Source organism: Tripterygium wilfordii, chromosome 20 (assembly GCF_013401445.1).
Source record: "Tripterygium wilfordii isolate XIE 37 chromosome 20, ASM1340144v1, whole genome shotgun sequence".
Lineage (NCBI taxonomy): Eukaryota > Viridiplantae > Streptophyta > Magnoliopsida > Celastrales > Celastraceae > Tripterygium > Tripterygium wilfordii.
The window spans coordinates 9,340,332-9,464,839 of NC_052251.1; the positions used below are offsets into that span (position 1 = coordinate 9,340,332).

At 36.7% G+C, this 124,508-nt stretch overlaps 14 protein-coding genes across 32 annotated transcripts; 7 read left to right on the plus strand and 7 right to left on the minus strand.

The window, feature by feature from the left end:
• The first annotated feature begins 7,369 nt into the window (after positions 1-7,369).
• Positions 7,370-8,964, plus strand: LOC119986522 (zinc finger protein 346-like). Its single transcript, XM_038831109.1, has 3 exons — positions 7,370-7,428; positions 7,560-7,706; positions 8,414-8,964. The coding sequence occupies exons 1-3, from the start codon at positions 7,405-7,407 to the stop codon at positions 8,828-8,830; spliced, it is 588 nt and encodes a 195-aa protein (XP_038687037.1). The 5' UTR covers positions 7,370-7,404; the 3' UTR covers positions 8,831-8,964.
• A 386-nt stretch (positions 8,965-9,350) lies between these two features.
• LOC119987546 (dCTP pyrophosphatase 1-like) lies at positions 9,351-9,981 on the minus strand. Its single transcript, XM_038832481.1, has 2 exons — positions 9,828-9,981; positions 9,351-9,732 (listed from the first exon to the last, which is right to left on the minus strand). Exons 1-2 carry the CDS (start codon positions 9,960-9,962, stop codon positions 9,514-9,516), a joined length of 354 nt encoding a protein of 117 aa, XP_038688409.1. The 5' UTR covers positions 9,963-9,981; the 3' UTR covers positions 9,351-9,513.
• Positions 9,982-19,353: 9,372 nt separating this feature from the next.
• On the minus strand, positions 19,354-22,854 carry LOC119986759 (flavin-containing monooxygenase FMO GS-OX-like 9). The gene is made up of 7 exons (XM_038831437.1): positions 22,215-22,854; positions 21,896-21,966; positions 21,653-21,811; positions 21,438-21,520; positions 20,893-21,028; positions 20,594-20,767; positions 19,354-19,774 (listed from the first exon to the last, which is right to left on the minus strand). Exons 1-7 carry the CDS (start codon positions 22,768-22,770, stop codon positions 19,592-19,594), a joined length of 1,362 nt encoding a protein of 453 aa, XP_038687365.1. The 5' UTR covers positions 22,771-22,854; the 3' UTR covers positions 19,354-19,591.
• A 4,740-nt stretch (positions 22,855-27,594) lies between these two features.
• Positions 27,595-30,029, plus strand: LOC119986701. The gene is made up of 2 exons (XM_038831363.1): positions 27,595-27,780; positions 28,680-30,029. The coding sequence occupies exon 2, from the start codon at positions 28,758-28,760 to the stop codon at positions 29,574-29,576; it is 819 nt and encodes a 272-aa protein (XP_038687291.1). The 5' UTR covers positions 27,595-27,780; positions 28,680-28,757; the 3' UTR covers positions 29,577-30,029.
• A 7-nt stretch (positions 30,030-30,036) lies between these two features.
• LOC119986700 (probable LRR receptor-like serine/threonine-protein kinase At1g74360) lies at positions 30,037-33,768 on the minus strand. The gene is made up of 2 exons (XM_038831362.1): positions 33,493-33,768; positions 30,037-33,371 (listed from the first exon to the last, which is right to left on the minus strand). Exons 1-2 carry the CDS (start codon positions 33,560-33,562, stop codon positions 30,145-30,147), a joined length of 3,297 nt encoding a protein of 1,098 aa, XP_038687290.1. The 5' UTR covers positions 33,563-33,768; the 3' UTR covers positions 30,037-30,144.
• Positions 33,769-44,422: 10,654 nt separating this feature from the next.
• Positions 44,423-46,865, plus strand: LOC119986498 (eukaryotic translation initiation factor 5A-2-like). The gene is made up of 5 exons (XM_038831070.1): positions 44,423-44,682; positions 45,478-45,600; positions 45,722-45,778; positions 45,859-45,933; positions 46,443-46,865. Exons 1-5 carry the CDS (start codon positions 44,560-44,562, stop codon positions 46,542-46,544), a joined length of 480 nt encoding a protein of 159 aa, XP_038686998.1. The 5' UTR covers positions 44,423-44,559; the 3' UTR covers positions 46,545-46,865.
• Positions 46,866-51,913: 5,048 nt separating this feature from the next.
• On the plus strand, positions 51,914-59,181 carry LOC119987257 (protein IMPAIRED IN BABA-INDUCED STERILITY 1-like). 2 transcript variants are annotated; one of them, XM_038832120.1, is made up of 9 exons: positions 51,914-52,362; positions 53,384-53,668; positions 53,981-54,298; positions 55,332-55,559; positions 55,936-56,033; positions 56,482-56,569; positions 56,667-57,200; positions 57,910-58,042; positions 58,495-59,181. In XM_038832120.1, the coding sequence occupies exons 1-9, from the start codon at positions 52,024-52,026 to the stop codon at positions 58,512-58,514; spliced, it is 2,043 nt and encodes a 680-aa protein (XP_038688048.1). In that variant the 5' UTR covers positions 51,914-52,023; the 3' UTR covers positions 58,515-59,181. The 2 variants fall into 2 exon arrangements, with proteins under 2 accessions (XP_038688048.1, XP_038688049.1); XM_038832121.1 differs by having other exon boundaries at positions 53,384-53,458.
• A 5,957-nt stretch (positions 59,182-65,138) lies between these two features.
• LOC119987461 (formin-like protein 20) lies at positions 65,139-83,263 on the plus strand. 2 transcript variants are annotated; one of them, XM_038832384.1, is made up of 17 exons: positions 65,139-65,777; positions 67,237-67,940; positions 68,054-68,275; positions 68,353-70,796; positions 70,980-71,109; positions 72,568-72,639; positions 74,875-74,973; positions 75,100-75,141; positions 76,611-76,691; positions 76,793-76,843; positions 76,926-77,007; positions 77,545-77,639; positions 78,526-78,597; positions 78,665-78,781; positions 81,262-81,330; positions 81,428-81,494; positions 82,172-83,263. In XM_038832384.1, the coding sequence occupies exons 1-17, from the start codon at positions 65,705-65,707 to the stop codon at positions 82,315-82,317; spliced, it is 4,566 nt and encodes a 1,521-aa protein (XP_038688312.1). In that variant the 5' UTR covers positions 65,139-65,704; the 3' UTR covers positions 82,318-83,263. The 2 variants fall into 2 exon arrangements, with proteins under 2 accessions (XP_038688312.1, XP_038688313.1); XM_038832385.1 differs by lacking the exons at positions 65,139-65,777; positions 67,237-67,940 and having other exon boundaries at positions 68,139-68,275; positions 68,399-70,796.
• A 332-nt stretch (positions 83,264-83,595) lies between these two features.
• On the minus strand, positions 83,596-84,970 carry LOC119987364. Its single transcript, XM_038832251.1, has one exon. It carries the CDS (start codon positions 84,863-84,865, stop codon positions 83,912-83,914), a length of 954 nt encoding a protein of 317 aa, XP_038688179.1. The 5' UTR covers positions 84,866-84,970; the 3' UTR covers positions 83,596-83,911.
• A 4,223-nt stretch (positions 84,971-89,193) lies between these two features.
• LOC119987398 lies at positions 89,194-93,140 on the minus strand. The gene is made up of 2 exons (XM_038832298.1): positions 92,720-93,140; positions 89,194-89,481 (listed from the first exon to the last, which is right to left on the minus strand). The coding sequence occupies exon 1, from the start codon at positions 93,116-93,118 to the stop codon at positions 92,726-92,728; it is 393 nt and encodes a 130-aa protein (XP_038688226.1). The 5' UTR covers positions 93,119-93,140; the 3' UTR covers positions 89,194-89,481; positions 92,720-92,725.
• A 208-nt stretch (positions 93,141-93,348) lies between these two features.
• On the plus strand, positions 93,349-95,811 carry LOC119987397. Its single transcript, XM_038832296.1, has 3 exons — positions 93,349-93,500; positions 94,322-95,242; positions 95,358-95,811. The coding sequence occupies exons 2-3, from the start codon at positions 94,389-94,391 to the stop codon at positions 95,590-95,592; spliced, it is 1,089 nt and encodes a 362-aa protein (XP_038688224.1). The 5' UTR covers positions 93,349-93,500; positions 94,322-94,388; the 3' UTR covers positions 95,593-95,811.
• An 899-nt stretch (positions 95,812-96,710) lies between these two features.
• LOC119987396 (replication protein A 70 kDa DNA-binding subunit B) lies at positions 96,711-100,296 on the plus strand. The gene is made up of 12 exons (XM_038832295.1): positions 96,711-96,902; positions 97,283-97,429; positions 97,581-97,799; positions 97,923-98,100; positions 98,199-98,469; positions 98,563-98,665; positions 98,746-98,870; positions 98,986-99,064; positions 99,139-99,283; positions 99,425-99,585; positions 99,685-99,805; positions 99,913-100,296. The coding sequence occupies exons 1-12, from the start codon at positions 96,784-96,786 to the stop codon at positions 100,111-100,113; spliced, it is 1,869 nt and encodes a 622-aa protein (XP_038688223.1). The 5' UTR covers positions 96,711-96,783; the 3' UTR covers positions 100,114-100,296.
• Positions 100,297-100,821: 525 nt separating this feature from the next.
• LOC119987570 lies at positions 100,822-104,822 on the minus strand. 6 transcript variants are annotated; one of them, XM_038832509.1, is made up of 5 exons: positions 104,608-104,822; positions 103,966-104,406; positions 102,481-103,035; positions 101,453-102,074; positions 100,822-101,288 (listed from the first exon to the last, which is right to left on the minus strand). In XM_038832509.1, the coding sequence occupies exons 2-4, from the start codon at positions 104,384-104,386 to the stop codon at positions 102,040-102,042; spliced, it is 1,011 nt and encodes a 336-aa protein (XP_038688437.1). In that variant the 5' UTR covers positions 104,387-104,406; positions 104,608-104,822; the 3' UTR covers positions 100,822-101,288; positions 101,453-102,039. The 6 variants fall into 6 exon arrangements, with proteins under 6 accessions (XP_038688437.1, XP_038688441.1, XP_038688440.1 ...); XM_038832513.1 differs by having other exon boundaries at positions 103,966-104,181; positions 104,608-104,821; XM_038832512.1 differs by having other exon boundaries at positions 103,966-104,325; positions 104,608-104,821.
• Positions 104,823-109,341: 4,519 nt separating this feature from the next.
• On the minus strand, positions 109,342-117,355 carry LOC119986542. Of its 12 annotated transcripts, none has more exons than XM_038831140.1 (8): positions 116,904-117,322; positions 116,240-116,780; positions 115,130-115,699; positions 114,516-114,816; positions 112,679-112,802; positions 111,305-111,798; positions 110,030-110,261; positions 109,342-109,826 (listed from the first exon to the last, which is right to left on the minus strand). In XM_038831140.1, the coding sequence occupies exons 2-4, from the start codon at positions 116,718-116,720 to the stop codon at positions 114,794-114,796; spliced, it is 1,074 nt and encodes a 357-aa protein (XP_038687068.1). In that variant the 5' UTR covers positions 116,721-116,780; positions 116,904-117,322; the 3' UTR covers positions 109,342-109,826; positions 110,030-110,261; positions 111,305-111,798; positions 112,679-112,802; positions 114,516-114,793. The 12 variants fall into 12 exon arrangements, with proteins under 12 accessions (XP_038687068.1, XP_038687066.1, XP_038687064.1 ...); XM_038831138.1 differs by having other exon boundaries at positions 111,305-111,879; XM_038831136.1 differs by adding an exon at positions 110,419-110,706 and having other exon boundaries at positions 111,305-112,802.
• Positions 117,356-124,508: the final 7,153 nt, after the last annotated feature.

The window sequence follows — 124,508 nt, forward strand, 5'->3', positions numbered from 1 at the left end:
ATTTGTTAATTTGAGATTGAGTTTGGTAATAATGTGTTTAATTTGAGATTGAGAAGGTTATTATTATGTTTATTACTTTTTATTTGAATGGATTTTAATTTATAGTATATTTCTAATTTTTCTTGTATTTTTCTGATAATTTACAGATTTTTTATAAATTATTATGAATTTTCACAATCTTAAATTAATTAAATTAAACCGGTCAATCAGTCAAACCCGTTGGGTTTGTTGCCATTGACCTAATCAACATGATTCCAAATCCGATTTTTAAAACATTAGTTCTAGTCAGTCCACTTCCGAAGAGCACCAAAAGTTACATGGAATAACTTTGTGTCGGGCCATATACCAATATACCATTGGAAAGATAGGAAATCTAGTTAAAAGAAATGAACTTCATAATTTGAGCAAATGCTTCGACATGTGGTGGAGGACCAGATGTGTGAAGAAAATAAAAGACATAAGAAATTTTTTTAAAAAAAATATTCAAAACCTAATGGAGACGAGAGAGGAGCCATACAAAAGGCTTGTAGTCGTAAGTGAGATTCAAGGGAAATAGAAGGGTCAGAATTGATAAAGTCCCTCTACTTTTTAAAATGGGTCAACTGAGCCCTTTAATTTTTTTCGTGTCAAAGAAGCCCCTCTACTTTAAACAGTGGACCACGTTAGGCCTTCCGTCCCAATTTCCAGCAAACAACATTCTTAGCCCTGGTTCTATTTGTCTGATTTGGTGCTAGAAGACAACATTCTTAGCTCCGCTTTATTGGATATGACTATATATGGGTCCAATATAAACAAAACAAATACAAAAACTACAAATTCTCGCGACACAAATGGAAGAAACATGGAATATGGTTGGCAAACATGGAATATGGTTGCCAACCACGCATGTCAGCTAAACAAATCAAAAATTCTATGCATAAGATTACATAGGAATCTAAATCCTCATTTGCAACCACAAACTAGAGTATAGGATTCGACCTATATGCTAAACTCTTATAATAAACGATAAACCTTGTTTAGGATCCACCCTTATATAAATATTATAAGAAACGACAAACCTACTTTAGGATCTACAAACGCTAGCCTCACATTATTAATCGCCAGGCTAGCATTCTCTTATATTTTAATACGTAATCCTTTGCTCCAGTTTTATCGGATATGATAATATAACGGTTGAATGTTTTTAAAAAAAACTACTAATCCTCGCAAGCATGTTAGTTAAACAAAAGAGAACATTCTTAGCTCCAGCTTTATCAGATATGACAATTTATTGGTCCAATAAAAAAAAAACTAGAAATTCTTGTGACACAAATGGAAGAAACATGAAATATGTTTGCCAACCACGCATGTCAGCTAAACAAATCAAAAGTTCTATGCATAAGATGACATAGGAATCTAACTACATATCTGCAACAACAAACTAGGGTATAGGAATCCACCTATATGCTAAACTTTTATAATAAACGATAAATCTAGTTAGGATCCACCCTTATATGGAAAAATCTTATAAGAAACGACAAACCTACTTTAGGATCCGCAGACATCGGCCTCACATTACCAACCGCCAGGCTAGCGTTCTCTTAAATTTTAATACCTAATCCTTTGCTCCAATTTTATAGGATATGACAATATAAAGGTCGAATATAAAAAAATAAAAAAAAAACTACAAATTCTCGCAAGCATGTCAGCTAAACAAAAGACTCTATCCTAACTGATATGTTAGGACCTCAATAGGAACATGTGTTTTTTTTTTTTGAAATGGTGGAAGGAGATTTGAACCCTAATCTCCAAGGTGATACATATCATCTTTATCATTCTAACTAGTGGCTCGGGTGTAATATGAACATGTTGTTTATATATATATTATTAAGTGGGGCCTCTGAACATATATCAAATATAAAAAAATATATGTATAAAATATTAAAATGTTAACTTATCTTCAAAGACAAACTAGGCTTTAGGAATCCACCCTTGTATGCTAAATTCTTATAATAAACCATAAACCTACTTTGGGATCCGCAGGCGCCGTCCTCACATTACCAACCGCGAGGTTAGCATTCTCTTATATTTTAATACCTATTGACATATTATTGTTTGTTGTCCCTGTGATGAATCTCCATTAATGGACAGACATGTCGATGACTACAAAGTTCTTGATGATTTAATCAAAAAGTGTTTACAGTTGAGGAGTTTTTATAAGAACCCACAATCAATACAATACACTGGCTAGCATTTGTGTGAGCTTCAAGCTTTTTAATGGGGAGGCAATGTTCAGCTAGAAACATAAAAATCATCTTCATTCTTGTGATTGTGAAAAGCGTTATTGCGTCTAACACGAGTGCCAAAACACCAGGTCAAGGTCGATTTGATTTCTACAAGATTTCCCTTCAATGGCCAGAATCATACTGCAATCATATCGGTGTCGTTTGTCAAATGCCAATCTTAACGTATTTTACGATTCATGGTGTTTGGCCACAGTACAATCCTGATACTCCGGTGCCTGCTTTTAATAAAAGTGGATGCAACACCATCCAACCCCCACCGTCAGATGCCATCACAGTGAGTATATATATATATATATATAATGTGTTTGTGTGTGTATAATACATAATATATACTTATATATACTTTATGGTGAATTTTATATATATATATGTGAGTTTTGTTCTTGTTCTTGTTCTTCCTAATGTATGTAATCAACTTCTTTTGTTTGTCTGATCAATTTGGTGCGAGCAGACAACATTATTAGCTTCAGCTTCAATTCTATCAGATATGACAACATATTGGCCAAATATCATAAAGTACACTAAAGCACTCCAAAACCTCAAATTCTGGCGAAACGAATGGCAGAAACATGGAATGTGCTTTGCATACCCTGATCGACCAATATTATTCTTCAAGACCGCATTAAACTACGTAAAGCTTCATAATTTCCTAGAAATCCTTCGCAACAGTGGTAAAAACATGCTTTAGAACTGTGTTCTTTGTGAAGAATCTGATATATATATGTATAAATTAACTGATATCTCAATGATAGTTTCCCCTTCTGAAACAGTGCCTTCCATTGTTGCACAGAATGATACAATTTATGACCGAAATGACATAGCAAATGCGATAAGAAATTCGATAGGGGTATCTCCACAAATTCTCTGCAACAAAGACGCTCTAAGAAGAGAACAATTACTGGAGATTCGTATATGTTTTTATCGAGACAATACGCATATGGATTGTCCACAGCCGTTTCTCGGGTGCTTAGCAACTGATCACCAAATACGTTTTCCTGCTCCTACACCAATATTCACACAAGTCTAGAAGGAGTATGCATCAGCACTCTCTCTAACAAAGGAAGTGAAAGAAAAAATAATAATAAAGTTCAAGAGGCTGAAAATTACATTGTAACTAATATATGTGGAAACTACTTTCTTTCTACAGGGAACTCGCAGTCATAACCTTCCCGGAATGCATTAGGTAAACTCATGAAGCTGTGTAAATAGCCTACCCTACAAATCACTTGTGCCAGACTAACACATGGAAAATTCCATGTACGATGCCTTCAATAGTTCCGGATGATGATCAAACTTATGACCAAGCGAAATGACATAGCAGCTGCCATAACAAGTTTCATAGGAGTGGCCCCTGAAATACCTTGCAACAGAGACGATCTGAGAAGAGAACAATTACTCCTATCAACGTCATTTCCTATCAACGTCATTTACAGGGTGCTTAACATCTCAACACGTACGTTTTCCAGCACCATCATCCACACGAAGGCCAAAAGGAGTATACCTCCAATAACCCTTAACTATGTTTACTAGGAACAGCTTCCGCATTTTTTTCAGGAGAACTTCCAATAAACCTTAACTGTGGCCGTACGCCTGTACCTTCAGAGAAAATACTATTGCTCCTCTGATCCATCAAGTGTAAATTCTCCTGATATCACCAGCTAAAGTTTTTAATACAACCCAAGTTCCATGAGATGAGTATCTACATGGATCTGAACTTGTTATCAAAAAGTCCTTGAAAATCCTCTTTGAAGTTGCTTACAATGAGTCTGGCATTCCCCAACAGTTGTGGCATATTTAACTGATGCATCGCCATTGACTAGTTCGCTATGGTTGATATCGGTCTTCCATCCACCAGGCAAGTTAACGTTTTCAATTTCGGATGAGGAACATCTCTTTTGAAGCAGACTAAGCAGTAACGTACTAAATCTAACTCTGTGGACATTGTTTTGAACAGTTCGTCTTTGAAAAATTGACAGAAGATTCTCTTCTGCTGCTAGCCTCAGCAATCCCTCTGATGCTCAAATCATATCTCATCCCAGCACAAGCACAAGCACAGTTCCCTAAACAATTTGAAGAGGAGCAGTTTTTGAACTCTTTTAAACAATTATTGAAGCAGGAAAGCGCTGGATTGAAATCACAATCTGAATTTTGTAAACTAAAAGCTTACATCTTTATGCCATTTTCTGGCAAACTTCTGAGCTGCCGTTGCCCCCAAATCCTTAGCAAACTGCATTATCCACTAAACAAAAAGAAACAAGAACAAACCCAGATGCAAAAACAAAGCTTAAAGCTGCCCAAAAAAAAAAAATCGAGGCGTCGATTAATCAGCCACCATAAATGTCCCTAAAATTCACCAAAAGAGCTCTTCTAGATGACTTTTGCCTCCCCATGGAAATCCCACATCCTCACAAGATCAAACAATTAATCAGCTCCAATGCACCAACTCATGATCAGACTCCATCATTACCTCTCCACCAATAATACCAATAATCAAGAACAGCAATATACAACACCATTTAGCTTCCAACTAATTACGACCCAGAAGCTGCATATGCATTTTCCATGCAGCCATGCACTCACCCTTACTCTGTGCCATATATGCTCACTTCTCTGCCCACTCTCATAATATTATCCAAACCCTGATGCTTATCCAAACAAATATTGATACAATGTGTTTCGCATACAGATACGATTGAGGAAGAACCGTAATTACAAGAAAAACGCAGAAGTTGTTTAAACCAAACCATAGTCGAAGGAGCGAGCTTGCCAGCCACCGACTGCTGGTCCACTGTTTACAGACGCTCTCTACTCCCCTGAAAAACTGGAATGGAACGACGTCGACTCGTTTAGGGATTTGCATCCCAAAGTTTTGAGGCAAGCTTGCTAGCTAGTTGCTACTTCGAGGCCAAACTTTAGGCCCATGTGATAATCTTGCTACTTCTCTTCAGGCCCAGCCCAATTTTCTGTACTAGGCTTTTAGCCATATATTTGAGGCCCAACTTTGAGCCCATTCAACACATACCTTCCCGCTTGATAACCTGCTGTAGTAGTAGTAGTAGCACCCATTGTACGGTTGTACCGTCATGCAACCAATTTACGAAAACACCCCTTATGTCCTTCATTAGTTCATTGTCGTCTATTTTTAACCCTGAAAACTGCAAACCCCAAACCAAAAAAACCACACACAAACGGGTTTGTCCGGAGTCTGAAGCGTTCGTTCTTCCTATTCTTCTCCGCCAAAATGGTTCACTAGGGAATCCATATACACTGAAAACCAGACCTCCTCCTTTTTCACTCTCTGGGTAAGGGAATACTTGTTTGGCAGTTACAAATTTTCTACATTTTGTTTGTTGATTTTTCTGTTTTCACTCTGGCTAGATTTCAGATTTTACGCCCTTCTGTTTTGCTTGATCATTCTAAAACTCTGTCAGGATGTTTTGAGGAATTAAATTTGGGTTCTTTTGACAGAGGGTATGCCACAAAAAAGAAAGATCTTGTTATGTGAAGCACGGACACGACACTGCACATATACGTCGACATGGAAATTCTCAAGATTATAAGGATACAACACGTTGAGGACACGGCAAATAAATATTTAATAAATATATTTTTAAATTTAATTCATATAAATATCCAATTATAAATCATTAAATCAAAATACTATAACATCATAATAATCATAAGATCCAAAAATAATTATTAATTTCATGCATCTAAATCTTCAATTGAATTTTCTTCGATATTCTCCATCCTTCGATCATCAAAAATTGACCATTTAAAAGGGTTAGGAGTGGTCATTATCTATTTTTATTAAGGTTTAAAATTGATCATTTAAAGTTGAATATTTTTGTTTTGAAGTGTCGGACACGCCTGCACTGCGTGTCCGATAATAATTTTTAACTATTAAATAAAAAAGAAATTGCAAGACACGGTGACACGTGGCCGACACTTGCATTGGCTATCAATGCAAGTGTCCGTGCTTCCCAGATCTTGTTTTTATAAACCTAAAAGTAAATTTCACTTATATATGTTATCTATTTTCTTTTGGTGGTTAGTTAGTCTCGACAAAATGCTTTTGGATGGTCAGTTTTAATGGTTGTGGATCAAAGCCTGTGAGAGCTTTTGGAAGAAACAAAGACTACTTTCTTTTTTGATTCTCTTCATTTTAACAATTTGATTTATTATATTAGGGTTTTTTGTCAATGGACACGACACTGTACAGATACGCCGACACGGCAATTCTCAAAATTGTAAGGATACAACACGTTAAGGACACAGCAAATAAATATTTAATAAATATATTTTTAAATTTAATTCATATAAATATCCAATTATAAATCATTAAATCAAAATACTATAACATCATAATAATCATAAGATCCAAAAATAATGATTAATTTCATACATCTAAATTTTCAATTGGATTTTCTTCGATATTCTCCATCCTTCAATCATAAAAAATTGACGATTTAAAAGGATTAGGAGTGGTCATTGTTTATTTTTAATAGGGTTTAAAATTGATCATTTAAAGTTGAATATTTTTGTTTTGAAGTGTCGGACACACCTGCATTGCGTGTCCCACAATAATTTTTAAATATTAAATAAAAAAGGAATTGCAAGACACGGTGACACGTGTCCGGCAAGTGTCGGACACTTGCATTGGCTATCAATGCAAGTGTCCGTGCTTCCCAGATCTTGTTTTTATAAACCTAAAAGTAAATTTCACTTATATATGTTATCTATTTTCTTTTGGTGGTTAGTTAGTCTTGACAAAATGCTTTTGGATGGTCAGTTTTAATGGTTGTGGATCAAAGCCTGTGAGAGCTTTTGGAAGAAACAAAGACTACTTTCTTTTTTGATTCTCTTCATTTTAACAATTTGATTTATTATATTAGGGTTTTTTGTCAATTCAAACCAAATTAGAGCTATAGTGGTAGCCCCTGACATGTTAAACAGAGGGTATGTTTCATATTTGAAATAAACAACTAATACAACAGTCTGAAGTGGCTATTGTTTGATTATGATTGAATGGATATTTTGATGAACCTGGTTATGAGAATCAATGTGAATATGTCATTCTTTGTTGTATGAGTGGATCCATGTTTTGGTGGATCCAGTAATGAGTAATCAGTGCGCATACCCAGTATAATCTTTCATCTTTATTTTGTTTACTCTGATCATTATCATTTCTAATAGCAACGTTTCATGTTAAACAAGGATCTGTTTTTCGGTCTGGGTATCTTAGAAATGCAACTAATAAGTGGAGTTGTGTAGGAATTTATTACCAAGGGAATGGCTGATGAAAGTAGAAAGTATATAATGTCCCCAGAGCTTGCTATTCAAAGAGAGCTGGCATATCGGAGAAAGGTTGCTGAGTTGCTACAAGATGCCAACTTTGGGAAAAACCTCATGCCGTTGCAGGTGAGCCTCTCAACTCTCTGATAAAGAGCTTCTACTAAGATTTTGAGAATGTGAAGATTTCCACTGAGTTTGATTAACTAGAATATGCAGTGAAAACCTCCCTGTAGCACAGAAAAATTGCAACATTTGTGATGACTAGTGGTTACTTATTGTCAATTAAACATGTCTATCTTTTGTGAAGAGGCTTGCTGATTCCATGCTAACTATGACTTGGCTCAAGAAAAAGAAGATTAGGAAAGTAGTTGACCTTGTGATGATCAATGCTTTAATTAATTGTCACCATAAGTTGTTTCTTCATTACTTTGTGGTACAGGCTAGTTGTTGGGGTTTGAATCCCTTCCCTATGGAGATACTTTTTACTTGAATTATTGGTGCCTCGGCCAGATGTGATGTAACAATCCATTCATGTGGAAAGGGTTAGGCCAGCTTTTGATTGACGTCCTGCAAGCTAATGATATTTGTTTTTGTTATTTCTTACATCTTCTATTGGATCAAAACTTCAAATGACTACATTAAATGCAATTAATCAATGACATGGAGTCCGACTGATGAAATGTTATGAAACTACTCATATAATTTATAAAACATTTTCTCCTAATTCCTGTTTCTTTGTTTTTGATTGTTTGTTGAAGTGAGAAGCTTATGCCACTCATGAAGTATATATTTAATCTTAAAAATATATGTGGGTTATATTATCTGTTTTATAGGAAGCATCATCAAGTTCACGACCATGTCCAACTCCAAGCACAAGTACAATGCGAAATTTAAGTGCAGGTCCTAGGTTTTCAGAACTGAAGCAACAAACTCAAAGAATTGGCATTGAGCAGGGGCAGCAATTCCGTGCCGAACAGGTGCTTCAAAACAAAGCAGGTAATTTATTTTGCAAGATTTGCCAGGTCTACTGCATGGATTCATATAACTATGAGCAGCATGTCAATGGTAAGAAACATGAAGCCAAACTTGGAGAGTTATTACTCAATAGTAAAGATGATGGTGAGGTTAACCCAGCAAACCAGCAACTATGGTGCGATGTCTGTCGAGTGCCCTGCATGAATTCCTACTCTTATGAGCAGCATGTGAATGGTAAGAAACATCAGAACAATCTACAAGCTTCAAGAATTTGATCGTAAAGCGAATGCTTATAACTGCCAGGTAGTAGTAGGCCAGTAGTTAGTACCATGAATTAGGTTGAATACATTGCACAAAAACTTATTGAGGCAGAGCTGGAAACTTACAATTCAGTATATGTTATTGTATTCTCTAATATGTGTCTTGAATTTGGCTTGTAGATAGTTTTGGTCACTAATTATAGTAAATGAAGACAACTATCTTTCTGTGAACAAAACTGACTACAATTTCTGAAGGTTCAATCATTTAGCTAGAGAGTATGCTTAAGCTCTCAAGGTTATGCAGCAAGATGAACTAGAAATTTTTTACCTCAGTCAATATGCTTAATTTTAGAGGGAACTCTAGGAGACCAACTCTACAAGACACTCAAATTAAAGAAGCTTAAAGAAACTTGTACTTTTAGTCCATTTTGCATATTAAACTGGATTATGACCAACCTAAAAGGTAATTATGTGTGAATATTAGTTATTTTGTTATTCGACCCAATAAGTAAACTTGTTGGATGGCGCGATGATGTGTATGCCGAAGTTCTCGGACGAGATTATCGCTTCATTCATAATCTGCTTGCATAAGCAATGTAGAAGAACAAGGTTGCTTACATGACCCTGAAACAGATATCTTATTTGACATATAAAGAAGGCAACAACATATTAAGGCTGCTACTCGGTTGGCTTGTAGATTAGTTAACTGGGTATTTTTTAGAGTTTTTGATTATCTTAGAGAGTGCAGCTTGTCCAAGATCCAACCCACAAACGTCCGCGAGACGAACAAGGTATAGCAGAACATCAGATAGCTCTTCCTCTAAATGCTCCTTATCTTCACAACTCCAGTTTGGTAAACCTTTTTCAACCTCTCCTTTCCACTGAAAAATCTCTGATAGCTCCCCTACCTCTCCCACCTGCATCCACAAACCCAATTCAACTTTTATGTTCTCAATTTATATAGAATTAGATTATATATACATACACAAAAACTTATATATATAGGACTTGCCAGTGCTAGAAGAAGATTCCTGGGACTGTGGTGTTGATCCCATCTTCTAACTTGAGCAAACTCAGCAAGTCGTTCCTTTAGTTCTTGAAGAGAAACATCTTTGCCTGTTCTTGAACAATTCTTAGGATTCTCCATTAATTGCACTCTCTTTTTCTTAAATTTGGTGTGAATGGTGCATATGCATCACAATGTCCTAATTTATAGACAAGCAAAAAAACACTATTCAACAACTGGTAAGTCGTTGGTTGAGATTGTGAACTTGATCGCGGTAACTCTTAGCACAAATAAGAGGTCGTGAGTTCAAGTCACATGGGTGTTTCCATAATTGCAATTTGCGAGATAAACCCTTGCTCAGTCCAATGTGTGCTAATGTCACCCTGCGTTATCTTATGTACTAGGCCTCGATCCAGGACTCAACAAGTCCATGGGGGTTGCGGGGTCGAAATTTACCAGTCAATTGTCCAGTGGACAGCTGAGTGGGTTCCATGTTTTTTAAAAAAAAAAACACTATTGGGGGGCAAGTGGAGGACATTGTTTGTTTGTTTTTTTTCTTCTGAAGAGTTGGGTTGGGTCAGGTGAAGTGTGGCCAGGGTGTCTCCACATTTACATTCATTGACTTGATATCACCTTATCACTGACTGCACCCACACCACAAGAATACAAGAAACCCCAGATGGGTGTGTAGGTTTTGAGGAGCAGCTGCTATGGATAGAAGCTAGGATTGTTGCTAATCCTAGGCCGGCAAAGCCTGGATTCTTCGAAAGTTTGTGAAAAACTAATTGGTGAATGTAGGACCATGAAAATGAAACATTTTAGTTTTCAATGTGTGAGGACAAAGAAACATCATGTATTGTCCTGTGAGTGCTTCGTGAGTCCCGGGATTGCGATCCTATTTCGACTATTGATATGTCTCCCCCAGGAAATACAAGAATATGAGTGCAAGTTTTGTATCATATATAGGGATAATGCAAGTTTTGTATTATATATAGGAATAAGTATCACAGAAACCCATAAATTTACGAAGATCAATATTATTTGCACCCCATTTTTTACTAAATACATCCCACTAATCCTTTGAAAACACGCTAGAGTGAGGTGCATTTAGTAAAAAATGGGTGCAAATAATGTTCATCTTTTACCAAAAAGGGTCAATTGATCCCTCGTGCTTTTTTCATGCCAAATCAACCCTTCGACTTCTAAAAATGATCCGTGTTTGCCCTTCCATCAATTTACTGTTAAAAATGGCTGATGTGGACTTAACTTTCTTACGTGTATGTTATTTGCTAAAAATTACAAATTACGCTTATTCTCTGATATGGAATTTTAAAAATTTAAAAAAAAAAAAAAAAATTCAAACCGTTCTTCTTCTTCAACACCCAGTCGTCGTCACCATGTCACCACCACCAACAAACCCATCCTTCTTCAATGTTTAGGGATTTGTGCAGGGATTTGTATCCAGGTCCGGTGAGTGTTACATTGGAATGGGAAAGGGAAGTCGTGGGCTCGACTGGACGCGAGCCGGCCATGTCCACATGACGCGATTTGGTATCCACGCAAGCCGGCCATGTCCACATATGGAGGGCCGAAGTTGCAGAGATCAATGGTGGAAGACCAAAAAGGTTTGTGCTTAATTGGTGCATGCTGTAGATGTCATACATCCCACATCGCCCAAGTGTGGTGAAGTGGAGTGCTTTATAAGATTGTGCAATCTTATCATGAGTAAGTCGGTTTTTTAGTGTATAATTAGGCCCATGACAATTGGTATCGAAGTCAAACCACACTTGGGCCTCGTTACGTGGGTCGGGTCGCGTAAAGGGCTAGCTGTTGACCCTGTACCCTGTTGAGGGTGCTAGCAGGGTGAAAGCCTCGGTAGAGTGCAGCCGACATGGGTGTCGGCTCGCGGAAGCATGGTGGTTTGTCATACATCCCACATCGCCCAAGTGTGGTGAAGTGGAGTGATTTATAAGATTGGGTAATCATATCACTAATAAGTCGGTTTTCTAGTGTATAGTTAGGCCCATAACAGTATATTACATTCATTATTATACAAAGTGTTCATATAAATCTATACGGATTAATTCAAGAATGAAATTGGGGATTCAAGTTAGAAAAATTGGGTCGAATCTCGTTGGGCTCTTTCCAGATGCGCTGCTTTGGGTCGTATTGGAGACTACCAACGTTGATAAATCGTTCGGTTGGATCATGACTTCCACTAGCTTGATCAATTTGATCATTGGAGTGAGGTCGTCGACGGAGTCTTTTGGATCTGATAGAAATTAGGGATTTTTGTATAAATGATTTTTGTTTTTTACACACGTGGAAATTGATTTAAAAATAAAAAATTACACCTTAACACTTAACAGTCACGTCAGCAACGTTTTAATAGAATAGTGACTCAAGAACTTGATTGACCCATCAATTAACGTTGAGGGGTTCATTTGACACGAAAAAAAAGATAGATGGCTGAATTGATCTTTTTTCATAACTTAGAGGGTTTCTGTAATACTTATCCCTTATATATACATCTGGTGCTTGGTGCACCATATATTGTAGTTGCATCATATATGGTTTTAAACAACCAAACATCTCTTTTTCGACACAAAAACCAAGACCATTTTGACACAATTTATATTGTCCAAAATGAAATTGTCCATTTTGAATCATTTTGAGACAATTTGGGGATATTTGTTTCTTATTTCCATTTATAACCCTGCTTTTTATATAGTCTGACATTAGTACCCATCTTCTTCCTCTTATTCTCTTCACTTCTCTTCTTAGTCTTCCCGATGGAATACGTAATAAGGAGAAAGCCCAGCCCAAATCTCAATCAAATTCAAGTCCATTAGTATGAGGCCCATTCAAGTCTATAATTAGTTTTATACTTTCATGTTTTCAAATGAGTTCCGTGTCTCAACGGATCTCTGTAAAAAGGCTTATGATCTGTCAGTAGTTGTCAGAGAGTAGCCGTTACTCTGTCAAAGAGTAGCCGTTACTCTCTTCTCATCCTTGTATAAATACTTGCATTTCTATCTGTGTAAATTAAGGAAAAAATAATATCAACAAAATCGTTTATGGTATCGGAGCAGTGTACACTCCAACGAGTTCACCTCCATGGCTACTTCTTCCTCTTCGTCTTCTTCTAACTCTGCTGTTATTATTTCTGTTCCAGAATACTCCACCTCTGTCACAGTACATGCCATCTCATCTATTCACTTGAAACTCACCTCCACCAATTTTCCTTCATGGAGATTACAGATCTTGTCTCTATTGCGTGCCTATAATCTGGTTGGATACATAGATGGCAAACATACCTGTCCTGCATCCCCTGTATCTACTTCCTCTCCAGAAGAAATCAAAGCTTACCATACCTGGAGCAGTCAAGATCAATTTATTTTATTGGCCCTTGTAGGTTCCATTGATGGCAGCATACTGCCTCTCATCGGCGATGTTAAGTCGAGTGCAGCTGTGTGGCAGAAAGCCCACCAACTCTATGCCAATACTTCGCGATCTCGCGTTCTTCAACTGAAATCTCAGTTGTCTCGCTGTCAAAAGGGTGAAAAATCCATCACTGACTATATGCAGGATGTGAAACGGCTAGCTGATGAACTGGCCTTGATTGATAAACCTATCTCTTCTGATGATTTAACCTTATATATTTTGGATGGACTCACCGAAGATTACTCTGGAATGGTGGGTTCTATCCGTACGCGAGAAACTCCTTTCTCCTTTGAAGAACTTCAAGATGTGCTTGTTGCACAAGAAGGCTACATGGTTCGCCTCCAACAAACTCAATCTCAGAACTTGGCTACTGCCAATTTTCATCAAAGGATCAATAATTCCAATTCAGGACGTAACAATCGTAACTGGCAGGGTAATCGTGGTAATCAGCCTTGGCGTGGTTCTCGTCCACCAACACACAGGGGTGGCCGTGGCCGTGGCCAGCACCGACTTACATGTCAACTTTGTGATATCCCAGGTCACTCTGCAAATCAGTGCAGAAAATTCAAAATTTATGCTCACCAACCATCAGCTTCCAACTATAATGCTCCTGCTGCAAATTATGCACAGTCCTCTATACCACCTCATGTTGTTCAACATCCACAATCATGGCTACTGGACTCTGGAGCCAGCCATCATATGACATCAACTTCTCAAAATCTATCCACTCACTCTGAATATGATGGAACTGATGAGGTTCAAATCGGGGATGGTACAGGTTTGCATATCTCACATATAGGCACCACAAAATTCCACACACACACACGACCTTTACATATTAAACATGTGTTATGTGTTCCTTCCATTCATAAGAATCTTATTTCTGTCCATGAATTAACTAAGCATAACAACATCTCTATTGAATTTTTTCCCTTCCATTGTTTACTTAAGGATCGCAGTACGGGACAGGTTATGGCGTCCGGTAGCTGCCGCAATGGACTCTATCATTTTAACCCTCAAGCTGGTACATGTTTTGCTGCTTCCGTTACTTCCGCGCCTCAAAGAACCTCAACTGATCACATAGGATGGCATCACCGATTAGGCCATCCCTCATCTAAAATGCTTTCTCTTGTTTTGAAAAGCAATAGTTTACCTATTATTGTGTCTCCCACTACTGCACCTACTTTATGTCGTTCTTGTTCAATAAATAAAATGCACAAGTTGCCTTTTGGAACTTCATCTATTATTAGTAATGCTCCACTACATGTGATTTATAGTGATGTATGGGGACCATCTCCCACAAAATCAATTGATGGATATTCTTACTATGTTATTTTCGTGGATCATTTCACTAGTTATACTTGGCTTTTTCCTTTGCGTGCTAAATCTGAAGTTTTCTCTGTCTTTGTTCAGTTTAAAAGTCTTGTTGAGAAGCAGTTTCAATGCTCAATTCGCTCTCTATATACAGACAATGGGGGAGAGTATGTTAAAATGAAGAGTTATCTTCTCCAAATGGGCATCAGCTGGTTCCAAACTCCTCCATATACCCCTCAACACACGGCTCTGGCTGAAAGAAAGCATAGGCACCTTGCTGAAACAGCAAGGACATTATTACATACAGCTCATCTACCTTTCAGTTTCTGGTCCTATGCATTCCAGACAGCAGCCTACTTGATAAATCGACTACCTCTAGTCAACACCTCTCCTGCCACACCTTTTCAACTTCTTTTTCACACCACTCCAAATTATCATAAACTCCGTGTATTTGGTTGTTGTTGTTTTCCATGGTTAAGACCATATACCCAACACAAGCTTGAACCTCGATCGAAACCTTGCATTCTTGTAGGTTACTCCACTTCTCAGAGTTCCTATAAATGTCTTGACCCCACTACTAACCGAGTCTATTTATCCAGACATGTATTATTTCATGAAAACGTGTTTCCTTACTCCACTATAGCCTCTCCATCATCCACCTTTTCTTGTGTCCCTACATCTAACACCCACCCTGCCCCTCAACTCATAGTCTTAGCTCCTCCACCTTCTCCTTCTTGCCAGACTCCTAGCGTCCCACTCCCTGAGCCTATCATTCTTGGTTCCGCAACTACCCCACAACCTACACCTACTACTTCCACACCAACTCCTTCAGTATCTCTCCCTAACCCTAGCATTTCCACTACTGCGAATACCACCAACTCTACATCACATCAACAACCAGCCCTACCCCCTATTGTTTCTGCCACTCCTCCCATCGCTTCTGACTCTGGCCCTCATCCCCTACGTATGACCACCAGATCCATGAACAAAATATTCAAGCCCAAAAATTTGAATCTTACCACCCTCCATCCTATGCCTGATTCCATTGAACCCAGGACTGTTCGTCAAGCGCTTAAGCAACCACATTGGTTCTCTGCCATGCAACACGAATACCAAGCTCTTCTTCAACATAATACCTGGTCATTAGTTCCTCCTCATCCCGACATCCAGCCTATTGGTTCAAAATGGATTTACAGAATCAAACAAAATCCTGATGGTACCATTGCTCGTTACAAAGCGAGATTGGTTGCTCAAGGCTTCGCTCAAAGACCGGGTTTGGACTACACAAACACCTTTAGTCCTGTCATCAAACCTGCCACAATCAGAACCGTGCTTACCATCGCTACCTCCCGTGGATGGTCCCTTCACCATCTTGACATTAATAATGCCTTTCTCAATGGGCATCTACAAGAAACTGTCTACATGAAGCAACCTCGCGGCTTTGAAGATCCCTTACATCCCAATCATGTGTGCAAGTTGCACAAGTCCATTTATGGGCTGAAACAGGCTCCTCGTGCCTGGTATTTGGCTCTGAGTTCATGTCTGACGGCAATGGGGTTTACTAACTCAAGAGCAGATCCTTCTCTATTCATAAAACATACTTCTCATCATACAATGTATATACTTGTCTATGTAGACGATCTTATACTTACTGCTTCTGATACAACTCTACTTTGCAGGGTCACTAAGGATCTCGCTGATAAATTCTCTCTTAAAGACCTTGGTGATCTTTCATACTTTCTTGGCGTGGAAGTCCTTCACACTCCAAATGGTCTTTTTCTCTCCCAACAAAAATATATCAGGGACTTGCTTGAACGTGCCGATATGACAGGAGCCAAGGCCGTCAACACTCCCTTACCTGTGCCCTTCCGGACAAAATCCACAGATGGAAAACCCTTATCTGATCCCACACTCTATCGACATCTTGTTGGCAGTCTACAATATCTAAATCTCACAAGGCCAGATATCTCATTCTCCGTCAATAGATTAGCTCAATATATGAGTCGACCCACTGATCTTCACTGGACTCTCCTCAAAAGACTTCTACGCTACATCAAAGGAACTTTCAACCTGGGCATCACCATCAAACCGTCATCCCCTCTTGCCTTACATGCCTACTCTGATTCCGATTGGGGCGGACATCCTGATGATCACTCTTCCACCACAGCCTACCTCGTTTTCCTCGGATCCTCTCTCATCTCATGGAAATCTCAAAAACAGAGAGCGATCGCGCGCTCCTCCACCGAAGCTGAGTACCGCTCCTTAGCTTCTACTGCTTGTGAAGTTATATGGCTTACACATCTTCTTAAGGAATTGCACTGTCCTATTCCAACTGTTCCCACACTTTACTGTGATAACCAAGGGGCAACCAGTCTTAGTCTGAATCCCGTTCTCCATTCCAGGATGAAGCATATCGTCGTCGATTTATCTTTTGTCCGCTCCCTCGTCAACAACGGCACCTTAAAAGTTCAGAAAATATCTACCATTGATCAACTGGCTGACCTATTGACAAAATCTCTACTTCGAACCCGGTTTACAAGTCTACGGTCCAAGATTGGTGTGTTAAGAGAACCCACCATCTTGAAGGAGGGTAATAAGGAGAAAGCCCAGCCCAAATCTCAATCAAATTCAAGTCCATTAGTATGAGGCCCATTCAAGTCTATAATTAGTTTTATACTTTCATGTTTTCAAACGAGTTCCGTGTCTCAACGGATCTCTGTAAAAAGGCTTATGATCTGTCAGTAGTTGTCAGAGAGTAGCCGTTACTCTGTCAAAGAGTAGCCGTTACTCTCTTCTCATCCTTGTATAAATACTTGCATTTCTATCTGTGTAAATTAAGGAAAAAATAATATCAACAAAATCGTTTAATACGTTGGTGCTAATCCAATTGTGAGCGACGTCCGACAACGGTAGCTTAGCATCCCCAGTTCGAACACGTTGATGCTAACCCAGTTGTGTGCGAAGTCCAACACTTAAACCAGTTGGTGCTAACCCAGTTTCGATTTGCAATTACCATTTTGATTTTTTTTGTTAATCGAATTGTTAGAATTATAAATTATTGATATTTTTATTATTATTAATTATAAAGTTAACTTTAATATTTTTATATTCACTATTGTTATAATAAATAAATTTGTCATATTCAATACACTCATTAAATAATAATACCCCTGCACATAATTTACACAACAATTTTAACACAATATATGCTACCAGTAAAAGTACAATCAAACAACTATTAACATTTCAATCACCATATTTGTTATCATTTATTATAACCATTTATTATCTATAATATATGCTACTGTTAAAATTGTCTACCAAACGCACCCATCATTGGCCCAGTTTGGTAAAGCTTTTTCAATGTAGCAGATATGCCAATAGAAATGATGGTAACAGAAATGCTCGACAATTTTAGTATCAGATATGCTGTTTGAATGATGTATAGTGTTTGGTTGAACTTTTGCTAGTAACATTTTTTCTGTGTAGCATATTGTGATAAATTAAGTACAGGGGTATTATGCATAATAGTTGTAATAGAAAAATATAGTTATATCCAAACATAAAAATTAATTTAATGAATTAAAATAAATTAAAGATACTTAATCAATTATAAATTAATTAAAGTTTTAATAACAGTTAATTTATTAACTAATTAATTTATTAAATGAGTAGTATTATAATAAAGGTGCAGTCTCGGTGATAATAGTGTAGGTGAGGGTATAATCAAAATAATGGGGACAAAATAGACTTTGTTTACTAAAATACTAGTGAAATGCTTTCATTTTGTAGCATTTTCAAAGTAGTATAAAATGCTAGAAAAATGGTCTCGAAGTATGTGTACAGAAAACCTTGTTTGGATGGTAAGTAGTAGTATAAATACTACTAGAAAACCTTTGTCAAACTGGCCCATTGTATTGCAAAAATAGTCGTACCCGCACCCGAGCCACTAGTTAGAGTGCTAAGAATGATGTATACCATCCTGATCATCAGGGTTCAAATCTCCATCACCCGTTTAAAAAAAATAGGGTTGTACCCGGTAAAACCCCCCGCTTTAGTTATATTTATATATATTCGTATTCTTCTTAAATGATTTTAATTGTATGAACATAGAACATAGATTAGTGGTTCTTAACATTAGACCTTGGTTGATCAAATGTATATGGCTTTTGAGAACGAATCAAATTAGATGGTTCTATTTCTTAATCATTCCGTAGGCTTTAATCTTTCCTCCTATGGAACCAAGATCGAAAAGATTGAGTAAAATTGGTCTTTTCACAAGTCACACAACCAACCACTTTTAAAAAATTCAGGAGTAGTAATCATTTTTTTTAAAAAAAAAATGAATGGATTTGTCGTATACATATGCGAGGATGGTAATTAAAAAAAGAAAGAAAATGAATTCTTTCTATTTTATCACTTAGGAGACGTGCAAGATGAAAGTCTCGCCCAAGGTTTAGTGTCAAAGGCACACGGTTACCTCCATAGGAAAAAGAAAACCATGGACCTTGGTTTGTTACTTCTACTCATTCACCCCACAAGTACGCATGCGGAATAATTACATTGTGACCTCGCATTAGGTTTTGACTCAACTTATCTTGTCATCAGGTGAGAAACTTTAGTATTCAGAGGCCTGACGGCTCGAGTTTAGGCCATATCAAATGTATAGAGGGTAAATTTGCATGGTATCGTTCGCGGTTACCATTACTGTGAATTTGACAATTGTGTATAAACTATAAAGCCGCTAACATGCCAAGAAAATCCAAGCCTCTTTGTCTCTAGCTTACATGTATACATATATAATTGTTTAAAATAAATTCATAATTATTTATAATAATAATAATAATAACAATAAAGGTAGCCAAATTATGAATAGGAAGCAGAGACATGCCTCTGTGTCTCTAGCTTACATATATATATATATACACGCACATGTATGGTATGGATGCATATATATATGTATGTAGTTGGAATTGATGAGAATAGGTAGGGTAGGCAGCCCTTTTAATTAATTACATGATTGGTTGAGTAAAATGTGGGCTTTGAAGAGCTTCTTGAAGCAATTGTTGATCATCATATGAATCGCGATAGCTCTCCAAGTTGGCATCTGCATTCACCAGGGCTGATATGCATAGTTCTTTCCTCCATTCCTCCAAGTGTGGGAATCCTATATGGTCTGCGTACATATCACAATACTGTATGTGTATATATATATATACCATCCACCCAAAACAAAAAAAAGAAGAAAGATCACATCAGTTTCGAATAAATTTCATGTAATACGTATGTAGCGTTAAATATAGAGGTGTCAAACGGGCCGGATGCCCGTCAACTAGAAATGATCAGGCCCGTTTGGGGCGCACCTAGCTCTTCATGGGCTGGGCTGGGCTGGGATTTCAAGCCCACAAGACCCGGCCCGTTGCGGGCTGACCTATCTGGGCCGTTCCAATTTTAAAAAATATTTTAATTGTTAAATAAGGGAATAGATATCACAAAAGATGTTGCGGTTTAATAGTTAGGTACATGTGTTTCACACACTGAGGTTTCAAACTTTCACGACAAAAATTCAATTTCTTTTAAAAAAGAAATTTGAACTGTTAGCCCGGCCCTTGGACCCTAAGCGTGCTGGGCCATGGGATTTGAGATTCGTGGGCCGATTCGCCCACGAAACCTCCGAGCCTAACTGCAAGTCGTCCCGAGAAGGGCCGATTCACTCTACACCTCTAGTTAAATACTAATTCGTGAAATTAAATAATCTCTTTGGTTATAGTTACCTCGAAATTTACGATATCATGAGTATTGTGTTTGGGAACATTGAAATCAGGTCAGACCCGTCAGCCCGGCCCTTGGACCCTAAGCATGTCGGGCCATGGGATTTGAGATTCGAGATTCACAACTTGACTCTCTCACGAAACCTCCGAATCTAACTATGGGTCGTTTGGGGCAGGTTGGTTCACTTTACACCTCTAGTTAAATACTATATTCATGAAAATAATTTCTTTGGCTATAGTTACCTCGAAATCTGCAATATCGTGAGTATTGTGCTTGGGAACATGAGAATCATCCCTAGATTGGTAAAATTGCTTGATGGATTGCATCATTTCCTCCCATGATGGCAATGTTGTCTTCCCAGACAGCAGTTGAGCAATCCATTTTGCTTGTGATTCAAAGAAAGGGAACCCTATGATCTGTAATATCACACAAGCAATCTCAAAATGTTACATTATTTCATATATATATATATATATATATATATATTGAGTATAAGTACAGTATAATTATATGTCCGATTATATTATATTGTATTATGAACCTTTTTGGGTATGCCAACAAAAGATAGAGAGGGAGCTAGTGATGGAGGGAAGGTGTGTTCATACAAAGGTCCCACTCTGTCATCATCAATAACGACTATTCCTTTGGTGTCAAGGAATGGGAAGCCATACGAATACCTACACATAATAACTAAATCAATTATTACAAAATAAAAAATAATAATAATAATAAAGTAAATGATCATTTATTAATTTGTCGGGGTCGAGTATAATTGCTCCCCTGACAACCCGAGTTTAGACCTTTATCGGATGTTTAAATGACAAATTTGTATGATGTCGTTCTCCGTTAAATTTTTTTTATAATTATTGCATTCACATTCCCTAGTGCTGCTGACTTGCACAGTTGTTTCATTTTAACCTAATGAGAAGATAAAATGCTACCAATCCATGCATTTCTCAACGAGTCTCTAGCACTCACTCTCACATGTTTAGAGAAAACTAGCATTTGATCTAATCTCCGATACAAATAAGAATGAAAAATCTTAATTAATTGTTTAAACTATTTGCTCTGATAATAGTACTTTACCCTGTGCAATACAATATTGTGTCTGCAATAACCCATGATCCATCAACGAAAACAACCCGTCCATCTTCTCGGAGAGACTCTACCTGCATATGGTAAACAAAGGTAAGCAACTCCTGTGTATAAGACGTACTCCCGCACTGAATGAGGTCAGGGTCGGGACATAATATGTGGAGAGACTGTACAAATTAAGAAGTTGATAGAGCATAAACAAGTACCTGAGGATGAAGATGCAAGTTGTCATGTTTGGAAATGACTTTAGATAAACCTTGAGAGATGCCAAGGGATTTGGCACTAAGATGTACTTCCTTTGCCACTTCCACAAGCTCCATGGATATATCTTGTCCACTTAGTGAATTCCCAATTATCACAACTACCTAGTAAACATATATACAAATCGTCAACACTTCACACATCTTTTGTTTATTTTGTATAAATCCTATATCAATTTAATTAATTACCTCTTTGCGAAATGGCTCTGGAACCCTGTAAATATGACTGTGCATTTGCTTCCTCTTCCATGAATCCATTCCTTGTAGCATCACAAGCATATTGCATCGTTAATAAAACAAATTAGTTTACAAAATGGAAAGAGAAAGAATTTGTATCATTACAGGTTCAAACCACGGAAACAATCTCTCATTGATCAATGCAGGAATAAGATCAGCGTACATCTATTTTGATCGATGTACACATATATACCAAAAAATTCGATTAATGAAAGATGTAAAGTCATTAGAAAAATCAAAAAATATGCATGTCGGATGAAAATTGCTATACCTCTAATTGTGGGCAATCTGGGTTGAGAATAATGACCAGAGGCCACAACCACAGCATCAAACACCTCTTCCACCACCTCACTATCATCCTTCAACTTACTTCTAACAACCCATTTGAAATCTCCACAAGAATCCCTAGAATCCACCATACCCACATACTCAACCCTAGTGTTAAACCTAATCAACTCCCTCAACCCAAACCAATCACAAAAATCCCTAAGGTAAAACCACAACTCCTTGTGGCCTGGAAACCTCCTCATATCCCTACCTTTCTTGACCAAAAATGGGAAATCAGTGAATCCCATTATCTCCCTTGGCGATGTTAGCCTCAAAGAGGCATAAATACTACTATGCACCTTTAGAAACTTGTTATTCCCCAATGGGTCCTCCCCTTCCACACTAGGCTCATATAACCATTGTCCACCCACATCATGGTTTTGCTCCATAACCACCACCACATGACCTTCCTTCCTCAGCTCCCTTGCCGCTACTAGTCCCGACGGTCCGGCTCCGATCACGCACACCTTCTTCTTCAATTCGCTCCGCTCTAATACCATCGTGGAGTCGATCGATCGATCAACCTAACTTGCAAGAGATTTGAACTTGCAAGCTTTTTGTGGTGAGGGATTGTTATATCAGGATGATATGTTTGTCGGTGTGTGAAATGTATGTGCACATATATATATATATATATATTTATTTATTTATTTATTGAAGGTAGCAAACGTAGAAGGTAAAAAAGAAAAGAAAAGAAATCTTACTTTAAATAACATCCTAACAGAGGAAGGAAATGATGATGATGAAGTAGAGATATGGTATGCTAGATAGGAGACAGACGTGGTAAATTCAAATTATGGGCTTTTTGTTTTTTGGAATAAAAGTGAATTTCAAAATTGTCAATTTATTTTTCTTTACGTTGAAGTTAGGAGGGGCTGAGCTGTCTCTCTGATCTCTCTGCATGTGCATGGAGATGAATCAATTGGGGGAGTCAGTGGATCTCCATTAGTCCATTTATTGAAAAAAAAAAAAAATATATATATATATATATATATGTTTTCATTAATTGTTCTTACAATTTCAGTTACTTTTGTTGGAGAATTGAATTTTCTATAACCACCCACTCTCGATTTTTGAATTTTCTGCAACAAACCGTCTACAAATATCCTGTAAAACTGCAGATTTATGTTCTTACTTCCTTTGGACTGTGTCTATTAAAAATAAAATAAAAAATTCACGGATTCGTTTCAGTAGATAGATTTCTTTATTACACTCGAACCATTAATTGAAGTGGTAAGAATAGTATTCGAACCACTAATTGAAGTGGTAAGAATGGTATGTATTACATTGTGATCAGAGTTTGAATCTCCTTCTCCCTTTTAAAAAAAAAAGATAGATTTGTCTATTAAGAAAATGCATGAGCCGTCATCATTGGTTCTTAATCTCAGAAAATGCATAACGTGTGTGTGAGATACTAGGGCTTACTTATGTACCATTCGATTGGATTATGCCAATCTGATGCGGGATATAGTCTTGACACTTTTCAGCATTTGTGGGTTGGGTTATGCAAGACCCAACAAGTCGACAGGTAGAGGTCACATCCAAATGGACCGAGACTTTACTCCAATACCATATTGAAAAAATCCAAGCCTAAATACGTGCGTCCAGGATATTGTTTGCTTTGGGTCACGACATCACGGGTCTGCACAAATTTGTTCTTCATGTGCCTTTTGTCTTTGATTCTTAGGTAAAAAAATGTGTTACATGTATGAGAGGTACTAGAACTTTACTTTTATATATATATATATATATCAGTCGGTTGGGTTATGCGAATCCAATCTGGAATATACTAGTCTTGACCCACATGGGGATGGGGCTGACCCGACAACTGAGGAGTTCGATTTTTATTGAAATTTAAAGTGGGTGGGTCAGCTGAGAATTGAATTGACCATCAAAAGACTGGACCCTTTTGTAATTGACAAGTCTTGAGACTCAAAAAAGATTTGGACCTTCAACCCCCAAATGTTCAATCCTTTTCTTTCTAGGGTTCATGAAAATAATCATGTATATTAGTTATTTGTCCAAAAGAAGAGGAAATGATGGTGTTGGGGTTTCTCAAACTTTAATTTAAGGACCCCCACAATAGAATGCTCCTTCTTCAAGCCAAGGAAACATGATCATTCCATTTTTCAGTCTTTGACCATAAGATTTGCACCCCATTTCTAGGTCTATTTAAATTACTTTTTGAAGAACAAAAATAAATTATTCTTTTGGCTTTGTGTAAGAAATGTGTTTTTGTTTTTTGTGTGTGATCTAAGAATGGAAAGTACAACCTAATTTATTTATTTATTTATTTATTTATAGTGGTAGTACAAGAATGATAAGTCTACGTGTATCTATATGTATATATATCTTATAATTATAACACATAAATAATTGTTTTCAATGGATGGAAAACGTGCACGACAAATGATATTGATTGTGGTTGTTCACAACTACCTACTATTATCTATCATAAACTTGCTATAAAAGTTGTACTACAAACAATTGCATAGGGACCAACGTAGTTTTTGTAAAGATTACTAGACAAGTAGATGTGATTTTCCTAGAAAACATCCAGAAAAACAATAGAAAATTAAAAAAAAAAAAAAAACACTTTTTCTTTTACTTTTTTTTTCCCAGTAATGCATCATGGCTGATGGCTTTTCTCGAAAAAGGAAAATCATTATTAACAACTTAATATATCAAAGATCACATTACTAAATATTCTATTAAGATAATGACTTCAAGAGATTACTCTAATCCATTATTAAATAAAGTTATGCCTTAGAAATCAACTCGTAACCTAACTAATTAACAGAGAGACTTCCATCTTTAGACGTAGTGGGTTTGATATCTACAAAATCTCGTACATGGAATTATCATGTACTTACTTAGCACGAGTGATTTATAGTTTATTGCGCATGCTTAGAGGTAGATACGCTTTGTATTTGATGGGGTTGCGCCCCAATGGAATCTTATAAAACACATTACATTTATTGAATAAAATGCATGGAAAATGTAATAGACCTCCAATAAAAAAAATGTACAAGGTTCCATAAGAAATGTACCAGGCCAACCAAAATAAAAATATACCAACCCCCATAATAAAATGTATCAGGCTCTTGCAACCTCTCTTTTTCTGTCTCTCCCTCTCCCTCTCCCTCTCCCTCTCCCTCTTAGCTCTTTGTCTTTCTCTATCTGGGGTTTTGATACCTATCAATATTTTGATCCTAATTCTCGCCTATTTAACGAGCTTTTATAAATAACAATTGTGATAATAAATATGTAATGTTTTATTGTTTGAAATAATTATTGGTGATTAGTTTCGTGTCATATAAATAATTACAGCGCTTCATTGGACCCCCGCTACTTAATTATGTCCCGATGAATTCGAATCTTGGATCAGCCACTGGTGCATTGACGAAATCCAATGGTACAATTATCGGGGTGTAACCTAGAGGTTACAGGTTCAATTTTCAAAAAATCATCTCTCCACATATTATGTGATGGTAAGGTCTGAATATATCTTGTCTCTCTTTAGCTCCGCCCATTGTAAGAACCTTGTACACGAGAATTGTTTACTTTTAATCAACCCCAAACAAGAGGCTGCATATTTGTATGTCATACAAAAGGGGTTAATTACTAATAACGACACAATTGCAAAGACATATCCAATAAGGACAACAAAAAATTATCAATAACGACTCAATTCATTAAATTACCTATATACCTCTTTTCATTTAATAAAATTGCAGACGCCCATATTTTCTCTACACACATGAAATCATCAATTTTGACTTTTTTCTTTTATTAAATGAAACTTTAAAAATGATTATCTCTCAAAATACATGACAGAATTTGGAAAAATTATATATTATAAATTTACGTGAAAAACTCTTTCAAACAAAATTCATTGTCGATATATTCTGAGATGATAAATCTCTCATATAAATTAAGTGCTGATAAATTTATCTACAATACATATCATTTATCTATAGTGCAGATACATTTCAATATATAATAACCAGAACAAAACCAGAACAAATAATACAACTAACACATATAAATTTAGTGTAGATAAAGTTCTATATATACTTACCATAACAAAACTACAATAGATAATGCAGATAAGTTTCAATATATAATAATCATAATAAAATCACAATAGATAATGCAGATAAACTAACGTAGATAAATTTCAATATATACTAATCATAACAAACCCACAACATATAATACATATAAATTTAGTGAAAAATTGTGTCTATACGATTCACAGTTTCAAAGTGCAAATTTTGAGCCGCGATTTAACCTTAAAAATGTTCGAATCTCCAAAAATATATTAAAAATAATTCTGTGAGTCTTAGAATATTCTTTCGAACGCCTCAAAAATCATCTCAATCGAAACTTAATGAGTTATGATTGTCTGAACATACTGATGTCGAACATACTAACGTCATAAATATAACTCCGGTGTGCAAACTTTGAGTCTCGATTTGACCTTTAAAATGTTCGAATCTCCAAAAATGTATCGAACACAATTCTTTGGGTTTTCAAGTCTTCTTTCGAATGCCATAAAATCATTTTATTTGAAACTCAAATGAGTGAGTTATGGTTGTTCGATCACACTAACGCCATAAAATATACTTGATTGTTGAAATTTAGAAGCAAAACAAGGGTCGATGGTACTTTGGTAAAAAAAGATACTTTAAATAATTTATTTTTAATGAAATAAATCTTATCTACTTATAGATTTTATGGGTTGGAAAAAAATTAGAGTGGATCTATTGGAATAAAATTTTGTTTTGATGAATGTATTACTAATTAACCCTACAAAAATGTAACTAACCTTTTAAAATGTTTCAAAATTACAGTTGGGAAAGACTCTCATACGTATCACCTTTATTACACAAAAAGTCAAGTCAAACACATATCTCAATACAGTCACATCAGTAAAACACAAATTTCTATAGATTATCCCTTCCCACCTAACATGGAGGCCAACAACATTCCATGTCTTTTGTCCCCAACAAAACTACACCAAAACACAAAATCTCAATACAACCACATCAGCAAAACACGTTTCCCAATACAATCACATCAACAAAACACATCTTCCAATACAGTCATATCAATAAAACACAAAATTCAATACATTTTTGTTGGCCCAATAAAATTTTACCACTGTGATTGCTCTAATACTCTGTATTGTCACTATTTCCCATCTCCATCAGTGGGCCTATTTTGTGATCCAAAATATCCTTAAGCACAAGCGAAGTAGCTGCAGGCCTAAAGTCACATCTATCGGATAAGGCCGAGGTGATTGTGGCGCGGGCCCATTGCGTGTCGGTTGTCGATGCGCACCGTTCAAGTCTTTTCTGTGGGCGAAAACCGGTTCCACAATGGATTGCTGATGCGATGACACCGATCTCTCTCTTTCAGCACCTCCATCAAACTGAACAAAGACGCTCCCTTTCGCTTCGTTCATACCACAAGCCGCGCACAGAGGGACAAAAGGTTCTCTTCCGGTGAGTCCCTTTCAATCTGGGGCGTTTTCTGTGCTGATGATTTCTGTTCCATCCTTTGTTCTTTATTCGGATCTTTCCGATTTCTTGGAATCAATTTTTCCTTTCAATATATCGACAGAAAACAAAATTGATAAATTTCACGTCTTTGGATGCTCAATTTTTCATTGATTCTTTTAAAATTTAGTTCCTTTTTGCTGTTTGTGTAGTTGGGTAGAAAACCCAGTATTTTTGTAGCCCGGGATGACCTAGAACGTCTAGTGAATTGATTTGAATCTACCTGACTTTTAGGGTTCCATAAACATATTATGTTTGTATATATTGCAGTTTATTGGGTTGGATCGCAGATGGAGACTAATTACATTAAAAGAGACCCAATTGATTAGTCTCATTGGATAGAGATAAGAATTATTATATCTAATAAGGATATGGATTAGTTTGTATTAGACTACTAAATAGAGAGTAAGAGATACAACTATAAATAACACAATAAAATAAGCAATCCCTTAGCTACACTCCGTGAGATTAGAGAGAACTGTTCTTGTTCAATCTTTGGTAAGTGTTTGATTTCATACGTGTGTTTGCTTGCCACCCTTTTCCTCACGGTATAGTCCCCTTATGAGATTATGCTGGGTAAACTGGATGATGTTGTACAGTCTCCTTGTTTCTGATGATGAAATCCATCTTTCTTGTGTGGGATGCTGCTTATACTTGAGTTCCATTTTAATTTTCTTTGTTAATCTGAAAAGTTATGTGATGACTGAAGTGTATACTGTTTGCTGCGATTGTTTTCGTCTAAATCTATGCAGCAGCTTACAACACATAATGTTAGTAGAAAATTTTATTACTGGTTCTTGATTGTTGGGTAAACCATGGCCTGAATGCACTTATTTGTTTTTTAGGTTTAACTTCCACAAATGATAGCTGTTGAGATTTACGATTAGGGAGGGTGTGAGCATTCCCATTTGGTCCACTCTTTTATGCGCATCATGTGGACTTTTGCTGCTAGAGCAACCCGTAAAACAATCGGCATCAAGAATGGCCCTGTAAGGTCAAATCAAAGTTCTTCAGACTGCTCTGATGATGACTTTTCTGTAAACAACAGCAGAGAGGAGGGATTGGAATGCCCAATATGTTGGGAATCATTCAATATTATGGAGAATGTGCCTTATGTGTTATGGTGTGGCCACACTATGTGTAAGAATTGCATCCTGGGGCTGCAGCGTGCTTTGGTCAGACTCCCAACACTGCCAATCCAGATTCCATTCTTTATTTGTTGTCCCTGGTGTAATCTATTATCTCTCAGGCTGGTTTACAAGGGGAATCTCAGGTTTCCGAGCAAAAACTTCTTTCTCCTATGGATGTTGGAGAGCATGAATGGGAATAGGTCGAAGTCATGCCACTCCTGCCACGAGGATAAGCAGTCGGTTTCTTCTCCCAGCAGAAATTTAACCAAAGAAAATAAATCTAGCCCCCGGAACAATAGGAGGGATCCATGCACTCATCAAGTACATCAGACTGAGTCCCGCCAAAATGTAGTCCTCCGCATCATTAGCTTCTTTAATATTTCAAGTCTTTGCTTATCATTCCGTAACTCCTTGATTTTCTTTGTTCACTTGACGGCCAAGTTCCCACTGATGCTCGTATTCCTTCTTATCGTCTTGTATGCAATACCTGCAAGTGCTGTCGTCTTGGCTCTATACATTATCATCACACTTATCTTCGCCATCCCATCTTTTCTGGTGCTGTACTTTGCTGTCCCCAGTTTGGACTGGTTGGTAAGAGAAATGGTCACTTGAGTGAGCTCCCAATAGTTTGCCTTCCTAATATTATAAAGCTTGTAGCATGACCCTCCTCTCCACGGTAATCCTCTGGTGGTACAATTCGACAACGTTGAGCTTATTGGTTCCTAAATCATGGGTTTGAAGTGACACTTACAAACATTCTACTGCTTGCTTAGTCTTGGAGTATAGAAAATGAGATGTTTGTGGATGCTGGAATGTCCTGGAAATGCCCTACCAGTGTTGTCTTGGTTCAGAATGTACATGACCAGAGCTTCTGCAGGAATAGCTGATGTAGCTAGGGTGAAGTATATATAATTGTGATATTTTGTATTTTGCGTAATCATTTCTTGCTAATTGTCGGATTTGAGGCTTATAAAACCCCTTGATGCGTGTAATAATTCGTTAGTTGCTAGTTGTGAGAGTTGCTTTTGTTTATTGAGAAATCGCGAGAAGAGTGTTGTTTGCGAAGTGATCGTTTTCATCCTTGTTATCGTATTTTTATTTCAATTTTGAATGTGGAGGAGTTGGTGCAAACAGATAGAATATGAACATTTTCTCTTCTTCCAGTCTGGGATACAGACTTTTACTCGTTTCTTGAGAGAGAGTTCCCTCTGGAACTAGTCGTTATCTTGATCAGCATAGCTAGAACCTCCTTCATGTTTGGTCTGGCCTGTGGTGCCTCTGCAGTGCACCTTACTCCAATCCTCAGCAGCTCACACATCTCCTCTGCACCTTCAGCCAATCCCGAACCCAAAACGACCACAGGAATCATTGTTCTTTGCCCGTGTCCGTATCCCATCACTCTTCTACCCCATTCCACCAGACACTCCTCTGCCCCATCCACTGCTCGTCTTCCCGTCGCCAGTTCCATCACCAATACTCCGTAGCTGTACACGTCACCTTTCGTCGTAGCCTTCCATGTTTGTCCATATTCTGGTGCTACATATCCAACTGTACCAGCCACCATTGTACTCACATGGCTATTTCCAGCTCCAACAACTCTGGCCAGGCCGAAATCTGTTACTCTTGCCTTTCCGTCCTCATCGAGTAACACATTGTTCGCCTTCACGTCGCGGTGCACAATTGCAGGATAGCACTCATGATGAAGAAATACAAGTGCTTTTGCAACGTCGATTACTATATCGATACGCCTTTTCCATGTTAGCCTTAATCTGTCTGGTACAAGATCCTCCAAGCTCCCACCTTCCATGTACTCATACACTAATATTTTCTCTGAACCATCAAGACACCACCCATATAGAGTTACAAGATTTGGGTGTGGCCAGCCAAAGCCTTTTCCACTAAGGACTTCCATTTCTGCTCGGAATTCCTTTTCGCCCTCTGTTCCTTCCCTCTGTAGTTTCTTCACTGCCACTTCTCTGCCATCAGGCAGTACTCCACGGTAGACTGTGCCGGATCCTCCCCTGCCTATCACTCTGCTGTGGGAGAAATTACCAGTAGCCTTCAAAATGTCTGCATGAGTGAATGCAGTTTTGTCCAGACGGATGACCTTCACCGCATCTGACAACCATGGCGACGACCCTGAAGAACTGGCTGCAAACGCTTGTGAGTACTTAGCTTCCTCTAATAGATATCCTGCTGTTTCTGCGGGGCTTTTCACATACATGAAGCCTATGATTGCCAGAACTCCAAATGTTAAGAAAATAAAAGTTAATGTCAATGACACCAAAAATGACGTCCACATCGTATGCTTTCCATCTCTTCCACCGGATTTTGTCTTTCCGGTTGTGTTGTTGGTGGAATTCCTGATAAATTCAGGGAGGACCAAGAATGGATCACCAAGGTAGGATTCCTTTTCAAAAGTAGCTAATTGACCAGTTGTTGGGATTACACCAGAAATCAATGGATTGTATGAGACGTTGAACTTGCTTAGATCAGTCAGGTTGTTCAAGCTCGCAGGGAATGCGCCGGAGAAGTTGTTGTAAGACAAATCAAGATTCAGTAAGCACTTTAGAGTTCCTAGTTCAGTCGGAATTTCGCCGGAAAACTTGTTTTGGGTTACATTAAATACCACAAGTCTCACCTGTGCAATCTCTGGAGGAATCTCCCCATACATTTCATTGAAACCCAAGTGCAGCATACTAAAGTTTTTCAGGTTACCTAGTTCTACCGGGACCTTTCCGGACAATCTATTCCCACTTAAAAGAAGATAACCAGAGATTTCAAATGTCCGGACAGATGACTCTGGAGCACACACTGGGAAAATACCAGTACCTTTGAGCAACTGATCCCAAAGGCTCCTGCACTTCTTAGTTGTGAGTATGGTGTACACAAAACTGAATGGAGGGTAGTCTGCCGGAATCCACCTTGTCATTTCTAAACAATCACTGCCACCTAAAATCATTTTGTCATCTTGTCTGTTGGACATGAATGTTGCCGTGGCGTTTCTTCCGATATTCATCAGTTCAGGAGGGATAGTTCCTGACAGCTTATTATTTGAAAGGTTTAGCCATAGCAGACTGCTGCAGTTTCCCAGTTCTCGCGGAATATTGCCTGTGAGTAAGTTGTCCGCGAGCATCAACCAGAGAAGAGAGTCCAGTTTTCCAAGTGAGGATGGAATGAATCCACTTAGTCTATTGAAGGACAGATCGAGAGCTTGGAGGTTCTGCAAGTTTCCGAATTCGGAAGGAATGGTAGCATTGAATTGATTGTAAGCAAGAATCAAGAACTTCAAACTCAACATTTGAGAGAATTCAACAGGTAATGAACCTGAGAAATTGTTATAGCTGAGGTCTAATCGAGAAACATTCGGCAGCTTAAGAATACCTGAAGAGTCTATTCCACCGGTGTATGAATTCCCATTAAGCACAAGAAACTTCACATTGGTGAATCTACCTATAATGTCCTGTATATCTCCTCCATATGTGTTGTTGCTCAAATCCAAGAATGTTAACTTGGTCAAGTTAAGAAGCGACTCGGGTAAATCTCTTGAGAAATTGTTGCTTCCCAAGAACAAAGCTTCAAGACTAGTAACAGAACCAAGCTGAGATGGAATTTGTCCGGTGAACTTGTTTCGAGACAGATTCAATATCACCAGGTTACGACAATTGGATATCGACCCTGGCACGCTACCAACGAAGCTATTCTCCGATAAGTCCAGAACTTCAAGATTGCAAGTATCAACAGAAAAAAACAAGTCTGAGATCTCTCCCCCAAGCTGATGATTTTCTGCAACTGAAAGCTCCTTCAGCCTTGCAAATCCATTCCACAAGCCCCCACTTAAGCTGTTGGAGCTAATATCAAGATACTGCAAATTCAAGCACCCATCAAATGTACCATTACTGATACTCCCATTCAGATTGTTGTTCGAAATGTTGGCGACGATCAATCTGCTGCAAATCGCTGGAAAGCTCAACCCGATATCGCCTCCAATCCTATTGACAGACAAATCAAGAACCTCCAAACTATACAACCCAGTCAAGTTGAGTTCCCCTTCAAGAATATTATGTGACAAATTGAGGTAAACAAGGTTGTGGCATGTAGTGAAGTCATCTGGTATAGAACCATAGAGAGTGTTCTTCGAGAGATCGAGGTGGGAGAGCTGTGTCAAGGCGGAGAAGTTGCTGAAAATCTTCCCGGAGATGTTATTGTCAGTAAGGTCAAGACCAGTGACTCTTGTTCCATCAAGTGAGCAAAATACTCCATCCCAGTTGCAGGGATTGGAGCCAAACTTGTTCCATTGTGAGTATCTTCCTCTGTTCACCTGGTTTCCTTGTTCAAGGAATGTTTTCAGATTCATCAGGACATCTCTGTCCGTGTCCAGAGAATCTCCTGCAACTACTGCTGTTCCTGTAAATATCAAAAAAAGATAACATTTTTTTTAACAGAATCTAACTGACACAATAATCATCCTCGAAAAAAGCTAACAATTATTACAAACAAAAATCTGGGTTGTTGTTGGAACTAGTACCTGTGATAATCAAGAGCAGGACCATGATCAAACAAACTCTCCATGAATCGGTTTCGTCCTCTGTCATCATCAACTCTGCACAATCCTCCTCTTCTTCTTGTTCTTTCTTTTGGGTGATTTAGAGTTGTGAAAGCTTCACAGAATTGAATGAATTCATTTTTTTTTTTGAGGACTCGGAGTGTCAAATGTGTCAAGATGTGATAACGATGAACGTAATTGACTGTCTTTGTTGAAGAATGAGGCCTGCAGGTAGACCAAACCAAACTTGGAAGAAACTATTGTATTATATCTATATATATATATATATATATATAGTTAATAAACTGAATTGAAAGGGTCTGTTTGTCCAGTTATAGTGTTCAAGATTAATTTGTAGTTAATGGTCTGGTGGGAAAAAAGATTGAGGCTTTGAAGCAAAGGGTGAGTGAGCCGCACATCTTGACCGGTTTGGTGTATATCGGCTCGGTTTGACTATAAAATCAAAAGAAATGATGCCATTTTGTGTGAAATGTTTGAATAAACTATAGTGTTGTAGAAAAAAAAAAGAAAAAGAGAGTAGATTTTCATTGCCTTGATTGGCACGGATAAAAGAATTTTGGTCATATGCAAATCCATGTTCAATTCAAGTGATTGAATTAGATTCGGGTGGGTGCTTTGAGTTTTGGGTTGTTTAACGATGTATTAATCTAAGTTGTCGGTGTGATCCAATGACTTAGATCTATAGCCTGTAATGCCTGTGCACACCTGAGCAACTTTGTATATATATATACATGAGAATTCACAATTACTATTTTTTTGAGTGTAATGATACCGAAATCATCCTCTACTAAGATATTGACACGTAGCATAAAAATACTGAGATAACACATCAACCAGAACGCACCTTGTTCACCGACCAAAGTAGAGCCGATGATTCTAACCCAGGAGAATGTACCCGACGAGCCTACATAAGGAGCGAGGATCAAACAACTCGAGGAAACCAAGAGTCCAAAATAAGACGAACTCCACTTAAGAAAAGAATCAAGATATGATTAATCTTCCTATAAATCCAGCTAAAATCATAAAGAAGATATCTGCTCCTACCAAAGTTATATAGAACTCTCCAACTTATATAAAACAGACCTGTCGCTCTAGGTAGATGATTCTGAACCATGTACTCTATTTACTACAAGAGAGAGAGCGCTCCGAGCACTCTCCAATTGATAGCTTACTGACTCGAGCGTCAGAGAGATCTCCAAGCACACCTCAATTGCTATTTCAATTGCTATTTTTTTTGTAATATTTTAGTCAAAAACCAGCATCGTAACGTGTAAGACTAGGAAGAGAAACAAAATATGATGAATATATATATACATACACACATATATGTATAGGTCCAAAAAGTTGAAACAAAATTTCAAAGAACCTTCATCTTCTTTGAAATCTAAGGCTCCCTCTGCCCCTCGTGTGCATTAAAGAAACTTGACTAGAACTTTCTATCAAGAGAATTAATGATATGACTAAATTGATTGAATTTTAGTGTAATTATTTTTCCCTAGATATATCATGTATGGTGTCCATTTGGCAACTTGTTTTCCTATGGAATTTTAACGTTAATGGTCGTTGTTGCAATTTATTTAATTTTATTAATTTTTTTTATATGTATAGAAGTAAATTAATGTAATCAAGTCGCCCATTGTAGTAAAAAGCCAACGAGAATGGTGAAGATGACATGAAAATTTATAATTTTGTTCTACTTTTCTTTCTAAGACTTCCTTAGATTAGTTATCTTTTCCTTTTCACCCCATTCTTTTTTCTTTTTTTTTAATATAACAAGATGCCCAATTATTAGACCCAAAAGCCCTGAAAATGACTCAATATTAAGTGGGTTGGAATGAATCAATTCTAATTAATCTCATTACGAAAGTATTTGAGACATTATTTGGTGTGCGGGCCTAGGTTAAAACTTGTATTCCATTTTTTGGGGCCGAAAGGAGGACTGCACTGCAATGTAGATTTAAAAAGACACTTAAACATAAAATAAAATAAAAATACAAGCCCATACAGATACAAGTAAAGCCCTAAGCGCAGAAGCCTTTAACTTTATGGCGTAAGTCGTAATCCGTGTAAGTTTAGGAATTACGGAGCAATGACTCAGTTAGTTATATCTCTGGACTTTAGGCGGATGATGCTAGGGCCAGGAGTTCGAACCAACTAAGAGTATTTCCCTAGAGTTTTCTTGGTTTTGTGGGTCTGTCCATTTCTGTTGAGGGGTTAGGAGCCTCATTTCACCCAAATGGGTTTCAACCCAATCTTACATGTCATCAACTTGGTAAGGGCTATTCTGATGGCCCCAAGTTTACGTCCACTCAGTTGTCCTAAAGACATATTGAGCTAGGTGGTTCCTCGATCAGCAAAAAAATTTAGGTTCTAGGATTTATAGTTTAGTATTTATGATCAGTGACAGTGTCACATTGGGCTAAGGATGGGCTCAACACCATTAAAAAGTAACCCTTATTTTACACCCTTACATTACCATTATGTGAGAAATCCCCCATATATTTATAATGTCATATAACTATATATCTTTCTAAAAATACATGTATTTTTATTAACTAGCCCTTAAATATTTGAAAATTATTCTTTTCACATTATATAATGTATATATTACCAAAACTACTTATGTTTTTCTAAGGACTATATAATATGTATGGTTAATATAGAAATTATAATTATTAATGGATACATACTTATACAAGAGAACAAATATTGATTAACACACTCATACATGATGATAGATGGTTTCTATTCAATGAAAAATCGACTAGAACAACTTAAATAACTGTTTTTTTTATTATCTTGAATGTTTTATATTTTATTTTGTGATGTTTAATTCAATGACTATATAGATATTCACTTAATTTAATGATTATATAGATATTTACTTATTTTCGATCACTTTTCAGTAAATAGCCATAAAAAAACTTCGGGATAATGCTCCTAAACCCCACTCAACTTTTGAGTCCTCAATCTATTTTTTAGATCCACCGCTACAAGTCCCCAGTGTGATTTAAAATAAAAATCAAATCCCTCTCTCACCTCATTCTTGTAGTACTTTTCACATCCTCCTTCTCATCCCTCTCAATTTCTTCAAATTATAATATGTTATCAGAGGGAAAAAATTGATCCTAAAAAGATCTCTATCAATGTTCACTTGTTGGGTCTCGCATAACCTAACCCACAAGTGCAGGGGAGTGTTAAGACTTGTATTCTACATTGATTAGGTGTAAACCATCGATGCGGTTTATAAATAAAGATTCAATCTCTCTCCATCAGGAAGACCCCTTCAAGGCTTCAATGACAAAACCGTGTTGTACTTAAACCCAAAACGGATAATACCTCTTTAAATGATTGAGTTAGATTTATGTGGTATTCTCACGAATACCCAATTTATAATAAGCTAAATTAGCCTATTTCAATAGATTTACACAGAGACAAAAGGGATACAATTATACATAAACATCTACATCTAGAGGCAGCTATAGATGCATCAATTATTAATTTTATTTTTTTAAAAAAAACCTTATGTGATGTATGAAACAAAGAGAAAGTGCCCAAAAAAATTAAGGAAAAAAAATTCCAAGAGAAAGGGACATCTATTTGGTTATAATTAGTCAAAGGAAAAATGATTTATTTTCTAACAAAGTTGTTGGGTTCTTCCTAGAACCATAGCATATAGTCAAGACACACAAAGATAGGGGATCCCAATTCCCCTCCTCCCCCCCTTTTTTTGTTCTAGAAAATGAAATCCCTAGTTAAGCGAGATCAAAATGACATGTGTGGGTCATCCATTGTGTGAACTTTGATTTTGGCTTTATATGCCACACACAAAAGGGCAAGAAAGATATTCCCATCACTCGTGCGGCAATTGTACACTGAAAATTATGGTCAAAATGGAAGCCTATCTGTTTGTCAACCACTGATTTTAATGGGTGAGTTTGGTTGTCTCCTTGTCACAATTTGACTTAAATTAATCCAGACTGAAAATTGCTTTCCATCAGCTTCATTAAAGTATAAACCCTAATAAGAACTTTTCAAACTAGGAGTCATTTGGGAAGTATGTTTTGTTCTGATCCCTTGTGGTAAGATAAGACGATTTTTGAAATTGTGGTGAGGTGCAGTGACAGAAAAATATTTGAGAGGTCACTAAAAATAAAATGGGGGAGGTGATGGTACAATTGAGTATTTTTCATTGATATCAATTCATTTTTGATAGCATTTGTTTTTCTAAAAATATAAATGAAATAATAAAATTGACTAATGGCAAACACATTGCATCGGGAGTGGAAGCAACAACTCCTTGCAGCTTCAGATTCAAATTCACCACAATACGGTGATATTCTTATAATTTGGACCCTCACTCACACACAACAGTTTGTTCGCTCTAAACCCATTGGAATTGGGCTCTCACGGATTTGTCATCCCTGAGTTAGGCGATGGAGGCCCAGCCTAATAGGCCTCCAAAGTTCACTTGGAAAACCGATTGTTATGTGTTAAGGTGATTGGCCCACCTTATATGTTGGATTATATTTCCGACAACTACCAATGTGGTAGTCTTAATAGATATCGTAATACACCGCTCAACCAAGTTTTTTTGTCCGAATGCGTGAGTTTAACCCAAAAACCAATGCGTTTGGTAGGTGCAAACACACTCTATACACCCAATATATGTAGGCAACAACAAAGATGGCAAGTCAAATGAGCTATATATATACACAGGCAGCAACTACATTTATGTAGTGTTTTGTTGACCGATGAAACATCATCTGGATCCAAAAATGACTCATGACTCTGACATTTCAACCACAGCGAGAAAAAGTTGTTTCAAAACAACTTTGTTTAAGCTATTGAAGAATCATGGGCTTTGGTTGATTTGCCATTCAGCCTTACAACATATTCAGGAACAATAAAATTAAAATTTAAAAAAAAAAAAAAAAACACCAAGATATTAAGATTTGCCATATTAATATCTTTGCTTCAGAAAGTATTACAGTTGAAAACTATAACTCCATAGGTAAAGCAAAACGGAAATTGATATAGGTATGATCTTTGTCAATACCTTGAATAACAAGTAAGCTTAAAGAAAACCCTGAAAACGGTGTGTTTATTTTATTTTCAAGATGTCTCTCCAAAGAGGTTACAATACCTTATATAATAATTCGTAAATCCTAATTGTGACATAATTAAAAGGAAAATAATATAATAAAGCAACAAAATAAGGGAAATCTTAAAAAAGCACATCGAAATTATTAAACTACATAAAAATGGACCGAAACCCATCGAAACATCCATTTTTTATGCCTAAAATGATGCCTAACAGAACCCATGCTGTCAAGCTCAAAATAAGCTTCGATTTGATAGATTATGGACTCAAAACAGATATATGAGGCCCAAGTTATGATCATTTCAGTGAGCATGGGTCAAAGACCCCTGCTTTCGATCCCAAGCCTCATAAAACACCTCTGCAACCTGTTCTACATCAATAGGGCTTATGAAAATTATGAAAAACTAGAATTTCATGTTCAGTACCTTCCCCAGTGGCTGATATGTTTCAGGTCTGTTGTCATATTTGGGAGGACTAAATGCTTGTGGAGTACATTCCTCTTTCAGTGCAGCTAAAGCAGCCTTTCTTCTCTGCTTTTGTTTGCGCCATTTCCTTACTTGATCCTCAAGCGCGGCTTTTGCTTTCTCTGCTGATTCAGCCCTGCTAGCAGCCTGTTCTGCTCGAGTCCTGAACTCCCCGAGTTTCACCATTGCAACTTCCAACTCCTTCTTTAGAGTTTCGATTTCATTGTTTGAGTCTTCTGCTGGTGTCAAAGAAACCTTATCAGCCTCCGCAGCTTTTTTCGACAACGATATGTATTCCTTGACAGAAATTGTAATCTTCGCGTCGTTTTCATGAATCTCAACTGTTTTTTGTTCAGCTCCTGCTTCTTTGACATCCATTGGAGAGTGTTGTAGATTCTGAGAGAAGTTTTTGTTTTGGGGTTTGATAAAACTAGAGTTCTCGGATTCTTCATATATCTCACCTGCTCCAACATCATAATAGAGTACTGATTCAGCACTCTCCGATTTTGCTCCAGCTGCCTCCGCCGAAGCAATCTTTGACAATTCTCTATCAAGCTCAGATTTCAGCAATGCTATCTCATATTGGGCTTCAATCTCTCTTCCTTTGATTTCTTCTATTTCATTTCTTGCCATTAGTAGCTCTCCGCTTAGCGTTTCGAGATTGGATTTCAAGTGGCAAACCTCTTCATTTGCAATATTTATATCTTCCTTGAACTGATTCAGTTCCATCTCCAATGCCTTAATGTACAATGCTTGTTCAGAATTCTCTGTTTCCTTTACTTCCATATCTGATTTTAGCTTATTTATATCGTCTATAGCATCAGCATTTGCTTTCTCGGAAGAGCTAAGAGACTCAAATGCTTGATTGAGTTCCAACTGCAGTAAATCAACGACTTCTGACTTCGCCAGCAGCTCGTTCTCCAATTCGTGCACTCCTTCCAATTGTCTCTTCAGATCTTCTAACTCCTCTTGTGCTTGAATTGCCTTTTCTGTCGCAAACTCAATCGCAGCGTTTTTTTCAGCCAAGATAGTGCATTGTTCTTTCTCCGCGTCAATAGCAGCCATTTTCGACGTATATATAGATTCATTGAGCTCTGAGATGTGTCTTACAAGCTCCTGCACTTTCTCCCTCTCCTTATCTGCTGCGATTTTCCATAATTCTGCTCGCGTTATGGCCTCGAAATTTGATTCATTTGCAGCAGCAAGCTCTGCTTCCAATCTAACCACCTCATTCTGTGTAGCCTTAAGCTCACTTAGAGTCTGTGGAAGCTGCTCTTTTGTTTTCACCGTCACTGAAAGTTGCTCAGCAACCTCTTTAACCCTCGTTTCGAGCTCTTTGATCTGATACTTAGCTGCCCTACATTCTTCCATATAGAAATCTCTCTCCACCTCGGCCTTTTTCAGCATGGTCGAGAGTTCATCAGCTGTTTTCTGGTGGTGTTCCAGCTTCAACATCGCTTGCAAATACGCGCCGTCCTTTGCTTCCAATTGTACCTTGCAGTTGGCCAAATCCTTTAACAGATCATCATAATCTTTCTCCTTATCAGACTCTCGCTGATACAAAGAAAGGAAGAACAATAAAATCTATGTCTGACACAAAGATTCACTCTAAAGTGATTTTATGGCTTGCGAATACTTACATCACTGCTACTGCTGGAAGTTCTGTATTTCTTCTGATCACCTTTCTCACCGAACAAAACCCGCGCAACTTGGACTGGTTCGATCGGTTTGGTATCGATCTCACCCATGTTTTCTGATAAGACAAGACAGCAACAGATGTAGCTGAAATTAGAAAGATAATCAAGGCTCAATATGGTTGTTCAGCAATTCAATCACTACAAAAGCTACATATTATACAACTGCAAAACTTCATATTTCTAACCATGCCAATCAGTACTTTAGATCACCAAATTAACATTACTTTAACACAAACGTTCGCGAAAATAGATTTGTCGCTCATACCTGAGAGTCGCGGACGAATTTGATGATGAATCTGGTATGAAAAGCAGAGAGATTTAAGGTTATGAGTAATGCTGCAAATGAAGCAAAGTAACATGAATATTGGTTTTCTTGGGATGATGAGTTGCTCTGGAGAACACAATGTAGAGTTTTTTGTCACAATTGAAGGATCCATGAATGGAGGCAACTATGAAATGCCACATAGACCTTGTAGAGATCGACCATTCCAATGTTCTTAACTTCTTGGTGTTTCATATTTTTACCTGCTTATAAGTAAGAAAATATGAAAGGTTTATATGCTGATGGGTGAAAAATTTATGGTTGATATTGTCTCAAAATTATTTTTCTCTCTTTTTTTTTTCAGAATTTAGAGTTGTAAATTTTGAGTTAAACATAACTATAAATGGGAAGTGATAAATTTTAAGTAAAAAAAAAAGTATATGCATGAAAAAAGTAAAAAAAAAATTAAATATTTTATTTTGTCCCTTTTAATTTTTAAAAAATATCATATATGTTATACATTTTTTTTAATCTTTCCCTTTAAAAAATATTTTTCCAAATCCGTCCCATTAAATTTCTTTTATTTCAAATATGTTAAATATACCCTTAAAACTCACTTTGACATCTATGCAAAGTCCATAAAACCCAAAGGAGAACCTACTTAATTATGTTCAATTTCTCTCTACCTCTCTCTTTCTGTCGACTCTCAAGTCTTAAATACAACAAATTGACAAAGTGAGTGAAGTGACAGTGATGGCTTGAGTCCGTGGTGGATTCAAATTCGATTCGATATGAGTATTTGAATTAGCAGAATGAGCCATTTCAACTATAAATCATGTTAAAACAACACTTAGTCTTAAAAAAAATTCTGAGGTAGTGACCTCCGCAAAATTTCTTGACCTCTTTGTCTAAAATCATGGTTCTACCCCTAATTCCTTAGGTTCTAAACTAGATATGCCTTGTTAGTTGTTACAACTTAGTCTCTTATATCTAAACATTATAAATTGATCACTCACTTTACCGAATAGTTCCACGGTCATATTTTTTATTAGTTGAGTCAGTCAAAGTGTTGATATGGCATTAAAAAATACAATTTATATTGTGAGTCATTAAATTTGTAAGACAAAAAACTTAGGTTCTGTTTAATATCACTTTTGTTTCTTATTTTTTGTTTTAGTTTTCAAAAAATAGAAAATAAAAACAAAAAATATTGTTTGTTTGTATTTTCTGTTTTGGTTTTTATGAAAACCAAAACAGGTTTTCAAAATTTTTAAAAATAAGAAAAAAAAAGGTTTTTAAAAGTTTTGGAAACAGAACTAGTTACACTTATTATAAATTGTACTTTTTTAAAGATTTTAAATTGCAAATTACATAGAGGTACGAAGACAATGATCAAATATACTTTGGGCTATTGTTTTATTTCTTATTTTTTTTTCTTTCTACTGATGTTTTCAATGGTGAAACACGACAAAGGCTGCAGTTATAAAAAATATAGTGGTGTGGATATATTCCATTATTATGAAAATAAAAGCATAAACACACTTTTTTTTTTCAGTTTTTGTTTTTAATTTTTGTTTTCAGTTTTAAGTGTTTAACCAAACAAATTTTAATTTATGTTTTATATTTTAATTTTTTATTTTTGTTTTCAAAATTTTTGAAAATGATTTCAAAGACAACCTTAACTGTTGAATTACAACCTTAACTGTTGAATTTCTCACGCATCCGCCGCCCCTTTACCTAGGGCAGTGCAAATTTCGGTTGTAATCGAATTTCCGAACCGAACCGACCGACCGTTAACCGAATTTATCGGTTAATATTAACCGATTGGGCGGTTCGGTTAGAGATTTGTGAGTATTTCGGTTTTCGGTTAATGGTTCGGTTAACATAAAAAATTAACCAAATTAACCGAACCGAACCGAAAATATATGATACTATATAAATATGTAATAATATGTGTATATATATATATGATTATTCTTATAAATATATAATTAAGTTATTAATTTTCCACATATTAATAATTTAATACTTATATTCTTCTAAAAAAAATCTACTAATACTCATATAAAAAATTCAAAATAAATATAATATACATCAATTAATAAGTATTAATTCATGTTATCAAGTACCAACTTAGTAACTTACCATGTAATGTAATACCTTCAATATATCATATATTTATATTTATCATCATTAAATATGATGATGAAATTAATAATATGACAAAGCAAATACTATAAACCATTAAACCCTAAATCCTAAGGTTAAAGGTCCCAATAATATAAAACCTTAAATCTTTTGTTTTTTTTTAAATGGGAACCCTAAACCCTATAAAACCTTATGAATGTAAACCTTAAACCCTATTAACTATATAACTATAGTCATGTTATAAACTTAAACCTAACCGATAAAACACTAAACCTATAAAATTATACTCTAATAATATAAACCCTAAACTCTAACACTATAAAACCTTAAACCTTTTGTTTTTTTAAATAGGAACCCTAAACCCTATAAAACCTTATGAATGTAAACCCTAAACCCTATTAACTATATAACTATAGTCATGTTATAAACTTAAACCCTAATCGATAAAACACTAAACCTATAAAATTATACCCTAATAATATAAACCCTAAACTCTAACACTATAAAACCTTAAACCTTTTGTTTTTTTTTAAATGGGAACCTTAAACCCTATAAAACTTTATGAATGTAAACCCTAAACCCTATTAACTATAATATAGTTATAAATTGAAACCCTAAAATTATAAATCCTAAACTCTAACATTATAAATCATATTATATGCTAAATTAGTAACACATTCCACATAATATAAATATATAATAAATATAAATATATAATAAATGATTAAAAGATCATGTTGTACGATATGCTATTATTTATTATTGATTAGGTGATAAATGATAAAATGATTAAAAGATGAGATTATTTATTAATATGTCATTATTATTTATTAAAATATATTTATGTACTATAATTCTGGGCCATTGATCTAAAAAAATCAATGACGTTTGGGCTTTGACCCAAAATATAAGGTTTTTGTGTTTTAGTTTTGGGCTTTGACTTTGACCCAAAATATTTGGAATTAACCGAACCGACCGAAATCCAAACCGAAATTTTAGGTTAACCGAACCGATGATTAACCGTCTAAAAAATGATGGTTCGGTTAAATGGATGAAATTAACCGAAAAAATTTGGTTAGGTTAAAAATATGTCCATAACCGAACCGACCGACCGATGCACACCCCTACCTTTACCCGTCAGGTCCAGGCCCAATAAAGGTTGAAACGACGTCGTTTGATGAAGTCGAACCCTAACAGAAGTTAAATCCCGAAGAAACCCTAGACAGGCAAGAAGAAGAGGAAAGCGAGAGGCTTGCTTTAAAAGGTCATACCTTTTTTCTCGTATATTCTTCCCGGCGCCTCCCTCTCTCAGTCGCAGCAGCAGAAGCAAGGTTTTGTGTAAGTGACGAAGACATGTCCGACGAGGAGCATCAGTTCGAGTCGAAGGCCGATGCCGGGGCCTCCAAGACTTACCCCCAGCAGGCAGGCGCCATCCGCAAGAATGGCTACATCGTCATCAAAGGCCGCCCTTGCAAGGTCCGCCTCTTGGCTATCTCTTCGTTCGATAGTATTATTCTGGATTTTGTCACTGGGAAATCTCAATTTAACTTTTTTGTTTTTGTGATTTTGTTGAATTTAACCGTGAACAATTAACATTTCTCCAAATTGAAGTTTCCATATACCTAGTTCCAGCCGATTAGGGTTTTATCGTTTTGAGATCTTATTGTTGTCGGGTTGGCGATAAATTTATTGATTTAGGTTTGTTTGTTTTCTGAAAGATCAGGGGGAAATTTTCACTCTATCTGAAAATATTTGATTTTTTTCTGCCGTTTGGAGTAATCTGAGGAAAGATTTTTGGCTGTTGTTTGAGGAACCTGTATTTGTGAAGGTACTGCAACACAAACGCTATCAGCATCTGACATAAATAACTTTTACAGTTGTGACTTGCATTAGTGTAGAGTTATAGAGATTAACAGTAATGGCTATTGGTTTTGTAGTCTATTTTATCCATTATAAAGTGATTGGTAATTGAGAACTAGTTGGATTATCCAAGAAATATATTTCCAGAAACACAGATTTTGTGTGTGAGTGATTGTTCTTTATCAAAATATTAGGGAGTTATATATATGTGGTATTTGTGATTTTCTACAATTCTGTGCGGAGGGTTATTGTTGAAACTCATTTCCATTCTAGCTGAGTGCATGTTTAGATGTGTGCATATGTGTATATTTATGCAGTTAGACTATGTGAAACTTGGTTTGCTAAACCGGTAACTAAATGCCCCAGTTACTTGTCTTCTCGGTTTTTAGGTTGTACTTGATTTTTTTACAGGTGGTTGAAGTTTCCACATCGAAGACTGGCAAGCATGGCCATGCCAAGTGCCACTTTGTTGCAATTGACATCTTCAATGGCAAAAAGCTTGAAGATATTGTGCCCTCTTCCCACAATTGTGATGTGCGACATTCTTTTCATTTAATTTTTTTGAGAAAATATTCTTATGACTAGTACTAAATTCACATTTTTCATTTTTGATAAGATATGAAAGCTTTATTTGTGTTCATCTGTGTTATTGTAGGTTCCCCATGTTAATCGCACTGATTACCAGCTGATTGATATTTCCGAGGATGGATTTGTGAGTTTTTGTTCAATCTTTTCATTGACTATACGTTTTACGTAAATTGATGATAATTCACTGGAATGTTGATGTTTCAGGTAAGTTTACTCACTGAAAATGGCAACACCAAGGATGATCTGAGGCTGCCAACTGATGATGCTCTTCTGACTCAGGTTAATAGCTTACCTTTTTGTCTTTGGAGTAAAAAGACCTCCTTTTCATTTGCTATTATACAATTGAGTTTTTGCATCTTTGGTAAATTTTTTTATTTAAAATTTTAATATCTACTATCTCAGATATGGTATTATGGCCCTTTGAGTTCATGTCGGGTGGTCTGTCTAACTAACTTTTGCTAAAGTCAAAGCTGTGTGATCTAGCTGTGTTGATCGTTTTTTGAATTATTTTTGACATATTTATTTTTTTTTGCCCTCCTATTTCTTTAGTGCATATCTGTTTGACGTTGCTCTGTTATATTTGGTGGGTTAAGTGCATACTTTGATAGGCTACCCCTTAACTTTTCATGCTTTATATTTACAATTTTCTGTATTTCTTTTTTATTTACTGTTGGTGGATCTGTTCCTAATTAATAGTTGTTGCTTTGTTGTGGGAAGGAAGGGTGTTAATACTATCATTTCAAATCATTCTGATTTATATTTGTCTTACCGGTATCTTGGGTTTGCAGATTAAGGATGGCTTTGGTGATGGAAAGGACCTGGTTGTGACTGTTATGTCTGCAATGGGGGAGGAGCAGATCTGTGCCCTCAAGGACATTGGTCCAAAATAGTGTTGAGTCCCTATAATATCAGTGGAAAGGAATTTGCAACGGTTTTTAATAGTTGGTCTGTCATAAGACTTTCAGATTGATTTAAGTTCATTCTGGATCCGAAGGCTATATCACAGTGGTCTTGTGTGATGGTTCTTTGCGTTGGGAACCAAATCTTTTATAGGTCTATTTATGCATCTCTTCATTTCGCTTTAGCCAAATTTGGCCTTGATATAAGTGAGAGATCCCATGTGGATTTACCTGTGGAAATATTCTCTTGTTATGTGGTGATCAAGACAAATTAAGACTGAAGCAAAAATTGTGGGGAGGGGAGGTGCTATTTTGGGTTGGGTGTTTGTTTTTTTGGTTGAATTATCCCCAATTTATAGAAATAAATCTCGTGTCCTGACACATATATCTATGAACTGTGAATATGCCTTTTGGGACCATGATGTGATATTGATGCCCTACATTTGACAGTATTGCCTGCATCATCTTTTCGATAAAAAAAAAAAAGGAAAGGGCAGTTTGAACCAAGCTGTTGAAACCTGCACAACATTTGAGCTTCTTGCAGTGTTCATTCCCTACACCCCAAAAGGTGTTTGCACCAAATATTTTAATGGAGTTAGCATTCATTTGAAATTCACCCTTCTATAATCTTGCAGACTGTTGAATGCATTGCCTCTGTGTTGTGGTTGCAGCCAAATACTTTAGTTTATGTTTATGTCCTTGTCCTGTTTAGTCTTTTAGTGCAAGGGCAGTTTGGACATAACATCTTTCTGGGCGTTGAATCTATGTTGATATCAAAGTGAAATCTTTCTTTCTCAATCTGGATGTTGGAAGAATACATGCGTCACATAAACTTGAAGAAAGTTTGTAAATTGACATACTGACAGAGAAGCTTGCCCATCAAAGCAAATGCCAATCTATGAAGATTCTTGCTGATATTGACTTTGATTGTGTGTGGGAGACTTGATGTTGTGTGTGGTAGAACATCTTCTGAAAAGTTTATGAGTCCATCTTCTTGTGTTGTTTACCCAAAACCATTATGCTTTAAAAAATCATGGTAATGATAATCAATGATGGTAAAACCAAGGTGGCAGACATGCTTAAGTGGACAGCCACTAGTGTGCGTTGAAGAATCTCTGGTCTCTATGCATGTTGAAATCAACCATACTGTCCATACTTATTTCTGCACACTTATGATTCTTTTGGGGATTGAATCTATAATTCAATGGTGCTGCAATGACTCTTTTATATATATATATATATATATATATATACATACACTTCAGTGGCCTAGTGAATGCTTTATTTGTACAAGTAAAAGCAGAATGGATGATTTTACCCTTTAATTTTGCTCGCTATCACAGTGTGAGACTTATAATAACAATGAGTCGTAAGTTTTATATATATATAAAACGAGAAACTCATGAAGACGCATCTATATTGAATTCTGTCTTATATGGTAAAGTCTGGACATTGATTCCTCCCATCCCATACGTACTAGATGATTACAGAGTCTTTGGCCCATGTGGATGCAGGGGCGGACTCATAGCTAACAAAGTGTGGTCAATTGATCCCATTGAATTATTTTTTTTCATATATAGACAAATTTTGAATTTTGACCCTACTAATACTTTATATATGTGAATATGTTATTGGACCAAAAACAAATAGATTTATTGTAAATTGTTCGAAGGCCCGTAATTTATCAATAAACAGGCGGTGTCTTATAAATTATAGCTAACGTATTTTAAATCCCATAACTAATAAGTTATCCTTCACTCCTTTGGGCTTAGATTCTTTTTGAGGTGTTTGTGAACCGTGAAGTGTGAAGACTAAATAGGCTAGTAACTTAGTAAGCTTAAGAGAGAACATTTTTTGCACCTACGAGACTACGACTACAAGAGTGAAGCAAAGAACGACGGAAGTTAGTAACTCCATCCTGTGAAGACTGGAGCGGTGCCCGCGTGTTGGTGGTGGTGGAGCGAGTTACCAATTGACCCCGCCTCTGGCCCCTGAGCCGTTTGGTTATTTCAAATTTCAATCAAATGGAACCTCGCAAAACCCTAAATTTTTACATATTTTCATATATTAGACTCTACAATTTTAAGAAATTGCGTACCCCCGAATCCCATCTCACACCCCCGTATGAGATTCGAATCCACGATAGCCTAAATTAATAACTGCAATAATTCTCTGCCAACTAAAAAGAGTTGATTGTACGCTTAGTCCAGTGGTGGATAAGTGAAGTTGGTGGACAATGATTTGGATGGTGACCCCAACTAAACCTACGTTTGACTAACCCCATCTCTTTCTCTCTCTTCTCTCTATATATATATATAGTTTAGTATTGTTGGATAGGTTATATTTTTGCTTTTTTCACAACAATGTCAACAAAAATATAAATATATATAGATTCTGTAATATCAACTTGTCCATCTCACACACCTGAACCATTAGTCGTAGTGGTAAAGAAAGTTGTCCAATATTTCAAAAAAACTTGTCCATCCCACTGTGAATACCCTAATAATTTTTAGTATTCCCACACTTAATTTGCATATACCCTAATAACTTTTTTTTATGGTTAATTTGTCTATTCTAATATAAGTGGACAAAAAAAAAAGTTCCAACTTTGTGATTTTCACAATGATCATGAACACAAAGAATGAAGTTTCCAAAAAGTAATTAAGTCTTGGCATGGTAAAACATGATTACATTGCCTAATTAATTACTGCCTAGACATGATTACCAATCCCAATACCTCAAAAAGAGTTGTAGAACATATCATCTTCCTCCTCGGATGGCTGGGTCTATTGTAAAAAAAATTACTAATGTGTTCTAATCGAGTTTATGAGTCCAACCATAATTTTTTTTTCTCAAACAAAAATCAAATTGAATATGAAAAAGACATAAAAATTTTAGACCATTGAATAGCTCAAATATAATAAACCGAAGACATTCTACACCTCTTATGCGATGAATTTAATTTTTATTTGAGACAAAACAAAATAAAGTTGGACTCGTAAACTCGATCAAAACACATTCATGATTTTTTAAGATTTTGAAAAATTATATTTATATTTTAATCGATTTTATGAACTAACGATATAATTTTGTTCAAACTAAAAATTAAATTAAACATGGAAAAACATATAATTTTTGAATTTGTATCTAACAATCCAGAATTGTTATATTTTTTTATGTTAATTTAAGTTTTGATAAAAAAAATATATAGTTGAGTTCGTAAAAGTCATCAAAATGTAAATACGATTTTCAGAATAAGAAAATAATTTGTGGCTGTAGTTTTACTATATATGGCAGCCCCTTCATCCAACTATATTTTTTATTCTATTTGAGTTTAGCCAAGACAATGTTACTCGGATAAATTTCGGTGTTGTCCGTATTTCTTTTTTGGTTTTGTAAAAAGGTAACAAAGATGTCTAGAAGAAGAGAATGTGAATAGACAGATAAAGGTCAAATAAGGAAAGACATTTTTTTTTATTTTCCTTTTTCATTCCACAGGGCACAGCAAAAATAAAGAGACTTTTTTTTCTTCTTTTCCTTTTTCATTCCACAAGGCACAAGCCTTACGTTTAAACTTTAATACACTACAGTACTATACACAGGGGTTTGAGAAAACAAAACAAAGAAACAATAAAATAGTTAAAAAAATAAAATATTAAATATTTGTGTAATCTAATGTGTTGATTTTGGGTAATAAAAGGTATTTTCTCCTTTTCATTTCAAAAGCATTACATTTTTTTTTTGAAACACCGTGAAGAATTATATTTGTGATTGGAATTGAACATTGGACATATATATGCTTAATTCAATCGATTGTCAAACCAAAGCTCTCGTTGGTTAAAAAAAGCATTACATTTACACTTCAATACATCAATGATGGCATTTTCATTTTAATCGTAAATTCATATGGCACGTGGGAAACTCAGTAGTAAGATATCTATTAGTTATGAACAAATATAAAAAATTTGTTTAATATTTTAGATGCTTATAAAAAATGTTTAGGGCACTTGCAACGGTATTATTTTATCTGAGCCAACAAATATGTATGAGGTTTTGTGTTTTACTGATATGGTTGTATTGAGTTTTATGTTTTGCTGATGTGGCTGTATTGGGAGATGTGTTTTGCTGATGTGGCTGTATTGAAAGATTGTGTTTTGGTGTAGTTTTATTATGGACAATATGGAAAGAGTAGGAATTTGTTGGCCTCCATGTTGGGTGGGAAAGAAAAATGTATAGGAATTTGTGTTTAGCTGATGTGGCTATATTGAAAGATGTGTTTGGTTGATGTGGCTGTATTGAGAGACGTGTTTGACTTGATTTTTTATGTAATAAAGGTGGGACCCAATATTGGTTTTTACTGGCCCAACAAAATGGGACCATTGCAATTATAAAATGGTGCAGTTTTGTTGGGCCAACAAAAATATTGACCGGGTCCCACCTCTATTACACAAAAAGTAAAGTCAAACACATCTCTTAATACAATCACATCAGCAAAACACATCTCCCAATACAACCACATTAGCAAAACATAAATTTCTATACATTATCTCTTTCCACCTAACATGGAGGCCAACAACATTCCATGCCTCTATGTTGTCCCCAACAAAATTACACCAAAACACAAAATCTCAATACATCCACATCAGCAAAATACATTTCCCAATACAACCACATCAATAAAACACAATTTCTAATACTGCCACATCAGTAAAAGACAACATCTTTGTTGGCCCAACAACATTTTCACTTGCAATGGTAAAGGGTTGTTTGACCAACAAAGATGTTGTCTTTTGTTGACGTGACTGTATTGGAAGACGCGTTTTGTTGATATGACTCATTGGAGAATATGTTTCGCTGATGTGGTTGCATTGAATTTTGTGTTTTGATATAGTTTTGTTGTGGACAACATGGAGGCACGAAACATTGTTGACTTCCATGTTGGGTGAGAGAGAATAATGTATAGAAATTTATGTTTTATTGATGTGACTGTATTGAAAGAAGTGTTTTATAGATTTAATTATATTGGGAAAAATATTTGACTTAACTTTTTATATAATAGAGGTGAGACCAAATCAACATTTTTGTTGGCCCAACAAAACTGTATCATTACAGTTGCCCACCATTGCAAGTGCCCTAAGTAAGAAATTGGGGACAAAACATTTTTCTTAATATAGAATTTGAGAAAAAATAAATACTTAAAAAAATAAAAAAAATGTGTAATTTTGTGCGTTATTTTCGGGTCAATTATGTTCCGCAATTGCCGCATGAAATATATATTTTTTTTAAAAAAAATCTAAGAAAATCAGTCGATATATAAATCCACAATCATTCTCCTCCATTATTCTTCAACTGTGAACTGTCACACTCCTCGGATCCTCCACTGACCCGGTCCACTCTGTAACCGGGTTCGGGTCGACTGGACTCCTCTTCTCTCTCACTTTCTAGGCTGCCTGCTTCTCTCCGGTTCTTGATGGGTTGCGTCAGCTCGAAGCAGGCCGTATCGGTGACCCCAGCAAACGATCACTCGGGTGGGTTTCCTGGGCGGGTCGGGTTGGAGTGCGAGAAGGAAAAGGGGAGCTTCGGGAAGAAGAAAGTGGGTGGCGATTTGGGGTATAATAGGGAGTTGAGTGAGTCGGGGAGGGCGAGTTCGCGGGTTGATTCGTTAAGTTTTAGGTTGGGGAACCTGAACAAATACATTGTTGGAGAGCAAGTTGCCGCTGGATGGCCGGAATGGCTTACCGCCGTCGCTGGTGAAGCGATTCAGGGTTGGGTGCCCCTGCGTCCGGAAGCCTTTGAAATATTGGAGAAGGTGTGGAATTACTGGGGTTTTTTAAAACTCAATTTGATGACAATTGGGTATTTTATTGTTTGTATTTGTGAACTTGTGACTGGTTATTGTCCTGTTTTTGTTTGTTTCTTTCTGTACTTGGATGGTATGAATCAGAGAAGAATGTGCACTAGGAAGGGAAATGAGTATTTTTTTAGAAAAATTATATTTTATTAATTTAATGATTTCTGAAATTTTCATTAGTTGCTCATTTCACAAGTCCATGTACTGCCTCTGTTATGGACCTTCCTTGTACTGATGAAGTTCCTTTTGGCCATGGCGTTCCATTACAGTACCTTTTTCTTGGATGGTGTTGTCTATTGTTGTTTTATTTTAATGGCTGGACCTTTGACAGGGGTTACTTGGAAAAAAAATTAGTTTATGACTTGGTGCATTGATATCAATCTTTTTTCCTCTGAAAAGATTGATGATGATTCTAGCGATCATTTGATAGAATATGAGTTATCTCAATTGCGCTATGCATGTGAGTTATTGATCAACAATTTAGTGATATTTTTGTGCATGGTAAGGCTTTACCAATGATGATACGTAATGGACTCTTTGATAGTTTCTCAATGAGGATGAATTATGTGTCTCTGTTCCATTCTGGTGTCTTTTTTTTCTTCCCATTTTGTTTCGTTTGGTTGTTTTCATGATAATATTGCTGTTCACTTGAACATGTATTTGTCAAGAAGAATTTTTCCAGTCTTCTAAGTTCGGTAAATAACAAGGAGCTCTTGGTGTAGTGGTAGCCACTTCTTAGGATTTCAAACATGTTGAAGGTTTGAATCCTCCCACTTGCCAAAAACAACTAATAATAAATCAATATTATTTATCAAAAAAGAAAATAAAAGAAAGTCCTGTAGATGGTAATGATAGTTAATTAGTAATTATTTTCATTATCGTTAATAATAATAAGTTTTGTGGCCCTGCTGCCTTTTATTTTATTTCTTTCTATTTCTCTGAACTGTATGGACTTATTGATTTTTGGTTGCTTTCATAGATTGGACAAGGTACGTATAGCAGTGTGTTCCGAGCACGTGAACTTGAAACTGGGAAAATTGTTGCTCTGAAAAAGGTTCGATTTGATAATTATGATCGTGAGAGTGTTCGCTTTATGGCGAGAGAGATAATGATTCTTCGTAGGCTTGATCACCCAAACATCATAAAACTGGAAGGTTTGATAACATCCCAGTTATCGGGCAGCGTATACCTTGTATTTGAGTACATGGAACATGATATTACTGGACTTTTGTCTTGCCCTGATGTGAAGTTCAGCGAGTCACAGGTTTGTTAGCTTGCCTTATTGGATTGACTTTCTAGAACTTCAGTTAGGCATTGTCTTGAGACTCCATTACCTAGAGATGATTCGGATTAATTTCCGTAGCAATGAATTCAAAATAGAATTGAAAATAGAGTTCAACTCACCTTGGGAATACCTATGAGTCTGGCATAGATTTTTCCAAAGTCGTGTCTTGGCTCTTGAGCAATAAATAACGAATTGAGAGAGTATTATCCTGTGGTGTCCTAGTACTGCCTTGGAGACTTCTTTTGTGTGTATTTGCATGTTGACAAACAGAGGATCAACTTTGTTTTGTAGATCAAATGCTACATGAAGCAGTTGTTAGCTGGAATTGAGCACTGTCATTCACGGGGTGTAATGCATCGGGATATCAAAGGATCAAATCTTTTGGTAAATAATGAAGGAATTCTGAAAGTGGCTGACTTTGGATTGGCAAACTTCTGTACTTCTGGGCAACGGCAGCCATTAACCAGTCGTGTTGTAACTTTATGGTATCGTCCTCCTGAACTTTTGCTGGGATCAACTGATTATGGAGCATCTGTGGATATTTGGAGTGTTGGTTGTGTGTTTGGGGAACTTCTTTTCGAAAAACCAATCCTTCAAGGGAGAACAGAGGTAAGCAGTTCTATTAAAATACAAGCTACTAGAGATGTTCATCTTAGTTGTTTCTGCCTTACCAATTCACGTATTATGCTAATAGAAGGTGTAAAAGATTTTTACTGCTAGTATAGTACCTTTTATTAAAGGAATTTCTATCACAAGAAAAGTCTCCAGTCTAGGTTTCAAAAAGATTACAATGGGCTGGATCATGACATCATGTTAAAATATGCCCCTAGTTCCTGAACATAATCATGTGTTTCCTTGATAAATTAACATGGGATTTATTTATTTTAACACCTTTTACCAGCCAAAGTTTCATTCATATTGGCGATTGAAATTGATAATTGACCTGGTGGTCTAGAACCTCAGGAAATCTGCTCATACTGGAGTTATCTTCATCCAGAAGTATTGTTGATTCGCACCCATTCTTTTTAATCATAACATAATGATTGACATTCCTTAATATCACTTCCGTGACAATATTCTTGAATGCTTGTTCACTCCGAATTAAAATGAACCACTCGTCATCATCAAAGTTTTCATCCAAAATATTTGGAGTCGGCTACATAAATGTGAAATTAATTTGTATTCACTGTGGATTTTCTTACACCATTTTTCTCAATCTAAGGCTACATCCTCTAGTAATTCTGTAATGTCTAATTCCTTTCTTATTCCTTCCATCCATGTCTACTTTCAAGGATGTGTTTGAAGTCTGTATGCATTGTTTTCTCTGGAAACATTTAATTTGAGGCAAGAATATTTTGATTACAACACCAAGAAGTCATGCGTCACACTTTTTCCTCCACCCTTCTTATAACTACGTAATTGTCTTTTCTAATCATTGTTAAGCGGCATTTGTTTCTGATTGGAACATTGTGAAGCAGCATAATATGCCATTGTTGGAAGACCGGTCTTAGAATGGCTATTATGTAGCATAAAATATTATTAACATGTGATCTAGACTAATTTGGGCATGATGTTATTTATAGCTTCTTTTGATTTCGTTTTCTAGTTTAATTTTCTCTATATTCTCTTTGGCTATCTTCAGGTTGAACAATTACATAAAATTTTCAAGCTTTGTGGTTCCCCACCCGAGGAATACTGGAAAAGGTCCAAACTTCCTCATGCTACCCTATTCAAACCACAGCAACCTTATAGTAGTCGTCTTCGGGAGGCCTTTAAGGATTTGCCAGCAACTGCTGTGAACTTGGTGGAAACTTTCCTTTCTGTGGAGCCATACAAGCGTGGGAGTGCCTCCTCTGCTCTTGCATCCGAGGTAGTGACCGTCTCTCAATTAATTTTGATGTTCTGGTTTAGATGGGATGGATGGAGGTGGTTTTCTCTATCAAGCTCATTTGTGCATTATCATGTATTGTTGGAGTTCGTATTAGTCATATATGCAGTTCTTATTTTCCGGCAATGAGGCGTAGTTCATCTAACTTGTACATGTGCTGATACTTATTCATGAAAAACTTTTGTCCGCCCTTTTCATGATTCCTTTTCTGTTGATCAAGTGCATTGTATCTTCTTGGTAGAAAACATGTCCTCCTCTACAATAAATAGCGCGCATGTAAAGATTTCAGAACTTTATAAACTTTTGGTTTGCAACAGTAGGATTATTCTAATATTATGATGTTTACCTTCAAATTCAGTATTTCACGACAAAGCCTTATGCATGTGATCCCTCAAGCTTGCCAAAATACCCAGCCAGCAAGGAGATTGATGCGAAAAACCGTGAGGAGGCAAATAGGTGAGAATCTTTACTTTCCATGTAGAATAAAACTGGTTAGATTAAAAAAAAGTATTGGTTCATACACTTCTGGAAACAGGACTGGTTTCAAGTAATAACAGTTTAGCTCATGAAATTAGCTAATATCCCTTAATAGGGTTTTCGGAGTCCTGTAACTCATGACAAAGAAGAAACCACTAACTACCCGATCTTTGCATGACAATTGCTTAGCAGTGAAATTCACTAGCTGGTTCTTACCCAGAGAACTCTTAAGGGAAAACAGATTAATAGGCAACATAAGGCAATAGGGAACTCATCTGTTAAAAGATGTGTTAGCATATTGGTCTGCTGATATGCAATTGTTCTTCTGAAGCATCGGTCTTCTCACTTTGTCAATGCATATGTTCTATCATCATGTGGTTTTATCTTTCCAAAGCTATACATGTAATATTTTATTCTGGATTTTTAGGAAAAGGATCAGTGGTAGAGTTCGTGGCCCTGAAACAAGAAAGCCAACAAGAAAATCTTATGGATCCATTAAATTGGCACCAGCTGAGGTCTCTCTCTCTCTCCCCCTCACCCCCTCTTTTTCTCTCTCTATATGTCGAAGGAAGCTGTTTCTTAACTGCCGGGCTGGCTCTTTCTACTTTCCAGAATGTGGCAGGTCAGGTGCTAGATACAAAACAGATTAACCGTACTAAGGTAGATATCACAAAAGGAGATGTCTTCTTACGTAGGGAGGTGCGAAAGCCATCTTGTGATAAATTGGAAGAGGTAACCCATGCTAAAAATGCGTCTCAAGGAGATGTTCCATTTTCAGGCCCATTACAAGTTTCCACATCTAGTGGCTTTGCATGGGCAAGAAGGCGAAGAGACGAAGTATCTGTGAGATCCCACAGCAGATCTATTTCTAGAGGTCACATAAGTAACACATTAGATCCTTCTGCCGCATCAAATGAAAAAAATGGTTTTGACTCAAAGAGGCGCGAGAATGCTGATGTTATATATGGGTCCCGCACCAACTCAAGAGACCGTGATTCTTACGAGGCTACCAAGCGTGCTTTGCTTAAGCAGTGGAGCGAATTTGAGCGTCCAGACTCCTTTGATGCTTCTGATGGATACCACTCTCAGGAACTATCGTTGGCGCTATATCAGAAAGAGGAAATGGCATCAAAAAGAGGTTACTCGGTATGTTTTTAAACATTGTTTCCTTGAATGGTAGTAAATTATTTTTCAACCTTGGGTTGAGTACAATGAAGACAAATGGTCATACTCTTGCAATCTTTTTGAGCTTTAAGATATTGTTCTTTAAATTGAAAATTTTCCAGCCCTAAATCTTCAAATTGGGAAACTTTTATTCTTTTTTTTTTTTTTTTCAGATTTAAGTTGCTTGGTAGGTATGTTGAATGACATCCATTAGGTGATTGATATTATTGTTGTTATCAGTAAAAAATTGTGCAAACCCCTGGCATACTTTACACAGAAACATAATTAAGAAACTAACTTAATTTAGTGTTTCTCCTTTATTTTAGTGGCAAGAATATGTAAAGAAATAAGGATTTCATGGTAGTGAATGTCGTTGAGAAAATTGCTGAAAAGAGTGTTTCGGGTTGAGGGGAGAAACAGGAGAGCAGTGTTAATGTTGTGGGGTTGGAATGGTAGCAATAGTTGGTTAAACCCACAAATAGCGTTAATATGTCGAAATTTTCTAGAGTCTTTTTCTGGTTTGAAATTTTTTTCGCAATGTCTAGCAAATGATCAATGCTTTTGGTTTTACCCCTACTTATATATTTGCAGAATCATCGAAATCGATAATCAGTATATGGCAAATTAATTTCATTTCCTATCAAAAAAATTAAGTTACACGATAGACTTACTGTTTTGAGTCTTTTGACAGAATTTTCAAGATCAAGGGGACAAGGTTGAATTTTCAGGTCCCTTGTTATCTCAATCACATAGAGTTGATGAACTCTTAGAAAGACATGAGCGTCACATTCGTCAGACAGTTAGAAAGTCATGGTTCCAAAAAGGTAAAATCATTGTGATTATGATTTTTTTTCTTTCACTTCCCCTGTGAAGTTCTATATATTGCCAGTCGCACCGTTGCCTATTTTTATTAACTTGTCTCATTAAGCACTTAACTCTACCTTCAATTCACTCTTATGGCCTTTTCGCACTGTAATGCCATCATCGCATACGTAAATTTGTAGGAAGAAAAACAAATCATTGATTTCAATGCACAAGAAAAAAAAAATCAAGAGCAATTAATCTGGGGAACAAAATGTGGCCAAGCCATCGTTTGTCATCATTCAGAGTTATAGTGGTTTGCACTTTGCAGTGATGCTCTGATTTTTTTCAATACTGTTTCTCCGACAGTCTTTAGTTAGCTTGAATATTTTTTTTCAGATTGAATCAATGAGAACATCAAGATTATTAAACTCGTTGTACAACACATGTAATACTGTTTTTCCCCGTATTGCAGGTAAGAAACAAGGAAGGTAATTGTCAGATATATCAGTCCTTTTCAGGGCAGTCGGAATACTGTCCAATGGATCGAGGAGAGACAATCTCAGACTAGTTAGGTGTAGATCAAGCTAGAAGAGCAAGAGCATCATTGGACCGACAACCGAACATTAAGAATTCTACTCGAATTCTGGAAGATAGAATCGTTATGGTCTCTCTTACAAAGCCATTTGGGCTGGAGAATGATTTGGTTAGGGTTTTCCAAAGAAAATCAGATGAACATAAGGGAGGAGATATATTTTGATGAAACAGCAATATAATCCAATCGAGAAAGCCACAAAGAAAGAAAGAGAGAAGAATAGGGCATCGAGGGCTGGCGACGGGTCTCTCCTCTGGAGCAATGGCCTTTCAGTTTAACTTTGTCGTCTTAAACTCCCCTTCAATTCTCTTTTAGTTTCTGGTGAATTGCTGCATCACTTTCAGCAATGAATGGTAGTAGATGTTCATTGTTTAAAAGGCTTGGAACATCGTTCTCCTCTCTTTTTGTGTGGCTTTTACGTTTGAGATCTCTTGCTCTCTCTTTGATTCTGTAAACTGTGTTAAAGCTCCATTCTTAAAAGCTCCATGACAGAACAGTTAGAGAGCGATAATACAAATCCCATTCTTTTGTTCCAAGTAAAAGGAAGATCGATGGACTTGAATCCAATCCTATATTCCTATGTAATATTGCATTGCAGGTTTGCAATATGGAAATGTGTGGTGCTTAAAAGGACATGCATATTATCTCTTCATCACAACCACACAGACTTAGTGCATGAGGCTGCAAACCAAAGTCCAGGTGAATAGCGGTCGTAATGCAGTGACTGTAACTATAACCGTCTCAGAGAGAGGTTCAATAAAATAGACATGTCTGTGAAACTACGGTACATTCTTTTTTATCGACAAAATCCGTACTCGCAACAAAAAGTAGAAATATATTCTGCTTTGAGCATGGATTTTCTTGGTCCAAGTCTATATTGTCTTTATCGCGAATATTGACGAGCCGCAGCAATTGCACCTACCAACGCAACTAGAAGAATTATTGAAACGGAAGCACTACATACATGATTATAATTGTCCATAATTAAGGTGGCATAAGGAGAAATGTGGGAATCATTTTGTATTAAATGGTTTGTCTAATTGTAATAGGTAACAAAATGAAAATTTTTTTTGTTTTTCTCGAAAAAAAATTTGTCTTTTTCCCTCAATAGTCCATGTCCTTAAAGCAATGGTGTAAGTTTGTATAGACCAACAAAATGTATTGGAGGATGTGTTTTGTTGATGTGACTGAGTATTTTGTTGATTTGGCTGGACCAACAAAATGTATTGGTACAATGACATAAATTTAGCTTATTTTTGGTGTAATAGAGGTGAGACACAATATTTATTTTTGGTATAATTGTGAGTGTAGTACAAGTGGGGGCCATGTGTCGGAGCCAACATGGAGGCCACCGAGGCTTCCTTACCCCATGTTGTTCCCAACAAAATTGGGACAACACAATTGCAACCCTTTTTCTTGTCATGCCCTATTAAAAATGGATTACAAATGGCATCCATGGGGCATAAAAAACCATCCATTGTGGTTGCTTTTAGTTTGTCTATTTAATGGGTTTTTAGCTATAATTGGTGAGAAGATGGTACACTGGAGAAGAAGAACTCCATTGTCAACAATAGAGGAAATTTGATTCACAATGGGTCAGAGAAATCTCATCCTCTGCCAAGAGCATTCCATGACCAAGATGAAGATGTTGATGATAGCAAAATTGTCTCCTGAAATATTTGATGAAGATGTTGATGTGTCCAAACAAGCACACATGATTCCAAGCCACTTCTTCATTTTTATCAAAGCAGTCCATCTCATTTCCTCATTTTCTCCAAAAAATTAGGATCAAGGTTTGGATGTCGGAAGTCTAAGGTTAATGACAACGAAGTGAGTTGTTGGCCAGACCATGCTTTTACTCACTTGAGAGACGCGGCTCATGAAGTGGATTGTGGTGGCGAGATGTACAGAGTGATCATTGACGGAAGATATAGCTCAACAAAAGGGGGGTATGGCCAGTTTTCGAGGTTGGGATTTAAAAAAGCAAATAATATTGAAAATTTGAAGGTTGCATTTTATATGAAACTTTGATTTCAATTGAACCTATAGAGCTTTCAACATTGGTGAATGATGACCAATGCTATAACATCAGCACTCCCGTTTCTCGTTCGAGCTTTGGCACATATTTCTATTTCGGAGGCCTGTCAGGGATCCTGTGTGCATTTTGACATTCATCTATGTTACTCCAAAAGCCTTTACCTCGTAGCTCTATTTTTGTGATTGATTTACTTTTTGAGTGTTTGACATAAATCAATTAAAAATAGTTTGGGATAATTGATGGTCTCGTCATGTGTGTGGTGTTATGAAATATGTTGGCCTTTGAGACAATTCAATTATGTCACACTACTTGTGTTACATATAAAAATACACCGATGTCACGTGGCACAACAATGCCATTTAATTCGCTGAACAAAGGCTGATAAGAACGGCCAAGTTTAGACGGTGATTGAATGAGTTGGGAACTTGAGCGAGGAAGATCGGTCAAACAAATGGCAAATGACCGAGATAAGTGGTAGCAGCAGTTGCACAAGTATCTCGACATGTAAAGGAGAGTGATCAACGTGAGAGTTATGGTTCAACAGAAGTAGATCAATACTAGGACATGGAGGACACGTGTCAGCCATGGAAAAATCAGTTATTCAACACTACCAAGCCGTTAAGATAACGTGGGACACTTGACAGCAAATCAACGGATTCAATTGTAAATATCAATGTTATTTCGTGACTTCTCTTGTTTTCTCTCTTCTTTCATGGAGTATTTTTCTTCTTTTGTCTTGTTAATTTATTATCGTGAAGATGGGATGGCAGCTGTGAAGAAAGAGGAAGCTGAGGACGAAAACAATGCTATTTCAGTGAGAGTGAAGACACAAGAGCCCCAAGAAGATAGAGATTTTGAACCACCCGTTAAGGATGCTTCTTCGAAGGCATCTAAATTGAAGAAGGAAGAGCATGACGACTACGATGATGATCACAAGCCCATCTCCAAACTCCAAAGAGGTTTTTATTCCTTATCCTTTTTTCCGGGATTTATTGGATGTGAAGAGGTCGAAACTCAAAAGAGGGTTCATTTTTATTTTTTATCTGTTTAATTTTTGGGTATTTTATTTTATACACCATTGAAAATGACGTTTCATGGGTGTGATTTCATTTTACTGGACCTTTGTATCATAAATCTACACTCTCATACATGTTAACAATATTGTTCGTTTTGAGTTATTCAGTTCTCGTGGATACATCAGGCCGCATAACTTTATTCCTCCTTATCCCAACTACTACCGACTGAAGCCTAACTCACTGGGTCAAAACCCAACTCACTTGGGTTAGGAAAATTTCCCTTAAGGAAAGGCTTTGTTATTATGTTAGAGGGTGGGTTTGGCTTATTAACCCATCTGTTGAGACTAGCCCAACCAATGTGTTATTTACGTGAGAAGAAGAAGACAAATGAGGGAGGTACTCCATGGAAGAAGAGAAAATTAGAGAAGACGTGAAACAACTTTTATTTTAGGGCAAACTAAAGGGACGGTTGGAATAGATTTTTAAAATCTAACGGTTACCAATCTGCACACAACAATAGTCAGGTACACAATGTATTGGAGGTCCCCCAATCCAATTTTGAACTTATGACCCTACTTTCTTAATAATTTGTGTAAATTAGAGGCTATCGAAGTGCCGTGAGTGATGGGTTAACGTCTAAACAACAATTAATAGACAAAGCATGATAACCAACCGAATAATCTTTTCCTAGCTAGTTGAAGAAAAATTACAAGAAGAAATAAAGGAGGAAGGCTTGGTGAAAATGCATGTGACGTTGACTGTGTGGGACATGATGTCATGATGTGAATGTGTTGCTTTTAACGATTAGTAATTAGCAAACAATCTAAGCAAGAGATGGATAACATGACCCTATCATACATGATGGGATTTGAGAGATTGGCCAACTAAACGACGTCGAAGAAGACTTATGGTTTTTTTTTTTTTTTTACTTACACTATCTTCTCTCTTGTCCTATTCGCTAAAGCAACACTTTTTCTTTTCTAGAATGAGGGAGGGGAGGGGATTTGAACGCACAATTTTTGTCACTTCAATTATTCGTTAAAGCATCAGTTACCAAAGCCATCTGACAAGGGGATTCAAACCTTGATCACTAAGGTAATACACATCATCCTCACCACTCCAACTACTTGCTAAAGCAACACTTACCAAAGCCATCTGAGATAAAGGGACCTCACAACTAGCTTGGAGGGGATCTCATAGTGATCCAACTCAAACTTGTTATTGTCTCCGGAGGAGTTTGTGAGCAATGTAGATATACAAACCAAGATCGAGAGTTGTAATTCACAACTTGTTTATTAAACCACTCAAAATATAGAATCTAGAAAAAAAATTAATACTATCAGAAGCCCACACCCCCATACGTATCAATAATATTGTCCGTTTTGAGTTATTTGATTGCCGAGGATACATGAGACCCATATGGTTTTATTCTTCATGAGCCTATCTACTAATGGGCAAGCCCAGCTACTAAGGTCAAAGTCCAATTCACTAGACTCATTTAAAAGTCTTGTTGTATGTTAAGGGTAAACTTTAGCTTTATTAACCCATCGATTGAGACTTACCCAATTGATGTAGTATTCTTTAAGTCATAACACTCCCTTTCACTTGTGGATTGAGTTATGTCAAACCCAACAAGTGGAGTAGAGGCTACGTTCAATATGATCAAATCGCTTCGATACCATATCAAAAGTCCACACCCCATACATACCAACAATATTATCTGTTTTGGGTTATCTCATTCCTGAGGGTATATCGGGTTTGCACGGTTGTCTTCTTCATGAACCTAACTATTAATAGCTGAAGCCCAATTCACTAGACTCATGAAAAGGTCTTGTTGTATATTAAAAGATGGGCTTTAGCTTTATTTGCCCCACAAAAAATTCTTATGGGGCAAATAAATAAATTTAAAAAACGCCAGCTCCTCTCAACTAAGCAAGCTGGTATATACAACCGGATCTAGTTATATCGTTGAAGGGAACAAAGGTTGAATACAACTCAGTCAGAAGGCACATATGAAAGGATAATTTCATAGCTAAGTTAATTTTAATTTTGGTTCAAGACTTTTCTTTAATTTCGTTAACTAAATGTTTTTTCATTCCACGTCAATTTTTGGATGTTTAGATTATTCCTCTTCCCAAATGTGGGAGAATTGGTTCAAGTTGAGGAAGATTGTAATGGTTGGAATTCTATCATAATTAGGATTGATAAAAATAGGAAAAAATTTATTATTTTGTAACCTGGTCTTGAGAGAGAAAAAGATGCAGTTGAGATAGACGATTAAAAGGGATAAGGGTAACCTTAGAGACTTGTAAGGGGCTCAGGGCTATCTCTTGTACTCTTGATCTTGTAAACTATAACATCTCATATTGAGTCCGAACCCGGATAAATTATGCGTTATTCTTCTCTCTTTATTATCTATTTTGTTCTTATATATACTTTGTTTTGAGTTGGTATGTTTTCTTGATCTACTTGGGTTGGTATCACTAAAAAAAATTTGGTAAGCCACCAACAATATTCAATTGAAGTGTGGGATTTGGGTTTCCTGTTAATCTATCCTCTATTAAGCAGTAAAATTCTTTTATGAGCTAACCATCCATGTAATTAATCAAGCATTTTCTCTTGTAACTTTTTCATGGATTCATGATGACAAGAACATTAGTAAGTATTAATTTCAGTCAAATCATTCCAAAAGCAGTTTGTTTTGGCCGAGACATCCAAAAGAACTTCATAATTTTTTTTAAGAGCTTATATATAACTACAACATGTGCCATTTTTAGTATCTTAATTAATTAACTATTTTTGAGTGATAGGTTAGTGATGAATTCCTTTGGGATCAAACCGTGTGAACTCGAAAGGTTATGAATTCGATTGATTTCCACTTAGCCCAACTTATCCCGTTGTAAGGTGAAAAACTTGTATACACGCTGGCCAGACGGCCTAATTTGGGCTCATATCATATGTCCAAATGATAGACTTATATGGTGTTTTTCTCGGTTAAGAAAAAAGTCTTGGTTGAGATGGTTAAATTGATTGCAGTAATTCCTTGGGAATACAAGATGTCGCAAGTTCAATAGCCACACTCAACAATTTTCTGTGTTATTTCCTTGCATGGGTCAAAGCTTCATGAGAGGCTTTGTAGAGTTAGCTCTCCTTTGTGGGCTTCGACCTCATTCTCCCCACACGGGTTTCGGTCTGTCTTACCTGTCGTCAGCGTGGAGCGGTAGCCATCTTTAGCTGAGATTGGTGACCTGAGTTTAGATTTAGCCCATCTGTTCGATGGACATGTTGGAGTGATGAATTCTCGATAAAAAAGTGATTTTCTCGGTTACTAACAAAAGTTTCTTAATTACTAATTAATTACATCACAACTTAGCCAATATTTTTGTTGTAAAAAAATTCCACACAAGGATAACATGGATTTTTTTTTTTTTTTCCCCTTAAGAAGGTTAGAAATACGGGACTAGTACAAGATAGGTTAGGGCCGTTTTCGCAAGTCTCGGTGTAGGAAAAAGCCTTGTCGGGTGTCGTCTCCTTCCGTGTGTGTCGTTTTGTGTTCATATTGGTGTCGTAAAACCCCACGTGTCGAGATCCATCGATCGATCCATAAACGCATTTTTCTTCTCTTTTGCAGGTAAAGGGAAGAAGGGGTCTTTGAGTACTCTCCGTCATAGTCCACCTCTCTACTTGCTCTTGCTTTTCAAAGAGGGGAAAAAACCCTAATTAACCCAAATTTTCATTCCTCGAAATTTACTGTTAATCCCCTCACAATCCATAAAAAGTGCAATTTGGATCTCTTAGTGTCACTTGTAATCAATTAATTCTTTCCAATTCGAGATCAATACAATTCTCTCTGATTTTCAATTTTGACGGCGAAAAGTTGTTTGCATTATTGCTGAAGCTGTTCAATTGGAGGCGTTGATTGAATTGGAGAATTGCGGGATCTATGGTGTGTTTTATGAGATCGAAATGATCCGTTTGGTAGCGTGAACAAAATTGAACGCTTTGGATCCGATCGGGGGAGAAACAGCGCCATCTAATGGCGCTGTTCCGACGCTTGTTTTACCGGAAGCCGCCGGATCGGCTTCTCGAGATCTCCGAGAGAGTCTACGGTACGGTACCCTGTCTTTGTCGCTTTATTTTTATTCCTGACCTTTCCTTGAAGATTTTAGCTTGGAAATCAAGTCTTTGTTTTTGTTTTCCAATTCTGATGGGAATATCTGGTAGGTTGAGAAATTGGAAGCTTTTTGTCATGGAATTTGCTTAAGGATTTCGTTTGGGGCAATGTATTGGATAAATTTTTTGTATAATGGGCTCTTTGGTTGCTCAAGGTCGTTTGTGCACCATCTAGCGAATGTAGGGTATTATTGTTATTATTTCAGTTAGGGTTCATGAGCAGGGGATATAGGCTCGGACTGAGCTGTATAGTTACCTGAAAGTTCAAGGAAGCTCTATTCAAAAAAGAAAAGAAAAGGAATTTCAATGAAGCTCATGTATTTTTTTCTTTTACCATTATGCTGAGTTGACATTAACTTTCATTTGCTTATTTTCTGTGGATTTTTCCAATTACAAGAACGGATAGGCAAATGTTTCTATGATGAAGGAAGTGGTTTATAGAGTGAGATTGGAACGACAGATTTCCTTTTCAAACTCTGCTGTTGAGTGAGCCAACAGAAGCAAAGCAGCCATCCCCATAAAGAGCATACTTTATATTTGGGACTACCAAGTGCTTTGCATTTTTTTTATATGGGTTCCTGAGGAGAAAAACAGAAACTCACTACCTAGAAGAAAGATTAGCAAAGGGATTAATCACAGAACCCCCATCAGGATCATCAACCCACCTCCCAACCTTATCACCAAGTGCTGCTTTGCATTTAACGAAAATTGTGACCCTTTTATATCCTCTTCCTCATTTCCTATTGCGGTTGTGATGTTGTCTAAGCTCCTCTGGCTATTGAAAAGCTGATTGGCCGAAGGCCGCCAAGAACATCCCTATGAGTTAGATTAATGTTTCATTTGCTGTTTAATACTTATGCGTTCTTTCCCCCCTATTGAAGATCATACTATTTTTTTTTTCTCTGGGGTTAGAAAGTTACTGCTCTTTAATGAAGTATTGTGTGGGAAATGGTTAGGAAATTTATTGTGAAGACAGAGAGTGAACGAAGACGCGGTGTAAGTGGAGCCCTTTGTGCTTTTCGCTTATAAAACACCTCAAGGAAAATGTAAGGTTTGTTACTCGTGGAAAATAGGAAGCTTATTAATTTCTTCATCAATTCAAACTTCAAAGTATTTGTAGCCTTTTCTATGCTTTTATTTTCATTTAATAAGGTCACTTATAGTCAGGGAAATTGTTAATGTTGGCATCGTTGTTGTGGGTGGATGATGCTGAGGTTTTTTTCATAACCTGAAATTTATGGTCCTTTTCTTAGTTGCGAAAATTTTGGTTCTTATTAGGAACTGTGCTAGACTTTGAGAGTTTAAGCTCTTATCATTATTGAGTTCAACATTTTGTTTTGACGGCTGTATCATTATTGGCCATTGTTTGCTGATATCTGTTGTCTTCTTTTGCAGTATTTGACTGCTGTTTCTCCACTGATGTCTTGGAAGATGATGAGTACAAAGGATACATGGGTGGGATTGTAGCACAGCTGCAAGACCATTTTCCAGATGCTTCCTTCATGGTCTTCAACTTTAGGGAAGGGGAGAAGCGGAGCCAAATTTCAGACATATTGTCTCAGTATGACATGACAGTTATGGATTATCCTCGGCAATATGAGGGGTGTCCTCTGCTTCCATTGGAGATGATCCATCACTTCCTTCGGTCTAGTGAAAGCTGGTTATCCTTGGAGGGGCAGCAAAATGTGCTTTTGATGCACTGTGAAAGAGGAGGTTGGCCTGTACTTACTTTCATGCTTGCAGGCCTTCTGTTATACCGCAAACAGTATAATGGGGAGCTGAAGACTCTTGAGATGGTCTACAAGCAAGCTCCTAGAGAACTTCTCCATCTCTTATCTCCTTTAAATCCTCAACCTTCCCAGTTAAGATATCTTCAGTACATCTCTAGAAGAAATTTGGGTTCTGATTGGCCTCCATCAGATACGCCTCTACTTTTAGATTGTCTGATCCTTAGAGTTCTTCCATTGTTTGATGGGGGCCGAGGTTGCAGACCAGTTGTCCGCATTTATGGTCAGGACCCCTCAAAACCTGCCAACAGAACTTCTAAGCTCCTATTTTCAACTTCAAAGACAAAAAAACATGTTCGTCACTACTTGCAGGTAATCCATATCTACAATTGAATTTGAAAAAATTTTCTTGATCAAATTGGAAGTGCTCTTGTTATTATTTATTTAAAAAAACTTGAGACATTTCTTAAGAATTTTACCTGCAGGCAGAGTGTATGTTGGTGAAAATAGATATCCATTGCCGGGTCCAAGGCGATGTTGTTCTTGAATGTATCCATTTGGATGAAGATCTAGTACGCGAGGAGATGATGTTTCGAGTTATGTTCCACACGGCATTTGTGCGGGCAAATATCTTGATACTCAGCCGTGATGAAATTGACACTCTATGGGATGCCAGGGACCAATTTCCAAAGGACTTTAGAGCAGAGGTAGGTTTTTAAGATTCTGTTGTGGATTTTTTTCCGTGAAATTGTAGGAGTTGAATCCACATTCTTATCTGTATCAGGTACTCTTTCTGGACGCTGATGCTGTTGTGCCTAATCTAACCACAGTCGTGACAAGTGAAGATGCAAATGAGACTGGAAGTGCTTCACCTGAGGAATTTTTTGAGGTGGAAGAGATATTTAGCAATGTGGTTGATGCGCAGGAAGGAAAGGGGGACTTTGAAACTCTTATGGTCCAGGGCAACGCTTCTGATGATGCTGATTATAAAGAAGTCTTGAAGGAGGATGCGGATCCTCACACATTTGTAGATTGTGCATCAGATGATGGACATCAGAAACAGTTTGGCAATATGAATTCTGATTCTGAACCAGTAAAGGATATTGCTGTGGATGATGTGAAATATAAGATGGAAGAGAAAATGGATGTGGATATGGATATGGTGAAAGACATTACCGTGGATGATGGGGACATGAAGCGAGAGCCTGTGGTGACTGCCCCCAGTTTGCTAAGAAATATAATAACCAAGGAAGTAACAGAAGATCCAAGTGGAAATCAAGACAATGTTGTGCAGAACAAGTTAGAGTCAGGGGTTACTCAGCAAAAGTTGAGGGCGGATGTTTGTAGGCCAAAACCAGAGAAAGTTGTGCTACCTTCTCCTAGGAAACAGAAAGCAGCAGCAGATTCAATTGTAGCCAAGCAAAAGATTAAACAGCTAGAACAGCAGGGAACACATGCAAAACTGGCAAAACCGAATGTAGTATCTCGGTGGATTCCCCCTAACAAAGGCTCATATACCAATTCGATGCATGTGTCGTATCCACCTGCTAGATATAATAGTGCACCGCCAGCTCTTGATGCTATTGCTTCTCCAAAAGATTCTAATACTTGTGTTCCTGTAAAGGCTTCTTCCGTCCCTGCTACTCCTGGAGAAGTGGTTTCTAGAGATGCTGCAAACAAACCGTTAGGACAAAAAGAGGAGCTTCTGGATCCATCACACTCTGTCTCAGTGATACCTGGTTCCTTTCCGGCTAAAGAATCACCGTCTCTTGGACTGCAGCTAGTAGTGCCACCTCCTCCAGCTCCAGCTCCAGCTCCAGCTCCACCACAGGCTAACAGCTCTTCATTGTATACATCTAAATCCAGGTCTTCTTTACAACTTTCCCCACCTTGGCAGACAAGTCCAGCAGCTTCTCCTCCACCTTCTCATCCACTTGGTAATGAGGTCTCCACATCTCTTTATCCTCCACCTCCACCTCCACCTCCACCTCCACCTCCACCTCCACCTCCACCACCACCACCACCACCACCCCCCCCTCCTTTTCTTCCGCTTTCCACGTCGTTGAGTAGGCAGAATATTGAAGTGGGTTCACACCAAAAACCTCCACCTCCTCCGCCTCCACCCCCTCCTCCCCCTCCCCCTCCCCCTCCCCCTCCCCCTCCCCCTCCCCCATCCAGTAGGCAACATATTGGGGCGTGGTTGCCCCCTCCACCCCCGTGGAAGCTTGTATCTTCGACTACCCTTACCCCAATGAAAGTTTCTCCTCAACCTGAACCTCCACCTCCAGCTTCCCCCTCTCCATCAATGATTTCATTAACAGTTTCAAAAGTTAGTGGAATTGGAGTTCCTCATTTACCATCACCGCCGCCTCCTCCTCCTCCTCCTCCTCCTCTTTCAAGGAGTGTGGCTACACCTCTACCACCCCCACCCCCACCTCCCCCTCCACCTCCACCTCCACCTCCACCACCCCCTCTAACCCATGGATGTTGGACCCCGCCGCCACCACCACCACCACCACCACCACCTCCACTTTTGATGCGTGGTGCTCCCCCTCAACGTCCTTCCTTACCTGTTGCGCCACCTCTTCCTCCCGGAGGTCGCAAGGCACCACCACCTCCACCGCCACCTCCTGGTGGTCGAGGGGCACCGCCTCCGCCACCTCCGCCACCTCTTCCTTCTGGAGGTCGTATGGCCCCACCACCGCCTCCACCGTTGCCTCCTGGTGGTCGAGGGGCACCACCTCCACTACCTCCTCCTCCTCCTCCTCCTCCTCCTGGAGGTAACAAGGCACCACCAGCGCCTCCACTGCCGCCTCCTAGTGGTCGAGGGCCACCACCTCCGCCACCTCCTCCTGTGGGTCGTGGGGCACCACCTCCACCTCCTCCCCCTATGGGTCGTGGGGCACCACCTCCGCCGCCGCCTCCTGGAGGTCGAGGGGGACCACCTCCACCTCCTCCTCCCATGGGTCGTGGGGCTGGTCCTCCTGCTCCACCTAGACCTCCAGGTGGTGCACCTCCGCCACCACCATTAGGTGCCAAAGGAGCTGCAACTGATACAAGAGGATTGCCTTCTGGAAGAGGGCGTGGGCTTTCACGTCCTTCAGGGATGGGGCCAACTGCTACCGCACCCCGACGATCTTCCTTGAAACCGTTGCATTGGAGCAAAGTAACAAGAGCCCTGCAAGGGAGTTTATGGGAAGAATTGCAAAGGCTTGGAGAACCTCAAATGTATTTTAACGCTTACAACTTTTTTTTCCCCATTTTTCTCATAATTTATTTGTACCATAATGTAAGAAGTGTAGTCTACAGTGATATTTTGTTGAAATTGCATGAAGCATATATTTTCCTTGCTTTTTAACGTTTCATTTGCATGTATCGTTGTAATCATTCCATTGTACCTTTGTGTCCCAGTGGGTCAGATTTTGATGTATCCGAGCTGGAGAGTCTTTTCTCTGCAACAGTCCCAAAGTCTGCTGACTCAGGAAGCAAAGCTGGTGGTCGACGAAAGTCTGTTGGATCAAAAACTGACAAAGTTCACCTGGTAATATCAATGTTCCGAGCTCTATCTTAAATTTACTTTCCTAAATTTATGTTTGTGGACTCTATTGATTCATGTAATAAATAATTTGTCGCATGTTTTAATTTATGTGTTTATTGCCATCCTCAATTGAATGATGAAAGTTATGATCTGTTGTGATAAAAGTTGTCAATAAGTTTCTTTCGTTACAATAGCTGTTCACCTGTTTCGTGATTGTATGCTTACTAGCTTAATGAACTATGTTCCTGTCATGCGTCTATATTGTTAATTTTCGTTTAAGTTTTAACTACATCTCGGAGATTTCAAACAAATTTTGTCTCTTGGGAGTTTTGCTTAACTTGGGAATGCATTGGCGGGCAATTATTGATAGTTTTTATAACTCCTGGACTTTGAAAAGGTATATCAAAGGTTGATTGCAGGCATATAGCTGTGTGTATACTATTTACCTATATGAAGGAGAATCTTTATCAAATGTGTTTTAAAATTTGTTTCTAATGGCTTCTCTGCATTTGTTCGGAGCTTAAGATAATTGGGTAGCTGAAATTATTAATGATAATAATTTTTTCCTGAAAATATGGTTTTGGAAAAGTTATAACAAAAAAGGAAATTTCTATGGTACTGTGCTGAGTGTGTAGTTGTTATAAAGGCTTTGATATTGACAATGATGATGACAGTCAGTGATAGATTATGCTAAATAATATTTTGACATTGTAGTACAATTGTACAAATCATATTCTTCATGCACATTTATGTAGCTTTGAATAGCCTTGTAAAATAATAAATATGCGTGAATGATTTATTCATGTGAATTAGAAAACAACTGGAGTAGTGGAACAAGGGATGCAAGCCCTGATCATATAGCAGGGCATGCACATTCAGAAATTTGAGTTGCTGTCTTTTTTTCCCTTGGTCAAAGACATAAGATGAAGAAATGTGGTTTTGGGCTGATCTAAATTGGAATATGTGGAACATTACTATCCCAAATGTTTAAGGCTTTAAGCTGACAGGAAAAGTGAGACTTTAGTTAGTTAATTTTTTTTTGGATGTTTTTAGTTATTTAAAATTATTAACACTCCACACATGTGGGGTGGACTCACCCTTAATTGGCGAGACCTACTCCTGAGATATTTGACTCTTAAATGGTAGGTGTCAAGTTCTGAACTCAAGGCTATTGCTTGGCAAGGGCTTTGATACTATTGAACATCATTTACCCTAAAATCTTGGGCTGATGGGAAAGATGATACTTTAAGTTTGAATTAGTTACTCCAAGAGAATGTAATGCCAGTTAATGGAAGTATTTTTTGAGATTTATTCCATGCTATGCTGTTCGTGATGCTTTTATTCATATTTAAATGCTTATAACCTTCTATTTCTCTTGCTTTTGAAGTTCCTTAGTTTTTCTAATATGAAGGTATCCATCTGTGGTTTCTTGCTGATAAATTGTCTTCTCTTACATTGTAGATTGATCTGAGGAGGGCAAATAACACCGAAATTATGCTTACGAAAGTAAAGATGCCGCTCCCTGATATGATGGTAACAGAATAATTTTTTAACTTGATGCATTTTTGTTTCGTATGACTAGTAGCAATAGAAATGATATACTCTTGTTCATGTAGATATGCGGAGAACTCTTCATGAACCAAAAGCATATGCTATGCAACCACATTTCCATGACTTTTTAAAATACTGACCACCTTTCCATGACAACATTTAAACTGTTTTCCACCTTTAAAAACTCTGATATTTCTTTCTTTCCAAATTGTTGAGTACACCGACAAAGGTATTGTGCTCACCAGCTGTCTTTCCTCCCCTAAAACCCATGAATTTTTCAGCCGTGCTAGTTTGGAAGGTTTTTAGATGTATGTCTGAAGGATATTTGAAGTTTTGTGGTGTTTGTGTGGTGTCAAGGAACAAGGGAGGCTGAAAATTGAAACTGAGGTTGCTTGAACAATTCGATCAACACAAAGTTAAGTTTTTGTATAGCTTATCTGATGGACTGAGTTATATAAGATACACACACATAGATTGGACCTCATTGGACACACCTGGCAGAGTGAACGACAGGTACTAGCAATCCGTTGCTTGCCGCTAGAATCAGTAAGATCCTAGTCGTGCGTGTTAGTGGAGACTGGAGATTTGAACTCAAGAAGTCCCCTTGTTCTGGTTTAAGGAGGGAGAATTTCAGAGCAGTGAAAGAAAACTCAAATTAAGATACCATGTAATTTTCAAAAGTGTAATCCTTGTTAGTTTCGGGTTGCACCCCCTTGGTGCTGTTAATAGATCTTTTCTATTAAAAACATGTCATTTGCAAGAGGGAACAAATAGGGATGAGAAACAGTAGGACAAAGAGAAGCACATGGAATACTCGCTTCATTTATTACACATGCAAATTCTCATTAATAAGAGCTTATAATAATCATAGAATACATGTGCATTCATTAGCATTTGGTCATTCTGCATTGTTTTCATTTTCTTATTAAAACATGTCCAGGAACATAATCTGAAAAATGCAGAATTGTGTATATTCTTTCTTCTCTTTTTGCTGGTTTGAGAAACTTTAGAAAGTTTGTGGCAAAACCCGTTACAGCATGGAACCATTAAAAAAAGAGTTACAGTATAGATGTTTAGATGCCATGACTCTTTTGTTTACAGTATAGATGTTTATACTTTTCAAGTGATTAATAAAAGGCCCCCGTTCCCTTCTAAGTGCTATTGTCAAATCTTTTTGTTATTTCTTGTGATTTCAATTAGGAGATACAACAATTGTCACTCGTTGAACAGAACCAGTTGCAATCTAAACTATCTAAATTCTGATCATGAAGGCTGGTCATCCCTCCATCACCGCTACAGTGCTACCACAACCAATATCATCATCATTATTATTATTGCTATGGCCATTATTACTGCTGCAGTCAACCCATTGGTGCTTTTACCACCATTGTGGACTCCACAATTATCTCCATCCTCAGTGTCACTATCACCTTGACCACTGTAGCGCAGTTCTGTACCATCAGCTGAGACATTGCTATCACTACTACCTTGTCACCATCACTATCGTCACTGGAAATTCTCTAAAAGTCCATCATTGCCACTATTATCACCACCACCATTATTTTCACTTGTCAATCAAAATCTTATGTAGTTAATTATATTAAATTATTAATACAGCTTTTAAATTCTCTTAATTTGTCTTGTACAGATTTTTCACTTTGTCGAAAGAGAGGTAGAGTTTTAGGAATTTGCCGCTTTATTGTCTCCACCCATTGGTATAGGTTGGAAATGGTATAATGGGAACTGTCTTTGGATAATATTTTACTTAGAGTCTTTGTCTGAAATTGTTAAGAGCCAAGCCATTTAGAGATTTTGGGAAATGTCAAAACTTTGGTGGGGATTTTTGTTTGCCGATTGCCACTTTTCAAGTTATGTAATACCCTGATGTAATTTGCTGTCATGTCATTATTATATTTCTTGTCTCCACCCATTGATATAGGTTGGAAATGGTATAATGGGAACTGTCTTTGGATAATATTTTACTTAAGAGTCTTTGTCTGAAATTGTTAAGAGCCAAGCCATTTAGAGATTTTGGGAAATGTCAAAACTCTGGAGGGATTTTTGTTTGCCAATTGCCACTTTTCAAGTTATGTAATACCCTGATGTAGTTTGCTGTCATGTCATTATTATATTTGTTATGATTATTAACATTGTTAGAATCGTATCCATTTTGCTTGTTTCTTTTGGGGCTTACCGTCCACCCCCTCTTCTTGTTAGGCTGCAGTTCTAGCAATGGATGAGTCGGTGTTAGATGTTGATCAAGTGGAAAATCTCATAAAATTCTGTCCTACTAAGGAGGAAATGGAACTTCTCAAGGTGAAGATTTACAACTAGTTATGATTCCTGTTTGCAATTTTTTATGTGATATTCCATGTTCTCTTTGAAATGATTCTTTATTTTGCATGCACATTTAATTTTCCTTCCTGTCCTACGATTTTATAGGGCTATACTGGTGACAGGGAGAACCTTGGAAAGTGTGAACAGGTGCGCCAAAGTTTATTTATCGGCAATATTTTATATTGCAACTGAATTATTTTCTATTTTTCTTGAACTTTTGTCAATTTGGTGGATTGGATATATAGAACTGGAGCTCAATTGGATAATTGGAAGATTCAGGTCAAAGTGTCAAATCTGGCCAAATTTGTCAGTTTTTGATGGGTTGAGTTGCTGTTCATTTTCAACCCAGTTTTAATGTATAACCCAATTGGATTGTTATGGTTCTATGTTTAAGGAATGGGTGGAATAGAATGCACCTGATCCCAGTTCGATCCCTTTGAATACACATGCTACCTTTTCATGCAAAATTGTGGGATTATGTTTTTATTTTTATTTTTTAAGGAAGAAATCGAACCTTGCACCAAGAGTAATTATAATTAGCAGACCATCACAAGTCAATCCTTACTACTTACTAATTGCTACCTTGCCTCATGGTATCCACCTTGAACATTGTTTCATGCTCTTATTATGTACTTATTGCTATGCTACTGTTTGGTCCCTTGTCATCGACTATTGCCTTGCCTCATTACATTCTGTTTGTCATATTGTTACTTCATGTTCCTGTCACTTCCTTATTGTGCTCCTAGTTAGATATTGTGTTGATGATACTTGGTTAGTTTGTGAAGGCTAGTGTTTGTTGTGGCAAAATTTGACATCTTGTGGAGCTTGTGATTATTTGGTGAATTGCCTCAATGCTTTTCTTGTATCCACTATTACCTTGTCTCCCCTTTTACTCTCTCTGGATTGTCTCGGCGGAAAGCATGTATGTTTGAGAGTTGAGAAGACGTTCTGTACATAGATTTAGAATTCTGAGGATGCTAAAATCTTAGTTCTGCATATCTGTTGTTTTGGTTACAATATTTAACTCATGATGGGAGGTTAGATTTCTCAGAACATATCTGGAGTTTTTATATAGTTTCTAGTTTCTCTATGATTTGTCTTCTTGATGCTTGGTAAGCACAGTGTGTTTGTTGATAGACAATATACCTTTTGAGTGCATGAAAGGTAGCAATCAAAGATTAATCATAGTCATTTTAGGTGGTTTAGAGGCAGACAACAAAGCGATGTTGTTGCTCCAGTATGAAATTCAGGAAAATCTAAGTAGGGGATGCTAGAAAGGACGAGCCATGTCAAAAAAGACAAAAGGAATCATGGGATGGAAAAGCACATGGATGTTCTGGGGTTAGTAGAGACTAGAGAGTATAGATTTTAAGCTGGAATGAATGCCATAGCAAATCGACAAAGTGGATTCCAACTATTTTTTCTTATTGATTTTTTTAGACCCCAACCATGTTTGGGAATATAGCTTTGATGATATGAAGAATCATGTTAATTTTGGGATATACTTATTCCATGCTTTACATGTTGGGTAACCCAAGTGTGCTTCTTTTCATAATTTTCCTTGATTCAAACAAAGCCTACAACTTTTCACTTGCGAAATTCTTTTCATGTTTCAGTACTTCTTGGAGCAGATGAAAGTGCCACGAGTTGAGTCTAAATTAAGGGTTTTCTCTTTCAAGATTCAGTTCAGCTCTCAGGTTTGGCAGTATCCGTGTTGCTAGTCTGACTTTGATTAACTTCAAATTCTCTTTAATACATACTGTTGCATCGTTTATCTAATTCTTGATATCTTCTGCAGATTTCAGAATTCAAGAAGAATTTAAATACTGTAAATTCTGCATGTGAAGAGGTATTTCCCTAATGATTTGAAGGCTTTCATGTACTATTTGTACATTCTGCTTGATCTTAGGAACTTTGTACTGGTTTATTAGGTACGAAATTCTGTCAAACTGAAGGAAATTATGAAGAGAATTCTTATCTTGGGGAATAAGTTGAACCAAGGAACTGCAAGGGGTACGTCCATTCGTTATTTGCTTAATTATTCATAATGGGTGCCCTTGTGTATTTGAAGCTTGGTTAAGATTTTATTTGTGGTTTGTTATGCAAGATAACATGCTTGAGTTCATGATGATGATTTAGCACATGAAAGTACAAGAGTAGTTGTTATAAACACTTGAGAAAAAGAAAGGAAGAGGTGGTTCACTGTTGTGTATGCCCTTGTAGTTCACCTGGCATCTCGATGGGCAGTATTAATTCATGTTGTTTATTTGAAGTAATAGCTTTGTGTTCTCTCAAGCACCAGGATGTTATAACTAATAATGTGCATGTATCTTTGATTATTCCACTTGTATGCTATGTTGGGTAATTAATTGTAACCATATACTAGTTCTTAATATTATGATGACTAGATACTAATCAATTTGTAGCATTTTTTCCCTTAACCATATTTCTTGATGTCTTGTCACACTAAAAGATAGATTTGGATTAGTGAGTTTCTCAGTGGCTACTATCATGCGGTTCATATAAATATATGACTTTGTATTTGTTCAGGTTCCGCCATTGGATTTAAGTTGGACAGTCTATTAAAACTCACTGATACTCGTTCTTCTACCAGCAAGATGACACTTATGCATTTTCTATGCAAGGTATAATTTTCTTGTTTAATTATTTTGCTTTCATTTCTTTCTTTGGTCATTCAATCAGAGCTATTTGGCTGAATGGAATTTTGTGCTTTTGAGCTAATATAGGTATCTCAAAAAATTTCAGATTGAATTTTACGGATTTAGCATTCATATAAAACAGAATATGTTAACTTTAGGTTCCTTTTTGATTTGGCAAGAAAGCAAATTGCTGCCATAGTGTTAGATCTATGCCAGAGAATAAGTTAGGTCAACCATGTTGTTAATAGTATGTGATTTGCAAATAGGTATGATAATCCTGTTTCAAAGCTTTTGGTGGACTTGTGGCTGTGAACAAAGTATTTGGTTTGAAAATAGCTGAATAACATGGTAATTGCTTAGGAATTAGTACGATTGTGCTGTTGTTGTAACTTTATGGGTTTCAAGTCAAGAAAATATTTCTTTGGCTACCTGCCTAAGGTTGTAGCCTGGTGGAGAGGGTAGGGTACCATAGATCCAGCAGTATACATCGAAGGTCTTGGGTTTTATATTCTCTCTGATGCCCCTAGGTTTTTAATTGATACTAATAGTTTGCGGGTGGTTGCTAGTATCTATAGTTTGCTCTGGAAGGATGGTCCAAATGTGCCTCTTCCTTGGAGAGTTTCCGTGTCATCAAATATACTTTTAGTAATATTGTCCGAATGGCCTTAACTTTGGTCCAGCTCATCTTTGAAAAGTGCTTATGCATCCTCTCCCTGCATGGTTGAAATTAGCTCTTCTGAAGTAGCATTTTGGTCATGGCCAGATTGTTGTGAGAAGGGACCATAATTTCTTATCCTGATTTCGTGTGTTACTTCTGGCTATGAGATTGAATGTTTGCTACGTTGTCTGACTTTTGGGTTTCTTATCCCAGAAACTTGCTGATCATTCACCAGAACTCCTAGATTTTCACCTGGATCTTGTTAGCCTCGAACCTGCATCAAAGGTTTTAATCTGTCCTCTAGTGATATTATGGTTAGATGAACAAAGATTTTGATTCTGCTTCATTGCAGATACAATTAAAATCTTTAGCAGAAGAAATGCAAGCAATAATTAAGGGACTGGAGAAGGTCAAGCAGGAGCTTCATGCCTCAGAAAATGATGGTCCCGTGTCCGAAGTTTTTCGAAAGGTATTGTTGTCCTTTTCATCACATTTATATAATTTATCACAAATCCTACATGGGTTTGTTGAAGCTTGATATTAATCTACGTGGTCCCCCCCCCCTCCAATTTTTTTTTTCTTCTTTTATTTACATTCCTATATATATTTTTACCCCCATAACTCTACCTTCTAAATCACTGCTGTTCCAAAATACATTCATTGGCTAGGCATTGACCAATTAAATATATTTAACATGCTTGCACGAAGTCACGCTTCCCTATTCACTTTTCTGTCCAGTCTTAAATTTCCATTCTTCAGAATCCGGAATCCAGCTTTATTTACGCAGATCATTTACTACGTTACATACCCGTATATATAAGACCATTTGTGAATTTCAATGATGAAATTCACAAATTGTTAAGTGATATGATTGCACCCTTAATAAATGGGAACGTATAGCAAACTGGCGGAGTAATATTAGTCTGCATGACTAGACCTTTGATTTTGTAGATAAATAGCGAGCTGCAAGTCTTTGGAAGCAATATAATACTTTGTTAGTAACTGATGTAAAATAAGAGGTTTCACTTACTTTTTGGGGATGTTTCGTCCTTATATCTCGACTTCACCAACTTTGTGATAAAAGTGATATCACTTGGCTATTATTTCTCGTATATGATTTCCTAACTTTTAACAATTCTCCGGTTATAACTTGATTTGCTAATGTTTAGGTTAAATATTGTCCCATTTTTTTCCCTATAATAATGCATGTATGAATATGGATGTTCCAAATAGTTGGGTCTTTCTTGGTGACAATAACAGACACTTGCACCCTGGGCCCTCTTTTCCATCTGTTTCAAGTGAGAGCTTGTGACTGATCATTGGAGTGTCAAAGGAGCATGAAGCATTCGACTTGGCTTAATATGTTAGGGTAGTGGTTAAATGACAAAAATTCACCTTTCATAACAGCTTAAGCTTTTAGGATAACCGGTGATTGGTCAAGTCTGGCCCGCACACGAAGGGAGTGTTTAGTGATTCAACTTGCTCATTGGACATCTTAACAAATTCTATGTTTTCTTTTTTCTTAGCACTAGGCTCTTGAAGCTTGTTGAAGCTCTTTCTAAAGGGACATCTCTATCTCTATCTCTATCGAGCACTTTTGTATATGCATTTGTACAGCCAATCAGAAGAGCTTTGCTGTCCCTTTATCTCTTATTAGATTTGGAGATCATATATGCATACTGTAGATGATGCAGGACGAAATATAATATAGTGACAGCGAATAGAAAAATGGAGAGTATACCTGGACTCTTTAATATACCCACCATATCCGTGTCTGCACAACATGACATGTGTATGGGTATGGGATCCGTGTCAGATCCTCCAAAATAATTTTGGACACTTCATTTTTTTGCTTTTGTTAAATCTTATGATTCTACTTTTTAAATGTGAACTCAATTAGGGAGACAATTATGTCTTTGTCCCAATTCTTCCGTATATAGCAGTTAGTATATATTTTCATTAATCATATATGTAAGGTATTTAAGTTATTAGTTGATAAGATTACTAAACTTCATTTGATAATAAAAAAAATGTATCAAAAATAAGAAAATCATTACAAAATTACATTAAACGTAACATAACATTAATATTTTAATATAATAATCCTAACACATATTTAGATGATGTACCCACTTACCCGTATCCTAGTTTTGGACGGTGTTCACGTACCCGTATCCTAGTTTTTGGACAGTGTCTACATACCCATCAATTTTCAAATTGAAGGGTCAGATACTCAGATATATACCCCATACCCGAGCTAGGTATCATAGGTCTCTAGGACACAGTCTTGACAGTACATTCATATTAGGAGACTCTTTGGTAATCTTAATCCTATCACAACTTTCTTTATAAAAAAATTACTTTGATTCCAATGGAAAGCTCAGCTACTCGTCTGTTACTTTGTTACTTTGCCATCCTATCTGACATCTTCACCATCACCATCAAAGCCTTTTGTCTTTGAGTCCTTATCGCACTTTGAGCTCATGTCCATGGTGATTTTGACGCAGCATATGTTCATATGTTGGTGTTGCTACTTCATCCCCCTTATACAGCTTCTTTTTTTTCATATTTTGTTAGGTTCAATGGTCAAACAACCTGTGTATTCCATTTACCGTAGATTGTCATCAGGCCTTTTTTTTTTTTTTTTTTCTGTTTCGTATGAATTGTACTTTCATGTGTATATATAGATAATGAGAAGTTTTGTTAAATGTATATAGCTTGCATTTTCATGCAACAGCACTTTGTTTAAATTTAATGGGGAATATATAATTATTGAAGCAGGAATCTTTTGCATAGGTATCAACTTTTTTATAGAATTTGCGGTTTTTCTTTTCTCCATGTGAGGGAATGGGTTTTTTCGTTTAATTTGTTTTGTTTTACTCCACGGATTTCTTCATGTCTATAGTTCTGCTCTAATATTTCCATTTTTTCCCTCGCTTTTCCCTCCAGACATTGAAAGAATTCATTTTTGTTGCTGAGACAGAGGTGGCATCTGTTACAAATCTGTATTCGGTGGTGGTAATTATCTAACCATTTACTATTACTAGAGACAGTTTATTCATTTAGTCAAGATTCATGAGAATGATATCTTTAATTATTATCCTACGGTGGACAGGGTAGAAATGCAGATGCACTTGCGCTGTACTTTGGGGAGGATCCTGCCCGTTGCCCATTCGAGCAGGGTAAGTTGTGGATTTCACATTTTCTTCTTATTTTGAAGTGTATATAGGCTTCCATTTGTTGTAGGAAATGGCCAACAATTTGTTTATTGTGCTTGGCCCACAAAGCAATATCTTTTAGCTGTTGCCAGAATCGTTCTCTGGAATTTAGACCAACTTGTACAGGACTTGTTAAAAGGACGAGGTAACGGAAAAAGACCTCTCAAGTAAAAAGAAAAGAATTTCATAAGATTTGATTTCATGCAGATAAAACGGAACCGAGTAGAAATGTACTCAGAGTTAAAAGTAGACTTCGAGAAGAAAGGGAAGATGGAAAGAATACAAAAAATAGTGACAACTGGTGCAAATAATGTGATACAGGGCAGAGAGATGGGTCTGAAGGGCTAAAAGGAATAAGATGATTTTTGAGCCTCTCTGTATTTCCTCTCTCTCGCATGTTTTTTGGTCGTGGGCAAGATATATTGAGTAGTTATGATGCTAGAATTTTGAGGGAGTATTAGGAAGGAAAAAGGGAAGGAATGGAAGAGCATATTACAATTGCAGCTTTAGTTGATGGCATGTCCATGTTGAATTTTTTCGTTATTTGTGTGTCAGTCCAAACTGTTACATCTGTTATCCTTGCTCCTTTTCCTTGGTAGTTTGCTTGATTTTGTTGTATTTGGAATTGGTGATCTATGCAGTTACAGCGACGCTCTTAAATTTTGTGAGGTTGTTTAGGAAAGCACATGAAGAAAATGTCAAACAGGATGAGTTGGAGAAGAAGAAAGCTGTGAAAGAGGCCGAAATGGAGAAGGCCAAGGGAATTAATCTTACGAGAAAAGGGTGAAATAGCAAAGTAGTTGATGTTTTCCTTACCCTTCAAGGGCAATTTAGCTTCTGGCAAACACGAGATCTCTGCCACAGATTTTAAACTGAATGATGGCTAAATCACTGCTTTGTGGATTATTCAGAAGCATTTGATCAGTCAGTTGGACATTCTCCACCAATAGTGCATTGACAGCCTTAAATGACACTGGATGATCTTGGGCCCCGAGGACATCAAACTATTGAGAAGGCTTAATAGCATGTGATTGACGGGCTTTTCTATTGTCCGCCTTGGGTGGTTTCAGTTGCAGATCAAGAACGAGGTTGGATACCAGATATCAAAGGCGAAGATCTGGCCCTTCAAGTGCTGTTTTCCGGAGAAATTTCATAAGTTTGGACCAGACGTTCAGTATAGTTGGCAATATGGTTTCCACTTTCCAGCTTCCGCCGTTCACTTGGCTCAACTTTTTGTTGCCAGAGCAGAAGCTTTCGGGATTGTAAAGTGCACAGAAGAGTCCTCACTGTACCATGAAAACCATGTACAAAATTCTAACCCAGTAACGTTAGCATTCAATTCTTTTTGTTCCTCCTCTGTAACATAGAAATTAGTTCAATTTTTGCCCCCTGATTTTGTCTCCCACAAAAGTTGTATAGGCTGTTAGGTTCAGATAGAGTAAAAAGTAGACAGGTTTTTGTAGTGTAAATGTATTTAAATTCCAGAATGTAGTCTACAGATCTGAAGTTACTAGTTTTCTTTCACTTGGTTCTTTAGTCGAAAATGAGTTTACGAGGCATTGTAGTCTCTCTCGTGCGTCTTTATGTTTGTTCATTGTGAAGAGAGCCACTGCTCCTTGTAAATTCAAAGAATTTTAGAGTTGAGTTCCCTCCTGATTATGTTTGGTGTAGACGTTAGTCTCGGCTTTGTAAGCAAGGCGCAAATGCTGGAACTGAACTTGTTTTTCAGTACCTTGATTTAGGGTTCCATAGTTTCTTCTGATCAATTTGGCCACATTGAAGGTTTGATGCAATTATTTGATTCCGGAGCTGTGTGTTGGTGCTTAAATTTGTCAATAGAATTGTGCCTTGTATGGTTAGCTTACTGGACAAAGGAATTTGTCCTCTGTTCTGGTTCCCATTTCATGAACCAACCTCTTTCATGGTTCAAGCAATTATGGTTGTGGCCCTAAATTTAACACCCAAAGGAGCAAAAGATGTAAACAATCTTCATGTTAACCCTTTTTGTCTCCTTTGTCTTTACTTTTCCTTCTTTGTTCTTGGCCCTTGGTGCATTGATTGAAAATAATGAAAAGCAAGAGAAGGGAACAGAGAAGCTTTTATTCTTGGTCCCAAGCCTATAAAACTCATCATTTCACACACTGCTGTAGCCTCTCTTTTTTTCCCATTTCCATCTTGATTGTATATCCCAATCCATGAAACAATCTATATACAACCCTAAATAAGAAGATGAAAATGGAGCTGTAACAGAGAAATTGTTGTATCTCTTTTGCTTCTCCTGAGGTTTTCCCTCTATTAACAAAAGCAAATCTAGAAAAAGAAGTTTACTTTGTATGCTTTGAAGTGGAAGAAAAAAGGATCACATCTATTCATTTGTTCATTCATGGAATCTCCTCCACTGATTTCAAGCTTATAAGAAAATAACTCTCCTCCTCCTCTACGACACTATTCTGGCAAGAGTTCATAGCTTCTCGTTCCACCGCCCTCATACAGCTCTTGAAGAACATACAATTGACAACAGTATCAAGAACCAGAAAAATTGAGTACAAGTAAGCAATCAACATCCCCTCCATGGCCATGGCAGGAGTGGAAGAATGTCCATAACTTCTATCACCTCCCCTCACTAATCTGTATTGAAACAATGCCTCGATCCCTGCGAGAACTATACTCACAGGAACTGCAAGAGAGAGTGCAGTTGATGTTCTCCCTCTCATCAAAACCAAAGCTTTGAGAATTGCAATCCATCCTCCACACCCTTCAATGCCTGACAAAACCAACGCCAAGTTACAAACCACCACCGCGTTCGCAAGAATCACCGAGTAGATTACAGCCCCGGTAGCAGACAATATGAGTACCCAATTGGGAGAAAAAAACAATGTTTCTTGAACAAGATTGAAACCCAAGAAGAAGATCGACAACGCGGTTGCATTCGCGGAGAGGACAATAAACAAGCTGCATAAATAAGTAACAAAGAGAGGTTTGCAGAGAAGAAATGTTGATTTATTTTGATGAAGAGTATGAATTACATATGCTTTGGAGGCAAGAAAGAAAGTGAGACTAAAAGGGAGAGTAAAGATTGAAGAAGAGATTGTTTGAGAGAGCTTGAGAGTCAGAATTTTGAAGGGTTGAGAAGATTCTGGCACCCCTGCAGCCTCAAACAGAGCTCTTAGCCTATTGTGGATTGAAGAAGAAGATGAAGGAACAAGAAAGGATTGTGAGAGCAAAACTGAGACAGAGAAAGGAAAGGCCAATAGAGCAGCAATTGTGGTGAAGTTTTGATAGTTTTGAAGGAAATTGTAGATTGATCTTCTCATGATCTTTCTTGTCCCTTCCATGGCTTCTTCAAAAGCATGAAATGGGGTTTCAAGAAATGTTTGCTTTTATGAAGATGAACAATGAAGAGAGTTTGAAAGAAAGCCAACAACTAAAGACTAACAAACTTTGCATTGTTTGATGAGCATTGTTTTTTCCAAACAATTAGTTTTTTTATGAAGTTTGGACTCTTTTTTATTTTTTTTCAAATACAATATGTTTTACATTAGAAACGAACCTTGCGCATAGATATGTTTAACCCAATCAATTACAAATCAAACCACCTCTCGTCGGTAGTTTGGACTCTTTTTAATATTTGAGTCATGTCCTTGTTATCTCCATAGAATTAGTTGGCTTAACTTAACCTTTTTGTTGCTTTCCATTTAAAATATGTTCTGTGATATTCAAGCATATGATTTCTTTTGTGGGGTTTGCTTCAATTACAAGATATTTTGTCTTTACTCATTTTTATTATTGGTTTGGTGAGCAATGCCGTAACTTCTTGTCAATCATAGGAAACAATAATGGAATGTGAGATTGTAGCCAAAACAAAAACCTCTAATAACTTGAATCTTGAAGGCCCTAATCGCTTTAGTCAGATCCAACGATCTCAGTTTCAAATCCCGCTTGAATCATTAAACTATAAACCAATAGATTTTTCGGTTTGAGGACCGAGAAGTTCCCATCGTTTAAGAACATCTTAAATAAGATGTCGATATGGTAAGTTACACTTAATTAATCCTCTAATTGGAAAGATTCATCTTCTTCTTTTTTTTGGATTTTATATTTGGCGGGAAAGTGTTTCATGACAAAAGTACAAAATAGAAGGAAAAAAAACTTATTGAAGGGAAATAATAATTTCCATGAGACATTTTTGAATCTTGTACCTGGTCGGTGGACCCTAGGTGATTTGCTTAGCAAGCAATAGTTGGCTTAATAATTAAAACTACCAAACTACACATGTTTCTCATCTACTTTCACATGGGCACCATATGAAGTCTTAGGTTTCAAGAGAATTTCAATAGTAACTTCTTCTTTTTTTTAACTAAGAATAATACCATACAAGCTTGACTTTTGGATATCCTATGAACATAAACTCGAGACGTTAGTAGATTCAAAACCCATTGCGTGGTTACAAGAGTATTGCTCTCAATGTGAATCAAAGTCAAGAGCTTCCTAGTCCATACAGTTTGGTTCAAAGAGACTCACCACCAGGCTATCACTTTTATTGTAACCGTCTACCGAAAGATTGGGCCGAAATCCATGCAGGGATAACTAGGCTATCATTTTTTATAACCAAAAGACCGGGCAGAAATTCATAGGGGGAGAACAAGGTTGAAACCTACAAATGAGAGTTAACTCTACAAAGCCTCACATGGGCTTTTGACCCATGCAAGGAAATAACGTAGAAATTGTTCGGTGTGATAATTGAACTTGCGACCTCATACATTTGCAAGGAGTAATTACCACAATCAACTTAACCAGCTAAACTAAAAATCATTTGTTCACTAGACTATCACCCAAGTAGTTGAATAATAACTACAAAAGGCCAAAAAGAAATACTTAACATACAAATAAACTAATGAAGTAAATTATAATCCAAAATATTATTATAATCAAAGGTGAAATAAATTATTAACCATAAATTGTGACCGACACTAAATCACATCCATGATAATTGAAAAGGTGGACCCATCAATCACTTTAATCCACAACCTGATTATATCATATGAAATATAGTGAAGTCACATAAAATCAAACCCCCTAATCACAATTATTATGAGCACACATAAACCCTAACCATCTACTCCAAGATATAATTACATGATCTTCCTATTAATTCTATTCGTTGAAAATTATATGTTATATTATTATTATGTGTGGTATATACACATACAAATTTTGACTTGTGGTGAGGTGTGTATATATATATATATATATACTAGTTGCATGCTCGCGCTTCGCGCGACACATAATTAATTTGGAAAGTAAAGATTTTTGATAATTTTTCAATACTTTATTATCATGATGAACAACCCAGCTTGAATTATAGAAAATGAAGATAATTGTGAGATGAACAAATAACTACAATACTTTTTTCTCAATATGCTAAGAAATAATTTTCTAAGAGGGAGCGAAAAATTTGATACATAAAGAAAAAACATGTTCAGAGTTTAGCGATTCTTGTTTGCGCTGTTTTTTTCTCCAAAGTGACAAAGGTCACCAACAACATGTATATGGACAACATTCTATGCATAGTAGTAAATGGACAAATCATGAATCTCATTCTAAACATGAGTACTTAGTAGCGTCAACAAAGCGAAAATATGTGTCCCCATTTATTCACGCGACTAAAAGGTAAAACTAAAAGGTTTTTAAAAGTGACCAAATTTGAAGTGTAATACACTTCACAAAGATTTTAATTATAATGCGAGTACATTCAGTAGCAAGATAATAGCACTGCTATACATAACATGACATTATTGAATTGTAACATATGGTTGATCACATGAGGCGGAAAAGGCGTGATGATTGAAAGCGTTTCTTAATACAACTTCAATTTAATTTTATTTTATTTTATTACATGTGGCAAGAGTTTAAGACATACAGAAGCAGATGTAGCAGCTTCTAAAGCACTTTAGTATTTTGTAATACACTTATCTTAATTATATGATAATGATTATGATTGTTCAATTATTTAGCCGTTACTTTTCATTATTTTACATCTTTTATCACTTTTTGTTGTTCCTAATAGTATTTATACACATTTAATTGGTTATCATTGAAATAACATTGATTTTTCCTTAATTAACATCTTTAATATTATGTTTATTTAATTTTTTAACATCTTTAATATTATGTTGATTTAATTTTTGGTGGATCTTTATTATTATCATTGATGATTTTTTCACAATTAAGGAGAAGCTTTTTACCTCTCTATTTGCTATTATCCACAATTCAAGGGGAATCATCCTTGAGGCCTCCATTTTATATATATAAATTGATGATTGATGATGTGGTTCGTGACAAGTATTGTGGGTTGGGGGCGTTGGCCTTCTCCAATATGATTTGGAATATACAACTTGTCTTTTAGGTTGTCAATAAAATTAAAAAAAATTAAAAAAAGAGAGAGAGACATTGCTTCCATTGGTAGAGGGTCAATCTTCTTATTTGGTGACCTTCTAACTGAAAATTATGCATATTCCTTTAAAAATATTTTAGAATACAAATATATATATATATAACATAAGCTAGCACACTTAGTGCCATTGGAGATATTTACCATAAATTATATATGACCGACACTGAAATCATATCCACAATGAGGTACGGGGATCCTCAATTAAATTAGCCCAAAATCCATTGATGTCTTTAGCAAATTTTATGATGTATGTTTGTTTTGGAAGCAGTACCCTTATGGCTACAAATTGGGTTTTGACTCAACTTAGCGACGTAGAAATTTTTTGTGTCGCGGACTTGATGACCCGAGTTTATGCGTCATATCATATGTACGAAGGACAAACTTGTATGGTGTCATTTTTTAGTTATCCAAAGAAAGTGTGCACTTGTTTTTCCATCCATTTTATATTATTACTAAAAATACAGAAAACAAGAAGGTAGTTAAAATCACTTGATAATAAAAAAACTTCTTAGTGATCCCATTCGTTAGAATCAAACTAATTGCATTACTTGTGAAGTAATATAAAAAGCCCTCCATCTTTATATTTGGTGACATTCTAACTAATAAGGTTGAAAACACTTACATGAGTAAGTAGAGTTGATTAACATTAATCACACGTTTCAAATTTCAATATAATTGGAAGGAAAACAAAATTTAATCCAAAATAGGTATTGCATTAATTGAGATATCTTTGATTGCAGAAGGAATCCATGACTACTCTCTTCCTGAGGAGTTAGAATATTTGTACAATTGGATTAGTGTAAATAAAGAAGGTGGGTCTTGTAAGAGAATGCAGTCATGTGCAAATAAAGAACCAAACTAATTCTCAAAACCATAATGGGATTAGGTTCACAGTTGTTGACCAATGCTACTGCCCAAAACTAATCAATTGAATTTATAACATGAGAATGTAGGGTTCAAGAAACCAGAGTCCTTTTAGCTTCTTTTTTGTGTCTAGTAAAAAGTAAAGCAAGTAAAAAAAAAAAGATGAGGAAAAATAAGAAACGAGACTATGATTCTATATCTTGGAAATAATCCTCTTCCTGATCATTTCTACTTTCTGATTTTCATTTCTATTTTCAACCACACAAAAAAATGCCCGACTTTGTATCGACCGGGGCCAGACGGTCGAAATCAGAGGAGGGATTTCATACGAAAAAGCTACCTAATAGAAAGGCAAGCATAAAGTCCAAACATTATGAAACAAACAGAACAGCTTACAAATAGCAATGACAACTAAAATTCAATTTGAAAATCATAGGAAAAGGAAACATATATTGTTGGGGAGATCAGTTTACATATAATGCAGATGAAGCTATCACCCTTATTGGTGTAAAACACAGAAATCCTTCAACTACAGCAGTCTGGAGACTCTGGACAAATTGCCGAATAGATGATGAGTACAGCAAAAAGATTTAACAGAGAGATGGGAATCTTTACTCGTTAATAGCCACGAACCTGACAAGCCGAAAAAATAATGAAGTCATTAGCAGGTGCAAAACCTAAAGCATTTATGCTACAATGGAAGAACAAATAAATAGAAAGACGTTCCAGGGATAGAACTACATAGTTCAGTTCCTTAAATTCTAGGGGGAAATCCATGCAAATGGAGCCACCAAATAAAATGGGGGCATCACAAGTTTTTTAAATGTAAGGGTCAAGTTTGGGCACCATAGTTGGGGCCTCGGGGCAACATATGATACACAACGTATATAAAGAAAACACAACTAACTTCACAAAAGGACTGTCATCTACAAACAATCTTGATCTCATCGCTGCCAGCAAAGCATTTAATTCAGAATGACAGTAATGCTTCAGTTTCTGAATCAAATTCTACCCTTGAACTCTCAGAGGAGAGCAAGACTTCATCTAGTTGGTTATTTAAAAAGCTCAGTGTGTTGACAATTGAGAGAAAGAATTCATCTAGTTTGGGCTACAAGGGGAAGCTGTAATCAGACAAGATGTTACAAAGAACTCATCATTGGGGGTCTTTACAGCCTGTGGGAGCTGACAATGCAGGCAAAGGAATCAGCATTAGGTATGGAAAGTGTGAGCAAAAAAAAAAAGGAAGATCGAAGCAGAGTTGCAGATTGCTTGACAATGTTTCTGCATGAGAGAGAGATTCAGGATTCAGTGACACACACTATTGATGTTTAAATCTGGTCCCATACGGACAAAGGAAAAGGAAAAAAGTGAAAAAAGCGCGGCCAAACTAATGTTTGACTTCTCTTTCTAAACCCAAGTCTAGCTCGTAAGAATCAATATTAATAGGGCCATACAACAAGAGAATTCTGGACAGGAAAAAACCACTCTTCTTTGCATCAAATGCCTACACAGCATCCACCTGAGCTGTACCTCATATCTAAAGAGGAGTGGTTTAAAGGGCGTTTCCTATATATGTGTTTTACCTAAAACAAATAGCAATGCCAATGTCGTGCATCTGCTGTAGTAAGTATGTCCTATCTGGTCTTAGTGCTGCAAGATTTCAATGGAGATTGCAGGATGATTTCTTGCAATTAACATCAAATCCGTCAACCTGTTTTATGAATGAAAATTTGAAGATAGACTGTGCATGACAGAAATGAAAAGGGTAGAAGGCTCTATCTGCTTTCGAACATGGAGGAAATGTGGAAAATGCAACGGAGGAAGCCGGGAATTCGAAATCAAAACTCCAGTGGTGAAGGAAGATTTTATCAAAAGACAAAAAGTTTACTGCAAGTGAAGTGCAATAACAAAGGCTAAATGTGGTCTGGTCCGTCTGGAAGTTAACAGTCACAGAACAAGGGGTGATTATTAAACCAAAAGGTTATGAAAAGAGTGGACATCCCAAATCAGTAAAGGCTTTGAAGAACCTAATCAGTGATGGCACAGCTGAAGAAGCAGTAAAAAAATTAAAGGAGATGTTTCAACTTGTAGTTAAAAAAGGGGTCAACAGAGGAGGGGAATTAGGTTTTCATGAGTCTGGTGAAATTGGGAGGTCCTACGCAACTCGAAAACTCGGGTTGCACATTTTCTTTTCATTGTCTCTGTAATTCTAGTTTCAATTAGTGACATTAGTTTCATTTTTGCTTTATCATCTATGGGTTCTTATCAATTGGCAATTTGGCATCGAAGCGGTGTCGATTCTGGTATGGTCCGATCTAAGATGGAAGGAAGAACATAGGTCTTGGAGAAAGAGGTAAGCGACTTGAAGACTACTCTAGGGAGTTTGAAGGAAGACATGGAGGCGACGAAGACGTACATGTGCAAGATGGGAAACTGTTGAAGATGCAGGCTCCGTCGGAGAAAGGGAAGGAGAAACTTCTCGTACTTCAGAGGACACTACTGAGTGGTGATCTTCGACGGAGTGGGAGTTTGGTCGTCGGAAGTTGGTCACCATTCTCAAGGGTTGATCCAGCCGGGTAGTTGTTTAGAGCGAAACGGTATTTCGCAGTCAATCGGATAGCCGCAGATGAGAAGATCTCGGCGGCTGTAGTGTGTTTGGAAGGTAAAGGCTTGAGTTGATATCAATGGGTGGAAGCTCGTGCACCCATTGTTACCTAGCCAGCTTTTCGATCTACCTTGCAAACGATCTCTCCAAGTCCTAATTGTCTCTGATGGGGATGAAGAAGGAAATGAATCATTTGACGGTTAGGGAGCATTGGAGGGGTGAACCTGCTACAGAAGCCAAACCTTGAGGACAAGGTTGAGGAATTTTTTTTTTTTTTTTTTGGGGCGGGAGGTGTATTGATAGTATTTTGTTATTCTAGTAGCTTCTGTAGTAGTTGTAGTTAAAAAGGGGTCGAGGGAGGAGGGGAATTAGGTTTTGGTGAGTCTGGTGAAGTTGGGAGGTCCCTATGCTCCTCGAAAGCTAGGGTTGCACATTTTCTTTTCATTGTCTTTGTAATTCCAGTTTCAATTAGTAGTATTAGTTTCATTTTTGCTCTATCATCCGTGGGTTTTTATCACAACTCTGGAGGGTGGCCAAAGCTCAACCTGGGCACAGCTTGGAACGATTAACCTCTTCTAGGAAGTTAAAAAATACTCTGAGAATATAAATTTCAGATAATGTAACCAAATATGTATAGTCTTCCTACTAGAATATTCGCCATTTTCAAAAGCCCTATTGTTTCTTGGATTTGTTCCTTCCAAATCAGCGGGCATGTAGCAAAAGGAACAAGAGTTACCCATGATGTTTTCTATTTATCAGCCTTTAATTCATATTCCACTGAACTACACATAACCTACTGAACCCCCATAATTTTGAAGGCAATCTCACAGTACTCTTAAACCAGCTCCAGTGAAGAAGAATTATACATGTCCAGCAACTGCTGTCAATTAACATCTCAATAAGGAGAGATTCTCCACATTATTTGCTGCCGAATGTCGTTGATTTTAGTTTCCTTAGTTATTTAGTCAAAATCCAGAATAATCCTTCACAAACAGCTAAATACACATCTTGAAACAGCAAAAATCCACAAACTCATCACTGCAACGCCAGAAAGTAAGTACTTTATGCCCAAGAAATCCTATAACAAAGGACAAAACCCTACACTTCAAAAACATCACAAAACTATCCGAAAAGTCAATACCTGAACAAAAAAACAAAGTATCCTACATCTCAATCGCAACCCATTAATCTAAATGTTACCCAATCCCGATTCCCAGATCAAAAAAACACCGAACCAAAACCACAAAATCAACAAAAAAGAATTACCAGATTTCACTTCTGGTAGCCGCCACCGACGGCATTGTAGTCCTCCTCGACCTTGGCCGTCAAATAAACAGGGGGAAAATCGGTGACATCGAACGACGTCTCCTTCATCATCTTCTCCACATCGGCCTTCCTCAAAACGGTGCGCTTGATTGGGGGGCGATTGCGACGCTGGTCTCGAGCAAAATACTTGATGTCGTAGACGTGCTCGGGTTCGGAAGTGGGGATAATGGCCTTGCGCTCAATCATGGCGGGACTGGGGACCCGGTAGTCGAGAGCGTCTGGTACGGCGAGCCGGTATTCCGGGTCGGCGCAGGGACCCGTGATCTCCCATGGCTTCTTGATGTATCGCCTCAGGGTTTGAAAGAGAGAGCTGGAGGCACTCGAAATCGACTTCGCCATTGCGCTGCCTATTACACACCCCACAGATGGAATTGATCGGAAACAAATAGAGACATGGAGATTGGGCTTAGTGGGCCGGGAGATCTCGATGTTGTGCCAAGATGAGCTGGGTCTGGTTTCTTGGGCCTGCCTCTTTGTCTTGGCCCAATATGGACTTAAAATCTAGCTTAAAAAATTAGTTTACAGAGCAAAAAGTGCCTAAAGCCATGCAATGCCTTATAATCCTTACCCCCCAAATCCAATGTCCATCATCAATCAACACAAACACCAATAGTCAATAGATCTCTCTGCCTTCTGGGTTTTCGATCTTCTTCTGTTTTTCCTCATCAACTTCGCCAATCAAGGCATAAATTTCCAATCTTTTAGGTTTTCTGTTTTCCAGGTAAGTTGTTGTTCTTCATTTGAATCTAATGCATTTTCTTTTGTAGTTTCTTCAAAATGCATCTAAGGCTCATGGGATTTTAGCATTCTTTTATTAAATTCTGATATATTATATCTAGAGATTAATGTTTGTGGGTGTATTAGATTTGGTTCAAATTTAAAGGGCTCGACCTAATTAATTCTCTGCTGGTGAAGATAATCCTATATGAAATAGATTCACAGATGGGTTCTGAGATAAATTGAATGCCAGGAAATTAGAACCCTAAACTGATATAGACCTCTCATTAGACTACTATAGAGTATTAGAGTCCCAAGAATGATGGAACCATGAGGTTTCTTTTTCTTTTCTTTTTTCTTCTTTTTTAATACAGGGAAGGGAAGGGAAGGGGAGACTCAAACTCGAAACTTCTATGAGATACCATACATATAAGTGTCATCTGAGCTAGCTATTTGTGGTTCTCTCTTTATCTTTGATTTAGTTACGTGATTGATATACCATTACTAGTAAAGTTGTTTCATTGCAGCAAATTTGGCGTTATAGATTGAAATGACAGAAGTAGAGTCTCTGAGTCTCTCTTGAACAAGGATAAGGCGTGCGTACATCTGTCTTTTTCGAACCTAGCTAGTCACTATTATAGGAGCCTTACTGGACTTGATCCCTTTTATTCATGTATATGGGTAAAGATTTCTTCTAGTTATAAGAGAGATTGAAATTGGTGGTGCAGCAAACTGTCGAATCATTCGGCTTATAATTGAATATAATTATACTCCTTTCATCAAATATAATTGAATTTGAATGTCTTTCAGTTTCATGTTTTGCAGTCTGAATTCCTAAATATGAGATAATTTGGAAACTTTGGGGCTTGAAGGAAACCACACATAGTCAGCTATGGACACTCGTAGTGATTTGATCACACCTCCTTCCGCGGCTCTTGGTAAAGGTGGAGATCATACTGCTCCAGGTGAAAGATTAAGCTCTTCCTCATCTGCGTCGTCTTCGTCATCTGGAGACCCTTTTGAATTGGATACTAATGAAGCCGATAATTCTGCCTCAAGAACACCAGAGAGCTCTAACCATGGAAAACATAGTCAGTTAGCTTCAGAGTTTATTCCAACCAGCTCAATGCCACCCTCAGATCATCCTGACCGTATGAGCCCAAACAATGGCTCAGCAACGCAATCCCCGCCACTGCAGGTGATGGAGCGAGTTGGTGATGATGTTGCTATGCCTTCCTCTGCATACAGGATCCCATCTTCTGTATTTGCTAGAACCAATACTAATGCTCCAATGGAGTGGAGTGTTGCTTCCAATGAATCATTGTTCAGTCTCCACATGGGAAACATGAGTTTCACTCGAGACCAATTATTCTGGATGGGTAAATCGGGAGAGCTAGGATTGGCAGGCGATCCTACCATTATGTCTGGAAAGATGATGGATTTCTCTAGCAATCAGCCTCCAATTACCAGCAAATCGACTGAGCTAATCAATTGTTCAAGTGATCAACCTCCAATAAGAAAATCAACCGAGGTCGAGAGAAGGAATGCTGATCTTGAATCACCTTTTGGCATAACTGAAACAACATCTGCTGAAACAATGATGGAGGTTATAAGAGAAAATGATGATAATGCTAGGAGTAAGGAAAACCCATCACAAGCCAAAGAACCGACAACTCGAACTTCAAGCGTTTCTCGCAACTCAGATTGCAGTGGTGGAGCTAGTGTTCACTCTTTCGCATTTCCAATGTAAGCTATCTCGTTTGCAATGCTCACATCCATTTTTCATTGCCATATGCGGATTCTGTAACTAAACCGGAAACTATGCTAGATAAACATCTGAATTGTCTTTGTTTATCTGAAGATTGACAGGTGATGCAAACAAAAGTGGTTCATTGAAAGTCGGAAATGAAAAGCCAAAGCAGCAGCCACGGCCACAGTCACAGTCTCCTAAAGTATCCTCAGAGCCAAATCAACAGTCACAACCACAAACCCCAAAGCCAGAGGACAGTAATGAATCTCCGAGACCAAAACCAACCGGGAATGCCTGTCAGCGTAAATGGTTATCTTGCTTTTCTTGTTGGCAATTCTGTTCTTGAGGGACAAAACTCCATTGCCTTCATAACATCCTCTCCATAAGAGGGACTATGTTTTCTTGAAAAACTTAGATCATCCATACATGCTAGTCTTAACTTTAGTAGTCCTTTTGCAAGTGCTTAGTCTCAGTTTTGATTAATTAGTCTCACAGCATATTGTTGCACCAGATACTGAGCAGGTAATCAGATGGATTAATCATTCCGTCCATAAACATTCATAACTTGTTTTTTGGCAACAATAGACATCGATTGATTACACATACTGTAATGATTGCCTATCAGATGGTGCGTTAAGCTGAATCTGCATGGAGCTGCTCGCCTGCTCCCACTTCGGACGTAACGCGGTTGATCGCATTTTAGGCGTTAAAAACACAAGATTATCTTTTCGGTTTTGCCCTAAATAAATTTTATTATTCCATTTATCATTTTACAAAAATTAATCGATAGTTTTACCGTCATTTCGTCACTGTATTTTTAGTAACATGTCAAACACTTTCTATCCACTCTTTCAAAACTCGAATCACCTCACAACAGGAGATCAAAACACGACACACTTCCAAAAGGACTCTATCCGAATAATTTGTTGTAATAAGCAAGATAGAGGACTAATGTACTTGACCTAGACTTGATTGGAAGATGTGTCAACTCTTGCACTATAAACTGCTTCATTTGATTATCTAACACTAATTTTATGATTTTCTTGGTTCATTGTATTATGAACCCAAAATAGGAATTTTTGGGCTGTTTTGTTTTGTATAATTGTTTTTATTTTGCAAAAAATTCAATACCAGAAAAATAATAATCAGAGAAAAATCCCTTAAAAAATTAAATGCAGAGAACAAATTCAGACATAACATACATTTGGTTGACATATTTTTTTCTCAAATTGTTTTTATTTCCAAAATTTAATAAATTATAGCTTTAAAAAGGTTAGGGGTATTATAGTAACTTCATTTACTGGTTCCCTTGCGCGCCAATGCCCAAGCCAAATAAGTTATTTGATTAAAAGGAAATTAACAAAAAAATAAAAACCTCCCGCGTCAAACTATTATTTTGAAAGCCCGCGTAAATCAATTTTCCCCCCATTTACATACACTACAAAGAAACCCTCCTCCACTCGCTAGTCGCAACTCACAAACAAACTCAGAGATTTGAGTACTGCAGAGAGAAACCTAGAGAGAGAGAGAGAGAGAAATGGAGAAATCAGTGAACCCAGATGCGATAGCAACAATACTGGCAAACCCATCTCCAGATTCGTCCACTGATATTGTTGTGCAAGTGGTGGATCTCAAGCTCGCTGGTAGTCGATACATGTATGCTCTTCTTCTTTTCTGATTTTGTTTTCTTCAATTTTATTTATAGATCTGTAAGCTCTTTCGTTTATGATTACAAATCGGGCAGCTCGATTTTATTCTCTCCGTTTCTTTTCAACCAAACACAAGCTGTGATTTTATTTTCGTCACTGTTATTGAGGAGATTTTCTAGGGCTTCTGCTGTTTCGAACGTGTTTTGGCTGAAAACCCGCATGCATATTTCATGGGTTTCGAATCTAGGGTTGTGAATTTGTCTTTTTCGTTTGCTAATTCTTAAATCGTTGTTATTTTGTATGCAATTTGTAGTGAAATTAAGGGAATGAGTTAGATCTGCTGGGTTTAAGACACTAATAGGATTATTCGTTGCATTTGCATGTCAGGTTTAATGCCAATGATGGGAAGATGAAACTCAAAGCGATTTTCCAATCAAGCATGTCCACCGAGGTCATCTCTGGAAAAATCCAAAATCTTGGTCTCATCAGGATTCTTGACTATGCTCTCAATGATATTGCTAGTAAAGGAGAGAAGTAAGCTTAGTTTCGCTTCTTTTTTTTCCATCCCCTTTATCCCCAAATATTGTTTTCTTGAGCTACGCTTTCCTGTAATATGTTGTTGGAAGATTGAAATGGTAGAATATGTCTGTTCATGAGCTAATACTGGGATTTTGGCCTGTTATAGATATCTGATTGTAACAAAATGTGAGGTGGTTTCTCCTGCACTTGATTTGGAAATCAAGACTCAGGTGAAAAGTGAGGAATCTGGCTTACTGTTGAAGCCAAAGGCCGAGGATGAAATCAAGAGTGAGGTAAACAATGAAGGAACATCCATTCTTCTGAAGCCGAAGAAAGAAATGGTTACCAAATCAGCTGCCCAAATAGTGCATGAACAGCATCAAAAGTGAGTGCTTGTTAGAGAATACTAGGTTTGATTTTCTGCAATGATTTATTTTATTTTGTTCTTTTACATTCATGGTACTTGATGTGTTATATGTATTGATGCCCTTCTTGATCTGTGTTTCAGTATGGCACCGGTGGCTCGAATGGCCATGACACGTAGAGTTCATCCTCTTATTTCCTTGAACCCCTATCAAGGCATTTGGACCATAAAAGTTAGGTTAACAAGCAAAGGAACATTGCGTACATATAAGAATGCAAGAGGGGAGGGATGTGTCTTCAACGTGGAGTTAACAGATGAAGATGTAAGTATTATTCTCTATATGACTAACAATTTTATCCTATGCAAAAAGTCACAACATCTAAATGTAGTAATTCTGGATTCATTGTTTTTTGTGTTCAGGGTACACAAATACAAGCAACAATGTTTAATGAGGCCGCTAGGAAGTTCTTTGACAAGTTCCAATTGGGAAAGGTTTATTACATATCAAAGGGAACTCTAAAACTTGCCAACAAGCAATTTAGTTCGGTGAAAAATGATTACGAGATGACCTTAAACGAGAATTCTGAGATGGAGGAAGCTAGTGATGAAGCAACTTTCATTCCTGAAACAAAATTCGATTTTGTCCAGATTGATCAGCTGGGTCCCTATGTTAATGCAAAGGAGCTTGTTGGTGAGAATCCATTTTTTGAATTGTTGCAATATTTTGTTTTGCACTATTTTTCAATTTTCTTATATGCTAACATCTATTATTGCAAAATGTCAGATGTTATTGGAATTGTCCAAAGTGTCTCTCCTACAATGAGTATCCGAAGGAAGAGCAATAATGAGAATGTTCCAAAGCGTGATATAGTTATTGCAGATGATACGTAAGCATGATTCCTCTCAATTTATTTATTGTTGTCTCTTGTTTATATGTCATTTTGATGCTAGGGAGATGTGAATGCAGGAAAAAGACTGTTGTGGTTTCTTTGTGGAATGAGCTTGCCACTGACGTGGGACAGGAATTGCTTGATAATGTCGATAAATCTCCCATAATTGCAATTAAGTCTCTTAAAGTTGGAGATTTTCAAGGTACTCTTCTTATCAGAGCTTAATAGGTTATTTTGTCAGGGGATAGAGGGGGTTCTAACTGGTCATTTTCCGAAGGTGGTAGAGGGATTTTAACTGGAACTGAATGATATTTCAGGTGTGAATCTATCAACACTGCCCAGAAGCATCATGCAGGTCAATCCGGACACTCCTGAAGCAAAGAAACTGCGATCTTGGTAAATTCTCATTGTCACACAAGTGATAGAATTCGTTAGCAATTTGCTAGTTTTTTTGACTAGTTTTGGTTTAGGTATGATTCTGAGGGTAAAGGTGCTTCATTGGCTTCTGTCGGCTCTGGCATGAGTCCTTTAATCAAGAGTGGATTACGGTCTATGTACTCTGACCGGGTTTCCCTTGCCAATATATTAAGTAACCCCTCCTTGGGAGAGGACAAGGTAACATTATTATTTCTTCATTAGTTTCTCTAGTTATTGATTTGTCTTTGCATGATTCATTCCAGTTCTGATTACTTCTACACAAAGTGGAAGCATGGTTAATTCTCATAAATTGATCTGTGTTTTTTCCGTGTTGCTCAGGCTGCATTTTTCAGTGTTAGAGGATATATAAGCTTCATCAAACCGGATCAGGCAATGTGGTATCGGGCTTGCAAAACATGCAACAAGAAAGTGACAGATGCTCTTGGTTCCGGTTATTGGTGTGAAGGGTGCCAAAAGAATGACGATGAGTGTAGCTTAAGGTAAGAGACTCAGGAAATTTGCAGTAACTAGAATCTGGAGATGTTTGAATAAGATGTTTTGGACATTTCTTTGACCTTTCCTTTAATTTTGTTTATCAGGTACATTATGATGTCAAAAATCTCGGATGCAAGTGCTGAGGCCTGGGTTTCTGCATTCAACGAAGAAGCAGAGAGAATGATTGGTTGCTCCGCAGATGAGCTTGAGAAGCTAAAGTCACAGGCAAGCTACTAGTGACATATTGACATTAATACACATGCCTGGGAAAAACTTGAGTATGAATACTTATAACAATGTCTTATTCCTTTCATTCTATTGCCATTTTTCAGGAGGGAGAAGAGAATCCATACCAACTGAAGTTAAAGGAAGCTACTTGGACTCCACTTCTTTTCAGGGTTAGTGTTGCACAGCATGAGTACAATAATGAGAAGAGGCAGAGGATAACAATCAAATCTGTTGCACCACTTGACTTAGCTGCTGAATCCAGATATTTGCTAGAGGAGATATCTAAAATGAAACTTAGCCAATAGGATCATCTGTTTGTTCTTAGTTAGTGTCTTGGTTATATACCTTCAATTCTCTACATTAGAAAATAGCAGTCTTTTGTTTATGTATGGATGGATGTGAGGTCTCGTAGGAGTTAGGATATGACTGGTTTTATGACAGCAGATGATATATATATGCTTCTTGCACTTGTGTAGTTGGTTTCTTGATTCATTTCTCCCATTAAAGTTATCTTTTCATGTGCTGCTGTGCTCAAGAAGCCCAATATGGCAATATCAGCATAACACATCCAATCATGTTAAAATCTAGCAAGACTGATACAAATTCAAACAAACAAAAAGAAGGGGATATAAAATGTTGTAAAAAAGAGCACGTGAAAGAATAGACATTAAGAGAGAGAGAGAGAGAGAGAGAGAGGGATGGCTGACAGTGAGCTTACAGAGCTTTTGTGATTGATCAAAACAGCAACAACTGCAAGAAACCCTTGAAGGAAACCAATGTGAGAGAGAGATTTGAAGAGAAATGAGAACTTTTCTGTGAATCAGAAAAGCAGTAGAGAATGGCCTGTTTATTGATGACAATACACCTCAATAAGACCACGGGGTTTGAGACAGAGGGTGAGTTTTCGTGAGTGAAAGGTTTTAATAGAAAAAAATGCATAACTTAGTATTAAAACCCTCCCAAACCCACCTGCCAAGTATAATCTGAGAGAGAAACTTTTGCTACTTTTAAGGAGAAGAAAAAGTAGCATTCCATACAAATACTATAAATCAACCGCGTTCACCAATTTGATGCTTCTTTATTAGTAATTTCATATCATCGAATCTAAAGAGAAAAATGAACAAGATCCACATTAAGCAAGGATTCCTAATTGACAGATGAACACTTGTATTTCAACACAGAATGGTAACTTTGTAATTGTTTTGCTCAGCTCAGTTCAGGCCTTCCATGTATCTCCATAACTCTTCTACATTCCCTTCTTCAGTCAGTCTGTTTCCTCCCATAGTTGTCATTCTGGGTATCATATTCGTCCAATTGTCTCGAGCTAGGCCATTACAAAGTCAAGCCTCTCGTGAGATGTTGTCGGTCGTAGATTTCCAAGATTGACTGATTTTCCATCAAAGGTGGTGGCTTTAGGTCAAGCATCATTTACGCAATGCCTTGGGTTACTAGCATCTCCGCTGGATGTGGAGCGTCTGCCCTGAATGAAGTCCAACTATTCTATCGTAAGCATTTTAAGCAAAACAATGAGAACTGATCATCGCATCATAAACATTTAAGCATTTTAAGTAAACAACTAGTAAACATCAATACCAAGTGATTTAAGTAAAAAAGGAAACAACGAAGAAAAAGAGAGGACCATACCTATGCAGTCTTTTAAGAAAGCACATCCTTATTCTGCCTTAGTTCTAGCTAAGGTGCGGCGCAATGCAGGGTTCTTCTTAGCAGAACTAACTGCCCAAGCTGCGAATTTTGTGGTGAAGGTGACCATCCTTGTGGTTGCCTCTAGAGACTTTTCTTTCCCGACACATCCGAGTCCTCAATCTGCAATTCCTTCAACTTCACTGGACACTGGTATATAGAGAATTGTAAAGGAGAGCAAAGTACCGAGTTCACGGGTATCTTCGTTTATCAATAAGGAAACTGACGAGAAGAAGTTGGTCCTTGGATTTTTCATCATATAGGCCACTGAAAGAGGGTCTTAATTGAAGTCTGAGAGTTCAACTGGTTCTTGATAGTAGGAATGGGTTTCTGATGCACTTTGCGTATGAAAGGAAGATTGAAAACAATAAGGATAAACAGAGAGCTAGGTTAAGCAGTAGTATAGCGTAGACACCCACACTCAATCCCAAGTACAAGGAACAGGAATTGGCTGCTACAGAGCAGCTATTTTTCAATCTATGAATTGCTTCTTTCTTTTGATCTGCAGCAGTTTCTCTTCTGGTTAAAATCTATGCAAAAGGTTCTCTGGTTGCCACCAATGTTCCTGGGGAGAGACAAGTTTCTTGATTTACTTCTCCCATTGAAGCACTCATCTTTCAATATGCTTCATTGTGGAAGATATAGCAAAGGAATTCCAAAATGAGTATAAAATTAAGAGACTAAAATGTTACAATCTAGCAAGAGAAAACTATGAGAACGAAATTAACTGAAAGGAGTGATATCTCAGTGCACAAACAGTATACACAGATATTTATAGATTATCTCCGCATTCGGAATTCACGTCAACCGCCAATGCTTTTTTGCAAATCTTGTATCTCATATTTTTATGAAGAAGAAAGCGTAGAAACATAAGAAAGTTGTGAGCGATATTACACTTTATAGGGACTATCTTAAGAAGCCAACCAACAAACATAGATGACATGGAAATTGAAGTAAAATTGAGGACATACCTATTCGTAGTCTTTTGCGGTACACACATCCATCTGCTTCCTTGATCCTAGATAAGGCACGACGCAATGCAGAATTGTTCTCCACAGGAGAAACCGCCCATGGAGCTATTATAGACGGTGGTGAAGGTGGCAGCCACGCACTTGCCAGAGAAACTTTTTCTTTCCCAAAATTAACTGCCCCACTTCTATGTTTCTCCAAACTATTGTGAGTCTCAATTTGGAAATGCCTTGGCTTTATTGCTCTTCTTTGGTCTTGCTCTCCCTCAGTGAGAATTGAGCAAGATCTCGCCAAGGAGAGTGTGTTACTGAGTTCATCAGAATCTTTGGTAAGATCTATCAAGTTGGAGACTGATGATGATTGGACAAGAGGTTTCTCTTTGACATTATCATCATTAATGCCAGACAAAGAGAGTGTAAGATTGAGGTCAAAGCATTCCAGTTGCTCTTGATTAGATAATTGGGTTTCTTTGGTTTTCTCAGAAGATCTAAGGAATAGAATCTCTTCGTGCTCAACACTGGATTCCCCCATTAAAGAATCTCCCTTTCTATTTGTACCTGTGTGCGTGATGGATAAGAGCAAGCCTAAAATCAGTATAAAATCAACATACTTGAGCATTACAATCTAGCAAGACCAAATTATGACCATCTGAAGCTATGACAAGAGGGAGTGATATATTAGCACAAAAATCAATATATATAGAGAAGGCGAACAATTATGTGAAAACACCATGTTGTCTACTTCAACAGAAAATAAAAGGAAGATGATGATAATGTGAGCTTAAAGAGCTTTGTGACCGGTTACGACCCCCTCTCATTCGATTTGATTAGGGACAAAAACTTATTCATATTATTATTGATTCCTTGTTTATTTTCGAAAAGTCGTTAAGAGTACTTGAAATATACTCTGCAAGTGACTGCAACTGTACTGCAACAAATATCAAACATAGATCTAAAGAATGAAAAACAAACACCATGCAATCTGTTTGTCAACTAGCACGAACGTCCAATTTTATCTATATCAAAATGAACAGCAAAAATAGGTACACCTCATGCCTCCAAACATGATCTCTGCTCATTATAAATGAATAACCGTACACAATTTTAGAAATTGATAATCCACAAACTAGTTTTCCAATTGGTATAAGAAAATTCAATATTTTGACTAGAGAGAGTCCCATTTTGTGTGCGAGTGAACAAATTTTAAAAGACGAATCAAGGAACAGGTCAAAAAATCATTAAAAGATTTAGCCAAAGGGTCTTAACATTGAATACAGATAGTCTCACAGGAAAACAATAGCCCGAAATTTCAGTTTCCTTAAAATGCCTAACGATCTCAATTCACGCACGCTGTGTACCATTCTGAATTTGATATTCCTGATTCTTTACTCAGTTCTCAACTCTCCAGCAACAAAGAATGCTTATGCCAGGAGAAGTAATAAGCAAGTTCATCAGAGAAATAATATGAAGATAGAGAGAGAACCATACGTATCCGTAATCTTTTCCGGAACTTGCATCCTTCTGCTACCTTGATTTGAGCCAAGGCACGATTAAGTGCCGGGTTCCTCTCTGCAGAAGCAACGATCCAAGATGTTACTTCAGGAGACTTTTCCTCCCCAACAATACGTCCCCTGCTCTTCCTTCCCTGTTCCTGCTCTCCTTCAATTGGGATTGACCTAGACATCTCCAAGGATAGCACGTTACCTAATCCAACAGTACCTTTGTTAAGATTGATCAATCCAGTGAATGACCTGGTAAAAGGTCTCTCTTTGAAGTTGCCATCATAAATGCTACCCAAAGAGAGTCCAAGACTGAGATCTGATAAAAGGGTTTCTTGGGTATTCTCTTCTGGTGAAAACCCACACAAAAAGTTATCAGATTGCCGGCCAGAGAAGTTGATTTCTACCATTGCAGCATCTACCTTTCCCTCTGCTATTAGTGTGTGAGAAGAGTATAGATTATATATATAGGAATAAAAAGAACCCTAAATTCACAATCAAGCATTCTGAACGTTGCAATCAATTAAGTATCTAAGAGAGAGATAGCAGGAGTTTTCGATCCATACAAAAATATGCGTAAATCACTATATGAATTGTTTGACAATGAATTGTGAAAAGTCAAAAGGCTTACTTTGCTTTGGTTTTGGAGATGACAAACAAAGCACAGCTGGCTTGGCTTCGAATTTGAAAATCTTTGATACAATCCATAAAAATGCTGCTTCATTCACATAAGATGAGATGGGTTTTGGTTGTGATTTTCAATGAAAATTTGTGAACAACTCCGTCGCAGAAGCGAATGGAGACGGCCACTTTGCTGTCCCTCCGTCTCACTTCTTGTTAACAAGAAGACTCCACGTTTTTCTTTTCTTTTTCTTTTTTCCAAAATAATGAGCTATTATCACTTTTTACTTATCTATTAAATTTCGATTATGATGAGAAACAAATTTCTCAATCATATTTCTTTTAAGAAAAAATCTTTTTTAATTTAGATATTTAATTTCGACTTGTTATATTTATATTTTTTTACCCAATTCGGTATCAACATGCTCTTCGAACTCCCGACCTTAACGCTATCCGTCTTAAAACTAGAGATATAACCAACTGAACTATACTATGTGGTTATAATCAAACATACACAAACATTTATACTATATATAATAGTGATAATGCTACTGCATTTCACTGATTTTTCTATATTGTACAATTAATTATAATTTTAGATTTTTAAGTGTTTGTATCATCGATTATTAAATTAGTATTTTTAAATTACCTTTTATTTTAATTTACATTAGTATAAGATCCAAAAAAAATCAAAATGTCACATATATATATATATATATAGAGGAATTCTCCTATAAGTACTCAAAGTAAGGACTTAAAATAAGTAAAGTTTTTTGACCATTGATTTAAAACATGTGGGATCCAAAACAGTGGGTCCCACTAGTCATGTCACTTAAATCAATGGTCAAAAAGCTGTACTTATTTTAAGTCCTTACTTTGAGTACTTATAGGAGAATTCATATATATATATATATATATATATATATATATATATATATAACTTTGATTACCTAATAATCAATGGCTGATATTTTCCTGGTATTAATATCGATATTAAATATTCTTTGTAGTGTGATATCTTGCTTGCTAACACTTCAATTTCCTTCACTTATATCTCTCCACATGTCTCTTTTTTTTTAAGTTTCAAATTAAAATCAAAATTATAATAACAAATATTTATAAAAAGATAAATAAATTTAACTATATAATATATAATATTAATACCTTTTTAAGATTATAATTTCAATTTATTTATATAAAAATATTTATACTTAAAATTAAATTTTAATTTAATAATAAATTATAATTGAACTTATGATAAATAATACTTACAAATTTATATTTATACTTATTAATATTTATACATATTAATATTTATACAAATTAAAACTAAAATATATTTTCAAGCTTGCGTCAGATATTAATAGCTTATAATTTAGCTTATTTTTGGTAACTTATAAGTTAGCTTATTTTGACAACAAATAAGTTCTACCAAACGGAGCTATGGAGATTATTGTTTTGGGGTGTTACCGCTCCGTTTTGTGGACGGTAACACCCCACTTTTTCAGGTGTTTGGTGGGCGGTTTGGGAAAGCGGGCCCGCCCTAGCAAACGCCCCACCAGACAGAGCTAATAAGGTGTCATGTGACTCGAACACCCTATTATATATACATGTATCTTATATGATGTGTGGACTAGTTGGACGATCATGGTGAATCTTTTTGGGTCAAATTGTTTGTATGGGCTCGGAGGTTTTGAGTTTGTTTTCCACTAAAAACAATACTATTGTGGCCACGTGTTAGGTTATTAACAAACTCTTCTATTTTTTTTTGAAATACCACAGAAAAATATACTTGCAACTGAAATCGAACATTGAACACACATATGTCTAACCCAACTGATTGTCAACCGAACCTCCTCTCGTTGGAACAAACTCTACTATTATTGAACATTATTATATTGTTAGAGTTGTATTGTTTTTACTATTTCAAATTTAAAAAATCTTGCTAATAACTATATTTGTTTTCACTTGGTTTATAATTATGACTGCAAGATAGCTTTTAGAAGCAATCTATTTACACTATTTTTACAATATAATTAAAATTTTAATGCCTAAGTAATTGAATTAAAACTGAACACCATTATAATATTTTAAAAATTAATATAGTATTAAACTATTATTTTTTGTTTATTTATTGATGATCGAGTATGATTATTTTCAGAAATTTAGGTCAAATTTACTTTGTCATTAGGTGAAAAATTACTATATTTATATAATGTCATTATCGATTTAAAGAAATGATGTGTGTGTGAGAACTACAAGAAACTTGTGGAAGATTCTTTTAAAATAAATATTTAAATATATCACATGTGTTAAAAAGAAACTAATTATTGAATTGCCAACTAATTGCCCCTTTGAGGTTATCGTCGCTAATTTTTTTGTTTTACTAATTGAAAAAAAAATCCTAAATAATATGACGAATGAGAGAGTGCCACATCAATATCCCAATTAAAAAATGAAGGGAAAAAGCCAGAATTTTGTCTTGACATGAGGACATGACCAAGAAAAAATATGAGAAATTAATTAATTATTAAAGGAATCAATGTAGCTAGCCGAATCAAATTGTACACATGTGTAACTTCTTTAGATTAATTGAGATGATTAAATTAATTAATTAATTATGAAGGAATCAATGAAGCATCTTATCTTTGCCGAATGAAGGAAATTGTACACATGTAACTTCTTTAGATTAATTGAGATGATTAATTAATTAATCTGAAGGAATCCATTTGGCATCTTATGTTGCCGAATTGATAGATCGAATTTTTTGGATGTTTAAACTTGTTTCGTTAACTATTATATATATTTTTGTTAGAAAAAAATTAATAATGACAACAAGGCCAGTCGGATCAAGTGAGTCAGAGGCCTAAGGCGAATCTTTGGAAAAGATCTAATTAGAATAGATATTCTTCTAATGAATTTATAAAAATTAATTCCTCTAATATATAATATATAATTACGATAAATATATATAATGTATATATATATAACAAAATAGAAGAAAAAAGGAGAGGCGAAAAATGAGGGAAAAAAAATATGTCAAAATAAACCAAAAAGGCAAATAAATAAAAACTAAAAAGAGAGATAAAATGAGAAAACCTAGTTGAGCATGTTGGATTTTTTTTTTTTTTAAAAAAAGAAAGAAAAAAACCTGCTAGCTCGGTTGGTTGAAAGGTTGTGTCCGACCAGACATGATTCCTCATAGACAATGGATTGTCCAAAAAGAGACATTTAAATGATTTTTCTAGTAAAAAAACTTTCTTCTTCGTCTTGTTATTGTCCGAACAGCATCTGGGTAAAAAATTCTGCTCGTTTTTTCATCTTCTCTGCGCATTTGAGAGAGAGTGCCGACATTGGTTTGTTTTACACTTTTACTTTCAATTGTGCTACCGACAATAAGTAATTGAGTAGACTTGAGCGATGATATCGCAATAGAATTGAGGGACATTTGGTTCATAATTGTGTAAGATGAGTGTGAGGCGAGTATGAGATGAATATAGAGAAGCATGGTTATGTTTGGTATAAAAAAAATAAAGAGTGAGTATGAGTATGAGTACGAGAATTTTAATAGCATAATTTCTATGTTGTACTTTTTTTTTTCTTTTTAGAAAATAAAATTATATTTTATAATAAGGGTAAAAGAATCTTTTATACATTAAAATTAATCAAACAAGAGAACATGTTTAATTCCACCCTCATTTCCCCCTCTAAATACCAACCAAATGAAAGTACCAGACGGTAAATAATAAAATTATTTGAAGGCCAAAGATTGATCATAATTACCTCATTCTATATCTTCTATTTCATATACTCCTTAAAAATTTGTAAATCCATTCCCATTTTACTGCTTTGTTAGATATATTAATAATATATTTGTATTGTTCATGTTTGCATGAACCAGATTATATAGTATTCTGCATGACACAATAAACTTAAAAAATTTATGATCTTTAATTATCTACAATCACCCACCCACCCAAGTACCAACTGCTCCAACTCAAAGATAATAAGGGATTTGTGCAATGAAGGTTGAATTTCGTTTCGACTGGCCCAAGTCTAAGAAATATTTGAATAGAAGAATAGAATCAGTTGAGAGAGTTGCAGAATTTTGGCTCAAAGTTGAAGTTTCGGCCATATCCAGAGAGGCCTTGCGGAACTGAAGCGACTCCCAAGAGGCCTTCCTAGCTCGAGCAGGAACTTGAGCGCAATCGCAATCGCAATCGCAATCGTACTTGTCTTATTACTGTAAGACTTGTTACTTATTCAAGCAGTATATTGTTCTGTACACGGGTTGTATGTATACGTTGTTACTTCCTTGTAGCTTGGATTGAGCTCGGCTTCTAAAGGCATGCTTCTTGGGCTTTCTAACTTGGGCCCATAACAACTCTGATTATGCATCATTCCCTCTCTCCCAATTGAATTCAATTCTATCGAATTTATATAGCCGGCTCCACCGAGATCCCATTGTAGTGTTCCTAGAATGAATATGTTTAGAGATAGAGGGTACATACCAATAATACCATCAAACTCACTATCAAGAATTGCACATATATATAAGCTTCACGCCATGATGGCCGCTAGTTTTGCTAGGCTTCCCCCCATTGACTCAGCACTGTTGGAAAAATAGCATAGGCATTGACTTTCTCATAGGCTTTAGGGAGCTTGCAACAAAGAAACGCCTCAGACTTGTATAATAAGTCCCACTAGTGAGCACTACTTATTGAAGGATCCAGAACAACGTCCATGGCAGTTTTTGTTTGGATGCTTATTCATACACAGTCTGTTTGGAGGGCAAAGAAAATTATTACATCTTATAGTATTGCTATCTACTTTAAGAGGCAAAGAACTGACACAATAACAGAAAAAAAAAAAAAAAAAAAAAAGGTCTGCTTCTCTTGTTCCTGCTAAATAATCTTCTGGAAAAACTTGTGGGTTCTAGAAGTTCTGATAATCGTAAACCCTCAGTAGACCAGTCGCTTCTTTTGTCGTTATATTGCAATAATATGCAGAGTCATTACCCTGGTGGCCCGAGAGAATGTCGTTACCATTCTCTGAACAAGCCACTGGACACATCGTGGACATGATCGTTCCTCTAGTTGTAGTCTCATAGTTGATCATTGTAAAGCATCTACCCAAGACTCCAATATTCAAACAAGGATTAATGCAGTCTGCCAGCAATGGCGCCTCACTGTATTCTTCATTGTAAAGATCAAAAGCAATAATGTATTCCTGCAGCAATTAGAAACAGATGTTGATGTGGTCATCTACATCCATATCTTGTAGACAAGGTACGATTTTGCGGACTCTAATTGCCTTCCATATGACAACAACATGGAGATGATCATATGACAAGCAAACTAATCCATTGCAAGTACCAATCAGCTAGCCGTTGTTGGATCCAAACAGTCGAGAAGCATAAAAAATTCTGGTACCTTTATGTTTGAAGTTGAGGCTGACTAAGTAGTATAAGTTGCAACGTCGAGAGGACTGTTCAATCGCTGAGTAAAAGATTAAATTATTGGATTCCACAACAGACAGTTTGAATGAAAATGAATGAAATGTGCATCTTCCACAAGACCTCGCCACAGTTTTGATACAAACTTGAAGTGGATGAGAATCTTCAAAGAAACTGAATTCTTTACACTTGTTTAGCATAAACAGATGCTGCAAAAATTTTAATGTGATCCACCAGCAAAGTTATCAGAAACCTAGGAAACTTTATCCAATATGACAAGAATTATGTTAATAAGACAACTAAAAAACATTGATATCAAGCTGTAAATGCAAAATGAAAATAATGAAGACAAAGAGAGGACAGTACCCATGCATGGTCTTGTCAGAAAGCACATCCATCTCCTGACTTGGTTCTACCTAAGGCATGATGCAATGTGAGTGCTCTTCTTTCCGAAAGCAACTTTCCAAGCTGCCATTTTTTTTATGGGAAAAGTGGCCGTTATATTATAGTTGCCACTGGAGACTTTCTTCTCCAACATTGTCTCTCATATTCTCTGCTTCGACAACCTATTCTAGGCCTCAATCTACAATTCCTTCAGCTTCTACCGCCTTCCTCTGCTCTTGTTCTCCTTCAATTGGAAATTCCCATATCTTACTGGGAGAGAAAAGTATTGAGTTCACCATTATCTTTGGAGTTATCATAAAAATGCCATCCAAAGACAGTTTAAGATAGAGGTTCGATTGTTCAGATTATTCTTGATCCTAAAATGGTTTTTCTTCCAATGAAAATCTATGCAAAAGGTTCTGTGTTCGCCCATCAATGTTTCCGGCAGAGACTTGTTCATTGTTTTGCTTCTTTTATTGAAGTGTTCATCTTTCAATAAGCTTTCATGTACATGATAAATAAAAGGAGTTCTAAAAGCAGCAAAAAAAATTAGCACACTCAAATGTTACAATCTATCAAGCCACAACGATAAGAATCTGAGAGACATTAGCAAGAAGAGTGACGTAAAAGCAAACATATTGTATACATGGAGATTCTTATATAATCTTACATTTATCTAGTGAACGTAGAGCTTGAGTGCCTATATTACCTTTTTGCAAATCTTGTATCTCATCTTTCTTTTAGAATTCATGAAAAAAAAAATGCATTACCCACACATAGTCTCTAGCGGAACAACAATAAACAAGCATTGATATCAAGGAAATTAAAGATAAAAGGAAACAATGAAGAAAAAGAGCAGCTTACTCACACGTAATCTCTTGCGGAACATACATCCATCTTTTGCCTTGATTCTAGCTAAGGAACGATGCAAAGCAGGATTTTCCTCCGCAAAAGCAACTGCTCATGCAGCTATTTTAGACGGCGAAGAAGGTAGAAGCTCAGAAGTTGCCTGAGAAGCATTTTCTTTCCCAACATTGTCTCCCCTGCTTCCTTGTTTCCCCAACCTATCCGGTGCCTCAATTTGTGACTCGCATGGCTTTATTGCCTTTCTTTGAGATTGTTCTCCCTCGGTTGGCATTGACCCACATCCTGCCAAGGAGAGTAAGCTACCAAGTTCACTGGAATCTTTGTTCAGGGTCACCATTCTGGTGACCGATGATGGTTGGTTAAGAGGTTTCTCCTTAAAGTTCTCATAAATGCCACACAAAGAGAGTCTAAGATTGAGGTCAGAGCATTTAAGATGCTCCTGATAGGATAAAGGGGTTTGCTTGATTTTCTCTGAGAAACTATGCAAAAGATTATCTGCATGCCAATCAATTGTTTCAGCGGATAGGTTGGTTTCTGGACTAGCTTCTCCCATTAACATATTTATCTTTCTATGTGCTGATGTGTGCAAGATAGACAAAAGGGAGCATAAAATATGAGATTAGAGAACTGTGCCTGATATAAAAATACAGATAATCTCCAAATTAATAAAATTGAACTTGAGCACATATTCAAGCTTTTCAAGGAGGATGTATGCTCATTATGACTGAATAAACGCAATCAAGTTTAAAGCCGTCAACCGAAAACTGAGATTTCTAAACATTATAAGGAGCAAAAACCCAAGAGAATATCTCATTCCGTCTCTAACTGAACTAATTAGAAAAGATGAAAAAGAAAAAACAATTAATAGTCCAAATAACCAGTACCAGAAGGCTTTTAATCAAAGGACCTACAATTATCTATTTGAAAGGACTGCTGTATTGAGTTTTAACTTTTAAGTAACATGCAAAAATGATAGGCGAGAGGACGACTATGTGTCATTAATTTCACAAGAATAATCAATTTCTCACTTAAGGTACCGTACCTAACTTCATTTGGTATTTAATTCATTAACCACTACCCTTAATTGATTGCTTCAGGAACAACTGTTCAGAGATGAAAATTCAATTTGAAATCTAGAACAACCAAAAACAAAGAGAAAAACCTCAGCACGTAAACTGACATGAACACTACGAAACAGTGACAGCAAAAGTAAAAAATTTCAACCACAAAACCAGATCCATCTTCAGTGAAAAAAAAACTAGTAAGACGAATTCGACTTCACCAACATATGCAAGCGTTACAATCTAGGAAGACAAACACAAATGTATTGTACGAGGAAACAAGGAAATTACGACACCCACGAAAATTCCATTACCAGTTGTGTGAGAATCACTATGAGCGGAACTAACACCAGGCTCCAGTCACCATCAGTTGACGTCCAGACTCCATTTCCTCCGCCCCAGCTTTCTTGTAAGTTTTCCAACAACTTCAGAGCAATTCTGTCACATAGGAAAATGAGATATCGTCATTGCTTATTACCTTTTCTATTTTTTAAGTGAATTTATGAGTTTGTTATCATCAATACTATAAGCACCCCAAACAAATGTGTAATCCCCATTTTTATTATGTTTTATTATAATTGTTGAATATTTGGAGAGCGTAAAATTGATACACATAATTGGTGCGCATATAAGAATTCCTAAATATATATATTTATATATAAGGTGAATATTAATCATGCGGTTTAATTATATGTTTTTGACATTACATGAATTCTCAGGTGATGGTTTTTTTTTGAAAATCGTGCTGTCGAGGCAAGTTTTATTTTTACTTTTTTAAACAATAATAATATTATTTGTTTGTTTGAGCTATATATCCAATGAAGAGTTTAGTTGAGTGAAGACGGAGAATGATACAAAGATGTTTACGGACTCTTATTTCGTTTGTAGATATGACATGTTCATACTTTACATCCTGACCCACTTTTTTTTTCACAGCCTTTTATGAGCACAGGATTACGTCCTTATACGGATGTCCGCATGTGAGAATTGTCGTGTGTGTGTGTATATATATAACGTGCATATCAATCATGCGGTTAAAAATATCCAAACAAGAGAATTCAAAAGAAACTTCATTTCCCTCCAAATCTCTCAATCACAACACACTTTAAGAGTGGGGGAAAGAAGGGATTGATAAATTAGTAAATTAAATCAATTTCATTTTCTTCCTTTCTTTTTTTTATCTATCCAACCATGAGAGAGAAAAATATTAGTATATCTTTCCATTCCCTTCCCTTCCATTCATCCAAATCCCTCAATCCAAACACACTCTAAGTGCGCATAGGAGAATTCCTCTTTTCCTAGGAACTTATCAGTAATGGACAGCTATTGTAGAACAGAAACATAGTGAACAAATTTAAACAATTTGTGCTTATTATAATGAGGATCAAATACTTTGATGAAAATTTTAAAAAAAAGAAGCATACTCTGTTAGCTTTGAAGGTATTGAAATGGTTTGTTTTTTATGAAAACTCTTGTCAGCTTTGTTAGTATTAGCACCTCTAGTATATCCTCCTCTGTAAGAACAACCACTAGTATGAATAAATTTTGAGTGTTATAGATAGTTTCTAATATGCAGGTATTGCTAATCAATGTTCTTTTCTATAGTGCATAAAAAAATCCATATATATATACACACACATATATAGCCCAGTTCTCACATGCGGACCACTTTTACGGACTTGAAATCCAATGACAAATGCATCATGTAATCCTCCATATGTGTGGCCCCCATTTTTGTTGTGCTTTATTACAACCATTGGATTTCGAGTCCGTAAACTAAGTCCATAAGAGATGCTCTCTCTCTATATCTAGATGGATGAGAAAACGTTAATGAGTATCCTTAGGCCACTAAATAAGAATGAAAAAAGTGCATTAGAACCTGAAAAAGGAATGCATTTTAAGTTTAAAAAAATAAGTGAAAGAGTGTTCATCACACATAGTATACTGTGATATGTCATAGTCAATCCTTAACAAGTTCCCAAAGGGCATCCGTTAACACTACCCTAGATAGATAACAACTACCAGCACTACTGTTTGAGGTACAAAGGTGAAAAACCGGCTTTGTATTCTCAAGGCACTTGTTAACAAAAGAACAACGAAAATTAATCAACAAAATACAGTTTGTAGAGTAAAGAAGGTATTAGAGCTTACAAACGAGACATCTAAGCTGCTAAATCCTCAGGGAAGAGGCATTGAAGTAGTGTTCTGTGATTAGATTTGGCAGTTGATATCTTCAGTTCACTGGTACCTTAATTTAACAATAGGGTCACAGACAACGAAATGGTAAGAGGCTTGTCTCTGGAGAACTCACCGCAAATGGCACCCAGAGAGAGTCTTACAATTAAGATCCGAGTGTTCGACTCTTCGTTCTTGATTATAGAATTGGTTTCTCAGGGAGAGAGATTGGCTTCCTGGTATGCTTCTCTTGTTCAAGTGTTCATATTTAAATAGGCTTCACTATGCAAAATAAATAGATAAAAGGGCTTTTGAAATCAGCACAATGTTTAACACACTGAAATATTACAATCTAGCAAAGCAAAAAACGGTGAGAATCTGAGAGAAATAAATTTCCTTTAATAAGAAATATTTGTTTAGTTCCAATCAATGTCGCAAAAGCTACGCAGTGATCCATCAGCAGTTATGTCAGAAACCTAAGAAACTTTAGTCCAATATCGCAAAGACTAAATTGAGAAAACAACAAACAAGCATCGATATGAAAGATGTTGATACAAAAGGAAACAATGAAGAAAAAGTGAGGACTTTACCCAAGCGTAGTCTTTTGCGGAACATACATCCTTCTTTCTCCTTCATTCTAGCTAAGGAACGATGCAACGCAGGGTTTTTCTCCACAAAAGCAGCTGCCCATGTAGTTATTTTAGACGATGATGGTGCAGGCGGAAGATTATTAGTAGCCAGAGAAGCCTTTTCTTTCCCCGCTTTGTCTCCTCCGTTTTCCTCTTTCCCCAACCTATTCTGGAAATCAATTTGTGACTCCCTCGAATTTATAGCCCTTCTTTGCTCTTGCTCGCCCTCGGTTGGCATGGACCAAGATCCAGCCATAGAGAGAAAGGTGCCAAGGTCACCATTATCTTTGCTCTGAGTTAAAATTCCAGTCACAGATGATGGGCAAGTAACAGGTTTTCCCTTGAAGTTCTCATCGCAAATGCTTCGCAAAGAGAGACCAAGATTGAGGTCAGAGCGTTCAGCTTGCTCCTGTTGGGATAATTGGGTTTCTTTGGTTTTCTTGTTGTCACAAATACTATCAATGGCATCTGGGGAGAGGTTAGTTTCTTTGTTGGCTTCTCCAATTGAAGTATTTATCTTTCTATGTGCTTCTGTGTGTAAGACAAATAAAAGGAAGCCTAAAATCAGCATAATATCATCACACTCAAACGTCACGAATTAACAAATCAAAACTACGAGAATCTGAGAGACTTTAGCAGAATGATGGATGCATACGTGCAGAAAGCAGTATATAAACAGAAGGAAAATAGAATTCAGGCAAAAATGGCCTCCCTATGTGACCACTCCAGGAACAAAAGGGCCATTATGTTTCCAGTTCTAACATGGGAAACGAATTAGGCAAAAGGGCCATTATGTTTCCCTAAATTTCAAAAGGATTCGCATTGAACTAACGTTTCATATCCTCATTTGGAATTATTTTATATACCAACAGACTCAACTGACTACTCCAGGAACAACTGTTTATTGAATTGAACAAAGAAACAGAAACAGCAAAATAAAATAACCTCAACCATGAAAGCAAATCCATCTTCTACAGAAAACCTTAATAAAATCATTCTTAAACATAAATAAACAGATGAAACATTATAATCAATTAATCTAAAAAAATAGATAATAAGAGAAAACCATACTTATTCTTCGTCTTCTGTGGGTCATGTATGCTTCTCCAGCCTTGATTCTAGCTAATGCACGATTGAATGCAGGGTTATTTTCCGCCGAAGCTATTGCCAACCATGTTATTTTAAACCTCGATGAGGGCGGAGGCAGTGCTTTATTTGCCTTAATAGACTTTTTCTCCCCAGCATTACCTCTCTTACTCTGTGCCTCAATGTGCTGCAACCCATTCAGCTTCATTTTCCTCCTCTGTTGTCCCTCTTCTTCATTTGGCATTGACCCAGATGCCTCTAAGGAGAGAAAATTACCAAGTTCAATGGTACCATTGTTGTGGGTTATCAATTCAGGGACTGATCTTGTAAAAGGTTTCTTCTTTAAGTTCCCACCATAAATACCACCCAGAGAGAGCCTCAGATTGAGGTCTGAGAGCTGGGTTTCATGTGGGTTCTCAAAATTGTTTTCTGGGTAGAGATTAATGTAGTGGTTCATTTCCCCCATTGAAAGAAAGCACTCAACTTTTGTCACTCAGATTGTAAACACATGAATAGAACGAAAGCCCTAAAAGACAGCATCTAGAAACGTCATAATCCAGGCATCCAAAACAATGAATGAATGAGAGAATTTAATTCGCAATTAGTAAAGGAAAAGAAGGAATTTACGATCCAGACAAAAAATTCTTACCAGATGATTCGAAGGGATGTCGGCGGAAAAACCCATTAAGCTTCATTTGATTGAGATTTGAGGGGAGTTCATAAGCAAGTGAAATGAAAGTTTTCTCATGTTTTTCTTTTCAACACCATGTACGTCACTGCTTAGCTCTGTAATCGAAATAGCTTCTTCCATCTTGTACAATGCAATAAAACCATATAATTATAGAAACTACTTTTTTTTTTGATAGAGAGAAGAAACTACTTGTTTGTCAAATATGAACAAGACAACAACGTAATACAGTTTGTCTGAACAAGACAACAATGTAAATCCAATCCCATGATTTTATGTAGTGTAAGAAAAAGCTGGATGGGTCTTACAACAGCAATTCTCGGGCACGATTATTATGTGTTCTGGCTTGTAAGCGGAAGATGCAATGCAATAGAACTATAGAAAACATCAAATTTGTTACTCCTACTATTAGGTATATATCGAAACTACTAAGAAGGTTGGCATGACCTTTGGTAGTGAATTACAAAGTTAAACTTTATATATATATATTCTATTGGATATCGGATGGCAATACATGGACCCTATTTGGGTGTCAATTAATATGGGATCCACACGTCCTTAGTGACGTATTTGGATTGGAAAACATGCATCTCCGATTCAAATGTTAGATTGACACTCCTTATACTCTATCTTAGCAGCATTGCAGATCCCTCCACCTATTGACCGTCATTTGACTAACAAAACTCTAAACAGTGTCGTTTTGAAACATAGTTATTTTGGTCTTAAAATAAAATAAAAAATACAAATAGGATCGTCTAGGCAACCAAATATCTAATACCCAATTCCTGTGAGGCTAATATCTTGGCGACGCGCGGCAGCTAACACTGTGTGAACCAGTCTTGGGCTCGAGGGTGTGGACAAGATGATCTCCACTTCCAACGGTGAGGTCATCATCACCAACGACAACTCCACCAAACTCAACAAGATGGAGGTTCTTCAGCCTGCGGTGAAGATGCTCATCAAGCTATCTAAGTCTCAAGATGCCACTGCTGATGATGGTACCACCATTGTCGTTGTCATTGCCAATGCCTCCCTCAAAGAGTGCTCCACTCTCCTAATTTATCCTACTGTTATACATTCGTTCCACAAAGTTGCTACGAAGGCCATGGATGTTTTTACTGCAATGGTTGTCCCCGTTGAGCTCTCCAATCATGAATCGTTGGTTAAGTCTACTAGCACTTCATTGAACAGCAAGGTAGTGAGTCAGTGCTCCACACTTCTAGCTCCACTTGCGGTGGACGTTGTTTCTATCGATGGTGGACCCTGAAAAGTCTGGTTTAGTAGATTAGTGGGAATATCAAGATCGCGAAGAACCCTAAACTTGTCTTTCTTGGTTTTATTGTAACACTAAAACGACATCGTTCCTATCATTTTACTTGCTTGCCTTGCCTTATGAACAAAGCAACATCATTTAGAGTTTCATTAGTCAAATGACGATTAATGGATGGAAGAACTTCTTCTTGTGCTGATAAAACAAAGTATAGCAGGTGTCAATCTAACGATTTGACTCGAAGGGAGTGTACTTAGAAATTGCCTCAACCATAAGGGGTATTACGTCTTTTAGCCATTAATTTATATATTTTTTGTATAACCTTATTTAAATTTTATTACTTTCAAACTACCCTTTGTCAATATTCATCCATTTTTATTCAAAGTTTGAAATTAATAGAAGCCCATGAGCCCCAAGCCCAGTAAGCCACCCAGGTTGGCATTCTTGACTTCTTGTACACCATCCCTCGGGAGATTCTATGGCAAATATTGATTAGGCTAGCAAGTAAAAACTACATGGTCCATCTGGATTTCAGTAGTTTTATTGCACACTGTCCTAGGGAGGAAAGAGCTGGCTCTAACTTACAAATGCTATTGAATCCACACCAGTATCCTTGCCGTGTCTTTAGGCCGAGGCAACCAACAGAACAAAAGAAGTAGGTCACATTAGGCAGAACATCTGAACCAGTATCCTCAAATTGTAGAAGCACAGCATATCATGTCAGAATCCGAAACTTGATCAAAAAAACAAAAACACACACATTCCAGAACTAACTGATCTGTATAATGATCATAAAAAGATGCAACTCAGAAGAGCTGTGCTCGTCCACCTCATATAGTCATAAGTTCACCATAGCTACGCATCAGGAAGATGGATCCAGCAAAAATCCCAGCCGCCCGTAGCAATTTCTGCGAGAAAAATTAGAAAATTCAACACTTTTATTCTGAAAACCCAAACAAAATTCTTCCCCTCACAACAGTCTCTTTGCTGTGGATACAAGTAATTCCATAGCATTCAAATGATGTAGAGACAACTAAAACAAGTTTTTTCAACTTCCCCCTACAGAAAACTCTAATTTTCCATCATGTAGCTCATGAACGAACCCAATAACAGCGCACGAGCATAGATGAGTTCATCTTAACAGCGTTCTGGCTCCAAGCTTCTAACAGAAAATGGGCTGACCATATTCCGATTCAAATATCATTAATACTCGAAAACACGTATGACTCCGATTTAAAAGTTCTAGTTTACACCTAGCAACGCACTAAATTTCGACAATACTATCATCCTACGTGATAATCATTTATGTAAGTTACATATACAGTAGTAGAACCTGCCTATCAGCTAAACCAAACATATACAACAAAGTTTACAGCGGCAGACCTAGGAAGCCATGATGTATGGGCATGGCTGCAAGACCAGGAAGCCATGACGTATGGGCATGGCTGCTAGACCACTACGACAGCATCTAACATACACGTCCACACAACCCCATGGACAAATGTCATAAAATGCGAATCCAATTGGAGGACAGTTATTTAAGCAGGCCCCGATAGTTATTCATTACGAAAGCTAACGGAATCAAAAGAAACACAATAACATTTCTATAACCAAAACTATCATGACAAACTCATTACATGGATAGTTCATTGGTAACAGAAACTGTCAAATTATCTTCTCCCCATGATCTTAAGAATCTTTACATAATAAATTGATTCTTTTCTACCAAGCAATAAAACTATATGATTAATAAACAGATTTTAGATCTACAGACTACAATATAAACATAGGTAAAAGGTTTTTCCAATTAACATCAGAAAGAGTATCTTGCTATCTTATTTGAAGGGAAAATATATCCCAAGCTAAGTAGCACCGACTCGGATATGGTGACAGAATTCGTAAATCCTTACAGAATCCAGGATGCGAATGCAAGGGTACTCGGCAAATAAATTTTTTTTTATATTAATCAACTAAATTCATAAATATAAAATATTGCTCATAAAAATATCAATATTTTAATCTATGAACTAAAAGAAACAACTTCATTAGAACCATGATCAAAATCTTCATCAAGAAAGAGGTTTGCAACATCTAGAATACTAGCACACCCCATAAGATGGAAGACATCTCCACCAACATCCCACATCTTACTTCCTTATGCTGTGGTAGTATCTTATTTATTTTCATAGAATGTATGAACGAATATGTGCTTCAATTCCTCTCGCAACAAGATGAAGGTTGTCCAAGTAACTTCAATGCTAGTAATTGCAATGTAAGAGTAGAAGCACCATACATAACCCAACAAACTTTTGGATCAAGTGATGCTCTACCCTTCTAGGAATCATATGAAGACTCATACAACCAGAAAAATTAGCAAACTCCACTATTACATCATTCCATTTCCCGTCATTTGGGAAGTACTTCCTCAAGCATTGTTCCTTTCATTTGAATTTCCATATTCTTGTGCGGAGGAATATGATTAGAATCCCATGAATCCATTCCTTGCTATTATACCTAGAAATAAATATGTAAGACCAAAACATTTATAAATTGTATTAAATTGGTACAATACTAAAATTTATAATTGAAAAATAATATTATATTGGGTTTAATGAATGAGCTAAGCAATGAAGTGGAGTGTTGCTCTTGTTCCATCTATCCACAAGAATGAAATATACCGCTAAATAAAAACTTCATTTTCCATTGTGTTCTATAGCTTCATAACGATATATAGATGCCTTCGCATTCTCAATCATAGAATCCCACATATCATAAATCAAATGAATAGTAGCTTAATCCACATCCACATAGCAAAGCATCACATAAATTGGGGGTTAGTGAAGGAGAGGACCACCATACATCTTTCAAAATAATTTATTTAACACGTTGAGTCTTTCCCACATCATCTTCTCCACAAGAATCCCATTAATCAGAACTAACAAATTCTTTTAGTCCCCGCTTGATTTCCTTAAATCTTTTTACCATCATAAAAGTTGAACAAAATATAGTTCTAGCAACATAAAACAACTTAAGGGCACAAACTCATGAAATACTGCTAACCTCATAGAATGATTGGCAAATTTACTAGTATTGCATCCTCCGCAATATCACTAATCCAATGACAATCTTCATAAGCTATCTTACTAGCTTCAGAATTTGTAGGTGCACAAATAATTATTAAGACCAAGATTTAATGTGTGCAATACACATGGTGTCCAAAAGATGTGAGAAAATTGTCATTCAATGATCATATCTGTTGCCTTGCACAACTTGAGCCACATTGAAGGTCTAGTCCAATATCACTAATGGCTTCCTTCCGCAAATTGGCAATTTTCTCACTTCTTTTGGACACTATGTGTAGTGCACACATTAAGTCTTGATCTCAAAAATATTTGTGCACCTAAAAATTCTGAAGCTAATCAATAGCTTATGAAGAGTGTGATTAAATTAATGATATTGCTTAGGATGCAGTACTGATAAAGAATTTGATTGCTAATCATTCTATGAGGATAGCAAAGTTTAACAAGTTTGATCCCTTGAAATTATTTTCTATTGCTGAAACTAGATTTGCTTCAATTGTTGCGCGATGTTAAAAAGATTTAAATAAATCAAGCACGGACTAAAAGAATTGATTGTTTATAATGAATGAGATTCTTATAGAGAAGATGATGAAAGAAATTATTTCGAATAATGTATGGTGGGACAAAGTTAATGTGTTCCTCCTCACCCAATTTACGAGATGTTTCGCTATAGCCTACTCTTCATTTGATTTATGATATGTGGGATTCTATAATTGAGAAGGTGAAGGAATCTATATATCGTTATGAAAATTTGGGACACAATGAAAAATCAAGTTTTTATTCAGCTATATATTTCATTCTTGTGGATAGATGGAACAATAGCAACACTACACTACATTGCTTAGCTCATTCATTAAACTCATTAACAATTTAATATAAGATTATAATTATAAATTTGTTGGTTTTACGTATTAATTTCTAGATAATTATAGCAAAGAATGGATTTATGGGGCTCTTGATCGTGTTCCTCAGCATAAGAATATGGAAATTTCAAATGAAAGAAACAAATGTTTGAGGAGGTACTTCCCAAATGACAATGATTCGGTGAAAGAAATAATGTAATTAGAATTGAAGTTACTTGGACAACATTCATCTTCCGTGAGAGGAGTTTGAGCACGTATTCATTCATCCATTCCATGAAAATGAATAAGATATTACCATATCGTGCCGAACATTTGGTGTTTGTACACACTAATCTTTGTATTCTTTCAAGGAAAACCGTCAATATAAGGAAGGAGAAAAGAATGATCGACATCTTCAGTAAAAAGAACCGCTTTCATTCCCGGTTCATCAAGTGACAGGTTTGCAACCTCTAGAATATTCGTACCTTCCATAAGATCGAGAGCATCTCCACCAACATCCTATATCTTTCTAACATAGATTAGTATGTTGATATAACAGTGAACAATATTTTATATTTATAAATGAAGTTGCTTCGATTAATATAATTATTTATTTGTCGAGTCCCTATGCACCCGCACCCACACCCACATCCGCATCCCGTGTCACCATATCCGAGTTGGTGCTACTTTGAATATCGTTGTTCAGCTTTTGTTGCCTACGTGTCATTGAGCTAAGGCTATTTTTGTAGTTGTAATGTGTCAAAACAAACACATACCCACACACATACAAACACAAACACAGATAACTCGATTGCTACAATGGGCAACTAAACCTCAAATCCACCATAATCCACCCGTGCTCTCCATCAATTCCCTCAATTAGTCTTATAAGTAGTAATCATTCGAAACATCAATCAATTCAATATCACCCCACTCGTAAGGATGATGCATTACCGAAAACACCTTCCTCTTGTCATTTCAAACAACAATTAGCTCAACCTTACAAAGTTGTCAACTATATTGCCACAGTATAGTAATTGAAACACGCCACAACTCTCTTCAAAGAAAGACATTAGATATCTAATATCCATCGGGATTAAAATAACAAGTAGATAAATTACTACCACCTATCTGAAACAAATATGTTACAGTTTACATATACACACAAGATAGGCAAATTGTAATCCAATACAACAATTGAATCATGACAAGCCACATATCCCCCAAAATCCAGAAGAGTTCAGTTCAAGTTTACAAAACCATGCTGCAATCATTTGTATATGTTATAAAGCTAATCTTAATTGTAATAGACAAATAGAAACAATTTAATTTAGTTTCCTCTTCCTTTTGAAAACACAGTTCTATAATGGATCAATTAGATGCAACTTCTTTCTCAGCAACCAAATAACTAAAAAAAATCCATGAGAAGACAATACCCACCACAAAAAGAAAACTACATATTCAGGACTTCCAATTAGAATAATACCCTGGTTCTCCCGAATCACAATATGCGGATCAGAGTAATGTAAACACTCCACACTTTGCAATCAATAACACAAGAAGCGCAAAGAAACATGTATTCGAGGGAATTCAAAGCAGAAAAAAGAGCGAGAGAGGATAGAATATAATACCATGTTTGAAGCCCACTTCTCCTCATCCTGAACCTGAGAACGGACAAAGACTTTCAGCTTATCCAGCGATATCCCGGCGTCCGCCATTGATGCTATCGGAGGGAAGGGTTGGGTACTAGGTGTTAGGGTTTTCGCGAGGAGAGGAGTAAAAGTTGGACTTTCCGTTGAAGGGTTTAGGGTTTTCAACGTAGAATTACTATCGAATGGAAATATAGAATACCGAGTATGTGACGGTAATTATGTCTTCTATGCTCAATAATCAGGTTGGGTTGTGAATTTTAATTAAGCCCAAGCCCAATCCAGTTCAGAATTGGGCCAACCTGACCCAAGTCTATGCATATTAACACCCGAACATATTTAAAAGCCCTCAAGTCATTTCAAAGTTTATTTACAAATTATTGGAATCCAACATTGAATACACATAAGCCTAATCCAATTGATTGTCAACCTAATCACCTCTCATTGATAAATTCTTGATCGTTTGTTTTAAGGAAAATCAAACTTTTGGAAAAGTTATAATTTTTTGGTGTTTGTTTTAAGAAATTTTGTGTCTTGTGTTACATATTTTTGTAGAAGATATACGGAAAAACTAAGCTTATTTGTTTATGTAAATTACTACATTAACCATTCTTGGTGGTTCTTTGGGTACTAAGAGAACCTATACTATTATAAATAACTTTTTTTTTTGTTAAGTAAGCGGGGAGGAGAACTCGATCTTGGATACCATGAAGTTGAGTTTATGC

Bases quoted from the DNA above. Each gene is read 5' to 3' on its own strand.
- LOC119986759 (XM_038831437.1), bottom strand. From the start codon at position 22,770: ATGGTATTAGAGCGGAGCGAATTGAAGAAGAAGGTGTGCGTGATCGGA. The intron at 21,521-21,652 runs GTACTTGTTTAT...TACCATATGCAG, and splicing joins ACTTGCATCTTCATCCTCAG to GTAGAGTCTCTCCGAGAAGA. The intron at 20,768-20,892 runs GTTCATAATACA...GTGATATTACAG, and splicing joins TTGTTGGCATACCCAAAAAG to ATCATAGGGTTCCCTTTCTT.
- LOC119987396 (XM_038832295.1), top strand. From the start codon at position 96,784: ATGGAGAAATCAGTGAACCCAGATGCGATAGCAACAATACTGGCAAAC. The intron at 98,470-98,562 runs GTGAGAATCCAT...GCAAAATGTCAG, and splicing joins TAATGCAAAGGAGCTTGTTG to ATGTTATTGGAATTGTCCAA. The intron at 98,666-98,745 runs GTAAGCATGATT...ATGTGAATGCAG, and splicing joins ATAGTTATTGCAGATGATAC to GAAAAAGACTGTTGTGGTTT.
- LOC119987546 (XM_038832481.1), bottom strand. From the start codon at position 9,962: ATGGAGAATCCTAAGAATTGTTCAAGAACAGGCAAAGATGTTTCTCTT. The intron at 9,733-9,827 runs GCAAGTCCTATA...TTGTGGATGCAG, and splicing joins GGAATCTTCTTCTAGCACTG to GTGGGAGAGGTAGGGGAGCT.
- LOC119986522 (XM_038831109.1), top strand. From the start codon at position 7,405: ATGAGTAATCAGTGCGCATACCCA. The intron at 7,429-7,559 runs GTATAATCTTTC...GGAGTTGTGTAG, and splicing joins GTAATCAGTGCGCATACCCA to GAATTTATTACCAAGGGAAT. The intron at 7,707-8,413 runs GTGAGCCTCTCA...TCTGTTTTATAG, and splicing joins AAAACCTCATGCCGTTGCAG to GAAGCATCATCAAGTTCACG.
- LOC119986498 (XM_038831070.1), top strand. From the start codon at position 44,560: ATGTCCGACGAGGAGCATCAGTTCGAGTCGAAGGCCGATGCCGGGGCC. The intron at 44,683-45,477 runs GTCCGCCTCTTG...ATTTTTTTACAG, and splicing joins TCAAAGGCCGCCCTTGCAAG to GTGGTTGAAGTTTCCACATC. The intron at 45,934-46,442 runs GTTAATAGCTTA...TTGGGTTTGCAG, and splicing joins ATGATGCTCTTCTGACTCAG to ATTAAGGATGGCTTTGGTGA.
- LOC119987398 (XM_038832298.1), bottom strand. From the start codon at position 93,118: ATGGCGAAGTCGATTTCGAGTGCCTCCAGCTCTCTCTTTCAAACCCTG.
- LOC119987570 (XM_038832509.1), bottom strand. From the start codon at position 104,386: ATGGTAGAAATCAACTTCTCTGGCCGGCAATCTGATAACTTTTTGTGT. The intron at 103,036-103,965 runs GTATGGTTCTCT...TCACGCACACAG, and splicing joins CCGGAAAAGATTACGGATAC to GTACAAATAGAAAGGGAGAT. The intron at 102,075-102,480 runs GTATGTCCTCAA...GTCTCTCCCCAG, and splicing joins CCGCAAAAGACTACGAATAG to GAACATTGGTGGCAACCAGA.
- LOC119986542 (XM_038831133.1), bottom strand. From the start codon at position 116,720: ATGGGGGAAATGAACCACTACATTAATCTCTACCCAGAAAACAATTTT. The intron at 115,700-116,239 runs GTATGGTTTTCT...TCTTACACACAG, and splicing joins CCACAGAAGACGAAGAATAA to AAGCACATAGAAAGATAAAT.
- LOC119987257 (XM_038832120.1), top strand. From the start codon at position 52,024: ATGGGTTGCGTCAGCTCGAAGCAGGCCGTATCGGTGACCCCAGCAAAC. The intron at 52,363-53,383 runs GTGTGGAATTAC...TTGCTTTCATAG, and splicing joins CCTTTGAAATATTGGAGAAG to ATTGGACAAGGTACGTATAG. The intron at 54,299-55,331 runs GTAAGCAGTTCT...GGCTATCTTCAG, and splicing joins TCCTTCAAGGGAGAACAGAG to GTTGAACAATTACATAAAAT.
- LOC119987397 (XM_038832296.1), top strand. From the start codon at position 94,389: ATGGACACTCGTAGTGATTTGATCACACCTCCTTCCGCGGCTCTTGGT. The intron at 95,243-95,357 runs GTAAGCTATCTC...GTTTATCTGAAG, and splicing joins CACTCTTTCGCATTTCCAAT to ATTGACAGGTGATGCAAACA.
- LOC119986701 (XM_038831363.1), top strand. From the start codon at position 28,758: ATGCGCATCATGTGGACTTTTGCTGCTAGAGCAACCCGTAAAACAATC.
- LOC119986700 (XM_038831362.1), bottom strand. From the start codon at position 33,562: ATGATGACAGAGGACGAAACCGATTCATGGAGAGTTTGTTTGATCATG. The intron at 33,372-33,492 runs GTACTAGTTCCA...TGATATTTACAG, and splicing joins CCTGCTCTTGATTATCACAG to GAACAGCAGTAGTTGCAGGA.
- LOC119987364 (XM_038832251.1), bottom strand. From the start codon at position 84,865: ATGGAAGGGACAAGAAAGATCATGAGAAGATCAATCTACAATTTCCTT.
- LOC119987461 (XM_038832384.1), top strand. From the start codon at position 65,705: ATGGCGCTGTTCCGACGCTTGTTTTACCGGAAGCCGCCGGATCGGCTT. The intron at 71,110-72,567 runs GTAATATCAATG...CTTACATTGTAG, and splicing joins AAACTGACAAAGTTCACCTG to ATTGATCTGAGGAGGGCAAA. The intron at 76,692-76,792 runs GTTTGGCAGTAT...TATCTTCTGCAG, and splicing joins AGATTCAGTTCAGCTCTCAG to ATTTCAGAATTCAAGAAGAA.